The sequence below is a fragment of the Dipteris shenzhenensis genome, chromosome 9, assembly GCF_047967505.1.
Source record: "Dipteris shenzhenensis isolate YYH24624 ecotype China chromosome 9, Dip_SZ_1.0, whole genome shotgun sequence".
Lineage (NCBI taxonomy): Eukaryota > Viridiplantae > Streptophyta > Polypodiopsida > Gleicheniales > Dipteridaceae > Dipteris > Dipteris shenzhenensis.
Window position 1 is genome coordinate 16,456,643 of NC_141604.1, and position 119,957 is coordinate 16,576,599.

General features: G+C 41.7%; 1 protein-coding gene across 7 annotated transcripts; it reads right to left on the reverse strand.

Annotated features, from left to right (window-relative positions):
• Window positions 1–13,485: 13,485 nt before the first annotated feature.
• Window positions 13,486–86,380, reverse strand: LOC147898282 (uncharacterized). 7 transcript variants are annotated; one of them, XM_087378993.1, is made up of 13 exons: window positions 86,173–86,380; window positions 85,577–85,877; window positions 81,642–81,711; window positions 76,116–76,312; window positions 63,503–63,578; window positions 62,895–62,978; window positions 62,649–62,728; window positions 62,214–62,340; window positions 22,585–22,644; window positions 22,382–22,432; window positions 22,099–22,257; window positions 21,837–21,969; window positions 13,486–14,392 (listed from the first exon to the last, which is right to left on the reverse strand). In XM_087378993.1, exons 2-13 carry the CDS (start codon window positions 85,819–85,821, stop codon window positions 14,055–14,057), a joined length of 1,620 nt encoding a protein of 539 aa, XP_087235119.1. In that variant the 5' UTR covers window positions 85,822–85,877; window positions 86,173–86,380; the 3' UTR covers window positions 13,486–14,054. The 7 variants fall into 7 exon arrangements, with proteins under 7 accessions (XP_087235119.1, XP_087235118.1, XP_087235120.1 ...); XM_087378992.1 differs by having other exon boundaries at window positions 85,577–85,880; XM_087378994.1 differs by having other exon boundaries at window positions 13,486–14,389; window positions 85,577–85,931.
• Between the last annotated feature and the right edge of the window lie 33,577 nt (window positions 86,381–119,957).

Here is a 119,957-nt window from a genome sequence, read left to right on the forward strand (position 1 = left end):
AACTTTGCACGGCCGTGGCCCATCCCTCAATACACACATGCCCTCATGGAAGTTTTCTTACTCAAGGAGTACCCTATATTTGCATCTCCACCTTTGCATGAACAAGGCCGACGTCATGTGCAACCCATTCTTTGGTGATAAGAATCATAAGAGCCAAAAACTTGCCCTGTAACCATGTCTCAACAAAAGCATTAAGGGGTAGAAATTAATCTCATTTCCCCACCCAAGTTGCCTCCCTCCAAAAAATGGAGGGGGTAGGGAGCACATCCCTCCAAAGTTTATGACTGATGTAAGCAATAGAAAGCCATGCCCAAATCTGTCTATTCAAATGGAGGTCTGCTTTGTTAGTGGTTTCCAACAAGCACATACCCACATGGATCTTTTCATGGTTGCTTTAAAGTGCTAATCGCGATTGTAAATGTAAGTGTGCATGATTACAAGGTTAAGTTTTCCTATCTCACTCACTCATGAGTTATAAATCAACTACCACCAACTCAAGCATATCTTGACTTTCACTTCTCGATCAGCTACCCCAAAGTGCCTTTCTATTTACTCTATTGTACCCTTTTACCTTCAATGAATTATGACATTGACAAGATTTGTAGATAATGAATTCTTCCCTTTTGCTTTGTACTCGAGCACAAGCCATACAATTACAAGGTGCACATGGCACAAAATGCAAGGCAACATATGGCAAGGTAATTATAGTATCACCATAATTCACTAAGATAAAGGTAGCGTTGAATAGGGCTCGAACTTAGGAGAGATGAATCAATAATTTTACTAAGCTTAAACTTGGGTCTCATGTAATGCATAATTATAATGCTTGGCCAGCTACTAATTATATTGTACTTAGCTAATAATAGGCCAATTGATATAACGGCTCAGAATGTGCCACATGGCTTGTAGGATTTTAAAGTTTTGTAAAATGTTATAGTGTTGGCCAAGTAAAGATGCTTGTGAACAAACTTGAACTTGGGTCTCATGTAATGCACTTCACGAAGCTTAAACTTGGGTCTCATGTAATGCATTTCACGAAGCTTAAACTTGGGTCTCATGTATTGCATGAATCCACATGCATATGCACAAGTAGCATCTTGAAAGAATATTCTTAATGGTAAATTCTAACAATGATATCCAAAACCTATGCCTGCTTATCATAATTGTGATATAACACAACCTTTGACTTTATCAATTGCCTCTTAAAGATATTTTGGGTTTGTTTCAATAATACATGGGGGCTCTACAGTATCCCAAGTGTGGAGCACGTATCAATGCCGTCAGTACAAAGATACATATGAGATTCAAAATTTGTGTTTTGTTGGTCTATAAGAATCCATATGATATCTAGACAAGGAACTATGCCATCCTCATATAAACAGCTTGTTAAAAGTCACAAAATCGAGTCGATATGACATTGATTTTGTAAGGCTTGGAAAAGTCATGATAACAATGATTATAAAGGCAAACCTTGATAACGATGTAGGAACTCTGCAAGCCAATTGTAGTTTACAAGATTTATCAATGGAAGCTTATATCTTTTTCTCATCAAATTACAAGATGAAGCAGCAATTGCTCTAGAAATCATATTACAAATATAGAGGATTATTGCAACAAGCCTACCTCAACTTTATGAGAATATAACCTACAATAATCTACAGGACCGACATTAGCTTCTCTTCAGCAAAAATCCTATGCTTCAATGAACTACAACCATGTAGCTGTCATTGTAGAATTGGATACTTATTTAAAATAATAATGACATACATACTATGATTAATGGATCTTTTTTATACCCCTCTACCCAACATTCACAAGCAATGCATCTGTAACAATATGTCTATTTTCTTGATAGTGCACCTATACTTGATAAAAATGAGTTCCTTGTCATTCTAGGTCATTTGTCCAACTAATAGAAGAATTTGTGTCATAGCTGAAACATTAAAAGCATCCCCAATATTTTTTGTAGAGAGATGTGTTACTATGAAGTGGGATATTGTCGATTCCTTCAATTTTATGAGATATGTTGTCATCCGTAATTCTTTCTTAGGAAGTTCTATGTGTAACATAATTTTGAGAACCAAGCTTATCCAACAGTCATGTGATTGCTTGCACGTCAATCAAGCCACCAAGATTCTCTTAGTATATTTTTAATTTAAATAATAACAATTTGTGAAATCCTTATAATTAAGTAAAGTTATATTTTGAGAAGCTAACCAACCTTCCATTTAATGTATATCCTTTACCGTGAACAAGAACTATAGAATCAAGATATGTTGTATGTATATACCTACTCTAGTACGTATATAATCAAAATAAACTATACGTGCATATATATTATAATATGTACAAATTTAAAATAGTATATATGTACATACTATACGTATACTTGTGTACATAAATGTACATATATAAATGTATGTACACCCATACATACATATACATAGACATCTATTCAATACCATAAATGTACATATACATATGTACGCACATATGTAGATACATGTGTGAATACCTATATATTGACTACAATAGTGCTATCGTCCTCTGGCTAGAACACAATTTATGTATGCCTCCCTCTTGATCATAGTAGCAATTCACCATGTTATTCAAGGATTGGGAAAAATCTAACAATTTATATCGAGCCATATCTAGATTTCTACATGAAGATGCTTTGCAAAAAGATTTAATGATCCTATGTAACTCCTCTATTGAATGCATGATGTACCAATACTTGCATTTATCAACCTTTCCACATGGTTTACGCAAATATGAGCATTTTGGTGTGCTATGACCCTGATTTAAACAAATTTTGCATTTTTACTTCCTTATTACTTTAGAAATTCATATTTTTTAATTCAGGACATATGTACATGTGTACATATGTATGTATGTACATATCTACATATGCACATACACACATAAGTAGGTATGTATGTACAAATGCACATACATATGTACATATGTTATGTATATTTGTATGTATGTACATAGGTAGGCAAGTACGTACATACACACATATGTAGATATGTATGTACGCACATACATAGGTATATACATACATATACACATGTACATATGTATGTATTTATGTACCTACATAGGTACACGTGTGTTTATGTGCATGTATACACATATGCATACGTACGTACTCACATACATGAACAAGTATGCACATACATGTGCTTGTGTGGATATACATACAAATGTAAATATTATGTATGTATGTACATAGATACATAGATATATACATATGCATATATGTACATATATACATACGTATGAATATAGGTATGTATGTATGCACGTATATATATAGCTACATAAACACATACATACATGCATATGTATGTTAGTATGCACATATGCATAATGGATATATGTATGTAGGTATGTATGTACATACATATATGTGTGCATTTATGTAGATATCTACATACATATGTATACATATATTATTATGTATGTATGTGTGTCTGTATGTATGTACATGCGTACGTACATATGTACGTATATATGTATGGGCATGTGGACATGCAGTCCATGGAGCGTAGATGGCAGCACTCTAGTTTACTTGGTAGATGGGAAGGACACATAAGCGCACCCTCAAGTGCCCACACTTGCACCCTTGATTTGCGATAGGGTGCCAATGGTTGCGCCGTTTCGAGACATCGGAGTTTGCTCAATGACACAACTAGTCACAGGCAATAGGAGACCACCACTTGATGATAGCCTTGGGAGGTGCATGGGCTAGCGCCATGAGCAACACGTGGTGGCCATGTAGGGGTTACATCTAAGAGTACATGTACTCTTATCTACAACCTTCCTTCCCTCCTTAGTCCTCACACCTTCATCTCACACCTCTGTGTAACTCCTTTATGGAGCATGGAGCTCCTATTTGTGGCTCCCCTCCCCCACACTTTTCCTTGCCTCTCCTCCACACTCTGCCTATCCCCCATTGTGCCTTGCTTCTTCCCCACACTCTGCCTCGCCTCTCACCTCTCCCAACCAACTCCCCCCCCCCACTCTTCCCTCTACCATGCCTCGTGAGAGCTTCTCTCCTTGCCATGCATGGCATCCCTTCCTATTCTTGCCATGCACCATCTCCCATGCAGGCCTATGGTTTGCTACTTTTGATCTCTTGTAGCTCTGTGTCGTATCTCCTCTCACCTCCTCCACGGATCTTCTCAATTCTCTTCTACCATTTTGAGCTCATACAACATTCACGCCTATGGATGGTGTTTTGTCACCTCTGTGATCGAGCTGTATTATATTCTATGTGGCCTTGGTGTATTTCCTCTACCCTCCTTCTTGCTTTCAACAATCATGTTCTTTGCATTTGTAGCGTGCCATGGCTCCCTATGAAGGTTTGTATCTAATGAAGTGGGATTTGTGCCTTCCTCCTAGCTTGAGGACATCATCTCCCTTGATCTGCAACCCAACCTCTCTAACCTTGCACATATGTTGATGTGTTGTTGTCTGCTCCTCCGACTTTTGGCAAAGCATGTTATGGCCACTCCTCTAGGTCTGCTCTATGGCAAGCATGTTATGGCCACTCCTCTAGGTCTGCTCTATGGCAAGCATGTTTTGCACAATCAACCCCCTCTTGGGAAGGTTACAAACTCGATAGAAGGCTTTCTTGCAAAGGTTTATGCTCCGTCCTATGCTATAGATCCATTTGTCTTACTGCTACATTGAACAAAAAACCTATGAAGAAGGCAACTATGTCTCCAAAGCTCAATTTCAGCTCTGTATCAAATAAGAAACCTACTCATGTATGTCTCTTTGCTCCACTAAGAACGGCATAGTCTACTTTCATGTTTCATGCTATTGATTTTGTTGTGGAACTATTATAGAAAGTTTTGGTATGTAGGCCTATCAATTGTTAACTGATAGAGGGGGAGTGTTCTTCTTTCATTTCGCTCTAGAGTTGCTAACTAGTCTTGAGCAAAGTTTTGCTCTATGTTGTAGAGTTTTGGCCTATGCTCTAGCCCTACTCTTTGTATATTAACAAGTTGCACTAGAGTTGTTTAGGAGTTACCTGCTACTGGTTAATTGCTACGTATTATTACATTGCATATTTCTTGAGTTGATATAGGCCCTCTATGGTGTTTTTTCCTAATGATCACTTCACATTGCTCTGGTTCTAATTTACTTTCTCTCATGAGTTTACTTCATGTTTTTTCATTCACCTTATAGGGCATGATCCTCCTCATAGTTGTAAACAAACTTGTTTGCATATATTTAGGTAAATGTTTGCAAACATTTGCTTTAAAAGCATTTGCAACCTTGTAAATCTTTTAGCCTGCAAACTTGGGGGTTTGGTTGCATTTATTAATGGTCTACAATCATTTTAATTTTTAGATTGAAATTATTGTTCTATGCCAGACCTTGGATTTATAAATATGGGCTATATAGAATTATGTAATTTAGCTTTGTTTTCACATTTGACCCTTTCTTTTTCAAGTTGCAAATTTAGAATTTGAGAGTTCAAACTTAACAATTACATATATTCTAGTTCCTAGCTACAGTGCTTTTGGATGCGAGTATGATGCTTGAATGTACCTAGTAGGCAAGAAGATATATACTATATTTAAACTAAAATAAACCACTAGGTATTTTATTATGCCACGTTTGTTTCAAGCAAAGTCATGATGCAAACATTACCTATTAAATATTTGTTTGATGAGAATTGTTAACCATTTATTGAGGGAGGGAGTGTTTTATCTTCACTTTGGTGTAGAAGTTTTGGTTTGTGCTATAGAACTCTTTAACTAGTATCATCCTTTTTAACCATGGTTTGTGCATTGAAATGTTTATTGAGCCAATGGAGAGCTTTTGGAATTGGTAGTGTCTGGAAATTTTAATGATGTTAGTAGATTGTAAAATAGTGATAAAATTGATATTTTGAAATCTGTGGTCAAATCTACAATGCAGAATTTGATCATATGTTTTTTCTTTAATGTGAATTGGACTTTTGTAAACTATGAGTTCTATGATCAAGAGTGCAATAAATGAAAATATTTTAAGTATCAACTCATATGTGTTTGTGAATTTGAGTTGTTTTCTTATACATTGGCAAAGTTCAAATTTGAGTTAACTTTGGGAGGGATACATGAATGCTGAGATTCTCCCTCTCTATAATTGTGTTCATTTTAAGAGATTTTGCAAATGATTAAATGTGAATTGGACTTTTGTAAACTATGAGTTCTATGATCAAGAGTGCAATAAATGAAAATATTTTAAGTATCAACTCATATGTGTTTGTGAATTTGAGTTGTTTTCTTATACATTGGCAAAGTTCAAATTTGAGTTAACTTTGGGAGGGATACATGAATGCTGAGATTCTCCCTCTCTATAATTGTGTTCATTTTAAGAGATTTTGCAATATTTCTTTGCCAAATTTTAATTGTTAATATTCTTTTAGTTATCATTTTGCGAGGAGTAGACTTCAGGTTTTCTTTTCTAATATTTTATTTTTGAATTTATGTCAATGCACATCTTTTATTGCAATTATTTTCAACAGCACATAATGTAGGGTACTCAAGGCTCTACAAGCTTGTGCACATATTGTTTTTGACACCACATATTGTTTTCGACACCACAGATTGCAATTGTTTATGATAGCACATATTGTAGGGTTGTTTATGGGCTCATTTGGACACCCAAAACTAATACAAATATCACAATAATATAAAGAATCCTCACAGATTTCATTGCTATTACAAACTTAACATGGATGGCAGTATACAAACACAACCGAAAAGGAGTACATTGCATAATTATGAATAGGATAGAGCATCGAATAAAAAATAACAGCTATATTAATTAGAATTCCAAATACAACAACCTTCATCAATCTCTCTTGCAATAAGACAATCAACATACACAATTTCCCTCTCTTCTCAACTTTAATACACATATGCATACATCTGAATATGCATTTGAGGGATGAAGAGATGCACCCAACAATTGGTGTCTCTTTGTATCTAAAACCACTTAAGTAGATTTAGATATGCATCATGATAATATGCTAAATATATGTGTTTACATTTTTGCTATGTATCAAGGGTTCTCAAGGCTTTGGAGCCCTAATTAGAGTTGGATTGTGTTATAGTACCATCTGTTACTACTCCTTGCTCACTTGCTATAGTAGCATCTGATTTTGTAGAGTAGCCAATATTTTCTCTTGTAGCAAATGAGAGGGTGCGTGAGGTTGCAAATAGCCTTTGTTCTACTCATTCGGTAGATGACATTCTTGCCAGTGTGCATGATCCAAAGCTTACTAGTGTGAAGTGGTCCCAAGATGAATAGCCCTCATCAAGGAATGCTTGACTAACTCGTAGACAAGAGGAGCCTCTTGGTTTCAATAAAGAAGAAAGAGTAGGAGTGGGAATTCATTGCCAAGCTTTGTAAGGAGGAAGTCTATGAGATTGGTCCCCAATGTTTATATCAATGAATAGGATATGGGGTTCATTCAAGGTTATTAATGGCTATGGGATGCGCTTCCCATCAAGAAAATATCCTACTAGGGCATGGGATAGCATGAATGGAAGTGTGCAAGGTTGCCTTGCAATCAAGATAGGAGACTATATGTCAAGATTGCTCCCACTTTTGTAGTAGAAAAGATAGACGACCAAGGTGGCATCTGACTTGATACCATAGCATATGCTCTAGGTAGGTTTTTAATTTACTTATTTTTTCTAAGTTATCTACCTTTCCCTACAAAAAACTTGGATTTGTAGAAATAGTGGATAAGATTGACAATGGCGATCACAAATCTCCACTTGCACCTCCTAACTTTGGTATGGATGAGGAAGATTCGTCCATGACAACATGCAAGTTAGTTTGACATTCGTTGAGTTAATATGGATAGCTCCATATTGTTGGGATTTCTTTGCCCCACAGATCAAAGAATCATTCAAGCAAGCAAAAGAGGTAGATTCTTTAGCCATCATACCTGTAATTGATACTCTAATAGTTGATAAGGAAGTGATACTGATCAACCGGCCATAAGAGAAGTGTTTAGAAGGGCATTTGTAGCAGTGAAGAAAGATCTCACTGTGCATCTAACTCCTCAAAGCTTAAAGAATAGATGAGGTAGGAAACTTCTGTTGTTCCTACAAAAGAGAACTTTGATGGGTGGAGTATCATCCAATAGGCTAGCTCAAAGTGGAAGGACTCAAGATGAGTTAACTTGGCACTTGAAGGTTGAATTCAAATTATTAGAGAAAGAGCCTTTGGTCATTTCCACCCACCACAAAGGTCCCTCTATATGGACTTTTAGAGATAGAGGTAGTGAGACCAAAGACAAAGTTCTCGTTGAAAGCTTCTTTCTAGTTAGTGGGAGGCTATATCACTAGTTCTATTTGCTGTTCATTACCTTGAGGGAGGAGAGACCATTATAATGGAGTAGAGCATGAAATCATGGATCCCAATCAACAAGATACCAATGAGAACTTCAAAGCTATGCTTTAGGAGGGCACCAAGGTGTGGCCCTATATATCAACAACGGAATGTTGGATATGCTTGATGGCACCAAGTTCTTGTGAATGTTTATAAAATGCACCAATAATGATAAGAGAAGAGTTAATTTTATAGATTGTCGGTGTAAGCTTGTAATTACATAATAGCCATTGTAGTATCTATGACAAGGCCTAGGTCATGGTGATCAGCCCCACTTACACACTGTGACATATGATATAATCTTAGAGTTCAAATCAAACAATATTGGTGAGTTCCTATTTGTTGTTAAGCTATAAAATTATGTCATAGAATATGATGCTGAAAAATAGTTTGTGGTGATCATTTGCAATTTAGAAGTTAAGGTAATCCTTTGGTTTTGCATGGTGAACAAGTATGGTTATGTTCCCCTTACTATGGGGGGTAGGATATTTTTTATTAGTCAATTTGGAGTCACATACATGTCTACTCTCTTCAAATCCCCTCTCAAATGGAAGCAAAGTGGATAAGGTTCTAGTCTAAGCAAAGCTTGTGCAAAAGAAGAACTTGGATGGAAATGCGATCTACAATCATGTTGAAGCTAGTTAGGAAGGTATACGCACACAATTATTAGTTGCATTTTTCTTTCTCTTTTCCAAAATAAGGCATGTCTTTGCTTTTAAAGAACTTATAGGATGAGAAGGACTAGAGGGGAAAAGAGGAAATTTTAAAGGGTGTAAGCAATGATGGGTTGAGGTTGATAATATTATCTACAGTGTCAAAGAAAACATTGACCTAAAACAAAGAGATTCAGAGGAATCATGAACTCAAAAAATGTGTTGGTATACTAGGATGCAATTTTTCATTTGCCTTGGCACATAAACTATCAATGCTTAGCCATGGAGAGAGTTTGAATATTTTACCAATCATTGCTGTTATTATAGACATGCTACATGGGACATGAGAGCATGTGCATAAACTGATGCATGTTTGAATGGGCAAATGAGAGTATCGCAAGGGGTTGCAATGAGCTGTGTATGCATAGTTGTAGGTTATGATAGGGATCTCATTTATGGAGGAAAGTCATAGAAGTGATTGCCTCCACCAATAGAGCACAATTCTCACATTATCAAGTATTGGAGAAAGTACTTTCAATAGGCTTTCTAGGTGCATTTAGGTTCTATAAAATACTCACCAAACCTTGACACTTAGGTCAATACAAATCTTGTTTCACAATGGGTGGCTTGAAAGGTATGAAGTGTTATGGGTCATTTTTGTATTTTAGAAATGTCAATATGATAGAGATTTTTGACTTTAAAACCCAATGCAACCCTATAATTGCATTCACACATTTGTGGAAAGTTCGTCTTTAAGGAATTGCCTATAATAGTTCAATCTTGGATGGAGAGATAGGATCCACCCAACTTTCATTATATATATATATATATATAGAGAGAGAGAGAGAGAGAGAGAGAGAGATGGATTTGTTTCTTGGTTAAGTGTTGAACAAGAAACCAATGACAGTGTGCTTCAAAACCCTCTTTCAGAATCCCCTATAGTTCATTGGGACATCTTGCTCCAACTTATCATGCAAAGGAAAACCTCTTGGTGAACCGACATTTTGATGCTAGAATGAAGTGAGATAGAGGTATGGCAGTGTACTTCATGTCTAGACCTACCAAATGAACAATTGACAATGAAGAGCATCTCTTTACATAAGATGCAAAACTACTTCAACAAAATAAAGTTTTAGATGCGTTGAGCTTGATGGTGAATATAATTCTATGCATGTGCCTATGCATGTGTGTCATTTTGGTGGTTTGGTAGTCATAATTTGGTGAAGGAGACTTGTAAAGCAAAGCACTAAAGGAGTCCTTTAGGGCTAATACACACATAATTACTCTTATGTTGTACATCACATCAATTTATTTCGTGTTGAATTTAGATCTTGCTCAAGTATGTAGACTTAAATTTTCTTTGTATTGCAATTAACATCATTTTTTGCTTTAATAGTTGTGTCATCCAATTGGACAATGAAGATCTCCATCCCTTTGCATAACACACAAAACTACGTTAGCAACATAATGCTACAAAAGCATTGAATTTGATGGCAGATATTCATTCTATGCATAATATGTCCATCATTTTGATGGTTTGGCAGTCCTAATGTGGTGAAGGAGGCTTCCAAAGCCTAAAGAAGTCTTCTATGCCTAAGACACACATAATTTCTCTTATGCAACCAGAACTTGGGCTAGGAGGGGACCTAGTAAAGGACAATTTGTCTTCCAAGGAATGTGCCCTATGAAACAAGTTTTGGCATCATAGCAATTTATCTAATGGTTTAAGTGAATTTAGATCTTGCTAAAATGTGTAGACCTCTAATTTGGTTTGTATTGCAATGGAATCCCTTTTGGTTCAATAATTTTGCCATTGCCTTGGTTAAGTGACAAGAAGAGCCCATCATACAAAATGCTAATACACTTGGTAAGGTAAGAACAAATCGGTCATGTACTATGTCGAGATGATTAAACCTTTGTTGATCGCGGAACAAAAATGCTCTAAATGAACATCCAAGAAAACAAAAGAACATATTAGCCATGATTTGTAGTTAACAAAACTCTACCATCACTAGTTACTAATGGATCAAATAAATCACCTTTAGGTCCAATACTGAGTGTTGAAGGGAATAAAGCTCACTAAAAAAGAGGTTTGTAGGTGTAGATTTGCACCTAAGTTGTTGAATTCGTTTGAATACTTGTTGAATGACTACTAGGTGCTCCTTGCATACAAGATAAGCCTATTGAGACCACATCACAACTTGCCTGTTAATTTGTTAAGAATCCTTCAAGGTACCATACTTCAATATTACTTTAAGAAATAACTTAGCTAGGCAACAATAAAACGTATAGTCAAGAGAATTCCAAAATATCATTCAATTATGCACATTTGTATACAATAAGAGATCATAGATGCATAGCCCTTTGCTAAGAGGCACCGCACAATTTCTCAATTTGAAGCTTCTATAGCAAAAATGCATCACCAATCCAAGTGGAGAGCTTAAGCTCCCAAGTTAGCCTTCTACTAAGAGGCACCACGTAATTTCTCAATTTGAAGCTTCTAGCAAAAATGCATCATCAATCCAAGTGGATAGCTTAAGCTTCCAAGTTCACTCCCTTCTATTTAAAGGGCAAATGATATTCACAAGTTCCCTCTGCATCACTACCTTTGTCTCTCACATGCTCTCATATAGATAGTCATTTCTTCTTATACATTTCCCACCTTAGGGGAGAAATACAAAGTAGAATCACCTTCAATTGCATACAAGCAAAACTATAGCATTCTTGGTTTCTTTTATCCCTCTTTCCCATGCGGTACAAAGCCGATATGTAAGTTTGGAATTTAAAATCAAGAAGTGATATACATGGATTCGAGAGACTTTCTATGCTCTCTAACCTACCTACCATAGGTTACGTTATTAGAAAAAAGAATTGTGCCTCATTAGTGGCAAGGATCATGTTTATTCTTGCTAATATCTCATTGACTTGCTGTTAATAGATTCCTTGGGTCATCATGAGACCTTAGCACGCCCTCTCCGAGCCCTTGTCCTCTTGCTCATGTTGGGTTCAAAATGTAGTATATGGACTTTTGAAACTTATTTTTTGAGACTAAGTTTTTGTGTGTTTGTGTTTACATATGTATAATGCTATCAATGGTGACAAGTGCTCGTGGAAACAAAATCAAGTGAGCCATCTAATTAAAGCATATTTTGTTTGTGCTTACATATGTATAATGCTATCAATGGTGACAAGTCTAAGTGCTTGTGGAAATAAAATCAAGTGAGCCACCCTAGGCAACTTTGGAATTTATCATGTACTAATAAATCCTAGAATGATGACGATGCCTTTAAGAACAATTGAACCCTTAGACACCCACGTGCAGAGAGAGTGGAGTTTCAAGAGGAAAACACTTTGGGAACAAATGTTCTCATGTGTTATATAAGCTAATTATTGTATATGTACCACTAGCAAGATCTAGGCTATGGTTGACATTTTTAAAGGGGTGTCAAAAAGTCAAGCATGTTTGTACTTGCCAATTGGGTTTAGTAGGGCGTGTCATTATATGTACCCTATAGGTTTGAGTTTTGAGATTTCATGCAAGAATTCCCCAAGACTTAGCTATACGAGCACAAAACTATACCTCACCAAGGAGGTTTCACATAATCCATTGTAGTTCTTAGGCATGCACACAATAGTTACTACCTTCAATCAGGCTAGCTATAAATCAAATACTTGATTCTTCTCTTAGGCGTTTAGCCGATGGTTGTACACGTCTTTAGGTGCGTTAGGTGTGATCTTTAGAATCTTATTTTTGAAGGTGTGAATTAGGTGGACTATAGTCTTTTTCCCCTGCACCTTGCTTTAAAAGTGATGTTACATTGCATGTATGTCCCTTGCTAAATGATTCATAATTTTAATTTTTTGGATTTCAAAACTTTTTTAATGAAATGGTAACCTCCACTTGATATCACTTGGTAAACTCCAAAATTGGGTAAATTTGCGACATCGCATCCCGGCCTAACAAAGCTAAAAATTCACCAAATATATAGTCATAGTGTTGTAGGGTTGGTTGTGAGCTTGAAATAGAAGCTGGACTGAGAACTTACGAGCCTGTTCATGTGGGAGGGGTCATTTGCGAACCAGGTGCCAACGACCAAATTTGAAATCTGAAGTCCACCTGGTTTGCAGACAGTCCCCTCGCGCTCTCAGAAACCTTAAAAGGGGCTGAGAGAGAGGGGCGAGAGAGTCGGGGAGGGCTGTGACAGGGGAAGGGAGGCGGCGCGGAGGGGGTGTGTTGAGAGAGGATGAGATTGAGGCTGGGAGAGGGCAAGGGGGTAGAGTGAAGGAGTCGCATTGGTTAGAAAATGAAAGGTGCCCATGAATCTGCAGGAGACATTAGGCATAATGATTGCACTACTGAACGACGTTGCAATTGCTATTAACAAACCAAAGAGTTGCATGGGTATCTTTGGTTGTCCCAATCCAAAGATAATGAAATTTTTTCTATAAGCTCCGATGAGAATGTCAATGATGCAAAAAAACATGGAAATGATAATTGCTAGCCCAAGAGGATTCAAATAATTTCCTTCAAAAAATTTGAAGGCGTATGCATGCCATTGAGAACACACTGTCATTACAACAAGTGTACATTGTTAACTGAAGAGACCTGGATCTCAGGCTCTTAATGAATAATTGACGAGCAATAAACCATAGTAATGATCTGATAAACAAATCATCTCGACGATGTAATGCATCCTCTTAAAATCTTACTCCCAAGCAATTGCCAAGACTCTTGAAATGGTGGCATGCCGCAGCAAACGAAGGCAGGCTCCTGCTGCATAAAGATTCCAAGACCACCTTTATGCTGATCTCACAATCAGTCATTTGATGCTTTCAATGTTGCCCTGGCATTGTACATTTTTACACACTCGTGCTTTCCTGTGGGAACAATTTCAAGTGCACTGCTGGCGTGCGTTTCTAACACTCCTTTTGGCCAGGAGAAATTCAGCACGGCTTACAAGTGACATGTCACAAAAGAGACCGAGGTGTGCTTTGTTAATCTAGCCATACTGGCACCTGCTGTCTTGGGGAACCCCATCTCCCAACCATTGCACATGCAAGCCTTCTCCATATGCGCACTCTCTGTGTCCTTGGAGCTTTTACACGAGGATCGATTGCTGTCCAGGAGTAGACCACCTCATTTTCCACATCATCTGCAGACGAAAGCAGTGGCTGTTCCAAGCTACTAAAAGATTTTGAAGGACTTAGATCCATCATAAATGTGACACACAACCCCAAAAGAGCACAGCCTGTTGGTACTAATGCCATGGTGATTCGCACTGTGGACATATGGCATTGGCTTCCCAAACCCTCAGATCTGCATCCTTTGTCTGCTGTGGAGTGTATTTAAAAGCAATCATAGAATTATCAGCAAGAGCCTCCATATGGCATGCACTACTAAAACATTGTTAAAGACTCTTATTCATATAAATCCTTCAGAGATGCTGAGAACCTGTTTTTCCTGAAAAACTCTCCTATAAAAAAAATGAGGAACTTAAACAAGAGGATGATTTTATGGTGACATTGGAGAAAAGGGGAAGAGCAAGTAACATAAATTTTTAAATATATTTGGCGATGTTTAACAATGACACTGCCACGACTACACAATTATTTGGGCATTCTCCATACAAAGACTGACAACAATTTGTTCTGACTGTAAAATCTATACAAGTATGCTCAACAATGATCTCCAATGGTAGTAATAGACCACCAAGCTTAAGGTGTGCTTTATTCACTTTGTATTTTGACAATTCACGACATAATCTTGGATGTCTTGACTCATAGCTTACAAAATTGTGGAATAAGTCTCCTCTGAATTCTTGGATGTCCCACACATACCTGTGAAGACATTCATGGAAAATTTCTGATTCCTCTATCATCCACAAACGCTAATAAATCTTTCTTCCTTTCTCTCAATTTCAGTTTCAGTTTTTATTAGCTTCTTAGGGAAGTGCTAGGCACCTCTAGTTCCCCTAGAGGGGTTTTTTATCATATGATGATTCTTAGAAGGTCCAAAGGCTCTTTAGCCTTACGCAGGCACTAATAAACCCTTCTCCCCCCCCCTCTCTCTCTCTCGACTATCGACATGACTATGTTGTACTTAGGACTTAGTACTGCCATTTTGCATTTTTTTGCATTCTGCATTGGCGTGGATGCTCGTTTAGTAGCTCCACTACCACAGCTCATTGTATCAGGTTTTTCACAGTCTCATAGACCCATCGGTCTTCCGAAGACTTTAATAAACTTTCTTTCTTTTTTTCTTTCTCAAATACCAAGACATCTGAAGAGAAAACAACATTTACTGTGTGTTGGGGTAAAGGCACATTGCCAACCCTTCATTAAAAGATAGGACACCTATGACTGTCTTAAGACAGTCATAGGGTAAACCTAATCCTAATAAAACACAACTGAGTTTGTGGTGTGGCTCATCACTTCACACCCATACACCTGGAGTCTTCTCTCTCTCTCACTCTCTCACTCTTGCTCTTCTTCCCCCTTCACTCCCTTTCAACTGGTATCAGAGCCATTCCCCTCCACTCCCTAGCCTACCCACCCCCCTTCCGTACGGACGTACGTCGAGCGCCGTACGGTCGTACGGAACGCCGACATTGCAGGGCGGCGGCGCATTGGCGAAGGCGGGCTTCAAGGCGCGGGCGCGGGCGCGGGCTGTGGCATGGGCACGGGAGCAGCTCGGGCGCGGGCACGGGCGGCGACGCGGGTCGCAGGCTGTACAGTAGCTGCTGACAGCTGCAGAACGGAGCTGCATCAGGCAGCTGCACAGCAGCTGCATAGCTGCTAAGCCCTTCGGGCGTCGAGCAGTCTACTCCAAGGGCAGCCGGACGACCGTCGTACGGACTGCCGTACAGTCGTACGGACTGCCGTACAGCTGTACGGATGACGCCGCCACACTTGCAAGGAGTTACATCAGAGCTGTTTTTCGTTTTTTGTGCAGCCGGGAGGTACATTTTTCGTTTTTTTTCGGGATCTGTGTCAGAAGAAATTTGTTCTCCTTGGATCTGGCTGCTGCACAAGTACAGCAAGTACGAAAGTACAAAAGTTACATTCTTGTTTGGGGAAGAAAGAGAGGTGAAACAGCATTCTGCTCTTCATTCCTCTTGCTTAAGGATCATTTTTCAGTTCACAGAACTGTGTTATCTTGAAAAGTACAGCAAGTACTTTCATTCATCTTGTGCTTGAGGTGAAGAGAACCACAGTGTGGTTGATTGCACAGTTATTTTGTTCTGGGAAAGTAATGCCTTGATTTTGCAAGAGGACATATGCTTTTACTGGGTTTGAATCTCAGTTCACAGGTGAGCAGATCATAGGGCTTTTTCCCGGAAGGTGATGCATTGTATGCCTTGAGGCAGTGTGGTGCCAGAGAGCACACATTTGTCTTGATTTCCGCAGTGTCGAGGTGACATTTTCTTGCAGGTCACATTCCTTGTGCCACACTCAGAGAACTTTAGTTGAGCCACGCTTGGCCAGGGCGCATCGAGTTTACTCGGTCCCTAACTGTCCATCGTTGACAGTGCTCAAAAGGTTCCTCATTGAGTGTTTGTACGTTGGGATCTGTGTATGTCATTTCTACACAGGGCAGTACATGCATTACATTGGTGGATGATTTTGTCAGAGAGATTTTCATATTGCATGCTACCTCAGTGTTGAGGTGTTCTCCACTTGATTCAGGTGTCAGATCAAGGGGCTTTTGCCCAGACTTTGTTTGATAGCACTTGGGTTACTGACAGAGATCTTCAGATGCATTTTCTCCCCTTGGTATAAGGGTGATTGCTTGGGATTTATCCCATTTTCTGTTGCAGGTTCTGTGACAGGCTGAAGTGTCATTTTTTTTTGGGTGTTTGCCAAGTGGTTTATGCAATTTAACTCAGTGCAATACCTCATCTGAGGTGGAAGAAGTGATCAGTACAGTCAGTACAGCAGTGTTTACAGCAGTGTTTGTGGTTTGTCAGATGATTATGCACTGTTAAGCACTTGTTGAGCAGCTGCAGCAGTCTGAAATTACTGTTTTTATGCCTCTTTGAGCACAGTACAGTGTGTCAGAAGGTACAGTATTTGCAGGGTCATTTACTGTTTTGCTGCAGATTTTCCTGACAGTAAAAACAGCACCATTGAGAGTGCTTCTGGCTCTTTAATAGAGCAGGTTTTTTCTGAGAAATCAGAATTTTTATTCAGTCTTTTTTTTACTTCCAGGGAGTCAGGTACTTTCCTTATCTGATATGGCATCAGGGGGAAGTGATTCTTCGATTCTGAACATAAAGAAACTGGAAGGAGCACACAACTATGCATTATGGGCAGAACAGTGCTTAAATGTACTTCTGTTAAAGAAGATTGCTAAGCCCATAAGGGTGAAGGGTGTCAAGCCATCTGACATGGCAGCTGATGACTGGGAAGAGCTTGATTTGTCTGCGAGGGCAGCTATCATGCTCACTATTTCAGACACTCTTGTGTTCAATGTTCAGGCTGAAAAGACCTCTTATGGTCTATGGCAAAGACTAGAAGAATTGTATGCCCAAAAGAGCTCAGCCAGTAAGGTTTATTGGCTGAAGAAGCTGGTCGATCTTCGCATGAAGGAAGGTACAGCTATGACCTCACACTTGAGTGAGTTCAATGCCATCTTTACACAACTGATTGCACAGGGGTTGAATCTTGATGAGGAGTTCAAGGCTACTTTCTTGTTGTGTACCCTCCCGGAGAGTTGGGACACTTTCAAGACCACCCTGTCTAATTCAAATGTCACTCTTATATATGCTGATGTAGAGAGCTCTCTCCTTTTGGAGGAGATGAGCAGGAAGAATAATGCGGGCAGCAAATCTTCAAATGCTTTGCAGGTACAGGATAGAGGCAGAACTCAGCAGAAAGGGAGATCTGCTAGTAAATCCAAATCCCGAAGTCAGTCCCGTGGTAAAAAGGATATTGAATGCTTTTATTGTGGCAAGAAGGACATGTGAAGTCTAAGTGCTTCAAGATCATACGGGATCAGAAAGCCAAGAAGGCTGAAACAAAGGATGCAGGAAATGCAAACAAAGGCAAAGGCAAGGCCAAGGCAGATGACTTGGATGCAGTGAATGTTGCAGCAGAGGACAGTGACAGTGACATACATGATGTTTTATGCTCTTCTGCTGTAATAGCACATGCCTTGGTTATTGATGGTCACGACATGCACACTTGGCTCTTGGATTCAGGTGCCTCTTTTTATGTTACTCCTCATAGGGAGTGGTTTACTTTACACAGGTACTCATGGAGTTGTTCATCTTGGGAACAACTATGCATGTCAGATTGCAGGGATTGGCAGTATACAGATAGTATTTCCTGATGGACGGTCATTTATGCTTGATGGTGTTCGCCATGTGCCGCAAATCAAGAAAATCTGATTAGCACTGGCTTATTGGATGACAGTGGTTACCACACCACATTTGGGGATTCCAAATGGGTGATTACTGATGGCCAGACTGTAGTGGCTGAGGGTTTTAAGAGTGATACCTTGTACCCTCTTTATGTTTCCAGTGTGGGTAATCATGTTGTTGCCATAACCGAGCTGCCAAAGGTTTCATTGTGGCATAGCCGGTTGGGACACGTCTGTTAAAGGAATGCAAGAACTGTCACGTTTGGGTTATCTGCCGCCTCTTTCTTTTTCAGATTTGCCTACTTGTGATCATTGTATATTTGGCAAGCACTCTGTAACTCCTCATAAGAGGAGAACTCCCCAGAATAGAGCACCACTTGATACTTGATCTAGTGCACACTGATTTGTGTGAGATGCCACAGTTATCACTAGGGGGTGCAAAATATTTTATTACTTTCATTGATGATGCCACACGCAAAGTGTGGGTCTATTTCTTGAAGCATAAGGGAGATGCCTTAGATGCTTTCAAGAAATTTGTCGCTCAGGTTGAGAATCGGACAGGTCGTAGGCTGAAATGCCTCAGATCCGATAATGGGGGTGAGTATGTGTCACATGCTTTTGTGCAGTTTTGCCAAGCTAAGGGCATCAAACAGGAACTCACAGCTCCTCATAATGCATCTCAAAATGGTGCAAGTGAGCGTATGAATCGAACTATTCAGGAGAAGGTTCGATGTATGTTGTCTTATGCTGCATTACCCCATGGCTTTTGGGCAGAAGCCGTGCAAACAGCAGTTCACATTATTAACAGGTCGCCAAACAAGGCTTTGGAGTTGAAAGTGCCAGAGGAGGTGTGGTATGGCAAGCCACCTTCATATAAGCACTTACGTGTATTTGGCTGCGAGTGCTTTGCTCATGTACGCAAAGAACTGCGCAACAAACTGGATCCAAAGTCTATCAGATGCATCTTTATGGGTTATGGTGACGAAGGTGAAATGGGGTACAGATTATGGGATCCCGTTAATTGGAAGATTATACGCAGCAATGATGTCATCTTTAAAGAGGATAGTGTACACAAGGAACCCGTGCAACCTGTGGAATACAGGAGGGTTATTTATGATGATGTTGGACAGCAAAGAATGCCCATTTATATGCAGCAGCAGGCTGCTGCAGATAAGCCTGTTCAAGAGGGTATACAGGCTGAAAATCAGCCAGATAATTTTGCCAATGATGCACCACTAGATATGCCAGCAGATGGGGCTGTAGAACAGCCAGATATGGTGGTACAGCCACCCGTCATGCATGACGAACAAGCTGGACAGCAGCCTAATCCGGAACATTTTGTTAGGAGGAGCACCCGTGTACAACGGCCTCCTGCCAGGTTTGTTCCAGGAGCCAATAATGTGGCTGATTTTATCATGCTGACAGATTGTGGTGAGCCTTCCAGCTTCAAGGAAGCTATGGGAAGAACAGAGGAAAAGAAGTGGGAGAAAGCCATGCAGTCAGAAATGGACTCCCTACTTCAGAATGATACATGGGACTTGGTGCAGCTACCTGCAGGCAGAAAGGTTTTGCCATGCAAGTGGGTTTACAAAGTCAAAGTGGATTCAAATGCTTTACCGAGGTATAAGGCCAGATTGGTTGCCAAGGGATTTAAGCAGGAGAAGGGCATTGACTTTGATGAGATCTTTTCCCCTGTAGTCAAGATGACTACTTTGAGAGCAGTGTTAGCTCTTGTTGCTCATGACGACATGGATTTATGTCAGATGGATGTGAAGACAGCTTTTCTTCACGGAGATCTCCATGATGAGATCTATATGAGTCAGCCAGAGGGATATGCTGTTAAAGGGAAAGAGCAGCTTGTGTGTAAGCTCAAGAGGAGCTTATATGGACTCAAGCAGGCGCCAAGAGAATGGTACAAGAAGTTTGATGCCTTCATGCAGTCCCAAGGGTATCATAGGTGTGAGACCGATCATTGCTTGTACACCAAACGGGCAAAGGATGGCAGTTTGATGCTACTCATTCTATATGTGGATGACATGCTTATTGCCAGTAAATCTCAGCATGAGATTAGTGCTTTGAAGAAACAACTGCATAAGTCTTTTGATATGAAAGACTTGGGTGATGCAAATCATATTCTTGGCATGCGGATTACTCGTGACAGGTCCAAGGGACTTTTGTTTTTGTCACAAAAGGAGTACATTGACAAAGTACTGCAGAGGTTTAAAATGGAGGGGGGGAAGTCTATTAGTACCCCGTTGCCTCCACATTTAAAACTCAGCAGTAAGGACAGCCCCAGATCAGATGATGATAAGGCTGAGATGGCCAAGGTTCCGTATGCATCTGCAGTTGGTTCTTTGATGTATGCCATGGTTGCCACTCGTCCCGATATTGCTTTTGCGGTGGGAGTCATCAGCAGGTATATGGCAAATCCAGGCAAGCGGCACTGGGAAGCAGTGAAAGGTGTCTTGAGGTATCTCAAGGGTACCAAAGACACGTGCATATGCTATGGTAGGCAGGATGCATTGGTGCATGGTTTTACAGATTCAGACTATGCAGGGAATGCAGATAACCGGAAGTCTACTACCGGTTATATTTTCACATTTGCAGGAGGTGCTATATCATGGGTGTCTCGGTTGCAGAAATGCGTTGCACTGTCAACCACAGAAGCTGAGTATGTTGCAGCCACTGAGGCCTGCAAGGAAGCAATATGGCTTACTCGGCTGGTGGGAGATTTGGGCATTACAGGAGATATGCCAGTTTTGCATTGTGATAGTCAGAGTGCTATCATGTTGGCAAAGAATCCGGTCTTTCATCAAAAGACCAAGCACATAGAAGTGAAATATCATTTCATCAGGGAGGTACTGGAAGACAAGCGACTTGAGCTTGTGAAAGTGCATACTGATGATAATCCTGCAGATTTGCTCACTAAGAGCTTGCCTACAGAGCGGTTTGCACATTGCCGCCACATCATGGGATTAGGATGAGACCATTCTTATTTTATGGTCTTGTATACAGTAACTTTATATTGCTGTAATTTTTATTCTTTTCTCCCCTTTAGGCACATTGGCCTTTAGGTGGGAGGTTGTTGGGGTAAAGGCACATTGCCAACCCTTCATTAAAAGATAGGACACCTATGACTGTCTTAAGACAGTCATAGGGTAAACCTAATCCTAATAAAACACAACTGAGTTTGTGGTGTGGCTCATCACTTCACACCTACACACCTGGAGTCTTCTCTCTCTCTCACTCTCTCACTCTTACTCTTCTTCCCCCTTCACTCCCTTTCACTGTGTACGTCCTTTAAGAGGTTTCTAAGGTATTGTTGTCCTTCAGCACATCAATTTCTTTTAAATCTTGAAGCAAAGGAATAGTATTCAAAATCTTCGCACTTGGATTAAAGGAAGAGCAGATCTTACAGTGAAATGCCTCAATCACATACAAAGCAATGCCACAAGAAAACTTCTCGAGAAAACTAAGAGAACCATAAACAAAGGCACATCCACTGACGTCCATCCCCACCAGAACACCTTCCATGCTGACAGCAGTAACCTGTCCAAAATAACAGTTAGGGTAATCGCAATCCTGGCAATTACTAACACATGCAAAAACTCTGAAATTTCCCCGTGAAGAAGCATTTACAAGTAAAAAGGAAACAGACAGTAGATATTGAATTCGTACCGTCATCAGAGCATTTGCAACGCCAACAACGACAGCTATCGAAAAAATAAAATTGTGTGCACCACTTTGTAAGAAAAATATTAAAAATCCAGAGGCCATCCAAAGACTTGCACCCATTGCAAAAAAAGATTTGATCCGGCCTCCAGTCCATCCTATTTCCTACATTAAGGCCAAAAGACTGTTAGCTGCTAGCTTCTAGATCATCATTCCTTGTATTACCAACCATAAAAAATACACTTCAAACAATCGATGATGCTTACAAAGTTCAAAGAATGCACAATACCTGTAATCCTACAGATACCAAGAAACTGCAAACATAAATTGCTGCAGGAACCTTTACAAGCAACATAAGGACTGGATTAGTGTTGATTACATGATTGTGAAATGTAATTGATTAATCAATTGTAAAATGTAATGGACTGGAATTTAAGTCGAAAACAGCTTACAAGATTCTGTATCAGAACAAATTATAATAGAGAGTATTACCACAGCTTTGGAAGAGTCTCTCATGTTTAGGTCATCAATGAGATAAAAGGCCAGCAACGCCTGCATGAAATAAAGGACTGAATTTTTCTTCTTTGAGCTAGCAAGGGCAAAGTAAAAATGCCAAACTTGTGATTTATACTAGAACACCTTCTTTAAGTTCATTTTATGATAATCATGCCTAATTGATGTACGGTTTGAAATGGGAGGTCATCCTCTTAGAATGGCACCAGATCTCAGTTTCGTCCGAGGTTAACCTCAGATATTAAGTCATATTAGGAAAATTATGTGCAAGTACAATATGAAACCTCTTTGAAGAGACTATCCATCAATCTGGAGATACATAATTAAATCTGAAAACAATTAGACAAGGCACTCTAAAAGCAAGGGATCTTATATGGGATGCACATGACATGTGGTCATTATTCTCTACATAACCATGCCATACTAAATATCCCTACAATTCACCCTAAATGAAGTCCTGAAGCACAAATTTTGCATAAATTCATCCCAAAAAGACATGGCAAATGATGAGAGTAACCCAAGCTATTGGACTACAAACAAAAAAAAGTCACTTACCATCCCCTTGACATTTTTGTAATATTGCTAATCTCCAAGTCTTCTTGAAGCCAAACAAACATATCGATGCAAAGGCATCTTGTGAAGATAACCACCTAATTATTACATTCCCAAATAAGATTCAAAAGTATGGCATGTTGACATTGGTTCCCATTGAGGACCCTTCCAACATCCATGCAGCTTGCAGTTGATGGTACAGGAGATGCTGCTGCTATTCACATGCTTACAAGATCATTCCCCTTCCAAGGCATGTCCATTGATCCCATACTGTGTAGACTGGAGGAAGGATTAAGAGTGGAGTGAGCAGTTTTGAAGAAAAACAAGATCGGGCTTTGCAATAATGAAGAGTGAAACAGTACAACATTTGTTGACCTTAGGGCAACCCAAACTGGGTTAGAACCCCCCCCCCCTCCCCGCCCCCCTAAAAACTCAACTACTAACTATGCTTGGCAGGAAAAGCCTTAGATAAGGGACAAGTGCCCCTCAACCTTGTAGCTAATTACTGCATTGGCCACTGCCTTAAATATTACAATATTTCCAACCCCCCTTGTAGTGACAATGTCCTGGTGTACAAGGAGTGATCTCAATCACCAAATGGAAGCCAGCCCAAATCTTTTTGAAAATCTTCACCTTCTCTTTGGATAGAGCCTTCGTGAAAAGATCTGCAACATTTTAATGTGTAGGACAGTACATCAAAATCTCTTGCAATCTCCATCACTGACATGTTCGCATGTGCATGAAACACAGGATCCCGGGATACTGCAATAGCTCTCTGACTGTCGATGAGTACGGGAGTAGATGGCTGCAAGCCACCACGAAGATCTACCATCAATCTCCTGAGCCATACACATTCTACTATCGTTGTGAAGGCTTCCATGTACTCAGCTTCACATGATGACGTTGCCACAGTGGATTGTTTCTTGCTCTCGACCAAAAAATTTATGAACTGCCAATAAATAAACAATTTCTTCCGTCCTTCTTATGCTTAAACAGCACAGGTGCACCCCAGGGAGATCCACTTTTCCTGATATGCCCCATGCATAGGTATTCTGACAAACGTCAAGATATCTCATCTTCTTACATTTGACTCATCAATATAAGGTGCCATACTTACAGGCTGAGCTCCTAGAACCAATTCGATCCAAAGATCTACCGACCTAATTGGTGACATCTGCAAATTTTGTTTTAATCTCCGCAAGTGCTCGTGCTTCCCATGCATCTAATTTAGAAGATTCATACACATTATCCAATTCAGACGTAAATTTACACCACATACACAGATACACTTCATATTCAGAATTTGTAATTGTATTAACTACTTGCAATGAGTTTACAAGGGTACAGGATGGGACATCAAAATCACCCTGTAATACATAGGGTACACCCCCTTTAACAAAACTTAATGTATGACTCTCCCAATCAAACAGTCCCCTTATGCAAGCAGTCTTCCACTAAATCACATATGCTCTATCCAGATTCATCAACATAAAATCTAGACTCTCGGTGTAATTTTGTATGGTAATGGGAATTTGCATTGCATGTTGATCCCAAACTTGCTTCCCCGCTGCCATGTCCACCTCGTAGACATGGTCACTCGGCTGTGTTCATACTCCCATTGTTGCACAAGTTTAGCATTCATGATATTGTGAGTACTACCCGAGTCAATCGGGAACCTTTTCACCTCAGTCAAAGTTGAGCCTAACTTCATACAATGCATCCACATGTGTCCCCTTCGTCCAAAATGAAGCAACGCCCCTCCTTCACAAGCTGAAGGGTTTGCTTCGCCTTCTTCACTTGCTTTTGCAATCACCTGGCTCGGAGTTTGTGAAAGACTCCGGGCTTGAGTTTGCATAGCCCTGGTAGGATTGAATCAAGATGTTTTTGCTTGATACTTGTACTTGGCTAAGGTTTTTGTGAAGAAGTTCCCTTGGCCATTGTGTCACCTTAGATTTTTGTATGTCTTATAGTATCCTCGTTTATGTTCCTTCACCCAGCTGTTTATAAAGAGCCCACATAAGGTAGTTGGATCCATGTATGTGACCTTTGATTCCAATTCTCTAAATCGCTGTAGGTACGCATCAAATGACAAGTTTGCCATACTTACGGTCTCATAGATGAAATCAAACTCATCCTCAAGTTAAGGGAATTCCTCTTTAAATAATTATTCAAATTCAGCCCAAGTTTTAGGTTTTCCCTTAAAATCATACCATCAAGTCAAAGCCTTTCCCTTCAACATCCCCTGAGCCATCTGAATCTTGAGCAAATCAGAGAAAGGATGAAATGAGAAGTGTGCCTGCCATCGGTTCAATGATGTATCTAGGCACTTGAGTACGCTCTTTTCTTCTCACCTACAAAAACCTCAGGTGTGAAAGATGGTGCTACGTGTACACTCCCTCCGGGTCCTGCTACCACTCCTTCAGCTTTCGAAATATATATGTAGCTCAGTGCTCTTTGGTGACAAGGTTGTCTTCACCGACATCCATGTCATCTCCCTCTTAATCCCAAGGCTCCTTATGTGGAGGGCATGCAGGCTGTAATGACTGCAGGGTTCTTCACTATGCATGTGACTCCCTTCAGCACTGTGTATGAGAATATGAAGAGGAATGCTGAGGTAAGAAAAGAGGGAAGAAGGAGAGCTGCGAGTAGAAAGAAGAGTTTAGAGGCTGGTACTGTGCAAAAAACAGGGTGCTTAGAGGGAGGCATATCAATGCAGACTTGACTTGCAATTTCTGTAAGTTTCGTCCGCAAGTTACCGTGGGAAGGTCTGCAATTGCTGTGGCTGCTTCGCATGTAATGTGGGCTGGTTCGGAGCCTATAGACTGCTAAATAAGAGAGTATAGGGCACCAAAAGCAGGTTCTTTGTTCTAGGAAAGATAACTCTGAAAAGCAATCCAAAAGCAGAGAAACAACTTTAGCTTTGGAAAGCCTTCCCAAAAGCAATCTTTAAGCTTTTCTAGGACCTTCAGCCTAGCACAGGGCCTACCAAAAGCACCAGCCAGGAGGAAAAAGCAATTGCGATCAGCAGCAGGCTTTAATCTGGTGCCTCTACTGTACCTGTGGACAATTCGCTGCTCCATAGCCTCCAACCTGTAGCTTTCCATATCCTGCAACATAGAACCTTAACTCGTTGAATAATTCTGCCCAGATGATCACAGATCAGATCACCTACTGCCCCACACTCATCACAATCTACAAACAACCAGTAATCGCTCAGGATGGCCATGCACAGATCAACAATCACGACGATGCCCTACACCATCTGTGATCTGCCAGCACATAGGTCTGTGCCACGATCTGCCCAATAACCCCCCAGCAATTCATTCGTAATAAACCTAAAACTATGCACAACGACATAGTCTGCCTCATTACTTCCCCCTCCCCCCCCCCTCTGGCTATGCGAACTGGTTTCCAGCCAGTTGCTGCCCTCAGAGGTTCATCCAAATCCATGAACAGCAGTCCTGGGTTTGCATTCAGGGTTGATGACTCCCTACTACCTAGACTCGCAGCCAGCCTGATACAAAACACCCCCCGCGCATCCCCCTTCTCCTTGCAGGATCATCACGCCTTTGTGGTTTGCACCCACAATCACCTTGAAAATTTTCAGAACTACAACATACTCCATGAATTGAAACCAGTCTCTTCCTCAACAAGACATAAATTTGCAAGAGCATCTCCAATATGCAGCGACTGGGAAGTGAGTCACCTGATGGTTGTCGTTTCGACCTGTGCTTAGGGTTAGATCTTCAAGGGGCTTTACAATTGGTATCAAAGCCAGCCCTGACATATGAAGAATCCTTGCAAGGTATGCAAGCACGAGGTGCCACATTCAGCACAGCATCTTGTGATCAGCCATGTGATGGGATATCTCAAGGTGTATGCCCTAGGCACACCTTGGTTTCTATGTGTGTGTGCTAGAGGCATAGTTAGGTGCCCATAAGCACTGTTAGGTGGTGGTAGAAGCCACATAGGATGATTGAGAGAATCTAGGAGCTGATTGAGGAGATGATTGTGGAGCTCAGAGGTCATCAGTGCTGTCGGTGATCATGTAAGAGGTGCCTACATAAGGACCTCACCTTTCTTCATTCCATAAGCAAGAATTCTCAGTTTGTGTTCACTCCATGCTTTCCTTTCAGTTCACCAACATGGTATCAGAGCCCTTTGATCCTCCTTGAGCCCATTTGTGCCACATCATCTTCTTCTTCTCCATCTTCTTTTTCTTCATCTTCACCCTTTCTTCCCAAATCTTGCTAAAGCTTGTTCTCCCTTGTTTCTCCGCCATTCTCCAAGCCCTTCCTGCTGGAGATACCCCTCGAATGGGCGAACTTCCACCTGCAAGCAATTGAAGAAAGGTCGTCGCTACTGGTCGCCATTCCACGAAGATTGTCGAAACTGTCTTCTGCGTTTTCTCTATGTCTGCTCCACCTTTCTCTAATTCCTTTCAGGGGAAGCCTCTCCATACCTTGGGCTATCTTGTGTTGAAATCTGAGCAGCAATGGTTGCATATTCAAGGAGAACAGAGCCAAAAACCAGTTGATTTTGACGATGTTCCAGCCAGCAATATCGCGCGCCATTTCGCCCAACCTCTGTGCTGGATCTTCTCTGGTATATGAGCTTTCTTTTGCTTTACAAAGCCCTATTTTCTTTGCTTTGAAGAGTGAGATACAAGCCCTCCAAGTTCAGGCCTCTGTTTTGGACAGTCTTTGACAAGGTTATGAGTTTGATGCTACATTAGATGCTACTTTAGCATTTCTGAGGTTTTAAAGTATTGAAAAGCATCAGTACAACTGTGGCTACAACTTTCTTTTAAGTTGCTATACCTGGATTTGCTTGGAATACTTTCATTTAGTCACCTCTATGAAGCATGCAAGTGAAAGCATCATTGATTTGTAGTATGGATTTTGGTTGCAAGCCTTTGCTACTCTAAATGCTTGTATTTTGAAGCTCTTCAACTCTTTCTAGCCTTGTAAGAGAGTAGACACTGCCCCATTCTGGGTTAGAACCTCTCACGGCTACCATCTTGAATATGGATAAGTTCAATGGTAAGGGCTTTCACACATGGCAGATGAAGGTTAAGTTTGCATTGATGAGGGAAAACCTCTGGGGGCTTGTCAAACCGGCTTCAACTTCTTCTTCAACAGCCTCCAATGCTGGAGAATCCTTAGCTCCGACACGCCCAGTAAGAGATCCTGCTAGAGAGGAGAAAGCCTATGGCATCATTGCTCTTGCCTTAGGAGATGACTATATTCATCACATCTCTGATTTGGAGTCTCCTTCTGAAGCTTGGCAGAAGCTTGATATTATTTTTGGTGCTAGCTCTCACATCTCAAAATTGTCACTTAAGATTGCTTTCTTTGAATTAAAGATGGCTAGTGGCACTCCTTTGGCTGCCCATGTCAATCATATGCGAAGTCTCATGACTCAACTTGCCTCTATTAACTCTCCAATCACTACAGATGATGCAATGGCAGTGTTGCTCAAGAGTATGCCTGAAGATTATGATCATGTTGTTACCACTTTGAAAAATCTTCCTAATCCTAATCTTGAAGGTCTTATTTATGCTCTTCAAGAAGAAGAAAGGCACATGGAACTCCGGAGAGGCAATGACACAGCCTATGCCATAAAAATCCAGAAGGGCAAGTTTTCACCTTGCAAACATTGTGGGAAGACTAATCACCTCTCAAAAGACTGCTTCAAGATCAATCCATGCAAACACTGTGGCAAAAACAATCACCATGAAAAGTTTTGTAGAGCAAAAAAGGAAGCAACTACAAAGTCAGAAACTGCCAATCTACTTTCAGTTGATGTGTCTCCACAAGATGAGGCATCCTATGAAGATTATGCTTTTTGAATCATCTCCATATATGCTTAAGATCTCTCTTTTTTATGTTGAGTCAAGGTACTCAGCCTGGATAGTCCTCCAAAATGAATGAAATAAACTATTGTGTTCTTTGTAAACACCTCTGGTCACCATATGATGTAGGCCATGTGTATGTGTTTTGCTCCATGGTACCTCCTGCAGACATTGTGTGCATGTACATGCAGGGGAGATAACCATTGGAAGGTCTTTTGTATCCCTTTTGTTTACTTCACACCCTTGGGAACCCCTTGCTAGCATGAGAACCTAGCCATAGATTTATCCTTGACCACCATGAGATGGCATGAGAAACTATGAGACTAGATGTATCCTTGACATAGCCTGAGGCATTCCCTTGAGGGGGAGTATGATAAGATATCTCAAGGTGTATGCCCCAGGCACACCTTGGTTTCTATGTGTGTGTGCTAGAGGCACAGTTAGGTGCCCATAAGCACTGTTAAGTGGTGGTAGAAGCCACATAGGATGATTGAGAGAATCTAGGAGCTGATTGAGGAGATGATTGTAGAGCTCAGAGGTCATCAATGATGTCAGTGATCATGTAAGAGGTGCCTACATAAGGACCTCACCTTTCTTCATTCCATAAGCAAGAATTCTCAGTTTGTGTTCACTCCATGCTTTCCTTTCAGTTCACCAACACCATGTGGATGACACGAGTCTAGGTTCTTGATCGAGATGAGACCATCAAACTGTGTGCGCACGCTGTGTGCGCACGCTGAATGAATCCACAATAGCCTTGGCCACTCTTGGCATTTATGCAAGCATGCTCCTTGTCTTACCACACAATTTCATTGCAACCATGCACACTATGCTGCCTAGCACTCCTTTGACCTAACACCTCAACTAAGGCACTTGCCTACTATTTTAGCAATGTTCATGTGCACCAAGGTGCATATTCCCCAAACAGTACTCATGTTTCTGTCTAGAAGTACTGAAAAGTTAAGCAGGAGCAACAGCAATGACTGCTTCTCCCAAGTTAGATTTGCCAAAAACAAAATTTTCCCAGCCTTACCCTTCTTCATTACGGTACTTACTAGTGATTTAGTGGTGCAACTGGACGGTTCATAGATTGGGTTAGCCCCTTGCAAAAATCCCATCGCTCAAAGTGGCCAACTTTACCAGAAGACTATTATTGAGCCCTAAAATAGAGCATGAGTGTCATTCCTTTGGGTGGGTTGGGGTTTGAATCAACATCAAGAAGTAAAGGTTGTAATCAAAATCTGTCTTGACTTCCAAAAACCTTGCAAGGGTGCTTTCTATCACACTATACTACTCTACAATTGTGTCCACAATATCTTGATACTTCTCTACATGGTGTTTTAGGGTTTCAATCAAGATGGCTTACTTTGTGCAGGCCAAGATTCCAAAGAGTTTTGATGGAAAATCAGAACAATACGATTGGACAAGTCCTTCGCTGCAGCTCCTCCCCGCTCCAAGCTGCTCCCTCCCTCTCTCTGCGCCTAAGCCCTCTCCTCTGCCTCTCCCTCAGCCCCTTCCCCTCCCTCTCCGCCTACCCCCTCCCTCCCTCAGCCCGCCACCTGCCCCCTGCCCTGTCAGCCTCCTCATCCCCCGCCCTTAGCTCGCCTCCCCTCCCGTATTTCTTCCTGCCCCCTTCCCCGTCTCAATTTCCCCCTTCTCCCCCACCCTCAGCCCACCTCCTCCCCCGCCCGTTCTCCCCTCTTCCCCCCCCCCCTTCCCCGCCTCTCAGCTTGCCCTCCCCCCCGGCCTTTCTCGCCTCTCTCCCCTTCCCCTCTTCCTACCCTCTTCCCCGCCCCTTCAACCTGCCTCTCCCCCTTTTCTTGCTGCCTGCTTCCTCCTCTGACCGCTTCTCCTCCTCTCTTCTCTTCCTGTCCCTCTTCGTCTTTCTCCCTTCCTGCAACATTTCTGGAAAGGACGGAGCTTTCTTCTTGGTGGTGTCCCTCATCGCTGCCGCAGCAGATAGCTGATTCAGAATCAACTTCATCTAGTTGTTACTGGTGGCCCTATTGATGTTTTACTCTTGCAGCAGCACAAAATGGATTTCAGTGATTGTACAAAGTCAGGCAAGCTACTTTCAGAGGTACTTGTATTTCAGTTTCGGATTCTCTTCTCCCCTTGGTTGTCGGACATGGTGTGATCTCACGCTCTAGAGCCTAGTGGGTTCTTCTTTTGATTGGGGGTCGCAAGGTTGGACTCCTCAACCTTTACGCCCCTAATAACAGAGGGGATCATGTATTGTTTTGAAAGGAGTTGCTCTCCTGGGCCCCCATTGCAGATTCATGGGTCATAGGAGGGGACTTCAACATGGTAAAGTTACCCTCATATAAAAAAGGGGGCCAAGTGGACACTATCCAGGATGGAGTGCCCTCCCCTTCACATATGGCAATAGCCTTCTTTGATATTAGCGGCTTTTATCATCTAGTTGCTAGTACCAGGAGACATGAGATTCTCAGGCGAGAGATTGGTATTCGCCAGCAATTGGTAGCTTTGCAGAGGGAAGAGCAGAAGAGGCCATGCTTGGATTCAGGAATGCCTTGCTGCAGCAAAGGCTCATCAACAGATTTCGTTGGATCAGAGAACACAGTTTGCCTTTCATGCACGAAAGTCCTCGATATAGATGGGAGGTAGAGTCAATAAGAAGTTCTTCTCTACTCATGGCCCCAGACGCAGTAGAGAGAGTGTCTCTCAGCTTATTGACTCAGATGGGATTTTGCAGTTAGATCCAGATGCCGTCATACGCATAGCTACATATTTTTATGCCTCCCTTCTTTCAGCATATCCTGGTAGTGTGGCTGCAGATGATGCTAGACAGGTCATTTGGCAATGTATCCCTAGGTTGGTGAGTCCAGATATGAGAGTCTCTCTTGACACACCTTTTACCAGCCTAGAATTCAGGACTGCTCTTCTTGCCCTTCATAAGGGTAAATGCCTAGGTTCAGATTGGCTTACACCCTCCTTTTTCTTTTTAGGATATGATTGGGGATCAAGGCATTTTCCCTATTAAAGGGGACCATTTTGGGGGGTCTACTCTTTGGTTGGGATTTTGATTGAGATTCACAATTTGACCCCACTCAGCTGTGTGTGTCAAGATTAGAGGCTAGAATACAAGCTACTTGCTCATAGAGTTCCGAGTCCAAGTTGGGGCAAGTAGAAGTGAGGAGAGAGAGAGAGAGAGTCTAGTGTTGATGTGTAGCCACGAGCTACTTGTATCCAAATTTGACTATTGGATTAATGCAATCACTTATTGTTGTCATATTGCCAGTTTTTCTTAAGTGAGTATTCACCCATCATCATCCAATTTTCCCACATAGCACAAACCCCATCTATTATAATTTTATTGTTGTCATCAATCTCAACACCTTGCATGGAGTAGGAAACCTTTCAAAGAAACCATGGGATTGCAAAAGAGAGAATATTATATAAAGTTATGCACACACCCACACCGAGTTGGGCACAGGCTTTAGTCAAACTCAGGGTGAAAATAAAAGTCCATTAAGCTTTGCTTTGGTGACCCTACTCGAGATTGATGTGCTAAAAGTTTTGAGTGGGGAATTGAGCACATTGACAATAGGAGTCTATAGAAATGAGTACACAAATTCTCCAAATAGCAACTTATGCAGACTCAAATGAAGCTATAGCAATTGCTAGAATTAGCAAATTATTATAAAAGATTCCTCTCAGGATAGTCCCAGGAATTTTGTACCTTGTATACCTATCTAATGACTGGTGTCTAAATTGAGGATGGCTCTTAGGTATCCCTTCATAATACTTGGGCAATAAGAAAAGTTCGATACATGCTCAGTGAGGAGAGAAAGATACATGGAAAGAAGAGAAGAACGTGTGTGAAGAGGTTGGTAGAATATTAAAGACTAAGAAGTTGCCATGAATTCTGAGCCAATAAGGCATGAGGTTGGGATTGCGAGGAAGAATTAGAGGAACAATGAAGGTCTTCAGGTAGTTGCTGACCTAGCCACATGCAGAGAGACAATTTTGGCTGATACTAGAAGTGAACCAATTCCCAATTTGCATTCAAGATAGCCTGAACCCTTTAATAGAGGAGCAACCTTTAGATACTGGCAAGAAGTTCTGAGCAGTCCTTAACAAAAAGTCCCTACTCTTAGGATTCCAACCAGTCTGGAAGCCATGATCATGGTTTTCCAAGCTAAAGATACAAATCTAGCTTAGAGGTAGAACACACTCAAGCAATCTACCTGTGATTGCATCCCTTACTCCCAGATCCTTTTCATTTTACGCAGACATGGTTTGTTCATGGCAGAAGCATTTTTTATAATATATTCTCCTTTTGGGAAGCTTCTGAGAGGGCCATCTAGAGCGATCAAAAGCTTGCAAATCTACTCCTGGACTTTGAAAAACCCTATGACAAGGTAGATTGGGACTTCTTGGAGGGCCCCCTTCATCACTTTGGATTTTCAGATGCATGGATCAAAGGGGTCTCCACCTTGTACAGGTTAGCCCACAGCCAGGTGCTCATATGAGGGGTTAGGGGAGATAGATTAGGGGAGCCAGGTGCTCATATGAGGGCTTAGGGGAGATAGGTTTCAGATTTTCAGATCAGTCCGTCAGGGATGCCCTCTTGCCCCTTTTCTTTTCCTCTTTGTGACTAAGGCTATGAGCATTTTTCTTAGGTCTCGAGCTGACATTCTTGGGTTCAGACTTCCGCTCAGACAACAAGAGGACGTTGTGGATTACGAGTTAGCAGATTACACTGCTATCTTCTTAGAGGCCTCTCCTCAGACTCTCACTTCCTTCAGGACAGCTTTGGAATTGTTTTGTACTGTAGGAGGTGCTCCCATCAATTGGAACAGGTTCAATGGCTTATGGATCTATGACAATGACACTCCAGATTGGGGGCTAGTTTGGATTTCACATGGATTCAAGGGGTGTGTCAGTCAAATACCTAGGATGCAAGGTCGGTTTGGGTATCTCTTCTTCGCAGCAGTTTGCTCCTGTGTTGGAGAGCATTAGGAGGAAACTCCTTTTCTGAGTTCAGCTAGACTCACCTTGCATCCAGAGTGGTAGTTGTGAACCAGGTTTTGCTGGCCACAACCAAGTATGTGTGCTCATGTTGGTGTAGTTCTAGAGATTGTATCACTCAGCTCATAAGGCCTATTAGGAATTTTTAATGGAGCGGGGTAGACGGCATTACAGACATGCCAGAGTAGCTTGGGAAACCTTGATCCTTCCCACACAAAAGGGGGGTCTAAACATCATAGATCCAAACTTGCAATGTTTGTGGATAGAGGACTTGTGCCTGGGGATGAGCCTCGGAAAAATTTCTTCATTAACAGTATTCAGGCTTGCAACCCTCCTCAGGGGGAGATTGGATGGACAACACTAGATGGATCTTCACCTCAGCCTGTCTTAGGTCTCCTTCCACCCCACTTATGGTTGCGATTCTGAAGGCTTGGTCTAGCTTCAAAAGTACCCTTCGAAGAGTTTCTCCCTCATCTGTCAAAGAGATTGGCAGGCAGCTCATTATATGGAATGACAATATACATGATGAACATGGTAGGCAGCTTGGTATACCGTATGTCTCACTGTATGCAGTGGTCCAAGTGGGAGAGAGGCCCTGCTACCTCCATAGGTTCTTGGAAAGCCTTCAAGAGGCTTCCAGAAGTTCATCAACAGCAAACAGTTAGTCACCTCAAAGGATGTGCAAGGAGGATACTTCATATTGATGCAGCCCTTCCCCTTGATTGGGTGGATACAGATGACAGGCCCGTTGTTTGTTCCCTGTGGTTGGGGGCTTTCTCCAGGATAGGAATTCCTCTCCAAGCTATAGCTCTTTTGGGAGCACATGAGGATGCCTTGGTTCTTGATGTACAGGCAGGTGGCAGGCTCGTTATTTCTTCAGAGGATATTCTTTTGGGCATGCCTTTTCAGCCTTCAGGATCGTAGGCTTTTTGGATCAGGGCAAGGACTCTGCATGGCATATTGATCCGACCCCTCATCTCTCTCTTTCGGGTTCTTGGAGATTGTGGTTCTTTGGAGGAGTCCTCGTAAAGTTTCTTCAGTGGGACCCCGGAGAGTGGGAATGGATTGTTGCAAGGAACCAAGAGAAGAGCCTTCCTTTTTTTGGTTACACAGTCCGTAACGCCAAGAAGTTCCAGATCAGCTATAGAGGTTGGACACCTTCCAGGGCCCCTCATTGGGAGAGTTATCAGGTTTCCGCTGATTTGTAGAGGGTTTCTGGCGAGGCTTGGAGATCCTGAAGAAATAGAAAGATTGCTCTATTGTTTTGGCTTTCTATTCATGGAGGGATTGCAATGAACAGGTGGAGGTCTAGATTTGGGACGGATCCCACTTGCCCTAGGTGCTCGTCTGCTGCTGCTGATGAGTCGATTCATCATTGTCTATGGGACTGTAGGCATGCGAGAGCCATTTGGATGGGAATTGCCAGGGTCCTCAGTACTTTTGCTCCTCGTTTCTTCATGACGTGGGGATCAGTGGCTTGGCTCTCCCTGTCACGGCCTTAGATCTTCCTTGAAGGGCAGAATGCTTCTTGGGCCATATTGATTCAACGTCACCTAGTCGAGACTTGCTCTCTACAGGATGTGCCTATCTCTCGTTATAGACCAATACATGCTGATGGGGATACTGCTTGGGAGATAGTGGCTAGCATCACTACTTGCTAGATTTGGAGGGCCAGATACATAGAGGTCTTAGACGGATCTCAGGTCATCCCTCGCACACCTTGGCTAGTATTTAGACTGACACCGTTCACACACTCATGTTCTACAAGGTAGGGTACTTCTTAATGACCTGAGATGAGATCACATATCATAGTGATTTGAAGTGGGAGATCATATCAAAATAATTCATGCTTCGGAAAGAATGATTAGTAGGATGTAGGATGTAGAACTGTCACATTGCCTAGAATCTGGGAATAGGTACTGATATAGGGTAGGTAACAACGAAGGGCACAAGACAGAAAGATACAGAAAAAGAGAAGATGTCCCCATAAATCCACTCTTGAATTGTTGTAGTAAGGCTACCATCGCTGCACAAAGCCTCAAGGGACGCTTCTGAAATGCATGTTACTACTTTGCATCCACAAGTCAACCTTGCCAAGAAAGTTAGGTGAAAAAATATCTAGGTTATCCATGATATGTCCTCTCCCTAATTAGTCAACCTATAGGCTCTATTGGCCCCACATCAGCTAAGTCAACTACATGCACTTTTTCTTTTGATCTACAAGTTGACCCTTTGTTCCCTTCCATGCTATCTACTTTTCTTTGAGGTCTCACAAGTCTTGCTCATCCTCGTGAATTAGCGTTTTACTTGTAGCATTCGCGCTCATAGTGCCCGTACTTTCCACAATAATAGGATTTTCCATCTCTTTGTGCATGTCCGAACCTGCCACTTCCACTAGGTTGTGTTCTCTCCCTGCCTCTAGACATCGTAAACATGCCTCAGCCTCTAGGGCATAAACTCGCCTCTACTTGCATCATGGCCATATCCCTCACCATCTCTACCACATCCACAACCAAATCCCCTCGGCCTCTAGATCCACCACGGCCTCGACTATGGTAAAAGATCCGATCTCTATTTGAGCCACTGTTCAATGCATTTAAGTCAAGCTTGACCTCCTTGGTCAAGCATAAAGCAACCAACTCCTCATAGTCTGGCATATATCTATGCACTGAAATGGAAGTATCCTAGACCATTGAGGGTCACTGAAACTAGATCATCATCATCAAAGGTGAATTAATGCTGGACCAAATCTTCTTTCTATAAAATAGTCAGTAATAGACTTGTTTTCTCTCCAAATGCCATGTAGTTGCTGCTTCAACTGGATCTTACGAGCCTCAATGCTCGTGCCATATATTTCTACAATAATATCTCAAGCTTCTTTTGGATTTGTAGCTTTCTTGATGTGTGGAATCAAAATCTCTGAAACACAAAGAGAAATCCAATGCAACAATTTTTGACAATTTTCAACCCATGTTCAATATCCTTTCACCTGCTCCTCCGTTAGATTCTTATCTAGCAAATCAGGGCATTCATTCTCACCAGTGATCAATACTCTTGTTCCATAAGGAAATCTTCCATACGATATGACCATACGGTATAGTTGTCCTTAGTGAGTGTCTCACCCATGGTGCCTTGACTAACAAAGAGCATAAAATATGCAACAAATCTGCATAAAATCAGGCAGAGTCTCCCCTCAATTACCAAACCAATACCATGAAAGTGAGGTATGGCAAGGTTAGCAAGTGCACATAAAAATGAATGTGCAATATTGTCAAGATGTTATTTTTGGGCTAATATTACAATCATGATGGAAGATCCTCATCACATGCACACTTTGTGTAATCATGCTCTATCCTTAGAGGCCCTCTTTCCTCCATCTTTGTGGCATGCACATGTTTTAGCCACTTTCTTCTAGACGAGAGGGAGATCATGAGTTTGACCAAGTTGGTAAGATATCAACTAGAAAGAGCATGGAGAGAGAGTGTAGTTGCCATTTTTGCACATACTCACCATAAGATGCTTGCGAAAAAACATCCCCTATGGGTATACGAGATGGAGCATCTAAATCTTGAGATTGATCTAACGTAAATTCCACCTTTCTCAAAGCCACAACCCAAGCATAAGGCATCCACACTGATCTTCAAAATGCACCAGAGATGTGTCCACCATAGTCCAGAATTATTTATATAGGCACCACGCGTCAAGACGGGATCCCCAATATGCCTTTCAAGGCTCAACTGCAATCACTTTTACTGCATTTTTACTCACTTCCATCAATACATGCATCTCTAATTTCCAAGAATCCTGAAACTGCATATAAGAAACTCTTTGCTTGCTGAGCATAACCAAGGTCCATAAAAAGGCTGGATTAATATAGTCAGCCTTAAAGTTGACCAGCCCAACAAAACTTTTGAAAAAGAAGATAAGGGGCTATAGATTAAAATGCAACGTATATAAAATAAGGAGATTTTGAACCTTAGCTAAAATTTGTGAAGGCTTTGCAAAAGTGTATACATCTTAATTTCGTTGCTTCTAGAAAACTTCTTGAGAAGCCAACGATTCTTCGCACCAGAGACATTGCATAACCAGATCCTAGCAACTGGTAACTTCAACAACGGTCAATTATTGAGCTGAGTGACGGCAAAGGCAAATCTCCTAGCAAGGTGTGAATCACCTGTTGGGGTAAAGGCACATTGCCACCCCTTTATTAAAGATAGGACATCTATGACTGTCTTAAGACAGTCATAGGGTAAAACCTAATCCTAATAAAACTAATGAGTTTGTGGTGTGGCTCATCACTTCACACCCGCACATTTGAGTCTCACTCTCTCTCACTCTCTCTCTCTTTGCTCTTCTCCCTGCTTCCTTCCCTCTCAACTGGTATCAGAGCCTTACTTCCTCTCTACCCCTGCCTACCTCTTCCTCTACCCCCTCGGGACTCGTGCCCTCAGGCAGCGTGGCGGAGCTTGGCATTGCGCAGGCAGAACGGGCTGCAGCGGGGCAATGAGGGAGCATCGCGGGCCAGCGGGACAGCAGAGGCGGCGCGCAGGTGTACGGATGTACGTCGTCCGTACATCCGTACGGACAGGAGTCGCCCCTACAACCCCGCGGGCTGCAGCAGATCTGCGGGCAGCAAGGCGGCGCGCACGTGTGGACACCGGCAGCGTGAGCTCAGAGGCAGTGCGGGCTGCAGCGGCAACGCATCGCGCAGGCGCACGCGTGGACGCAGGCCTTTTCGCGCGCCGTACAAAACAGTACGGACGTACGGCCGTCCGTACTGCCATACCTACAGGGAGCTGCATCAGGGAAGAACTTTCGAAAAAAAAAATTTCTCTCTTCTGGGATTCCGTACCCTGCACACGTGCGCAGGTACAGGAAGTACAGCAGGCACAGAATTTTTTTTTTGGGAAGAAAAAGAAGGAGAAAGAGCTCTCTGCTCTTCATTCAGGATCATCTTTCAGTTCTCAAAACTATGTTTTCTTGAAAGTACAGCAAGTACCTTCATTTACCTCGTGCTTGAGGTGAAGAGAACCACAGTGTGTGGTTGATTGCACAGTTATCTGTTTTCGTGAAGGAAACGCCTTGATTTTGCAGAGGACTTTTATGCTTTTAATGGGCTTGAATCTCAGTTTCCGGGTGAGCAGATCATAGGGCTTTTGCCTGGCAGTTGATGCTTTGTATGCCTTGAGGTAGTGTGGTGCCAGAGAGCACACATTTGCCTCGATTTCCGCAGTGTGGAGGTGACATTTTCATGCACGTCACATTTCTTGTGCAACACTCAGAGAACTTCAGTTGAGCCACGCTTGGCCAGGGCGCATCGAGTTTACTCGGTCCCTAACTGTCCATCGTTGACAGTGCTCAAAAGGTTCCTCATTGAGTGTTTGTACGTTGGGATCTGTGTATGTCATTTCTACACAGGGCAGTATATGCATTACACTGTTGGTTGATTTTGTCAGAGAGATTTTCACATTGCATGCTACCTCAGTGTAGAGGTGTTCTTCACTTGGTTCAGGTGTCAGATCAAGGGGCTTTTGCCCAGATTTTGTTTGAGAGCACTTGGGTTACCGACAGAGATCTTTAGATGCATTTTATCCCCTTGGCAGAAGGGTGATTGCTTGGGATTTATCCCATTTTCTGTTGCAGGTTTTGTGACAGGCTGAAGTGTCAGATTTTTTTTTGGTGTATGCCAAGTGGTTTATACATATTAAATCAGTGCAATACCTCATCTGAGGTGGGAGAAGTGATCAGGACAGCAGTGTTTGTGCTTTGTCAGCTGATTATGCACTGTTAAAGCACTTGTGGAGCAGCTGCAGCATTCTGAAATTACTGTTTTTATGCCTATTTAAGCACGGTACAGTGTGTCAGAAGGTACAGTAACTGGGGGGAATTTTCTGTTTTGCTGCAGATTTTCTGACAGTAAAAAACAGCACTATTGTGAGTGCTCCTGGCTCTTGATAGAGCAGGTTTTTTCTGAGAAATCAGAATTTTATTCAGTCTTTCTTGACTTACAGGGAGTCAGGTACTTTCCTTATCTGATATGGCATCAGGGGGAAGTGAATCATCAATTCTGAACATAAAGAAATTGGAAGGGGCACACAATTATGCATTATGGGCAGAACAGTGTTTGAATGTACTTCTGTTAAAGAAGATTTCTAAGCCCATAAGGGTGAAGGGTGTCAAGCCATCTGACATGACAAATGATGACTGGGAAGAGCTTGATTTGTCCGCAAGGGCAGCTATCATGCTCACTATTTCTGATACTCTTGTGTTCAATGTTCAGGCTGAAAAGACCTCTTATGGCCTATGGCAGAGGCTAGAAGAGTTGTATGCCCAAAAGAGCTCAGCCAGTAAGGTTTATTGGTTGAAGAAGCTGATTGATCTTCGCATGAAGGAAGGTACAGCTATGACCTCACACTTGAGTGAGTTCAATGCCATCTTTACACAGCTTATTGCACAGGGATTGAACCTTGATGAGGAGTTCAAAGCTACTTTCTTGTTGTGTACCCTCCCTGAGAGTTGGGACACTTTCAAGACCACCCTGTCAAATTCGAATGTCACTCTTATGTATGCTGATGTAGAGAGCTCTCTCCTTATGGAGGAGATGAGCAGGAAGAATAATGCGAGCAGCAAGTCTTCAAATGCCTTGCAGGTACAGGATAGAGGCAGGACTCAGCAGAAGGGCAGATCTGCTGGTAAGTCCAAATCCCGCAGTCAGTCCCGTGGTAAAAAGGATATTGAATGCTTTTACTGTGGCAAGAAGGGACATGTGAAGTCTAAGTGCTTAGAGTTCATACGGGATCAGAAAGCCAAGAAGGCTGAAACAAAGGATGCAGGCAATGGAAGCAAAGGCAAAGGCAAGGCCAAGGCAGATGACTTGGATGCAGTGAATGTTGCAGCAAAGGACAGTGACAGTGACATACATGATGTTTTATGCTCTTCTGCTGTAATAGCACATGCTTTGGTTATTGATGGCCATGACATGCACACCTGGCTCTTGGACTCAGGTGCTTCTTTTCATGTTACTCCTCATAGGGAGTGGTTTACTTCCTACACAGGTACTTATGGAGTTGTTCATCTTGGGAACAACTATGCATGTCAGATTGCAGGGATTGGCAGTATACAGATAGTATTCCCTGATGGACGGTCATTTATGCTTGATGGTGTCCGCCATGTGCCGCAAATCAAGAAAAATCTGATTAGCACTGGCTTATTGGATGACAGTGGTTACCACACCACATTTGGGGATTCCAAATGGGTGATTACTGATGGCCAGGCTGTAGTGGCTGAGGGTTTTAAGAGTGATACCTTGTACCCTCTTTATGTTTCCAGTGTGGGTAATCATGTTGTTGCCATAACTGAGCTGCCAAAGGTTTCATTGTGGCATAGCCGGTTGGGACACGTCTGTTAAAGGAATGCAAGAACTGTCACGTTTGGGTTATCTGCCGTCTTTCTTTTTCAGATTTGCCTACTTGTGATCATTGCATATTTGGCAAGCATTCTGTGACTCCTCATAAGAGGAGAACTCCCCAGAATAGAGCACCGCTTGATCTAGTGCACACTGATTTGTGTGAGATGCCACAGTTATCACTAGGGGGTGCAAAATATTTTATTACTTTCATTGATGATGCCACACGCAAAGTGTGGGTCTATTTCTTGAAGCATAAGGGCGATGCCTTAGATGCTTTCAAGAAGTTTGTCGCTCAGGTTGAGAATCGGACAGGTCGTAGGCTGAAATGCCTCAGATCCGATAATGGGGGTGAGTATGTGTCACATGCTTTTGTGCAGTTTTGCGAAGCTAAGGGCATCAAACAGGAACTCACAGCCCCTCATAATGCATCTCAAAATGGTGCAAGTGAGCGGATGAATCGAACTATTCAGGAGAAGGTTCGATGTATGTTGTCTTATGCTGCATTACCCCATGGCTTTTGGGCAGAAGCCGTGCAAACAGCAGTTCACATTATTAACAGGTCGCCAAACAAGGCTTTGGAGTTGAAAGTGCCAGAGGAGGTGTGGTCTGGCAAGCCACCTTCATATAAGCACTTACGTGTATTTGGCTGCGAGTGCTTTGCTCATGTACGCAAAGAACTGCGCACCAAACTGGATCCAAAGTCTATCAGATGCATCTTTATGGGTTATGGTGACGAAGGTGAAATGGGGTACAGGTTATGGGATCCCGTTAAACGGAAGATTATACGCAGCAATGATGTCATCTTTAAAGAGGATAGCGTACACGAGGAACCCGTGCAACCTGTGGAATACAGGAGGGTTATTTATGATGATGTTGGACAGCAAAGAATGCCCATTTATATGCAGCAGCAGGCTGCTGCAGATAAGCCTGTTCAAGAGGGTATACAGGCTGAAAATCAGCCAGATAATTTTGCCAATGATGCACCACTGGATATGCCAGTAGATGGGGCTGTAGAACAGCCAGATATGGTGGTACAGCCACCCGTCATGCATGACGAACAAGCTAGACAGCAGCCTAATCCGGAACATTTTGTTAGGAGGAGCACCCGTGTACAACGGCCTCCTGCTAGGTTTGTTCCAGGAGCCAATAATGTGGCTGATTTTATCATGCTGACAGATTGTGGTGAGCCTTCCAGCTTCAAGGAAGCTATGGGAAGAACAGAGGAAAAGAAGTGGGAGAAAGCCATGCAGTCAGAAATGGACTCCCTACTTCAAAATGATACATGGGACTTGGTGCAGCTACCTGCAGGCAGAAAGGTTTTGCCATGCAAGTGGGTTTACAAAGTCAAAGTGGATTCAAATGCTTTACCGAGGTATAAGGCCAGATTGGTTGCCAAGGGATTTAAGCAGGAGAAGGGCATTGACTTTGATGAGATCTTTTCCCCTGTAGTCAAGATGACTACTTTGAGAGCAGTGTTAGCTCTTGTTGCTCATGACGACATGGATTTATGTCAGATGGATGTGAAGACAGCTTTTCTTCACGGAGATCTCCATGATGAGATCTATATGAGTCAGCCAGAGGGATATGCTGTTAAAGGGAAAGAGCAGCTTGTGTGTAAGCTCAAGAGGAGCTTGTATGGACTCAAGCAGGCGCCAAGAGAATGGTACAAGAAGTTTGATGCCTTCATGCAGTCCCAAGGGTATCATAGGTGTGAGACCGATCATTGCTTGTACACCAAACGGGCAAAGGATGGCAGTTTGATGCTACTCATTCTATATGTGGATAACATGCTTATTGCCAGTAAATCTCAGCATGAGATTAGTGCTTTGAAGAAACAACTGCATAAGTCTTTTGACATGAAAGACTTGGGTGATGCAAATCATATTCTTGGCATGCGGATTACTCGTGACAGGTCCAAGGGACTTTTGTTTCTGTCACAAAAGGAGTACATTGACAAAGTACTGCAGAGGTTTAAAATGGAGGGGGGGAAGTCTATTAGTACCCCGTTGCCTCCACATTTAAAACTCAGCAGTAAGGACAGCCCCAGATCAGATGATGATAAGGCTGAGATGGCCAAGGTTCCGTATGCATCTGCAGTTGGTTCTTTGATGTATGCCATGGTTGCCACTCGTCCCGATATTGCTTTTGCGGTGGGAGTCATCAGCAGGTATATGGCAAATCCAGGCAAGCGGCACTGGGAAGCAGTGAAAGGTGTCTTGAGGTATCTCAAGGGTACCAAAGACACGTGCATATGCTATGGTAGGCAGGATGCATTGGTGCATGGTTTTACAGATTCAGACTATGCAGGGAATGCAGATAACCGGAAGTCTACTACCGGTTATATTTTCACATTTGCAGGAGGTGCTATATCATGGGTATCTCGGTTGCAGAAATGTGTTGCACTGTCAACTACTGAAGCTGAATATGTTGCAGCCACTGAGGCTTGCAAGGAAGCAATATGGCTTACTCGGTTGGTGGGAGACTTGGGCATTACAGGAGATATGCCAGTTTTGCATTGTGATAGTCAGAGTGCTATCATGTTGGCAAAGAATCCGGTCTTTCATCAGAAGACCAAGCACATAGATGTGAAATATCATTTCATCAGGGAGGTACTGGAAGACAAGCGACTTGAGCTTGTGAAGGTGCATACTGATGATAATCCTGCAGATTTGCTCACTAAGAGCTTGCCTACAGAGCGGTTTGCACATTGCCGCCACATCATGGGATTAGGATAAGACCATTCTTATTTTATGGTCTTGTATACAGTAACTGTATATTGCTGTAATTTTTATTCTTTTCTCCCCTTTAGGCACATTGGCCTTTAGGTGGGAGGTTGTTGGGGTAAAAGCACATTGCCACCCCTTTATTAAAGATAGGACATCTATGACTGTCTTAATAAGACAGTCATAGGATAAAACCTAATCCTAATAAAACTAATGAGTTTGTGGTGTGGCTCATCACTTCACACCCGCACATTTGAGTCTCACTCTCTCTCACTCTCTTTCTCTTTGCTCTTCTCCCTGCTTCCTTCCCTCTCATCACCAACAATAAGTCAGCAAGTGACAAAGATTAACGTTAACCATAAGCTCATGAGAGAAGACTTCTTTAAGGCCACTTCTGAAATCGCTCCTTCAAAGAATATATATTAGAATATCTCCGATCCTGGGGTAAATCTCTAGAGAATGGGCTTCTCTAAGCACAGGTTGTAGGCAATAAAGAGCAACAACAGCAAGGGAAAATCGTCTAGCATTCATAGTTATAAAGAATGGCTGTTGCTAGCTACGGGTCTTTCTTGCTGCTTGAGCTGCTTGGCTCTGCTGCTTTTTTATGGCTGCTTTGACCCGCTGCTTCTGAGCTTGGCTTAGCTCTGCAAGAAGTCACTGCTCTATTTGACCGCTGGTTGCTTCATGGCAATGCTTTACCTTTCGATTCTTTTGCCCTTTGCTGCTGTTAGTCGTCGCTTCCCTTTTGCTTGAGTGCTTAAGTCAAGATTTGCAGGGAGACTTGTAGATAGTCGGCAGTTAATAGAACAGAAAATGATGATTCAGACTATGCAGACAGCAGAACTCAAGAAACAACAGGTATAGCAGGCGGCTGAACTAAGAAAAGAGTGGCAGGAGAGCTGATTGAGGATTTCAAGCAAGGAATCTAGTGGAAGGAGCATTCACGAGGCTCTGATACCAATCTGAAGTTGTGAGTATGTGTGTGTAGAGAGTAGAGCTTCAACCATACTCCATCCTCCTTCTCTGTTGCTCACAGTCTCTTTTCATTTTACATGTTTCTTATCCTGTTAAGGGTACATTTTACATAAGGACTCATATTTACAGAGATGCTTATGGATACCTATGCAACGAGAATTTTCCCTGATGACCCTTGATTTGCAATCCTCTCATCTCAAAATCTCACTCTATTAAAACTCGGATAGCTGGTCTTCTTGATCGCTGCTGCTCCTCCCCGCTCCAAGCTGCTCCCTCCCCCTCTCTACGCTTCAGCCCATCCCTCTCCCTCTCCCTCTCCCTCAGCCCTTCCCTTCCCTGCGCCTCCCTCTCCTCATCCCTTCCCTTCCCCTCCCTCTCACTGATTGACACGCCACAAGAGACGAGCCTTCCTCACACATAGGATGGATGAGATCATCAAATCATTTCACGGAGGAGACCCAACCATAGGGTGGGGATTCCTCTCGGAGGGGAAGCCACCCATCCCCATCACGGATCCGGGCGTGTGGCACACTTATGCATGCTCCTTATATGATGTCCCGAATAGACACCGGCACACATGTCCTCTATGCCCAGGCCCACTACACCGACTCCACAACCGGAAAGCACAGGATCACGCAGGCCTTCGGACAGAGCACTTCGCACATGGGCAGGAGGTCCTAGCACCGATCCTTGCACATATGTTTAACCTTGCAATTTGTCACGGCTTCCCACCAGCATGGAGCACCACTACTATCGTACTGATACACAAAGCAGGAGACCTCATGGACACCGGGAACTATCGCACCCTCATGATTGGCCACACACTGGCCAAGATCTATGGATCGGTACTAGAGAGAGAGATCAGCAATCATATAGAGGCACGAGGGCAGTGAGCACTAGGGCAGGAAGGATTCAAGAAGCAGCACTCTACTCTAGACCACATCTTCACTCTGAAGGCTATCATTGAGGAGGCGAGGTCCAGACATCAGAGAGTCTACACATGCTTCATAGACTTTCGAAAAGCCTTCGACACTGTTCCACAATCCCGCATGATCAGGAGACTACAGGAGATGCAGATCCCAGAGATGCTGATTTGGGATGTGATGAGCTTATATGAGTCAGTCAGAGGCAGGGTCTGTGCCCCAGGCAGTCCATCGGATTGGGTCGAGAGCACCATTGGGGTGAAGCAGGGCTGCCCTCTCTCACCAACTCTCTTTGGACTCTACATTGATGAGATCGCATCTTTCATAGATCGCCTAGGTGGCGAGGGCTCATTATTAGAGGATCTCCTCATACAGAGATTGTTATATGCCAATGATATAGTCCTTATATCCTCTTCAGCGGAGGGGCTGTAGAGAGATCTGGAGGCATTAGAGGTGTTTTGCACAGAGAGAGATCTGACGGTCAACCTTGGGAAAACTAAGGTCATGATCTTCAACACCTCACGAGCAGTGACTAACCGACTTACTTTCATCTATCGTGGTAAACCAGTGGAGATAGTGCAGTCATACACATATTTGGGAGCAGTCTTCACGGGACCCATCTTCACGATGAAATAAGCAGCCCAAGCACGACTCACACGAGGGCGTAGTGCTCTGGCTAGACTAGAGCAGCAGTGTTTCCAGGCGCACTTCTAGGATCCACCGATGAAGGGCTGGCTTTTCAACCACTAGTGCGGCCGACTATCATATATGCAGCACCGTGCGATCTTCCAAGGACAGACTGGAGGAGCTTCGAGCGGCTACAGGTGATGATAGGTCCAGGATGATCCGATGTAAGCCCTCAGTTCCACGGCACGTCACAGACTTCTATACATTTGAGTCAGCGCCCAGACGAAGTGGAGTGGAGGAAGAGGAGCTAGCCGATATGAGAGTCTGGATGAGCAGCCGGCACAGTACCATCGAGAGAGGGGTGTAGGATCCCGTAGGATAGAATAGATGCATCTTGCAAGAGGTGTGACAGCACAATGAAAGAAGGATGATAGATCTCTATTATGATTGTGAGAGAGAAGACTCTCTCTTATAGAAAGGGAGAGAAGGTAATACCTTCCCTACATAGTGGCAATCAGTCCCTACATCAATGGGAATCAATCCCTACATCAGTGGGATTCCCTTTGTCTTACATCATCACTTAGGTCACACACTAGACACATCATAGCACTTGATGTGCCTTTACAACACACATAAACACACATGTGACTCCCCTAGATGCACATATGCACCATAGAGCAAGCCCTTGATCATACTTACCCCAACAAACCCCCCTCAAGGGATTGCCTCTTGCAGTGTCAAGGATTCATCTAGTCTCATAGTTTCTCATGCCATCTCATGGTGGTCAAGGATTAATCTATGGCTAGGATCTCATGCTAGCAAGGGTTCCCAAGGGTGTGAGGTTCACAGAAATGGGATAGTCAAAACACATATCACATGGCCTACATCATATGGTGACCAGAGGTGATTTACATATTCTTTTTGGAGTACTACTCCAGGCAGAGAACCTCAAAATTTGACCAAGTGATGATAAACAAAGAAAAGACAAAGTGCCTAAAAACCATAGTCTTCATTTTCTTCATTTGCTGATGGAGTTGTTCCTTCAGGCATATTTGCTTTGTTGTTGAAGTAGTCCTTCTTGTCTTTGATCAACCAATTAGCTTTTTCTTTTATAGACTTCTTTTCATTCACAACATTCCATATCTTCTTTTTCATAGGCATAAACTTGACTTTTGTTTGCCAAGTATGGAAACTAGTTCCATCCAACTTCTCAAAAAAGGTCTTAGCTTCCATGGCAAGGTCTTACCCGAGGGCAGTGTCTAGTGCCTTACAAGTGAAATATGAGCAAAAAATAATCCTTCAAAGAGTCACAACTTGAATACTTTGACTTGGATTTCTCTATGTGACTTAAGTAAATGTCAAAGCATAGAGCAACATTTATGCAAGATGTCTAAGCAAAAGATGACCAAGTAGATGCTAGAAAATGAGCATAGCAGACTGAAAATAAATCTTGGTCAAATTACCAATCAAACTTTGACTGTACAAAGTCAAACTTAGACTAGTATAGTCAAGCTGTCATGGCCAAAGAGGCAGCTCAAAAATCTGCTCCAATTCGTCATGTAGAGGCCGAAATTCAGAGGGGTTTTGCAGTGGAGAGGAAGGAAAACATGTAGAGCTTCACCCTCAGAGAGGAATCGCGCAAAAGATAAGCACGTCGCCCAGCATTGTAGAAGAACCGTGGACTGGTTTTTTGACGAAATCTATGTTGGGGTAAAGGCACATTGCCACCCTTTAAAATGTTACGACCACTATGACTGTCTTAAGACAGTCATAGGGTGAATACCTAATCCTAATAAAACCTTTGAGTTTGTGGTGTGGCTCAAGGGCATTCTTTACACACCCACACTCCCTTGTGTCTCTGTCTCTGTCTCCTATCGTTCCACTCCCCTCTTTCCCTCACAAGTGGTATCAGAGCCACTCTCTCCCTCTCACTCCGGTCTACCCCTCCCTCTCCCCTCGGGCCTCGTGCCCTCTGTCAGCTTGCAGCTCCAAGGCGGGCGCAGCCAGCGCGCAGGAGCAGCCGCGCGCAGCAGGTGCGCGACCAGCAGCGCATAGCAGGCCCGCGAGCAGCCATAGCTGCAGCAGCAGGTAGCTGCTACCAGCAGCCAGGCGGCCGCAGCCTACCAGGCGGGGCCGCAGCCAGTGGCTGCAGCCAGCTGACCGGCTGCAAGGCAGCAGCCGACCAGCCAGTCGCGACCGCAACCAGCCGCGACAGGCAGCCGACCGTGCAGCTGTTAGTTGCCGGGTCGTGTGACCAGCAGCAGCCGGCTGCACACAGGCAGCCGACCTCCATCAGCGGACACGTGCATGTACAGGTACAGCCGTACCGGCTGTACCCTCAGCCAAAATTTCGACATTTTTTTTGGGGATCCGTGCCCTCGCAAGTACAAGGTACAGTAGGTACTCTATGCAGGCACAACAGGTACTTGCAGGTACAGCAGGCACAGAATTTTTATTTTTTTTTGGGAAGAAGGAAAAGAGTGAAGAGCACTCTGCTCTTTTGCGTGGTACATGCAAGTACGCGCAGGTACAAAGTACAACAAGGCTGTTTATACATTTCCTGAGGAAAACTGTTTTTTTAAGGTACAAGTACTCTCATTGTCCCTCTTGCTAGGAGGTGACCGGGGCCACAGTGTGTGGTTGTTTGCACAGTTTTTGACGGGAGATCATATGCCTTGATTTTGCAGAGGGCTTTTATGCTTTTGCTGAGTGCAAATCTCAGTTTTCGGGTGACAATTTCATAGGGCTTTTGCCTGGAAGTGTATGCAGTGTATGCCTTGAGGCAGTGTGGAGCCAGGGTGCCCACATTGGTCTTGTTTCCGCAGTGTATCAGTGACATTTTTTTAGCAGGTCACATTTTGTGTACGGCACTTAGAAAATCTCAGTTGAGCCACGCTTGGCCAGGGCGCATCGAGTTTACTCGGTCCCTAACTGTCCATCGTTGACAGTGCTCAAAAGATTTTCTTTTCGGTGTTTGTACGTTGGGATCTGTGTTGCTACTGTGCACACAGGCAGTTTATGCATTACATTGTCAGGTGAAAGTGCCAGGAGAGCGCTGAATTCTGTATGCTACCTCATTGTTGAGGGTGTTTTTTCACTTGGTACAGGTGTCAAATCAAGGGGCTTTTGCCCAGATTTTGCTTGTGAGCACTTGAGTTACTGTTTGAGAACTTCAAATGCCTTTTATCCCCTTGGCAGAAGGGTGATTGGTTGGGATTTGTCCCATGCTTTGTTGCAGGTTTGTGACAGGCTGAGGTGTTTGGAGCTTTTTTTTTCAAGTGGACAAAACAGTGTATGACAAGTGGTTTATGCATATAAAATCAGTGCAATACCTCATCTGAGGTGGGAGAAGTGTCCAGGACAGCAGTGTTTTGTGCTTCGTCAGATGATGACGCACTGATAAAATACTTGTGGAACAGCTGCAGCATTCTGTAGTTACTGTTTTATGCCTATTTGAGCACGGTACAGTGTGTCAAAAGGTACAGTGACTGGAGGGAAAATTTTCTGTTTTGCTGCAGGATTTTTTGACAGTAAAAAACAACTATTGTGAGTGCTCCTGGCTCTTGATAGAGCAGGTTTTCTGAGAAATCAGAATTTTATTTAGTCATTTTTTTGACTTACAGGGAGTCTGGCACTTTCCTTGTCTGATATGGCATCAGGGGGAAGTGAATCCTCAATACTGAACATAAAGAAATTGGAAGGGGCACACAATTATGCATTATGGGCAGAACAGTGTTTGAATGTACTTCTGCTAAAGAAGATTTCTAAGCCCATAAGGTTGAAGGGTGTCAAGCCATCTGGGATGGCAGATGATGAGTGGGAGGAGCTTGATTTGTCCGCAAGGGCGGCTATCATGCTTACTCTCACTGATTCTCTTGTGTTCAATGTTCAGGCAGAAAAGACCTCTTATGGCCTATGGCAGAGGCTAGAAGAGTTGTATGCCCAAAAGAGTTCAGCCAATAAGGTTTATTGATTGAAGAAGCTTGCCGACCTTCGCATGAAGGAAGGTACAGCTATGACCTCACACTTGAGTGAGTTCAATGCCATCTTTACTCAGCTTATTGCACAGGGTTTGAACTTGGACGAGGAGTTCAAGGCTGCACTTTTGCTGTGTACCCTCCCTAAGAGTTGGGACACTTTTAAGACAACCCTGTCTAATTCAAATGTCACTCTTATGTATGCTGATGTGGAGAGCTCTCTTCTCATGGAGGAGATGAGCAGGAAGAATAATGCGGGCAGCAAGTCTTCCAATGCTTTGCAGGTACAGGAAAGAGGTAGGACTCAGCAAAAGGGGAGATCTGCTGGCAAGTCCAAATCCCGCAGTCAGTCCCGTGGCAAAAAGGATATTGAATGCTTTTACTATGGCAAGAAGGGACACGTGAAGTCTAAGTGCTTCAAGTTTATACGGGATCAGAAAGCCAAGAAGGCTGAGGCAAAGGATGCAGGCAGTGGAAGCAAAGGCAAAGGCAAGGCCAAGGGAGATGACACTGATGCAGTGAATATTGCAGCAAAGGACAGTGACAGTGACAGACATGATGTTTTATGCTCTTCTGCTGTGATTGCACATACCCTGGTTGTTGATGGCCATGACATGCACACCTGGCTCTTGGATTCAGGTGCTTCTTTTCATGTTACGCCTCATAGGGAGTGGTTTACTTCCTACACACGTACTCTTGGAGTTGTTCACCTTGGGAACAACTATGCATGTCAGATTGCAGGGATTGGCAGTATACAGATAGTATTCCCTGACGGACGCATATTTATGCTTGATGGTGTTCGCCATGTGCCGCAAATCAAGAAAAATCTGATTAGCACTGGCTTGTTGGATGACAGTGGTTACCACACCACATTTGGGGATTCCAAATGGGTGATTCTGATGGCCAGGTTGTAGTGGATGAGGGTTATAAGAGTGATACCTTGTACCCTCTTTATGTTTCCAGTGTAGGTAATCATGTTGTTGCCATAACCGAGCTGCCAAAGGTTTCATTGTGGCATAGCCGGTTGGGACACATGTCCGTTAAAGGAATGCAAGAACTGTCACGTTTGGGTTATCTGCCGTCTCTTTCATTTTCAGATTTGCCTACTTGTGATCATTGCATTTTTGGAAAGCATTCTATGACTTCTCATAAGAGGAGAACTCCCCAGAATAGAGCACCGCTTGATCTAGTGCACACTGATTTGTGTGAGATGCCACAGCTATCACTAGGGGGTGCAGAGTATTTCATTACTTTTATTGATGATGCCACACGCAAAGTGTGGGTCTATTTCTTGAAGCATAAGAGCGATGCCTTAGATGCTTTCAAGAAGTTTGTCGCTCAGGTTGAGAATCGGACAGGATGCAGGCTGAAATGCCTCAGATCCGATAATGGGGGTGAGTATGTGTCACATGCTTTTGTACAGTTATGCGAAGCTAAGGGCATTAAACAGGAACTCACAACCCCTCATAATGCATCTCAAAATTGTGTGAGTGAGCGAATGAATCGGACTATCCAGGAGAAAGTTCGATGTATGTTGTCTTATGCTGCATTGCCCCATGGCTTTTGGGCAGAAGCCGTGCAAACAGCAGTTCACCTAATTAACAGGTCGCCGAACAAGGCTTTGGAGTTGAAAGTGCCAGAGGAGGTGTGGTCTGGCAAGCCACCTTCATATAAGCACTTACGTGTGTTTGGCTGCGAGTGCTTTGCTCATGTACGCAAAGAACTGCGCACCAAACTGGAGCCAAAGTCTTTCAGATGCATCTTCATGGGTTACGGTGACGAAGATGAAATGGGGTACAGGTTATGGGATCCTGTCAAACGGAAGATTATACGCAGCAATGACGTCATCTTTAAAGAGGATAGTGTACACAAAGAACCCATGCAACCTGTGGAATACAGGAGGGTTGTTTATGATGATGTCGGACAGCAAAGAATGCCCACTAATATGCAGCAGTAGGCTGCTGTAAATAACCCTGTTCAAGAGGGTATACAGGCTGAAAATCAGCCAGACAAATTTGCCAATGATGCACCACTGGATATGCCAGCAAATGGCGCTGTAGGACAGCCAAATATGGTGGTACAGCCACCCGTCATGCATGACGAACAGGCTAGACAGCAGCCTAATACGGAACATTTTGTTAGGAGGAGCACCCGTGTACAACGGCCTCCTGACAGGTTTGTTCCAGGAGCCAATAATGTGGCTGATTTTATCATGCTGACAGATTGTGGTGAGCCTTCCAGCTTCAGGGAAGCTATGGGAAGAACAGATTAAAGGAAGTGGGAGAAAGCCATGCAATAAGAAATGGACTCCCTACTTCAAAATGATACATGGGACTTGGTGCAGCTACCTGCAGGCAGAAAGGTTTTGCCATGCAAGTGGGTTTACAAAGTCAAAGTGGATTCAAATGCTTTACCGAGGTATAAGGCCAGATTGGTTGCCAAGGGATTTAAGCAGGAGAAGGGCATTGACTTTGATGAGATCTTTTCCCCTGTAGTCAAGATGACTACTTTGAGAGCAGTGTTAGCTCTTGTTGCTCATGAGGACATGGATTTATGTCAGATGGATGTGAAGACTGCTTTTCTTCACGGAGATCTCCATGATGAGATCTACATGAGTCAGCCAGAGGGATATGCTGTTAAAGGGAAAGAGCAGCTTGTGTGTAAGCTCAAGAGGAGCTGGTATGGACTCAAGCAGGCGCCAAGAGAATGGTACAAGAAGTTTGATGCCTTCATGCAGTCCCAAGGGTATCATAGGTGTGAGACCGATCACTGCTTGTACACCAAACGGGCAAAGGATGGCAGTTTGATGCTACTCATTCTATATGTGGATGACATGCTGATTGCCAGCAAATCTCAGCAGGAGATTATTGCTTTGAAGAAGCAACTACATAAGTCTTTTGACATGAAAGACTTGGGTGATGCAAATCACATACTAGGTATGCGGAATACTCGTGACAGGTCTAAGGGACTTTTGTTTCTGTCACAGGAAGAGTACATTGGCAAGGTACTGCAGAGGTTTAACATGGAGGGGGGGAAGTCTATTAGTACCCCGTTGCCTCCTCATTTAAAACTCAGCAGTAAGGACAGCCCCAGATCAGATGATGATAAGGCTGAGATGGCCAAGGTTCCGTATGCATCTGCAGTTGGTTCTCTTTGATGTATGCCATGGTTGCCACTCGTCCGGATATTGCTTTTGCGGTGGGAGTCATCAGCAGGTATATGGCAAATCCAGGCAAGCGGCACTGGGAAGTAGTGAAAGGCGTCTTGAGGTATCTCAAGGGTACCAAAGACTTGTGCATATGCTATGGTAGGCAGGATGAATTGGTGCATGGTTTTACAGATTCAGACTATGCAGGGAATGCAGATAACCGGAAGTCTACTACCGGTTATATTTTCACATTTGCACGAGGTCCTATATCATGGGTGTCTCGTTTGCAGAAATGCATTGCACTGTCAACCACTGAAGCTGAATATATTGCAGCCACTGAGGCTTGCAAGGAAGCAATATGGCTTACTCGGCTGGTGGGAGATTTGGGCATTACAGGAGATATACCAGTTTTGCATTGTGATAGTCAGAGTGCTATCATGTTGGCAAAGAATCCGGTCTTTCATCAGAAGACCAAGCACATAGATGTGAAATATCATTTTATCAGGGAGGTACTGGAGGACAAGCAGCTTGAGCTTGTGAAGGTGCACACTGATGATAATCCTGCAGATTTGCTCACTAAGAGCTTGCCTACAGAGCGGTTTGCACATTGTCGCCGCATCATGGGATTAGGTTGAGACCATTCTTATTTTATGGTCTTGTATACAGTGACTGTATATTGCTGTAATTTTTTATTCTTTTCTCCCCTTTAGGCACATTGGCCTTTAGGTGGGAGGTTGTTGGGGTAAAGGCACATTGCCACCCTTTAAAATGTTACGACCACTATGACTGTCTTAAGACAGTCATAGGGTGAATACCTAATCCTAATAAAACCTTTGAGTTTGTGGTGTGGCTCAAGGGCATTCTTTACACACCCACACTCCCTTGTGTCTCTGTCTCTGTCTCCTATCGTTCCACTCCCCTCTTTCCCTCACAATCTACCCGAATGTTGCTCCAAATGAGCTCAGACTTGATGAGCAGCAAGGTCGTGATGTCGCCCAGCTCCCTCTGGAAGGATTTTGCCAATGTTGCTCTCCACAGTGACAACTAGGAAGAAGGTCGACGCAACTTCCTGAGACAATGCCGCCCCGAGAATGGCGAGATAGCGCGTATGGCTTGTTCTGCAGATTCGCCCTAACCTTGGGAAGACTCTCCTGAAAGATGAGAAGCTGAGAATGCGAGCTTGAAGAGAACTCTCACTTCCAAAATCGACTTTGGAAGGGAAGGTGGAAGATGGAGGTGAGGAAGAAAATGATGATGTGGCACCTAACTAGGGCTTAGGCTAGAGAAAGCATCTAATGCTAGGCTAGGCTAGATCTAGAACCTAGAGCTCTGATACCACTTGTAGGATCCCGTAGGATAGAATAGATGCATCTTGCAAGAGGTGTGACAGCACAATGAAAGAAGGATGATAGATCTCTATTATGATTGTGAGAGAGAAGACTCTCTCTTATAGAAAGGGGGAGAAGATAATACCTTCCCTACATAGTGGCAATCAGTCCCTACATCAGTGGGAATCAATCCCTACATCAGTGGGATTCCCTTTGTCTTACATCATCACTTAGGTCACACACTAGACACATCATAGCACTTGATGTGCCTTTACAACACACACAAACACACATGTGACTCCCCTAGATGCACATATGCACCATAGAGCAAGCCCTTGATCATACTTACCCCAATAAGGGATGCAGAGGCCACATGTACGACAGAGAGCCCCCAGAGTACACTCTATTGAGGTCCGACCTATCACAGCTTTCCTCAGGGGAGACCGACAGAGACGAGGGGTCACTCTAGACATAGCCCAAAGAGTCTAGAGAGCGAGGAGACCGCGCCCCCCACCGCAACGCTAGACAGCTCGACAAATGCAGATACGAGACATTTTTGCAGCCCACTAGAGAGCCATCACTATACCAAGCTTTGGTTTCGTCCCGGCGCCTGGATAGATTGCTTGATATGATTATGATTCTGTTAGCATAGACTAGTACTTAGTAGTACTCAGCAAGGGTCCTAGCGTACCCTTTGCTTCAGCCCACTGAGGCTTGTCTAAGTTCGCTTTTCTGTGCACTTTGTCCCATAGGCCCGCGAGGTCTCCTGTGGACATTAATATATCTTTCTTTCTTTCTTCTTTCTTTCTTTCTCTGCCTACCCCCTCGCGAAAACTATCACATTTTTAAAAAACGAGTTGCAGCAGCTCAAGAAGGATGTAGAGCTTGAATGCTCGACCGCTTTGATCGTGCGCATCTATGGGTCTCACCCTTCCAGGTCACAAGCTAGGGACTGGATGCTTGCGGTGCTTCCCCCAAGCCTCTCCCCTGCCCTTTCAAAACGCTTCTCCCCCCTTCTTGCCTGCTTCCTCCTCTGACCCCTTCTCCTTCTCTCTCCTCTTCCTGCCCCTCTTCGCCTTTCTCCTTCCCGTAGCTTTTCTAGAACGGACGGAGCTTTCTTCTGTTTGAGTCGGCCTTCTCACCTTGATTGGCGATGGATCCTCCCTCAGCCAATCCTTCTCCGCCTCCACCGTCCGCGAAAACTATCACATTTTTAAAAAACAAGTTGCAGCGGCTCAAGAAGGATGTAGACTTGAATGCTTGACCGCTTTGATCGCGCACATCTATGAGTCTAACCCTTCCAGGTCACAAGCTAAGGACTGGATGCTGGCGGTGCTTCCCCCAAGCCTCACCCCTCAATTTAAAGATGGGATGAGGTTTTATCCAGGTTGTATTTGACTCTCCAGAGGCTGCGAGCACCGTGCTCCAAGCCAGTTTTCTATACTTGGGACATGAAGATTTTCTTTGGTACCTTCTCTCTAGGCTTTGACCCTATGGAGGAGGATAAGGAGGCGACTTTGCTCTTTATCAGGTTCCCGGGCTCCCCCAGGTCTACCATCGCTTCTTCATGTGATTGGGGAGCACTTCGGTATGGTCATTGAGGTCCCCCCCCTCCCTGGGTTGCCCTTGTCAACTGCAGAGGCAACTAAGTCTGACGGGGTCCCTAGAGTTAGGATCCTTACGGAAGACCCTAACATTTCAGATGATCATATCTTGCTCCGCATGAATGGATCTTTCTTAAGGTAGAGAGTGGAGGTTGCAGGCAGATTGGAATTTCACCAGGGATTTCCCCAGGAAGAAGAAAAGGCCCAAAAAGCCTTCTGAATAGCAGCTCCCCTTCGCCCTCGACAAGGGGGTGGACAGCTCCTGCACTTGCTCCCTAACCTAGGCAGGGTGGTGGTACTGCTTCTCCACGATAGAGTGCCACAGAGTGCCCCTTAGGTACCGCCGCTTATTGTCTCCGGTGCCTCACGTCCCGCAACGACACCCGCAACACTTCGTTGTCTCCCGGTTCGTATGCAGTCTCCACCCCTGATAGTTCAGGAGGCCGCCGTCCTCGACTTCACCTCCTTAGGAGCTTTGAGTCTCCCATTCTGATTGTTCCCAATGTTGCACCTCACACAATTCAGGATGCTTCAGCTACCTTTGCAGCCCCGGTTGCAGCCTCTCGCTTGGACCCAGAGGTTGCCGCTCTCCCTATCCCAGTGGTAGTCCCTCTAGCTAACATCGCACATTCTCTGGTTGGAGGGGCCTCCATAGCTTTTCAGACAGAGTCTGAAGGGATCATCTGCACCCATGTGTCAGGCCTGATTCACAGGAACTCCTTTTCAGCCGGCAGATTTCCACGAGGATGACTTTGTGCCCTCTACTCTTTGGTGAGGCAGTGATTGGGATTTCTATTGACAAGGCGTCTTCTTCTTTAAGTGGAAAGGTATTTTCTACCACTTGGTTCCATTCCTCGCGGGAGGTCTTCCCCTGTAGAGGGGTTTGTTTCTGCCACTAGGTCGGGAAGATGTTCCTTTCTACATCCTCCCGCCGATGAGGATTGTTAGCTAGAACATACAGGTCCTTGGTGGCATCCCTCATCGCGCCGCAAACAGCTGATACAGAATCAACTTCATCCAGGTGCTACTGGCGGTTCTATTGATGTTTTACTCTTGCAAGAGCACAACCTGGATGCCAGTGATTGTACAAAGTCAGGCAAGCTACTTTCAGGTCACACCTTTTGGTCACCTGCCTTTGGTACTAGGCGAGGTACTTGTATTTCAGTTTCGGATTCTTTTCTCCCCTTGGCTGTCGGACATGGTGTAATCTAACCCTCTACAGCCCAGTGGGTTCTTCTTTTGATTGGGGGTCGGAAGGTTGGACTCCTCAACCTTTACGCCCCTAATAACAAAGGGGATTGTGTATTGTTTTGAAAGGAGTTGCTCTCCTAGGCCCCAATTGTAGATTCATGGGTCGTAGGAGAGGACTTCAACATGGTAGAGTTAGAGTTACCCTCAGATAAAGAGGGGGCAGAGTGGGCGGCATCCATTCTTTGGAGAGGGCAGCGTGGGATGCTTTCTCTTCAGTTTCAGTGGTAGAGATGTTTGGCTTGACGATGCTTTTCACACTCAATTACAGTCACTGTTGTATTCTTGGTCGAGCAGAAGGCCGCAGATGCCTAATCACACAAAGATTGATCCATTTTATGTTGATGATAGGACCTTGGATAGACGAGGATCAGTTTGCATTGCTCCTGGGATTTCCACTTCGGATCACTTTCCGATAGTTTTGATGGTTTCCGAGCCGCATTTGAGAGGACGTTCTGCCAGCATTAGGATTCCTGATACCCTTTTTGCAGAGAAGGACCTCTTAGAGGCAGCTTTGCTAATCTCGGTTTTTCATGTGCAGGGTGGAGTGCCCTCCCCTCACTTTTGGCAGCAACCCTCTCTGATATTAGCGACTTTTATCATCTAGTTGCTAGTACCAGGAGACGTGAGATTCTCAGGCAAAAGATTGATGTGCGCCAGCAATTGGCAGGTTTGCAAAGGGAAGAGCATAAGAGGCCACTTGATGTTTGGATTCAAGAGCGCCTTGGTGCAGCAAGGGTTCATCAGCAGATTTTGTTGGATCAGAGAGTAGAGTTTGCCTTTCATGCACGAGAGTCCTTTTGGATACAGATGGGAGGTAGAGTCAATAAGCTGTCCTTCTCTACTCATGGCCCCAGACATAGTAGAGAGAGTCTCTTAGCTTATTGACTCAGACAGAATTTTGTAGTCAGATCCAAATGCTGTCATGCGCTTAGCTACAGATTTTTATGCCTCCCTTCTTTCAATAGATCTTGGTAGTGTGGTTGTAGAATAATGCTAGACAGGTCATTTGGCAATGTATCCCTAGGTTGTTTAGTCCAGATATGAGACTTTTTTTTGACCTTTTGGGATATGATCGGGGATCACATCACCTCAGTCCTGCAGGGCATTTGGGACTCCGGTGAGATGCCTGGCTCACTTACAGAGGGTCTCTTACATTTAATCCCAAAAGGGGGTTGCAGAAATTTAGTATCGCAGTGGAGACCCATCACTCTATTGGGAACTTGTTACAAAATCCTGGTGAAAGCAATTTGCATGTGGTTGCATCCCTTACTCCTTGATCTTATTCATGATACGCAAACAGGGTTTGTTCATAGCAGAAGCATTTTTTATAATATATTCACCTTTTGGGAAGCTTCTCAGGCCCTCATTGGGAGAGTTATCAGGTTTCCGCTGATTTGCAGAGGGTCTTCTGGCGAGGCTTGGAGATCCCGAAGAAATAGAAAGGTCACTCTATTCTTTTGGCTTTCTATTCATGGAGGGATTGCACTGAATAGGTGGAGGTCTAGATTTGGGGCAGACCCCACTTGTCCTCAGTGCTCGTCTGCTGATGAGTCGATTCATCATTGTCTATGGGACTACAGGCATGCGAGAGCCATTTGGATGGGAATTGTCAGGGTCCTCAATACTTTTGCTCCTCCTCGTTTCTTCATGACGTGGGGATCGGTGGCTTGGCTCTCCCTATCAGCGCATCAGATCTTCCTATCAGTGGTCTACATGACGTGGGGATCGGTGGCTTGGCTCTCCCTATCAGCGCATCATATCTTCCTATCAGTGGCTTGGCTCTCCCTATCAGGGCCTCAGATCTTCTATGAGTGGCAGGATGCTTTTTGGGCCATATTGATTCGACGTCACCTAGTCGAGACTTGCTCTCTTGAGGATGTGCCTATCTCCCACTATAGACCAGTACATGCTAATGGGGATACAGCTTGGGAGATACTGGCTAGCATCACTGCTTGGCATATTTGGAGGGCTTGATGCACAGAGACCTTAGACGGATCTCAGGTCTATCCCTCACACACCCTGGCTAGTATTTGGGCTGACACCGTTCACTTACTGATGGCCAACTGGGCGAGCATGCAGGATTCTTCCCGGGCAGCCTTAGTCAGGAGGGTTATATTCCTTAGGGAATGGAAGGGTTCCCCCTTTTTCTTAAAGACTACAACAGGGTTGAGGTGGCACTTTCTACCTTAACCTTGGTTTCTTTCCAACTCGTTTTGAGTTTTCTGTTCCCTATTTCAGGGGGGGTTCCTCATGCACAACATGATGTATTTCCACTTTCAGCTTGCTCATGCGGGTTTTTTCATACTTGATAGAGGTCTTTTTCATAGAAAGAAAAAAAATTCTCACTCTATTATAGATTAACCTAGATAATGCTTGCTGTGACTTGGAAGCTTCTTCTTAATATTCTTTTGAAATTGTCAAATGTATGTTCAACCCTTCTCCCTCTTCTGAAGCTAAGATATTATCCTTTTCTCCCAACGATGAACTAGCCATGTCTTGAGTTATATTGAAGAAATCGCTTTGAGGCAAGAAGAGAATGATAACCTGATATTGCGTTCAAAGAGGTTGTTTTCACTTCCAAATAGTAGTTGGCATCTTGGAACATATTTGATGAGGAAAGGTTATGTATCTCAAAGCATATAGCAAAGTCTTCGAAAGAAGAATGAAGTTGCTAAGAAGTGCCATATACAAGTATCTCTAGAGCTCCTGTGCATTACAATCTCTAAATCGTATGTGGGTTGATTCAGTCTTATGAAAGTTACAAACTACCCCTTAATTGATTTATTACAATCAAAGAGTGACTCATACAAGCAACTGTGGGCTGAGGCAAAGGGCTCGCTAAGGCCCTAGCTGAGTGCTATGCCAGTAATCTCAAAAACCTCACAAACTCTTACACTCAAAACTAGTGCTCAAAAAATCCGTATCTAAGTGTCATGGTGGCTCTCCAATGTGATGCAAAGATGTCTCGTATCTTTGCTCGGAAGCTGTGGAAATTAACAACGGGAGTGGAGGCGAAGCCGGAGGATATGATGGACAGACAGGGGAAGATACTCATGGCAGTAGACGGAGAGGAGCTCGAAGCTTGGGAAGATAGAAGATGCCCATGCCATGGCATGGATCATAGGGACTACGGCGGACTCTGTGCTTCCTCACATCCAGAGGGCCGAGATGTCAGTAGAGGCGTGGGTCATTCTGATCTCCATACATGTGCATGCCTTATGGTACCAAAAGACACAGCTTGTAAACCTATGGGTATTATTGAAATCAAACTTTAGACTTATCTATTCATGTGAAATTCATAGATTGGCATAATTTGAATTAAGTTGTGATGGACAATCCAGAGGGATGTTACTTATGTGTTTAAGATAGCATCTTAATTATTTCTGGACAATGATTCAACTTTGTCTTATGATGGGAGCAATTGATAGGCGAGCATGGCAAAATACCTTCCATTGCTTCATAGATAATTGATAAAAAATACTTTGTTCATGGACTTAGATGTCACAACAGGCCGTTCTAAATTTTGGAAACCCTGCACTTCTATTTAGGTCAGCCTCGTGCGTCATCTGACATCAACACTGAAAAAGGAAACAGGATGAACCAAACTCATGTAACATGAGTAAGTGGCAGAATCTTTCAGAGAAAACATTCAAGTTAGCATTTCCATACAGTGATATAAAATCACAGACCAAAGGAAGCTATCCTACACACTCATACTACCAAAAGCCACTCATTGGCATTAAGATAAAAAATTCAACCATATAAAAAGTAAACCCAAAGCAAAAAAATGCTTTATGGCAATTGTAAGCTTGGAGTGAATATTGTGTCCAAAGGAAGCTATCCTACACACTCATACTACCAAAAGCCACTCATTGGCATTAAGATAAAAAATTCAACCACACACCACAAAGAGCCTTATAAAAAGTGAACCCAAAGCAAAAAAATGCTTTATGGAAATTGTAAGCTTGGAGTGAATATTGTGTCCTACACACCCAACATAGGCATAAATGATAGGAAAGTCATGTTGATAATGCCTAATTGATAGGCTCACAGCACTATGAAGAGAAGAATCAAAGGCTTTTGATCACTAGTAGTGGGCTTTTTGGGTGGGGTTAAAGCTTAGACACAATCAAAGTATATTCGATACTGAATATTAAAGAGCACATTCAAAATATAAACAATATTAGTAAACTCCAGAGAGCATGCAGTTAATACCCATAAAAGTAACACTTGGTACACTTACCTGTGATACATTTGTTGTCAGGCGTGTAAGGATGTAAACAAGAGCAACTTGATAATAAAGCGTATTTTTGAACCAGGATAAACAAGATGTTCTTGGACAATCCTTAGGTCTCAGAAGATGCTCAAGCCTGCATAAAAAAGATAAAAGGACTTGAAACATGGAACATTCGACTAGACTAAAGTAAACCACTGCTTTCAAATGAGCCTACATGCGCAAGAGTAGACTTAATCTGAACAACTTTTCTTCTTGCAGTTTATTTAGCGCTGAGCAATGTCAGACCAAGTTATAGAAAGTACTGCACTTGAAGAGAATGTATTCACACACCTTTGAGCTAGAAAACATGCAAAGACATACTGCGTTCTCAGAAGTCCTCATACATTTGAGACTCCCCTATGATATTTAACTGGATCTGAAAGTATTACAGTTAGACCATACCTGGGCTCCTTTACGCCTATAAAGAATAAGAGTACAAAGCAGCCACCTATGAAAATTGAAACCTGGGCAATCAAACGATACTGCCAACACATAACAATGGCCCTGGATGAGCAGAAGAGTCGTGGCCCTCTGAAACTCAGGATCACAGATACTTAACCAAACCACTGACTTTATCATTTTGCCATTTGCATTTTCCCAGATATGGCACAGAACTTGCATTAATTTGTATTGGAAGTTCCAAAATACCTGTTTTTCTACATCGAATGGGTCTTTTGCTGGGAATGCTCCAAAGATAACATAAGCCACAGCAAATAGGCACAGATTGGCAATCTACAGATAAGAGGCAAAAAAAGAAAATGGGACAGAAATCGTTAGATTCAGAATAGAAGACCAAGTGCAAAACTGCAGGACAACAACTACTCAAGTAAAACATTGTCATTGACGATTCTGGTTTCTAAGATCGATACTTTGAGACCTAAATAAACGAGCACGTAATAATCACAAGTATGTGCCTTGTAGGAGTTATAGTCAGCTAGGACTATTGGTACAGTTAGTACATGTACCACCTAGGTCAGTTAGGAGTCAGGACACTTAATCCAGTTAGGGCATTTATCCCTAGAGTTTTGTCACATTGGCTCACTCTTGAGCCTCCACTTGTTGTTGCAGCGTTTTTCAATACAGCATCTCGTTTTTGCTCTTCCATTCTGAGCTTCCATTGCCAACAGTGGTATGAGAGCAGGTTAGGGTTCCACCCCTCAGCCAGATACCATGACAATTAAATCACATTGACCTTTCAATATAATTCCAAGAGACCATTTTTGAAACATACATAGAGCTCAGGAAAAAAGACAAACCATGGTACAAGCATTCCGGCAGCTGGTGAGCGCCACTCTGCTTGTTGAATTCGATGAGAGGCAGTTGACTAAGGCCCTTCAGCAATTACAGTAATTTCAAGGTCAGCACGAAATCTTCTGCACATTTTGAAGACACAAACAATAAAACTATGTACATCATACTCAAAGGATAAGTCTTAAGAAACCTCAAATTCACATCTGCCCCACCTCCTGCTTGTTTACTCTACTTAATAAACTTCAATAAACATTCTCCTGCCGCTTCTCTTGCAACCTCGACTCCAGCCAGCAAAAATCCTTTACTCTACAGTTGAAGCCTTGACACCCTCTCCCTATCCAACGAGGGGACTTGTGCTCACCCATTGGTTGCCCTCAAGAGCAGATTTTGTAACCGGCCTTAGATCACTAAGGGCAGTGTATCTGTCTCAACTATCTCACAAAGATGAAAATACAGCCAACTTAATTGATTGCCATTGTTCACAAACAAAACTCAAAGCATAGAACTTCACCGCACAGCATCATGGAACCATTCAAGACAAGGGAGGCTAGAATGCCCCTACTCAGAAACATAGAGAGTGACACTTGTTGGCCCCAACACTTGGCGCCCCTTGCAGTATTTATTTAAACTGGCTAGCTCAAAGATACAAAGGGACTCCCTTCAAGAGCTCACCTGCAGGTGCAACCCAGTACAATGCCAACCCGTGGCTATGCTAGTGACCAACTCCCAGTGCTATTACCTTGGTTCCTTTCAACAGACATGCATAATCACAAGTAGACCAGTTTGACAACATGCCAAGCAATGCATTACCCATTTCCAAGCCATTACCGAGCCCAAGGCCAACCACTGCACCCCCAGGAAGAGAGTATCACAACCAGTGCCCCAATCCTTTCCGGGGCCAACGGAATGGGTATCCAACCTAGTAGGAACTAGTAGGAATGTAGCAAAGAGTGTAGAAGGAAGATGAGAATTCAGCCAACAGAAAGAGCCTGTTTCCGCATGAAATGAGCCATCTTGTTGAATCTGCAAATTATGGTCCAAATGCCATCATGACCAAAAGGAGTGCGAGGAAGATCAAAAACAAAATCCATTGCGGGGTATAGGCAAAGGCTGAAGTAAACCAGGCTGTTCTGCCTGTCATACTTCACCTTTTGACAAGTGATGCATGTCCTGACGTAAGCCTCAACATCCTTCCGTAGTGAAGGCCAATAAAAGTAGTGCTCATTGCTTTGACTGTAGCCTCAATACCCCTATGCCATGCATACGGTGAGGCACGACTTTCAGTGAGCACCTTATGCCTCAATGGCTGCGTTACACACAGCTTTCCATGCATCATCATAAATCCCTCCTTAAGTGTGTAATGATCATGCTTGTTGCCCTCCATAAGCTAATCATAAATATGTGCAAACCATCATGCATGCAACCGCACGGAAGTACGCTCGCGGATTTGCGAGGCAAAAGGGCCTCCTGACCGCAGGGGAGAAGGGACTCTTGATGATTGGGGAGAAGGCTAGCGGCCCTGTTGCCTGCTTGGCTATCTCGACTCCACAGGAGTAATCTCAGCTAGTGTGGGTATGGGGTGGTTTGGAGTCTGTACTGCCGACTCTTGGGGGGTTTTTGAGTACTCGTCATGTATGTGTATAACTCCTGAGGAGTGGGAGGGTGCCCCAAAATGTTACATAACTGCTGTAATACGGCATCCCGAAGATCAGGAGGGGCTCCTAAAGAGCTTCCTAGTCACATGCTACAGAAAAGAAGAGAACAAGATTTCCATCATTCATGCCCTCTTTCCATCATGCATCTGTAGCATACTGCTCTTTCATGGCATCTAGCTCATTGTGATAAGCAATGGTAACTGCGGATACCTATGGTTTCTTTGACATAGCTTCCATACGTGGCCTTAAGGAAAGTGCATTAGCCACTACATTTTTCTTTCCAGCCACATGTACAATCTGAAAATGAAAAATGGAAAGGAAGTTTGCCCATCTCATGTTCTTTTCTGATAACTTTCTCTGAGTGAGAAAGTATCGCAGCGATTTCTGATAAGTTTGCACATAAAAATCAGCACCTAAAAGATAGTGATTCCACACAGTAAGAGCATGAATTACAGCTACCAACTCTTGCTCATATACATTCAGGTTGTGTTCAGCATCTCGGAGCAGCCTGCTCTCATATGCAACCACTCTGCCTTCTTGCATGAGTACTCCTCAACACTATTGCTACTTGCATCACATTGAAGAACAAAAGGCTTTCGCAAGTCTGGCAAAATGATGACGAGATCTGAGCATAGCTTTTCTTTCAGATCATTAAATGCTGCAATTTCTTTCTTTCCCCAACGGAAAGGCACTGCCTTCTTCTACAAACCCTGTAAGGGTGAAGCTATCTCAGCAAAATAGCGAATGAAGCACCTGAAGTATGAACACAAGCCAAGAAAACTACGAACTGAAGGAAAAGAGAGAGAGAGAGCAAGAGTGTGCTGAACATAAGTTGCAATAGATGAAGTGAGAAAAATACAAAGCAGGGAAAGGTTTTGTCTAAGTGACAAAACCTTATCCTTCACTAACCGTAGCTAGTGAACTAACTAGGGTTAGGGGGGAAAACCTCTAAAGAGGGAAAACTACCCCTAACCTACTTATTACATTTCATTGGTCACTACTAGATTATACTAATAATTCTAACACCCCCCTGCAGTGCCAATGTCATGTACAAGGAAATGATCAATCACCAAAAGGAGATAAGTTTAGGGCACTGCGAAATGCCTCAAACTTTTCACGTGGAAGTGCTTTGGTGAAGATATCTACAACATTGTCATGTGTTGACACATAGATCATACTGATCTCTCCTAGATGCAACTTCTTTCTGACATAGTGATAGTGAACCTCAATGTGCTTCGTGCGAGCTTGAAACATAGGATTCTTTGTCACTGCTATAGCACTCTGACTATCAGTGAGAATCAGAGAAGGACCCTCCAATGAAAGACGAAGATCAGTAAACAAACGACGCAGCCAAACGCATTCAACTGTTGCTGTGAAAGCTGCCCTGTACTCAACTTCACATGAGGAGGTAGTTTTTGCCAAGAATGCAGCCTTCACATGCATGAGGAGGAGGCAACTCCAAAGGAGGCAATGCATCGACCATATCATGCCTCTGAAGCGTCATTAAGCTGCCATAGCTCATGTGTCCATACTTGGCATGCCATAACTCCGCATTCTTCATCGCAGTAGTGGGAGTGTTAACTGATAATGCAAGATGGGATCTTTTTTCATATAGATCAAGCTGAAAAAGACCCCGATACAAAGTGCCAGAAAACATCAAAGCATAGTCATTCTCTTTGTCTCTGACTGCACACTTGTCATCATTAAAAAAACCCTGAAATCCTCCTCTATTGAGTGAGGACACTAAAAGCAAATTCTTCTTTATCCCTGGCACATAGAAGACATCTGAAATTCTGAAATCTGTGCCATCAGTGGATGTGAGAATAATGTCTCCCAGTCCACACACTGAATAAGAAGAATTATTTGCACAAGTTACCTTCTTCTTGGTGGGTGGAGAATGCAGAGATACAAACAGACTCTTCTTGGAAGTGATTTGCTTTGAAGCACCACTGTCAAAATACCAAGTATGAAGTGTCTCATCAACGCTAAAAGAGCATTCATCCTTTGAAGGATCATAACTGCAAGTCAAGAAAGCATATGGGTCATCATCATTAGTGGCTGTAATATCAGAACTACCCACTGAAAAATCTGAAGTGCAAGACAGAAAGGCATAGTGCTCTTCAACAAAGTTGGCTGCAACATCTCCTCCATCATGAGAATGTGGAATTGATGCATCTGACACAGCCATACCGGAATCCCTTTTCTTCTCTTTGGCTATGCGCTTCTTGCACTCTCCAATATAATGACCTGGCTTCTTGCAATAATGACAGATGCCCTTCTTTTTCTGCTTATTTGTATCACCCTTTGCCTTATAAGAAGGCTGTCCAAAATCAGCTTTATGCTGATGTGTGGCTGATTGGCATGTGGCTTTTGCTGCCCTTTACCCTTGGGCTTGAACTTGGAGAGCATAGCATGCTCGCCAACCCAGATTGCCATATTTCTACGAGTTTGTTCCTCCTGCAACAAAAGTCCTACCAACTCGTGAAAGGAGAGAGGATTGCTGCCCCGCCTTAATGACAAATTCAGCGAGGTGTGGAAACCGAAACAGGACTTAGGAAGAGAGTTCAAAGTGGTGGTGATCATCTCTGAATCCGGAATGACTTCATCAATATTCAGCAATTGTTCCCTGAGGTTTGCTGCGAACATACTCTCTAGTATCTCCCAAGCTGCCATAGATGTCTTGCATGACCGAATATGAGGTATAATGAACCTCTTGACAAAAAGAGAAAATACTAAAAGAGCTTGTGCATCTCTAGAGTCCCATCTTTTCTGCTCTGCTGTGGGAGCTCCTGGAGCGGCTGCTCCAACCACTTGTGCTGCATTTGTACCTCTACCCCTGCCTCCAGCTGCAGGAGTGACAGGTGTAGTCGCTGTATTTGGTCTTGCTTCATCTCCATTGACATAATCCCAAAGATGTCTGCCAACCAAGATATTGCGAACCATGAAACTCCACAAGGAATAGTTGGTGCCATCCAACTTATCCTCCTGTGTGAGAACCCCGAACACTTCATTGGAGTTGTTCTGAGCCATTTTCACCAGATAATCTCAAAAAATACAACAGACAGACCAAGTCAAATCCCATCCTGGGATATAAAATGCACAAGTAAAATCTGCAAAGAAAAAATCTGCCCACAGTGACAAATGCTGTCAAAGGCTTAGAGTGCACTACAACTATCTTGCAAATGCTCTTCAAAACTACCAAAAAACACTGCAAAATTTGCCAATGTCTGCAATGTCACTCAAAATGATTCCAAAATTACCTGCAACAATCCCAAAATGCTTGTACACTACCAAATTGCATCAGAATGCCAAAAGCCCCAATTTCTTCAGGGAAATTGCATCCACAAGAGAGCAAATTGCCTGAAAGCCCCAAAGATGCAAGAAATTGCAGTGCAAAACTAAAAGCCCCAAATTTTGAGCTGAAATTGAGCCAAATTTCACCCAAATAGTATCTCCTGCAAAAGCCCCAAATTCTTGGACAATCTTTGCAATTTGCTTGCAATGTGTGCCAAAAAATGGACAAAAGCCCCAAACTTACAATGTGCCTGCAAATGATTCAGAGGTCCCAATTTCTCTGCAAACAGAGATACCTGCAAAAGACCAATGACCTTTGCAATGCAAAATGCCCCAAATGTTACAGCCAAACAATGGCTCTGGGCAAAAATGCCTGGCAAAGTCCACGTGTTTAGAAGACCTACAAATGCATCGAAGAAAGCACCGACTCCTGCAAATGTACGGAATGCAGGAGATGTCCAGACAAGATGAGTTGATGGCGTCGTGAGCATGTACGGAATCCATACTATTTGTACGGATGGCTGCTGCACAGATGTACGGGCTGGGAGCAAGGAGCTAGGCCAGAAGGATGGTCTGCTCTGATACCAAATGATGGAAAAGAGAGAGAGAGAAAGAGTGAACGTAAGTTGCAATAGATGGAGTGAGAAAAATACAAAGCAGGGAAAGGTTTTGATTAAGTGACAAAACCTTATCCTTCACTACCCGTAGTTAGCGAACTAGCTGGGGTTAGGGGAAAAAACCTCTAAAGAGGAAAAAGTGCCCCTAACCTACTTATTACATTTCATTGGTCACTGCTAGATTATAATAATAATTCTAACACGAACTTCATGTAGGTTCTTCTATGGAGGCCAATTCTTGATTGCGTCTATCTTGGCACGGTCCATCCTCACTCCATCTCGTGAGATGATGTGTCACGAGAAATGTATCTCTGGCATGAAGAACTCACTCTTCTTGGTATTGACCAGTAAACTGTGTTTCTTGAGCTCTGCAAATACAACTGCCAAGTGTTGCCTATGCTTCTCTTCATCTTTCGAGTACACAATAATGTCATCAAAGAATGTACCCACAAACTTCCTATGCTCTCTGAAAATGCGATCCATCATACGATTGAAGGTAGCAGGAGCATTGGTCAAACCAAATAGCATAACAAGAAACTCATAAAGCCCAAAAGTGGTCCTGAAGGCAGTCTTATGTACATCTTTGGGCCTGATTCATATCTGATGGTAACCACTCTTCAAGTCACTACAACTGAAGATGGTTGATCCCTCTAATCGATCCAAGATATCATCAATGCGTGGAATAGGAAATCGATTCTTGATAGAGATCTTATTCAAAGCCCTGCAGTCAATACACATTCTCCAAGATCCATCCTTCTTTTGCACAAGTAGGACAGGAGAACAGTATGGAGAAGAGCTTGGCTGAATCAGCCCCTTCTATAGCAATTCATTCACCTGACACATGATCTCCTCCTGCTGTGCCGCACTCACCCTGTATGGTGGTCGGTTAGATGGAAAACTGCCAAGAATGTAGTATGATCTTTTGGCCTCTCAAGAGGTAACTCCTCTGGGAGTTCATTTGAAAAACAATCTTGAAACTGAAATAAAAACTCAGTTTGCTGTTTTTCCAGCTTGGAAAAGTCAGAGTTATCCTCATCAGGTTCTTTTTCATTGACAAAAATCAAATACGCAGAAAGATGCTTTTTCATTATAGAGGAAATCGCCGAAGCGGATACAACTGGGACTGATTCTCCCTTAAGTTTACATGACTTGGGTTTTACCCCTATAAGTCAAGGTAAACTTCTTGTCATGTGTATCTATGATAGCATGCACACGGTACATCCAAGGCATCCCAAGCAAAACATCACACTCAGGTAAGGGCATCACATAGAAATCCTCATAGTCCACATATCCTTGAATGTCAATCCGTAGCTTCCCTATGATAGGAGTCACAAGGGTACTAAGCTCCGGATTAGTCATGTTGGCCTCACAAAGAGGACCAATCTCCTCTGGTCAAAGACCCAACTGAGCTGCAAGTTCAGAAGTAATGAAATTTGCTTTGGCTCCTCAGGGTCAGACTCTTGAGTCTGCATCATAACCAAGCCTGATATTATCCATATCCAAAAGCAATGGATGGCTATACCAAAATCATCAAAGGCTCTCTATCCAAGCTGCCTAAGGACTCCTCTGGATGATTTGATGAGGGTCCCGGCAACAAAACCACTGTAACCGACCTTAGATCACTAAGGACAGTGTATCTGTCTCAACTATCTCACAAAGATGTTGAGGGCATGTTAATTGGTGTCTAAATAGAGCTCGCTTAATAACAACACCAAATACATCATGTTCCCCCTTACCATGGCTAGATCCTAAGAAATTCCACATCATGTTTATATTGGTCAAAGATTTAAACCTTGAGATAAATTGAGAGGAAGCACCATCTGACCACACTTCAACATTATTAAAAAGAAGAGACAAGATGTGTGTTCACACCAAAGAGCATTTTGTGCATGTGTACACAGAGAACAAGTGCACATATCATACAATGTGGCAATTGTGATCAATTTTGGTACGCAAATCATTTTTATACATTTTAGTGTACTTTGTGCAAAATATTGATGAGCAAGGTAAAAACATACACCTCTTGACTTGACTTCTAAAGCTATAAGCACGCGTGCAACTTTGAGGAAATATTCTTTTTTATAAAAAGCTTTAAGACAAACATATTGTTTTGATGATCTTTGGAGTGAAGGTGCTCTTAATCCCACGTGTATGACTGATTCTCAACCAAGGCCAACCATTTCTGAAATACCTGGAATACATCACTCTTCCGAGCTATAGCATAAGCCCACACTTTCCTAGTTGCATCATCAATGAATGTCACATAGTATTCAGCCCCGCCTAATGACCGTGTAGGCATGGGACCACATAGGTCTGAATGCACCAAATCAAGCTTTTCAAACTCTTTCTTTCCCCTTCTTTTATGGGCTGATTTAGTTTGCTTCCCATAGAGACAGTGCTCACAAAATTCAAAATCAGAGAATCTCAAATGCGGTACATAACCCAAATGGCATAAGAGTTTCATTCCATTCTCGCTCATGTGCCCCAACCTGCAATGCCACAAAGAAGTGCTTGGCTGCTCGGTTATTGTAACAACATGATCAAATATCCCTGATACATGTAAGGGATACAAAGTCCCACACTTGGCACCCCTGGCCAAAAGCATAGAGCCCTTCTGAATTTTCCAACTCTGAAAACCAAAAGTGGTGTGAAAACCAGTATCATCTAGCTGACCCACTGAAATAAGACTCTTGGTCAACTTAGGCACATGTCTCACATGTTTCAAAATAAATGCAGACCCATTTACAAAAGAAAACTTTATGTCACCTACTCCCATTGTGTCACATGCATAGTCATTTCTAAGATGCACACAACCTGTCTTTCCACTGTCATAAGTGGAGAACCATTCCCTATGGGGAGTAACATGGAATGAAGCACAAGAATCCAAAATCCAATCCTGGGAATATGCATCATCTGAAGTGGTAAGCAACTCTGCAAATAAACTAGACATGAAGAGAACGTCATTGTCACTATCATGTGTGACTGCATTGATCTCCTCAATCTTCACTTTTCCTTTGTCCTCCCTTGGACTCTCTTCCTTTTGATTTGCACCCCAATTTGCATTCTTTTTCTTATCCTTTTGCTCTCTTTTCAGCTTGTAGCAATCCTTTTTCATATGGCCCTTCTTGCCACAGTGGTAACACTCAATGTTCCGTGCCCTGGATTTGCTACGAGACTTCCCTCTTTCTTGGGACTTCCCCCTGAACTGTGATCTGCCCCTTTGCACATTTAAGGCTGCATCTTGCTTGTTGCCGTCCATAAACATCTCCTCGGCCAACAAGCTACCCACAACATCATTAAATTTCAGTACTCCACCAGGTGCAGAGTTACTGACAGCTGTACGGAAGGTATCCCATGAGGATGGCAATGAACATAAGAGAAATATTGCCTAGTCTCTGTATCAAAATTCATCTTCTGAGCCTGAAGCTGGCTGAAAATAATATTGAATTCATTCAAGTGAGAAGCAATGAAGACCCCTTTCTTCATCTGCAGCTCAAACAACCTCTTCATGAGGTAAACTTTATTAGAGGCAGTTTCCTTCTCATAAGTGGCACACAGTTTCTTCCACAAATCTTCCGTAGTCTGCTCATTTACTACTGTGAAATAAACTGACTCTGCAAGATGAAGTCTAATAGTAGACTTTGCTAATGCATCCAACTCATTCCAATCATCCTCACACATATTTGCAGGCTTAGCTTCAATCCCTGCCAAGGGTTTAATCTGCTTCTTTTGAATAAGCACATCCTTTATCTATTCTTTCCACAAAGAAAAGTTTATCCCATCAAACTTTTTAATACTAAAAAACTCCTTTTCAGACATGGAAGAGGATGCCATGATGTAAATAAAGCAAAATCCCAAATACTAGTGCCTGTAAGAGAGAATCACACCAAATACCAGGTGCACCCAAATGTGTATGCCACAATAGAGTGAAATATCACCAAAACTCAAAGCTCAAAAGATGCATCTGACTCATGTGCATATACTATGCATTCATATGAGCAAATCTGGCCCAAAAGAAAAATGCCAACTGCAATGGCAATCCAAAATGCCAATAAGTGCCAAATGGCTCAAGCATAAACACCGTCCATGGGCATATGCATCAATAATATCTCATCCAAGAGAGCATAACACTATCAGTGCATCACCTGCAATGTGTCAAAGCTGTCCCTTAGCATATTATGGCATCCATGTGCAAAGCGTTCATAAAAATAGCATCCCACAAGGCAATCTGGGCCTATCAGCGCATCCAATAAGGATCGCAATGCATCCAAATGGCCTATAAATCATCCACTGCAACCCAATTCACACTAGGAATGAGCGCATATGGCTCAAACTGCAACCAGAGTGATCTGCATAAGGTATGCTCAAGAAATCATGGTCCCACGGAAAAGACAGCTACTGAAAATAGAACCTGAGATGCCTCAAAACATGGGCGCCATTGCAATATCGGACTCAGCAAGAAAATCTGCAAATATCTCTCTTCTGCCCAAACTCCAAAATCCCAACCGATTAGTGAGAAATGGGAGTCAACACTTATCCACTGCCATGTGGCATAAATCTAAGGTTTCAAAACCTTAGAATGAAAAATGCATAACAGAGAGACGAAATCGAATACACAAAGATCTATAACTCTAAAAATACTCCACCGAATCGCGCAAGAACTGACAGATAGGGGTTTTTAGGCGTCCGAAACACAATGGGACAGACGGTCTTGAAAACCGTGGTCTCAATCACTGGGTCCAACACACGGACTGAAAAACGTTTTTAGAAACAGAGCTGTTTGTAAACTCCACCGGAGTGCGAATGATGAGCAACATAGAAGTTTTAGGACCTCCTGAGTCCACCGGAACTGACAGATCTGCAAATGGTTGCTCCAAACTTGAGTTCCAACACCCGGGCAGAAAAACGCAGAAACTGACACAGTGAGTCAGAAATCCAATGAAATGATCCCAGATTCAAGAATGAAGGTGTTTCCAAGCTCCTAAAGTGAAGTGGACACCAAAAGCAAGCAATAGTTGCCTCTACAAGTCAATATGGAGTCTTTGTCATCGAACGGAACAGGCAAAAGCTCAAAAAATAACTTTTTCTTTGAAAACACTTAACAGGCTCTCAAAACCACTTCGCAAAACCAAAGTGACTTTTCCAAAGGTTCCTCCAAGGTCTCTGCATACTCGGATGCAAGTAAAGTCACCCACAAAGCTTCCCACACAGCTTTTCCTTCCTCCCACAGAGCTACTGAGCTTCCAGGCATTCACGCACGCTTAGCTAGATCACCCGGGCTCTGATACCAGTTGAGAGTGCTCTCAACGGAAGCAAGAACGGAAGAGGGAGAGAGAGAAACAGAGAGCCACACAAGTTTTGGTGGGTGCAAAACACCCTAATCTTCTTTTTCATTCATTTATATATGTGTTTGAGTATTGTACATAACCGGGGTAAAGGCACAGTGACCTTTAACCCCCACAAGTCTCTCCCAGACGAGCATCTAAATCTAGCTGAAGAGCAATGCACCACTTAAGATAGAAAGAATTAACACAATACCAGCACTGCTTGTGAAGCGGAAGCACTACTAATCCAAGAACCACCATTGGCTTAGATGTAGCATATCAAAGTTGTTCAACCTATAACAAAAGCTATTTGCTATTAGTAGTGTGACAAGTATGAGTTTCCAAGAAGCTCTCTCTTGATTCTAACTAGAATCTGCACAACCTATGGCCCAAGCTCTTGCCCGGTTTCTCCATGCTCAACTCCTCTTGCTAGACCCCCTCCTTCGCCTCCCCTCATGCCACATTGTGCTGCCCCGCCCCACCCCTTCTACCCCACTTTCCCTCAACAACGGCCCTTTGTCCCTTCCTCTTGGTCACGGCTAAGAGGTCAAGATGAATTGATGGAAATATTAAAATGATAATGACCTTGCAATGCTCCACTTGTAAGTCCCATACAAGGGGGTTAAAGGATCTTGACATTTATAGGGGTATAGGTGTGAGAGTGCCATGTGGGACAAGTATTGGGTGCAACATGGGCACATGAAGGGGTTAAGAGAGGCTACCATGTGGGTAACACATAGGCTTACCATATGGGTAGCAAGAGTACATAGTTCTTTAGGTTTATTTGAACTCACAAATAAGGAAGACGTGGGGGCTACGCATGCATGCATATAAACGTTGGTAGCAGCTCTAGATAAGTTAAAAATGGGCAATATTGAGGGTATTATCTAGTTACAACCATCAAAGTTTATAGGTCAACAGTAGGTCGGTCCCACAAGGTGGGCCAACCTAGGATGGTTAGTACTACTTATTGCAAGCACTATCTTGGTCAATAAGGAAAAAATAGGCACTTTCTAGGTCAATAAGCCATGCTATTTATAAGCAAGATTCCATGTGGATTTGATGGGATGATTAAATCTTGCTAGAATTTGGATGTGAATTTTGCACATATTTGGCATTTTGTTTAATGATTAAATCTTCCTAGAATTTGGCTGAACTTTTTTGGATAGGTATTCACCTGACTTGTTACTTGACATGAAACCGTTGACGTATTATAAGGAAGAGGTTTGTTAGCCTAAACCTAAGAGTTTCAAAGGTTATTGTCTTTGCGGAGTGCTTGCGGCATTTCTTCGCCCCTATTTCCCTTTTGCCTCCCATGCTCTATTCGCGGCAGTATTTGCTGCAATCAGCCCATTCTTGGGCTGTAGCAAGCACCTTGCCGCCCTTCCGCTTGGGGCTTGGACAATAGCTTCACCAAAGCCTTCAGGCTCCCTGGCCACCGTTGTTGTCTTTGACCCCTTGCCCCCCTTTTTTTGTTCCTTTCAAGGTGCCCCTTCACTGATCATTAATAATCCCAGCCCAAGGCCCATAACTTCTTGCCATTATTTTAACTGTATCCAACACCTAGTATGATGATTCTAAAATCCAATGGACTAAATGGGAGGATAATCCCATGAAGATCACCAATCAATATGCTCATTTTTATGTTTGCTAATTGAACCTTATATTGCTTAAGTTGCAATCAAATATTAAGCTCAAACAACCGAGCATAGAGGAGAAGGCTCATACATATGTGAGACTTGAGTTGCAGCCCATCCAATGTTAAAAATTGCAGCAAAAACACTATAAGCAATTGTGTTTGCTTTTTCTGAATATGTTCCAAACATGGCACATGCCCAACAGCCTCCAAACACGGAAGAAAATGATATCGATACCAAAATAGAGCCACCAACATGCCAGACCTTGTAATGGCCAAACCGATCAATCTGCAATGGTTAAGCAAAAAGGTCAAAAATAGAGCATTCCATTGCAAAAATCCATTCTCATTATTATTCTTCGATCGCAATAGTTTACAAACAAAAAGAAGTGCATCAAAGCTGCCTCTGACGAAGCCACCCTACTCACATTGTTAGGATAAGAATATACCTTTGTAAGACTAGAACAAGTCCAATCATATAAATTAAGAATTTTTGTTGTTCTAAAGATCAAAAATCTACAAAGAAAATAAAAGAGAAAATGAAAGAGAAGAAAAAAGAAGTAAACAAAAGCTTTTATGAAAAACAAAAGCAAGACATACTTAGCAAGCAAAGCAACACTTATGTCGTCATCAGAGCCCAAGCATAAGCAGCTATACTGGGTTTCTAAAGACCCGCGGAGTCTCTTGAGCAAACCCAATGCTTACTAAAATACGTCAAATAAACAAAAGAGAATGAAAACAAGAAATAAAGAAGAAACGAAGTAGGTGACTAAGCAAAAATAAACAAGCAAGTCAAGAAACAAAAACTTCCAAAAAACTAGAAACTCTCTCTCTCTCTCTCTCTCTCTCTCTCTCTCTCTCTCTCTTATTTAAAACATAAAAAGCTAAATGGCCCTTTACACTTATGTATCGTTTCTACAAAGAGGCAAAAATACATTTCTAACTTAGAAAGCACAAGCATAAGAAAGTTAAAACAAACCTAAACTGCCAAGAATGTTTTGCTCTTATCAATTTTACACCAAAATTACTTTTGGCTTGCACAGCCCAGTTTTGTGCAACCTAGGTAGGAGATTCCTTCAATATTATTTTTCCATAATCAAAGGATACAAAGAAATAAAAACATAAAAGTTAAAAAAATAAAATTCTGGCCTTGACCATCATAAATGTCATATTGAAATGACTTAGCTCCCTGCATGAAGGCAATGCATTTCAAAGGGAGCTCCAATCATTAACAATACTGACAATCATTCCTCACTTGTTTTTGAAACATATCTGGCTATCCAATGTTTTTGAGACATGTTTTCTAATTAGCTTTAAACTTGAACAGGTAATGACCATTTTCTTGGCTGGGACGCTGCAGAAGGCCACCTCTGACGTCCTCACAGATCTTTAAAAAAACTGTCTACTGTTAATTGAAAATATTGATAGCATGGAAGCCACAAACATGGCAATTGTGGGTGAGAACACGAGCTGAGATGAAGAAGCAAGGAGGAAGGATACACGAAGAATAGAGGAAGGAGAAGAATAAAAGAGAGGAGAGGTAAAAAGGAAAGGCTGAATGAATTGGAAAATGCAGGCTATGGAAATGGGCTGAAACAACTCAAAGAAGATGAAGGGGTCACGAGAGTCACATGCAAGGCAATGGAGGACCTGAAATCAGAAAATGAGCACCTAAGAAAGGAAATGGCAGGCATGCGCACTATGCAGGGAAAATATGAGGAAATCATGAAAGGAATGGCTGACAAACATGCTGAATTTTCACAGCAAGTACCGAGGGCACAAGGTAGTTAAAACAGGTAAATTGGCCCCTTAAAAATATCAGATGCTCTAGAGAAAGATAAGAGGAGGAACAACAAAACTTTGAACGTACTTCTCAGAGGGCTGGCAATAGGCGATACCCTGATGGGAGATGCTGAAGCTTTGATTGACAAAATGGGTATTAATTTGACTTTTGAGGTAACCTAGAGAGTGGGTACGGCTGATGCACTAGGAAGGCTGATGGTGTAGCAAGTGCAAAAGGGAGGGAATGATTTGGTAATGTAGCAAGATAGGAAGGGAAATGGGCTCCATAAAGAGATGGTAAGGTGACAAGACAAAAGACAAAAATAACACATGACATTGTTAGGCCTATGCAGCAAGGGTACATGACAGATCGCACATGGCTGTGTGGAGCTGTAACGGTACTTTGTGATCTGATTCAGGAGGGTTTGCAGATACTAGAATTGGTAGAGATGTTATCTTTTATATTGAGACACATGAGAGCCCTGAGAGAAACATAGCTGGGAAGCTGCTCCAAAACTCATGGTTTGGTGTTAAGTGGCGAAAGGTGAGATCCCACATAATACATGAGCAGGCTTTGGGGCATTTGATGAAGTCCAAGGCACAAAAGATCTCCTGCTGCCTTATGCACCATAAGAGGCTGGCTTTCCTCTCACATAATCTTGATGATTTTGAGGATGAGACCCCAACATTGCATAGGGACTTCTATCAAAGGGGAAGCCACCCATCCCCGTCCCGGACCCTAATGATCTCACACACATACGCCACATCGCTCTATGACACTCTAGACCAAGCACTGATATGTCCTCCCTGCTCAAGCCAACCACATCCACCTTGTTTACCACATGAAATACATGATGCACTACCCCAACTCCATAATAGAAGAGCCCAAGACCATGAAGGACTACAAACGGAGCACTTTGCGCATGCGCAGGACACCTTGGCCCTAATCCTAGCACAAATGTTCAATTATAATGTATGCCACGGCTTCCTCCCTACTTGGAGTACCACCACTATAATACTGATACACAAAGTAGGGACCCCATGAATTCAAGGAACTAATGCACTCGCGTGACACATTGGCTAAGATCTACAGGTACTAGAGAGAGAGATTTGCACCTTCACAAAGGCACGTGGGTAATGGACTTTGGGACAGGCTAAGTTCAAGAGACAGCACTCTCCTTTAGATCGCATCTTCATTCTACAAGCCATCATTGAGGAGGCAAGATTGAGATCCCAAAAAGTCTACGCTTGTTTTGTAGACTTTCAAAAGGTTTTTGACACTGTTTCACGATCTTGTATAATTAGGAGACTTTAGGAGGTGCAGATCCCAAGAGTCATGATATAGGGGGTGATAAGTCTCTATAAGTCAGCCAGAGGAAGAGTACGAACCCCGAATGGCCTGGTCTGACTAGATTGAGAACAAGATCAAAGTGAAGCAAATGTGCCCCTTCTCCTCGATGCCTTTTTTGGGCTCTACATTGATGAGATCACGACCTTCATTGACCACCTTGGAGGTGAGGGGTCACTACTCGCCGACCTAATTATACACATACTATTATATGCATATGATATTGTCCTCGACGGTAGGCTTGTAGAGACACCGAGAAGCCCGTTCCTCGACAAAGGAATCGTTTTTTAATATCCTATTGTGGCCAATGGCCATGTATGTAGCACCCTTTTGGGGGAGTGATTTCTTGGCGACTGAGTGGAGGAGATTTGAGATATACCCTAATAAGATTAGAATATATCCAATCTCTACAATAAGTGAAAAAACAAAGGAAATAAGGGATTTTATAAGTGACTTTAGACAAAATCATGAATAAACAAAACAAATAAAAATCAAAAAAATAGAAAGTAAAAAATAAAAAACTTTATTTTAAAAAAATAGAAAGTAAAAATTAAAAAAAACTTAGTAAGCAAAGCTATGCTTATGTCCCATCAGTACCCAAGCATAAGATGCCATCTTAGTTTTGAAAAATTCAGAAATCTCTTGGAGAAACCCAGTGCTTACTAAGCTTTGAAATTCCAACCAAACAAAAAAAAAAAGATAGCAAAAAGGAAGAAACCAAAAAAAAAAAAAAGAATAAGAATAAGACAAGAAGAGAGAGAGAAAGAGAAAGAGAGAGAGAGAGAGAGAAAGAGAGAGAGATGATATGATATGATTGTATTAAAGTCTGTGGGAGACCCTTCAGGATCTATGGGACTGGCACAATGGTAAAAATAGACTATAGTATAAACATATGCTCTCACACATACATATCCACACACCCACACAAACTTGAGCATCCATTTATACAAAGGTCTTTGTACTTAGTTTTTGCCAATGCTCCGAGGGTGAGGGGAAGACTCAGCCGTGACAACTAAAGGAGAAAGCTAATTAAAAATTAGTTCATGTTCTCTTCATTCAAGCTACAACTACTCGTGTAACTTCACGATTTCATTTTAGTCTCTCCCAAACAAGAATTTCTAAGCAAAAAATGCTTACACAAGCTAGCTGATAGGGCAATGCACCAGTTAAATATTAGCCAGGAACACGGATACCTATATTTGGTTTAGGCCATTTTTTAAATACTTCTAATGTAAATCTTGAATACTCTGGCATTCAGGATCTATGGGACTGGCACAATGGTAAAAATAGACTATAGTATAAACATATGCTCTCACACATACATATCCACACACCCACACAAACTTGAGCATCCATTTATACAAAGGTCTTTGTACTTAGTTTTTGCCAAATGCTCCGAGGGTGAAGGGCAGACTCAGCCGTGACAACTAAAGGAGAAAGCTAATTAAAAATTAGTTCATGTTCTCTTCATTCAAGCTACAACTACTCGTGTAACTACACGATTTCATTTTAGTCTCTCCCAAACAAGAATTTCTAAGCAAAAAATGCTTACACAAGCTAGCTGATAGGGCAATGCACCACTTAAATATTAGCAAGCCACAACATGGACAAAAACTTTGCAAGGAACACGGATACCTATATTTGGTTTAGGCCATTTTTTCAATACTTCTAATGTAAATCTTGAATACTCTGGCTTCCACTTGCTTTCACATGATCCGTCTTGTGTTTCTTACATGAATACCCATGTAGATCGATATATACAAGTATTTATATTTTATTGATTCAAAAATAAAACACAGAAGAAATCCAATTAACAAGCAGAGTATTTCACAAGTGCAAGCCACTTCCATAGAACATTGGAAATAAAATGGAGGGAGGGAAAAAGACGCACAATACGCAACAAGATAAAAATGAAATAAGTCCACTTACTTGACTTCGTAGGAAATGGCTCAAGACTAGACTTCAGTCATACATAGATGAGCAGTAGAAGAAAATTTGTCATGCTTGAATTTTGGGTAACCTCTTTCTCAAGTCTTTGCATAGGTGTACAGTATAGATAGTATACTTTCATGGCCTTCCTTTCTAACAAAATATACCTCCATAAAGAGAGAGAAAGAGAGAGAGAGCGAGAGAGAGGAGGCTGCAGGGCAATGGGGGTTCTTTAGAAGAGGGCATGAAACAAAATTATGATATTTGTGACAACTACTACTTACCTCTCGAACATCTTAAACTCTTTAGGTGGAGATTTACAGAGATTTGTAGGACCTCCAACATATAGGAACATCCTTGATTAGCAGGATGAAACTTAAACCAGCGCTAACGTGTAATAATACAATCATTCAAGCACACCTCAGAGTGTTCTCATGTGACCATCTCTTGAATATGACAGAAGGCCATAACAACAAATTAAGATTCTCTGATCTCCATGCAAAAAACAGAGTAAATCAAAGGAATCCAAATTTGAATGCTGCAATATATCAGTACTTACCAAACCTCCTATAAATATTGTGGCAATTCCGTCAGCTAGTTGTCCTGACAGCATTACCATTGCAGCATCACTATCAACATAAACACAACACATTGAAATAAGAATAAGAAATCCTAAATAATCCCACTGCATAATTACCAATCCAGATTTCTTTCAAAAAAAACATTCTCTTGAGCTAGATCGACAAAATACATGCTCTGCAATAGTACGCTACAGTAAAGACAGTTCACGTGTACAAAACAAAAGAGGACCTCTGCCTCTCCACGCTCAATAAATGCCAGACAGGCAACTTGCAATGTCTCCTCATCCATAGTATGTCTAAAGGATTGAGGATGTGAGGAGTTATGCCTTAAAGCAGGCACACTGACTGCGGCTTATTTTAAATTATGGCTAGAAGTGCAACGACGACATGCGTCTACGTATTTTGTCTGATGCTTGGTACATACAATATATTACATCTTTTCACTATAGGATCCTTACATCAAGTGAATGCCTCCATCATTATAAGCACCTTATAGGTGATAAAAAAATGAGTCACAATCGTCTGACATTGAATCCAGGGTTAAATGTAAAAGTTGTGATACATATTACATCTATAGAGGGATGTACTGGCTACTTGGAACAGATGACATGCATCTTTCTTCTACAAGGAATTCTGAACACTTCAGCCCCTCCCTTGCAGGACCCAGCAGCCCCATGTTCATAACAACATGTACTGCATTTGGCACATTGCTGTGAACCTTGTTTCACTTCTTTCTATTAATGAAAGAACTGGTTCTCAGATACCTCTGTGACTCAACAGTTGTCATTGAGCTAACAGGGTACTTCCAAACTGCAGCCCCAAATAGATTATCTGCTGTTCTAGTGTTATCATTGGAGCAGGATAGGTGAGCACTAATTAACAAGGTAGCTTCTAAACTTGAACCCTGCCAAAGCCTCGTGCAGATTCACACAGATAGCATACCTGCCAAATGTGAAAGAAACATGTGGAAACCAGAGCCTCACACAATGGAAAATGAAGAATGAAGGCACCTGTTACAATAAACTGTGTATGAGAGCTTTGAAGGGCAAGTAAAGAGATAGAGCGCTGAAGGGAGACTGCTTAAAAGAATATGCAGCCAACACCTCAAGCCTCAAATCGTACACGTGAAGAGCTGCTACAACCTCCATCTCAAGGAATTACATTTAACGGGTGTCCAAAAAAATCTGTAGAACTTTAAGAGAGAACTAGCCTACAAGCATCTAGAATTCCATGATGGCTAATGACCGGAAGTATTGTGATGACATGGGCATGGACACTTGTGTGGGACCCATGGGTCCCATCATGTATATAGTGTCCCGTCGAAAAGCTCTCAATCAGTATAACCAATGTTGCAAGATACTTAGCCAAATATTTAATACATGAAGTCCATTATAAGAAACAGCTGCTCATGTAGAGATATATGTACATAAGGGTCTTCTCTCCCGCGTTCTTGACGTCTCAGTTCACCCCCTCCCTGCCTCCTTGTCTTCGGTCACGCTTTGCTTCCTCTCTCAACCTCCACCCCCTGGTCTTGCTGCTGCTTTCTCCCCCCTTTCAGCCCCTACCTCATCATAATGTCGTCAACCTCTTTTGCCCCAGGGCTGCTGCTGTTGCCACCCAGTCTTTAACTCCTTCCTGCCCGTCTGGTCGGCCCTCATAACAGACAAGCAAGCTACTTATCGCTCACTAGCCTGTTTATAATATGGACCACCCCCTTGACTTTTCTATAATATTGTAGAGGTCAGGGATAGAGTTCTTACTCTCCCACCTCTTGTTTAATTTGTTTTCAATTGAATAAATTAACACATTTTGTTTACAATTGTTGATCCCCAGAAACCATTTTTCCTGGAAACCGACGCAATTGGCATTGCGATAGGAGCAGTTTTTCTCTAGGAGGGAAGGCCAACAGCCTTTGAAAGCAAGAAGCTTTCTCCCTCTCAGCATTATTGGCCAATTGCTATTTATGCTTTGAAAGCATGAAGGCATTATTTGTATAGTTCAGAGTATTACGTCGATGTGGAGAAGGCAGACAACGCCATTGCATTACTGCACTGAAACAAAGCCAATGGGCTGTGCTTATAATGGTGAAGGCAGAGCCCTTCGATAGGGTTGAGTCGAGAGGGGCAGATCTGCTCCTCCTTCCTGACTGTTACAAAGGGCAGAACTGAGGGGACTTGAGGCTATTGCTGAGGCTGAGCACTGGCTGAAGGGGAGATACCCCTGAATGGGAAGTGGGAGGCCTTTTATACCTGCAAATCCCCACTTCAGTCCGCTTTGTCCTTGGTCAGTAGTAAATAGGCTAATGAGAGAGAAGTAGTTTGCTTGTCTATTACATTTCTTGCGCTTGTGAGGTACATTTGTGAGTGTTCTAGCGCATTGTGTTGATACGCTGTGGCAAGTCCACAATGAATCTCTCATTAGCTTGTGAGGTACATTCATGAGTGTTCTAGTGCATTGTGTTGATACGCTGTGGCAAGTCCACAATGAATCCTCTTAAACCAACCCATTCTAGTATAAAAATGTGGAGTTGAAGTCACCCTTGGAGGGAAACTCTCCCACAATGGATGCACCACTCACACCATTCACAATGGTGACAATGATGCAAGCCATGATGCACATGCAGTTAGCATAAGCCTACCATGCAGCCAAAGAAGTGTGGATGCTTCAACTTCAAGAGGAATGGGCTGTGAAAACCAAAAACAGGTACACCTTGCTACAGAAGCCAGGAAAGAATGTGACCGGAGTTCAAAATGTTGCCTTTGAAGGCCTTACCTTTTGACCCTAGAGATCCACTTTGTGCCAATAATGTTCTTACCCTATGGTAACTTACACAATTCCAAGTGTTGTTTCGCATTGTTAAATTCCATGGCTTTCCGCCATTCTCTGAACTTTGACAATTGGCTCCTGAGAGAGGGGGGGAGGGGGGGGCTTGCCTTGAAATAGAAAGAGAGAGAAAGAGGGAAGAATAGGTGGAGATAATCAATCATAAAAAACAAAAAACAGACAAGTGGACCAATCAACAATTCACAATAAAAACTTAAAAAATTTTGGAATTTTTCCCATCTCCAAAGCTAAGCCTTCACTAAGGCCTACTCACAGCAGGGCAGGCCAAAAAGCCTTTAATGTCCACGGAAGACCAACAGGTCTATGGGACAGCAAAAAAGCACATGGCAGCTTGGAGCTCCTGGGGAGTGCAAACAAGCAACTCCCAGAGAGGTCTAATAGGTCAAGGGGGATGAGAGAGGGCTGAAAGAAGGCAACAGGGTAGAGAGAGGACTGAGATAGGTTTGAGGCAGGAAGGAGTCGTGGAATGCCAGGCAAAGGAGTTGCGGCAGCCTCAGGTAAGTTTTAATGGCTTTTTAAGAACATAAGGTGCCTGATGGATGCTTTTACAGTACAAAGTTTACTTGCAAGCCAACATCCCAATCATATCGCATGGGGCATTGTAAAGCCAACTTGGTCAGGATTTGGAATCAAATTCAAAACATCAGGAAGCCATGGTAAACATGAAAACAAACACAAACCTCAGTCAAATACCTTTAACTCAGCTCAACCGGGGACAGATACAAACAAATAAAACATCACACCTGAAGGAATGGGACTGCTCGTCAGTAAACACTTAATACGATGGGCTACACTCTAGCCTTTAGGAGAAAGAGTTCTGAAGGCTGGCTTGAATACCATCAATGCCATAACTCATGCTCATTCTACCTGCAAGGACATCCATTGTTTGCTTGCCATCTATCTTGCAGTGGCCTAATCCACAGGTCTGCTAGACCGCCAACATGTGTAATAAAGTGAGCTAGCTATCTTTGTGTATATTCCGACTACGGAAGACTCAGGTGTAGAATAACTCGATAGTCCATGGAAACAGTCAAAATAAGTCTTTGAAGATCGTGGCTTGTGAGTCTACCTTGGAGATAAGCCGATGTTTGTCAGAAATATGAGGAGATAAGTGAACCAACACGCTGCTGTGAGATCGTTCAGCATATGACCTATGCCATAGAAAAAAATGTCCTTCCTTGGCAGATGCTGAACGTTTTGTAGCTGGACATTGGTCGATTTCTTTGGCAACAAAGCCACAGGACATGTATCATTATAACATTCCCCTTCTTTCTCCTGAATTGAACTAGACTCAGACGTCTCAAACCAGTACATCGCCCTTTTGCTAACACGACCAAAATACTTGGGAAGACCGTTTCGTAACGGGCTCCCTACTAAGAAAAAGTCCAAATGCTGGTAGTGAGAATCATTTCAAAAAATGCGGCCTGCAAAAATACAGCTCTAGAAGTAATTAGAAGCATTCAAGCGTCGGTTTAAGTAGACAACACAAGACGACGCTGAAAATCTAGATCGCGTCAATTTTAAGATGCCAAGGCAAATGAAGGGCACGGCAGCAAGTCACAGACACTGTACAGGCAGCGGTGCCAAGGGCGACCAGATGAAGAATCCTAGCGCTGGGCCGTGGCAAAGGTTCCGGTAAGTGATTGAAAAGACCCAATTACGTACTGAAGAAGGCAGACTGGAAGGAATCGGTAAAGTTGTGGAGGGAGTGCTAGACGGTGCGGGAGGGTTCGGAATAGAAAAGTGCGGGCAGCCGTGAGAAATGATCGTCATTCTAAAAGTGGGCGATGGCGTGCAGCATCGAAATCGGCAGGCAACGAGGATCGTCTTTAAGTTGATTGTCTTGATTGCGTCCTTCTTCTTTAAGTTGAACCCTTTCTGTATTCACCAAATGCGATTCTTTGAATATCCATTCTTTTACCACAGATTCTCCTCAAGATTCACTCCCCTCTTACCTTTGGCCTCGTGGTCTGTCTCTCTCCCATCCACACGTTCCAATCTTCGTGGCTACTCTCTCACGTGTGGTCGGTATATGTGTGTGTGTGTGGGGGGGGGGGGTGCCTATTCACTAAAAACACTAGATTTGCGGCAGGGAGTCTTTCCATCGTGGAGCAAGTAAGTACTAACTTGAAATTGAAGCTGAATCCTACTATTTTATCAATTGTTTAAGGAAAAAAGAGAATGAGTAAAACATGAGACGCGACACAGGGTCCATTAGGACCCGATCCTCGTTGCAAATGTCAGGGGTGGTGATTTATTATTGATTTTGTGATGTCCATATTTTGGAAGTTGAAGTCCAGCAAATACATGAATAAGGCGATACAATAACTGATCTTTGTTGCAATTTTTACAATATTTTCACATGGACTACAACCATATGGATAAAGGTGTGTGTAGTCATCCTTGCATCCATCTTGGATTTCCTTGCTCCCTCGCATTGATAACATGCATTAAACGAGAGGAATGTTGTAAGAATTCAAATTGAGAACAAAAAATTTTGAATGGACCAATAATTGAAAATATTTATATTATAATATATAATATACAATTATTATAACCACACAGTGTGGACAAGGAGGCGTACGAATAAAGTATTCGTACGAATAAAAAGTATAATAATAATAAGTATTCGTACGAATAAATTTAATAGTATGAATAATAATTGTATATTATATATTATAATATATAATATACAATTATTATAACCCAACAATTGTTGGGTTGGTGCCCAAGGTTGCCTACTCAACAAATCTTTTATGATGGGTAGGACAAGAGTGGTAGCTTTTGGAATCACCTAAATTTTTGTTGTGTGTAAAGGGGAGTGGACCCATCCACCCCCCTCATTGGCTCCCCCCATTAATAATGGGCAGGCAGTCCTTGGTGTGAAAAGGGCCTAAGGCTTCAATAAGGGGGGTGCTTGAGTTGCAAACAACTCACAAAATTCCTTGGGAAAGCTCTTGCTCTCAACAAAATGTGCACCTTGTTAAGGTCTATGGAAACTGCTAGAAAGTAGGTTAGTGTTTAATTTTGTGTCAATTGCATTAAAAGCTACTTTTCTTTAGTAGTACTACCACTGCTTTTCCTTTCATTAAAGCAAGGCCATAGTGGTTTTGCCACCTTGTTCCCTTAAAAATTATTACGTATCAAGGTGAATGAGGATGTTGCTTGCACATCTCCAATATGAATCAAAACCATTCACACATATTGGATGGTATGGCCTTTATAAGACAAAGTGAATGACATTCAAAAGGCCTACCCAAAAAATATTGTTGGAGTAGCGAGGATGAGGACAGTGAACAAAGAAGTTTTACACACCATTCAAAATGGAATCAACAAGAAATGGTAAACCAAATTCAAAAAGCTCACGTGTGCTTAATTTTTGGGTAATCTACGACATGAGTTCAACTTCAAAGCCATTAGCACTACTAAACAAAGGGGGAGATGTAGCAGAGGAACAACAATGGCAATGGTGTCTCACCCTATAGAAATTGGCAGGCTATCAACACCTGCTAGCCATTAGGCAAGCTAGCCTTCACTTAATTCCACCTTCTCGACGTCCCTAGCCTTGTTCTTGCAAGTTCTTGCATTGTAAATGTATGGCTTCTGTGTTGAATTGATTCGATTACTCACTTTGCATTCACCATAGAAGTTTGCCATTTTTGGATGCTCTTTGATAGTGCTCCTAGCACATAGTCACCGTCCTTATGCGTGTTGAACGCCATACTGCATAGTTGCTGCTTCGGCTTCATTAACAATACTGGCTAGCTCATGTTGGTCTTCATCCATTGCTTCTTCCATTTTAGTGATGATCCCTTTATCAACATCCACCGCCTCTTGAACAAAAAAGGATTTCTTCAGTGTACCTTCATCATTGGAGATTTGAGTCAAACCAGATCGATCATCAATGTCCAAATCCATCCCATAACTCACTGCCATTGTGGTGGTGCAATGCCCTGCTCCTTAAGTGGTTGCTTCCTACAAAGCTTGCTAGGGCAGCTCTCACTTTAAGAAGGCTCTTGTTGAATGCTTTCAGCGTCATTTAGCTGTATGTCTGGAGTCAGCCAAGTGCTCACTACCATTTCCTCTGATGATCAGAGGTAACTGAGCATGATCGAGCATCAATGTTGCTTGAGGCTGGAGTTTGGCTACAATCTTTGAGGCTTCAGCAACACCTCCAATGGCTCTTGGAGATCAAGGTCTTCTTTTGGAAGATTTGGAGTTGAAGGTTTGTCCTCACATTCTAGGAGCATGGGCCTCTTAGTAGGTGGAGACAATCCAGTGTCTTTGGTCAAAAGAGATGGATAAGGGTGGATGAAGGGAGGGTACATGATTTAATTGCTTTTGGTTCAACTGTGAGAGGGCAAAGTAGATGGGTTGATGGATTGCACTTGAATCTCTGAGGGGGATGCTTATATATGAGCAATTGGCAGAGGTAGTTTTGGGAACAAATAATGTAAGAGTGGGGAAAACGATCAAGGACCGGAACTGAGGAATGGTGAGTGGGGGCAAAATGTTATGAGGGAGGGAGGAAGATGCAAATGAAGGGATGAAGTGATGAAGTTGGGACATAAATGGGCAAGATGATTGGCAATGCATATGTTGGCAATAGTAGGATGAAACAATTGATGTACAAGAGAGAGTGTGATGAGTAGTATGAAGCATTTGAATCTCCTCCACACACTCATTTAGCCATAGCAGCTCTACAGAGTACAATGGATGACCAAATCAGCACCACCAACCCAACATGTCAGAAGGTGCAAAGTACATGGCATAAGATCCACTTGTACATTGTCAAACTTTTGGCAATGGATTGTGCATGTTCCATTGAATTTGGGTCTTTCATTTAGGTTTGAGCCTAAATCCCCATCATGCAGCTCCCATGGCATAGGATCCAATTGTACCTTGTCAAACTTTTGGCAATTAATTGTGCATGTTTGATTGAAGTTGGGTTTTTTCACGTGAACTTGAGCGTAAATTCATCATTAACTCCCATTATCATGTAGCTCAACACATCAATATCATCCTAGTAGCAAAAATCTCATTGCTCGACTTAGTGGCATCAGGGGGTGTAGTCGCCCAATCCACACATTAATGCAATGTCTACCCTTCTTCCTACCTTAGCTCCACTATTTATAAGTACACATTAATAGGTTCTTCTCACTCATTGAAATGTTATTCAAATACTACGAAAGTAAGTGGTTGTCTTTGTTTCATTAAATCTATTTGCTTCTCATCCCAAACCTTAGCTAACCCTTTAAAGAACATGGGTGTAACCAACAATCACTTATCTTTAGTTAAGGAATTAAAGAACCATGGTAGCATTTTAAATGAACAAAAGTCTTGTGCATGTGATAAAAGAATAATGACAATTTTTCTTAATTATCTTATTAAGCTCTCTATCAGTAAATTCCCAAAGTCTAATCAATGAATCCAATAATTATTGCATCAGCATCTGAGTAACGTTTGGACGTCAATATGAAGTAGATAGTTGGTAGAATATAATCACACAAAGACATGTGAGAGGGTATATATATTGGGTGACTCACTTGTTTCCACATGGCGGTGGGACAAGTACAATGGACTACTTCTAGGTCCATTAACCTTTGTCTTGTGGACACACGCCTTCATTGTACCCCCTCCCCACTTCGTATCTCTGCTATTATGCTAGCCATGGGGAGAGCTCCTCCCACACGTACTCATGTCTAGATCCACTTTGACCTTACCCTCGACCTAGTGTATGTGATTCACTTAGCTAGAGTGCTTTCGGGCCTACTTGGAGATGATATAGACCTCGAACATGCCTCAGATACCCTTGTCTCAATGGTACAAGATGCTACCACTTTATCCTTCCCCATGACGTAATCCACACGGGTCCAAGATTGGAAGATGCCTCAAAACCCTTGGCAAAATAAACTATTAGGCTCACATGAGAGCCTTCAAGCTTTGATGAATGTGGGGGAATCATAAAATCGAGCAAGTGCTACATAGGAAGACCCAATAAGGGTTATTATACAAAGGTGGTGAGTAATTGGCATGGTGGTGCTAATAAGAATCCATGTTCACAATGACCTACCAAGTTATTGAGGATGATGCATGCATATGAACTATTTGATGTTAAAGTGGAAAATTCTAAGACCTTGCAGTTGCATTCAATTTCTAAATAAGTGGAAGGGAATGTTATATGCATGATTCAATAACCATACCTTTGACCCATAGTTAGGGTTAAGGTTACCCTTACACATGGAAAATCTTGGCCATTGGTTAAGCTCACCGTAATGAAAATTACTTCAAGCACCTTTAATCCAACTGAGTTACTAGTATGAGGACCATATCCAACTAATATGGGCATCTATATATGCAAAAAGAATGCTACTATAAATTACTTGATGATATAAATCCTCTTTATGCTCTAAATAGATGTAGAGAATGAGAAGAGCAACAAATATTGCATAAATAAGGGTTGATCCATGTTAGGACATGGAACAGCTACGTGATTGCGAAAGGTAGTTAATGGCCATATCCTTAGTCTGGCTAGGGATTTGATATTAAAGGGCTATATTCTCACAAAGTCTATTAATCTAAGCCAAAGACTAGTGGGAGACACTAATAGCCTATCTTTCCAATGGACACACTTATGAAAAAAGGAAACCATTGATCATTCACATAATTAAATGTGAATGGTTTATTAAGGGATAGTTGAACTTGAAGAAAATACTTAGTTCATGAGGTGAAAACTTGATCCTTTGATTGGAGAAAACTAGACCTACTTCACCTAGTTTGGTTGGATGGAAATTAAGTTCAACTAGTCTAGTTGGGATGGGAATGAACTTCAACTAGTTTGGTTCGATGGAAACTAGTTTAGTTACACGAACTTGCTCATTTAGTTTGGTTACACAAGAATAACTCTATCTTTAAACTCATGAATACTAATGTAGACCCCAAATTTAAATATTTCTTTAAGGTTAACACTATCTACACGGAAAATTGTGGATTGCTAGTAGATCTATGTACCCAAAACCATGAACTACAATGGTAAGCGATGAGTTAAATTGTTATCTTAAGGTGGAAATAATGATTGTGTTTCAACTATTGTGTACATGAAATTGCCATATGAATACATATACAATGAAACATTACTCATGCACGTCACTAAGAAAGTATATATGATTATGACTATTAATGCTTAGTCGTGACTACTATGCTAAGAAAGTTTGTATGATTATGACTATGAAAGTATGTATGATTATGACTATGAATAGCTTAGCCATGACTATGGCTAAGAAAGAGTGTATGATTATGACTATGAAAGTATGTATCATTATGACTATGAATTCTTAGTAAAGCAATGGGCTTATGAAACAATTGATTTTTGCATATTCATGATAATATATAAGCTGCATGGGTCTAGTTAAGGATTATTACTAGAGTTGGATTCACATGCACCTCTAACCCTAGTTGGTAACATAACTTTTGTTTATAAATGATCCATTTTACAAGAAATATTTCCCTTATAACGATTTACTTTTTGACAAATGATGCATCAAAGCAACAAGCATTTCCACAAATCTCCTTATAGTTGGACAATAAAATTCTTTTGCCATCACCTGTAGAGTAGTAGTCACTCCCGTATGTCCTATGTATGGCAACCAATATAATTCTCTTGCTATCAATTGTAAAGTAGTAGTCACTCCCTTATGTCCCATGTATGGTGGCTTAGCGAGTCACTCCCTTATGTCCCATGTATGGTGGCTGAGCGAGTGATGTGTAATGTCCTTCCGTAGAAATGGTAGCCATCATTATTTGAATATTCTAACATAGGTTTTATAATTCAATCCATATAGTAGAAAATATTGAATCCTCTTTGTAGTATCTTTTGATGCCCTCAAATTCTTAAATCTCTAGCAATTATATGGTTGATATTTGGATTTTTTCTTAGAGCATTGGCAACGACATTCTCTATACTTCGTTGGTATTGAAATCATCTGCTAAAAGCTATATAAATGATGCTCATTTGATATGTATATTCCACATCAATAGCTAAGTCAATAGATGTTTAATTGTTTGTTGATAGACTTTATTGAGAAATTCAACTCCCATTAAATGAGGTTTTCACATTTTAAAGGCATGTATGAAAACAATCAACTTGTTTTAATATCAAGTATAATTACACTTTTTAATTTTAACTTTTGGCATTCATAAGCTATAGGGTGTGCATCCTATATGAGGATCTAAGTTGCATTAATTTGCTCGATTTTTTTTTTTCAATTCGAAAAAACGTGAAAAATCGCAATTTTTTATTTAAAACGAATCCAATGATTTTTCCTAATTTATTTGTACGAATAACTTATTTGTACGAATACACTAAATAAATTTTTTTTGATCATAAATTGGGCCATTAAATAGATAATAGAAAACCACACACTTTCCCTTTTTAGAGCTCCTCAATCCGAGCTACAGATCTCAAGTTATGGCCATGGGGATCTCCATGGACATAACATTTGATCTACAACTCGGATCAAGGAGCTACAAAAGGATAAAGTGTGTAACTTTTATTATCTATTCAATGAAGTTAATTTACTTTGATAAAATATTTGAATTTATATTAATATATTTTATATTATAATTACTATGGCATTTATTTAGTAATATATTTACTAAGGTGTTTATTATAGACTTATACAAATGATGCACTGCTAAGTTATCGCCAATAATGGTTTACAACTTTATTTCATAGAATTTATTCATTAAAAATTTATTTACATAAGAATAAATTTTAATTTACTCACATAAGAAATAAATTTATTTCACAAAATGCATTCACGTCAACTTTTTTCACATAAGAAATAAACTAGTATTTATTCACATAAGAGAATTACAATTATAGCCCAAACAATTTGCTTATATATTTTTTCACAAAAGAAAGAACACAAACAATCACATTTCACACAAATAACTTAAACTAATATAAATAAATACACAATTTACAACTTTCACAAGAGATGAAGATCTCAAACAAGAGATCCTAAGAACTCTAACAAATAAAAACACAAAAATAATATACACAAGAGGTTCCAAGAAATCTAACAAACAAAAACACAAAAGCAATTTACATAAGAGATCTTAAGAAATAAAAAACAAGAGATCCTAAGGACTCTAACAAACAAAAGCACAAAAACAATTTACACGAGATCCTAAGAACTCTAATAACAAAAACATAAAAACAATTTACACAAGAGATCTTAAGAACTCAAAAAATAGATCCTAAGAACTCTAACAAACAAAAACACAAAAAAACATCACAAAAGAGATCCCATGAACTCTAACAAACAAAACCACAAAAACAATTCACACAAGAGATCTTAAGAGCTTTAAGAAAAGCTCCTAAGAACTCACACATACAAAAGCAAAAATTCCATCTTACTTTAGACCTTAGAGATTGCTTGAGCAATCTAAGACGCCTTCCTTGTTTTCTTTTCCTTCTTTGATCTCCATTGCTCACCTAGAGAACCAAGCATGAGATGAGTAAAGTACAAACAACTATTGGCCTATATAAGGGAAATTATTCGTACTATTAACTTTATTCGTACGAATAGTTTTTATTCGTACAAATATTGAAGGATGATGTGGCAAATTGTGAAAAAAAAACGTGCTGTGGCAGCGAATTTTTGCTCATTTTTTTTCCCAAACGAATTATTCGTCCGAATTTCTCGAATTTTTCGAATCACGAATTCGAATTTTTCTATGTAGATGAGGATCGCTTCAATCCCATAACCTCTAGCATCAGTTACAAGTACGAAAAATGGTCAAGAAAAATTAGGTGATTATACCTCAAGAGCTTTTGTAAGAGCTTCACTCAAAGCTTGTTCAGCCCAATGAACATGTCTAGCTTTCTTATTAAGTTATGTCAATGGATGTGCAATAAATGCAAAGTTATTGACAAAATTTGTATAAAAGCCGCATAATCCTAGAATAAACTCAACACATGTATATCTTAGGGTAATACAAATTTTCCCAAGTATTGTATCTAGCCTTGAAAGAAACTAATCTTCTCAAGATTAAGATATAACTAGTTTCCATCAAGAGTGTAAAGACTAGCTCTAAATGCTCTTTATATTCTGCTAAGTCTTTACTAAAGACCAATATATCATTCAAAGAAAGTACTCTTCTTAGGATTAAGATATAACTAGGTTTCCCTAAAGAACTTAAAGACTAGCTCTAAACGATTCTTGTGTTCTTTTAAGTCTTTATTAAAAACTTACTCTTCCATCCACCTATAAATTTATCATGTTTACTCTATATGGTGCTTAAAAAGGTGGAACATTACTTGGTAAGATTTCATTTTTATGGTCTCGAAGCCTTAAACAATGTAGTTTAGTCATATGTCTTCTAGAAAGCAATTAGAAAACTTACAAAATGAATTTTTGGAGAGTAGGTTTAGTAATAGAATTTGTAGCTATGACCATATTCACCAAAGTTGAGAAAGTTTAGAAAAAACTTCCTAATTCCTCTCTCAATCTCTTATTTCAGTTGACTTTTTAGACATGATTCCATGTCAACTTTTACAATCACATCTTATGAGAGCCACAATAGATCTTTGGATTGTATAGATATCTCTAGGGTATACCCAAAATAATATGAACTCCTTCTAAGGGTGCCACTAGGAAATTTCATCAATCATTGTAGGGCTTAGTTGAAATCTCTAAGTTCATAACTTCACTAATACAATTGTCTTTACTTTTTGTGAATGCAATCATAACTTTGTAATGAGAAGAAATTGAATCTAAATTCAATAATGTCAATGCTCTTTCTAAAATGGAATCATGCATACTACCATCACCATGAAAAACAATAAATTATTTCACATTAATAAAACCTTTCATTCTCAAAAGTGTATGACAGATGTACTTACCTTCTCCTTCAAACCGTGATAAGTACTTCTTTGTTGCACTTCAAACACTTGATCAACCTCTTGTTGGAGTTTTCATCCTCAATTATGTGAACTTTTGTGCTTGGAGCCTTCTTCCTCTTTAGTTAGTTTGTTGTTACATGTCCTTCTTTATTGCACTATAAATATTTGGTCACCATTTCGTTGCCTTTCCACCATTGTCTTTCAATGGAGAATCTGTCTTTTTAGAGGCGAAACAGAAATGAGGTCCCAAAAAAGATTCACCCCCAAAATTATTCATTTTGTCAAAAGGCATGGACTATTCTAGACAATTCTACTCCTTTGGTATACTATTTTTCCTATCATAATCAACAGCAAGTGAAATGGCAAAGTGTAGTGAGTGTGGATCAACACATTGATCTTAGCTCTAAGTTTTGACTTAACCTTGACATATTTTCTCTTTCGATCCTTCTCATGGACTTTTTCTAATGTTTACAACTTATGATAAAGTTTGCCAAAATCTATGCCCAGCTAGTTCCCTCTCAAATTGTTTAGAGGCATCCCATTGTTATATAGCCTTAGCCTTGAACTATGTAGTTAAGAAATCTTTCTTGGTTAATTTTTTAAAAGACTTCCAAGTGTCTGATCATCTTTTACTCTATTTTGTTGCGTTCCACCAAAGAGGCACTTTCTACAAAATGTTTAGTAGCACATTTTACTTTTGTCAACCTGGAGAATCTCTTCCTTAAAATGTAATCATCAAGATGACTAATCCATCATAGAATAGTGCATGTGTCTTTTTTATTATTAAAGTTTTGAAAGTTGAAGGATTTACTTGATTTTATTTCCCTTGCTAGAGTTTTGTGCCTTGAGTATAGACTACATGATTCTATGAATATGCTCCTCATCTTCATTGCTACCTAATGATTTGTGTCTCTTTCTAGTCTTACTCTTGGTTCTTCTCTCCAAGTCCTCCCTATGATCTTGCCCTTGTAACAATTGAGTGTAGAGTGCATCTAGTTATTCATGGAGCATGGGTGCTTGTGCAAGTTCCCCCATAGCGAGATAAAATAAAAGAACAAATAGTAGAACAAAAGTAGTGAAATTTGTTTAAGTATAAGAATATATTCATTCAGGGATGCAAAATATTTATGCATCTTGAATGTACAATGCCGTTAAAAATTAGAAAGATGAATGTGAATGATACTAAAGATATGGAATAAATAAATGTCCATTATCTTGATCTTGAAAGGATGAAGATTGTGTTAGAGTAAGGGATCTTCACCTTTGGCTTGTATTGCATCGATTCACCTTTAAGTTGAAATTCCTCTAATCTGTCACTTCATTTCTTTGCGGCTCCAAATTTTATTCTTATATTAGGTTATATTAAGAGTGGACTTGTTGTTTTTCACCTGTTGTGAAGATATCCAAATTAAAACTCTTGATCCCTCTTGATACATTGCTAGATGAATGGACCACAATCAAAGTTTTAATCAAGGCTCTTGTCTTTTATGTACCAGGATTACTCCAAGACCTTTGATTTTATTTATTTTTTAAATGTGTGTGTGTGTGTGCACGCGTGCGTGCTGGCATGTGCACACATGTGTACACCCATTGGTAGATGGGTTCATACACACACACACACACACATAAAACAATGATCCTTGACAATTCTTATCAAGAATGGAGGTACTGGTTTTCTAAAGACCTTTGACCATCCACGTATGGAGAGATTAGAAATAAGAAGGAATTACAGCTTCTCATTCAATCCCGGTGTGGTGAGGTCAATCAATCAAAACTGGACTAATTTAACTAATAACACCTGGTATATATTTGGGCGCTCCAAGGAAGCTCAATATTTACATGAGCAGATAGCTTTAAAGACAAATATTTGGGTTCTCCAAGGAAGCCCATTAACAAATAGGTATAAATTAAGGGATGTGTACATAAATAAGTAATAGAGAATCTAAAATGATTACATTAGTTGGGAAGGTGAGAAGGTAGGTAAAACGAATCACCAAACATCTATCCCGATCTATTTAAAGATCGAATTTGGTCTAAAGTTCCTCAAATCTTACTTGGTTATATCGAATAGCATCAACTTGCCACCCTAGTCATAATAAAGAATAGCAATCCTCCTTTAGGTATGCTTTGAGCTCAGAATCATGTAAGCAATTGTTGCCACATACTTTGGGATTTACAGCTTGCTTCACTATACTCGGTATTCTTCTCCGCTTACTTCATGGTCACGTATATGTACACAATGCTTGGCTTGAATAAACACTCACACAAGTAAGCATAGGCTGCAAATGGCGCCATGTATGTATGGACAACCAACTTACTTCATGAAGCGGCCTTGAGCTCTTCGCTGCATGCTACCTTCTCTGATAGGTGTAGGCTAAACTTGGCTTACATATATACTCATATCAGGCAAGTGGTGACTCATATAGATGGTTTTATAGCATAATCCTCACCCCGAGATGCTCTTCTCAACAAACTACATTCTTTGATACAAGTAGGCCAAGCCTAGCTTGTGTATATACACATATTGGGTGGGGGTTCTCCCTAGTAGTCTCTTAGACTTGCCAGATTGATGTGACAAAACTCCATGTGATAGGGTCACGTAAACCTATGCTATCCTTTTCACCAAATCCCACTGCAACATGATAATAGGCATCCCTTACACTACCCATGGAATCACAATGACTATTATCTACACATAGCCGGTAACAACAGGTGGAATGTGCAATATACACATGACACTGGCTGAACTAAAGCCCATCTCAAGCTTAAGATGCTCATTGGATACTATCTCCACTTGAAATAATCCTCAACGATGGCATAAGTGGCCTAATTTCATGCTCTCAGCTTTTATAGCGGTAATTGTCCATTAGAGAGCTATATATACCTTGCATGGGATGCATGCATAGCCTTTATATGTGGATGTGCTCCACAAACCCTGCATCCATTGCATGGCAGAACATTATAAAGATTAGTGGAGCAATTCTACTCATCTAAGCATTGCTTGTCCATTAGAATAAAAGGTGGATTGCATACGTGGCTTATCCATTCCAATAAAAAGGCAGATTGCTCTCGTAAACCTATGGCATATTCTCTTATATATGTTCATGCTTTTACATATGTACATTCTCTTATATATGCTTAGGGTCATGATACTCCACACAAAGGTTTAGGAGATATTCTCTTACACATGTGGTATTCCACACCTACGGTTATGCCATATTCACTCACAAGAAGTTCATCAACCATGACTTGATGACTAAGGAAGTAGGCAATAATACACTCTAGGCATTGAAGAATGGACATTGATCCTTGCGACAAGCCTATGCACTCCTTTCGAAAATGGGAACTATGATTGATGAAATTATTTCTAATGATGACATCAATGTTCATCATCTTGAAAAAATGCTCCCTAAATGTATTCACTCCCTCTCCCAAGTCCAAGTACCAAGGGTATTGGTCACCTACAGTCATGCCATTGCTCATTGTAGCATAGCTGTTCACAAGTTTAGCATTGGTCCTTGGATCGTATTCCGGTGAGAGATGTAGGTTGAGGCATGGAAAGTAGGTCTTGTACTTGATTTGGTGAGAAAGAGGGCTAGATCACAACGATGGTCAAGGGCTCTTGCGTCCATGGGAATTCAAGGGTTTAAAAAGGGGTTGCAAGGTTCAGAAGGGGGATAAGGTTGAGAGAGCTTGTTAGGAGTTCCTAGGGTTCAGAGAGGGTTGTAGGGTTCAGGAGGAGTCCAGATTTGAGGAGTGGAGAGCTAGTCTCTTTTCATGACTTCAAGGGGTAAAGGGTTGAGGAGGAGGGACAAGGGAGGAGGAACGAGGAGGGAGAGGAGGAGGATGAAGGTGGAGGAGGAGGGAGAGGAGAAGGACAAAGGAGGAGGGAGAGGGAAGGGGGGGAGAAGAGAGGAGGAGGGGGGGAGAGAAAGAAGGGAGGAGGAGGAGGAGGGGGGGGATGAGGACAAGAAGGGGGGAGGATGGGAGATTGTAAGGTTTGAGCATTTCATCACATGATAGTGTTGAGGGATCATGGAACCAAGGGAAATCAATCACATAAACACAATAGTGAACTTGAACACTGAACCCCAAAGAGTGGGAGCTTCATTCCATAGAGAGATATTTATACATGTTGGTCTCTACACAATTCGTAGGTACCTCCAAGGTGGGACCTCTTTTGTATATGTTGGTCTCTACACAATTCGTGGGTACCTCCAAGGCGGGACCTCTTAGACAAGAGTCCGTCCACTTTTTGGGGAGACCTCTTTGGTCTATACACAAAGTGGGGGAGCCTGATAAGTCCCTCCACAAAGTGGGGGGACCTTTGGGTCTCTACACAAAGTGGGGGAACCTGATGAGTCCCTCCAAAAAGTGGGGGGACCTTTTGGGTCTCTACACAAAGTGGGGGAACGTCATGAGTCCCTCCAAAAAGTGGGGGACTTTTTGGGTCTCTACACAAAGTGGGGGAACCTCATGAGTCCCTCCACAAAGTGGGGGACTTTAAAAAGTGTAGGTTTTTTGTCTTTCTCTCTTCAGTTTTAGTCTCTCCTTGATTTTGCAAGTATGATTGGATCTTTTCTAGAGAGGACTTTGGCTACCCTTATCCTTTAAGATTCATCATACCATATTCCAAGCTTAAGATATCACAAGCAAAACTTTGCCACTACTCTACACACACATTACTCTTCATTGCTCTAGACTGTACTTCTGTCCCTTGCCGTAGCCTTGAACATTCCCCCAGACCAGTTTGATTACCCATCCTCACATATCCAATGCTTTGAGTGGGAAGATTTTTGAGCTTCGTTCCTCCCATGGAGTTTTTTGGTTGTCGGGTTTGGTCAAATGAAAAATAAAGTCCCACAACAAACTGAGGCTAAGCCTGACATCCCAATCGGCATTATTGGGGTGGACCATCAAAGTCTGGGGCCAGCAAGCATAATATCACAACCCGTGAATGTAAATACACGCCAGCAAAAAGAGGCCACCAAGGACCCTAATATTCCAATTTAGTCAAGATGACTTCTTCAAAAGAAAGCACAAGTGCCTCTACCCCCGCCAAGTAATGAGTGACCAAGCTCATCCACATCAACTCTCGAGCCTCAAATAAAAGAAGCTCCATACGTGAATGCAGAAGTTGAGAAGGCTCTATTTCAGACCCTTCAACAATGGGTACAAAAGGAACAAGCTCAATTTGAGGCTAAGAAGTAAACACAAGATCCAATCCCTGACTTAGCCCCATCGAATATTGATACTGTACTCGAGCCTCTGTTCCAACAATAGAATCTGCAACATAATGTACCACCATGCCAAATTGAAGGAGCCGCACTCTCAAGCATTCTAAGTTGCCCTATGTTAACTCCCATTGGAATCCTATTACGAAATTGTCCCAATCTCTGGATGATTTTCAAAGACTAGATTAAACTCGCAAATTCCCCTCCACCTATTATCAAAGACATAGAAGATATCCTTGTGTGGATGGGTGAGAGAGATGACATGCACAACATCATTGTGCCTTTGATCCATAAGGCATATGATGAAGTCCAAGCCATAGTAGATGGTGAAGTAGGTGTAAATGTCCTATCCAAGGAGCTCTATGATGAATGGCTCTCCCACCAATGCAAAAGGCTAATTTCAACATACGCCTTGCCGATGATTCACGAGCAAAACCCTTGGGAATAGTGAATGGCGTGTCAACAAAAGTTGTAGAAGTCTGCTTTTCCCTTCAATTCACAATCTTGGATCTCCCCAAGAAATCCTATCAAATATTGCTAGGACGTCCTTGGTTGCATGAAGCATCAGTCCTCCATGATTGGGGAACTGATAGACTGACAATCCAAAATTGCGACACCGCAATCAAAGTGAATGTGGGGACAGGAGCAATAAAACCAATTGTGCCTAGAGCATTGGATGAAACCTCTTCAATGACGATCTCAAGCAAATCATGCCATAATGGCAGTCGAGCTTCCCAAAGTTGAATAACAGCAGAAGATCCTGCAAGAAAGCTGAAGGAGGAAATCACGGAAAAGCCAAGGCTGAACACTTCAATGAATTTGAGCGAGTCTAAACAAGGCTTGTCAAATTGTATCTTGCAAAGCCAACTCCCTCAAAATCTGAGCCACCTCATCTTGAATGGTCCCCTGATGGACTGGAAGGAGTATGCACAACAAATGACTTGGGAACACCTTACCAGTGGAAAAGTTACAGTGGAAAAGTTACCCCATAGTCCTCAACGTAAGAAGTATAAGCCACATGTGCGGATGAAGCTCAATCAAGAGACTTCAAAAAAAGAAAGTCACCAAGAGCATAACAAACTGGTTAATGATACTATGCCACCCAATACCCATAGCACATGTCAGGCTAGTTCAACACTATCAGAGGCTGATCTTTGAGAAGTGCCAGAGTACTTCAAGAATTATACAATTGTTAGTGTCCCCATAGCAATGCCAAGACCACTAAGAGAATCTGAAGTTCAAGAAATTGATAGCATTGGAGAGACTCCAATCTATGAGGGACCGGCAAAAACTCAAACAATAAACCTCGCCCTTGAAAGGGAGGAAGAAAATTTGGTTTTCATTGGGAAAGAGCTTACACAAGAAGATGAAACCAAGCTCAAAGTGCTCTTAATGGAATACCGAGACTACCTCGCATGGTCATACAAGGAAATGAAAGGAATTTCACCAGAAGTGGTAGTACACACGATACCTATAAGGGAAGGTGGCCACCCTAAGGTATGTGGACCTTATCGAACAAATCCAAAGTATAGCACCATGGTTTATGATGAGCTAGAAAAACTCTTAGATGCCGGATTCATCTATGAGATAGAGCACACTGATTAGGTTTCACCCATCGTCATCGTGCCTAAACGCAACAAGAAGCTAAGAATATGCATAAACTTAAAGAATGTGAATGTCGCCACAATTAGGGATCACTATCCCTACCCTTAACAGAAATAGTGATGGAAAAGGTGGTAGGTTCTGAGATATATAGCTTCTTGGATGGCTTCAGTTGCTATAACCAAGTGCAAATTGGTCCTACATACTAATCAAAAAACAATATTTGCTACAGAATGGGATATATTTGCCTATAGAGTCATGCCATTCGGCCTTTGTAATGCCCCAGCCACATTCCAGTGAGTCATGTTCACAGCTTTCAAGTCCTTTCCGAATAAGTTTCTATAGGTATTCTTGGATGATTTGTGCATCCACTTGAACAAAAAAGACAACTTCAAATGTCTTGAAGCAATTTTAATTAAATGCAAGGAGTATGGCATCTCCCTAAATCCAACAAAATGCCAGTTCATGGTCACCGATGGAGTTGTTTTGGGACACATCATTTCTCAACATGGGATTGCAACTGACATGGACAAAATCAAAATCATCATGGAAATGCCTCCTACAAATTCCAAAGATGTCCAGGTCTTTATGGGACATGTCGGCTATTATTGAAGATTTATCTTGCGGTATGCCATGATAGCCAGACCACTTTACAAATTATTAGTGAAATTCTTATGGACAGAAGAGTGCGACCAAGCCTTTGAGCTTTTGAAGTGGCACCTAATCATAGCTCCCATCCTATATTGATTTTCATGTTCATACTGATGGATCCAAGTATGCAATTGAGAGTGTGCTTTGTCAACCTGGTGAACATAAGAAAGACTACCCATTCTACTTTTCCAGTCGACAATTCAATGATGTGGAGATCAACTATACCACCACAGAAAGAGAAGCCCTAGCAATGGTTTATAGTGTTAATAAATTTTGGCACTTTCTATTAGCAAATGTGTTGAAGCTAAAGTAGTCAGAAAGGTAGACGCCAGAAGCATGGCAAGAATCTTATATGAGAATGTGATCATCTGGTTTGGATGCCCCATTGAAATTGTGTTGGATAGAGGCATGCATTTTGTCAATGAGGTAATCCAAGAACTCTTGTTTGGCTTTATGGGGTAATACATAGGAAAAGCACACCCTACTACCCCCAATGGAATGGATAGGCCGAATCCACCAACAAAATATTATGCATCATCCTCACCAAGGTAGTAGAACCACAGTGTTTTGATTGGGTAGAGAAACTAAATGCAGCCTTATGGGCATACCGAACCACACTCAAGGTCAGTACAAGAAATATACCTTTTCAATTGGTGTATGGCCTTGAAGCCATGGTCCCACTAGAATTTGTAATACCAAGCCTACGCATAGCAGTACAGAAATGCATATGGGAGATCATGCATCCTTGAAAGAAAGACTCTATCAATTGGAGAAGAATATAGAGACAAGATTAGTCGCCTACCATGCCATGACAACAGAAAAATGCAAAAGAAAGGCATGGTTTGATAGGAATCTTAAAGCCAAGAGGATGTGAAGAAAGACTCCACCCCTCAGCCACACAGGACCCCCTCCAAAGTTCGCAGCCATCTACCTTCTCTCAACCACGGTGACCACATGCATTTGTGGTTCAAAGCGATAGCTTTGAGGAGGATTCTGTGCATGACATGAAAACCCAAGAAGAACAAATGCCACCCTAGTCACCACCGGCCTACACAACCATTGACGGGTCCCAATCATTGGAACTTGTGTGGCCACCTACATCGACTTATGCCCTTTCCAATGCAACAACATCTTTCTTAGAGCGAAGGGGTCTGGGAAGTTTGTATGAGAGCCTAAAATCCTTGGAGGATAGTCCTACAATGACCACATACATTAGGGACTTTCTCCATTCTTACCATTCCAGTGATGCACAGGTTGGTAAGTTTGGCACCATCACTGTACATCAGAGCCCACTCAACATTATCCTCACAGTGATTCAAAAGGCCTTCTCACTCCCAACACAAGGTGCAAAATACCCTACAAGGCCTACCGATGCTAAATTTCTCGAAGTATAGCCTCTCCTCGCCAAGCACAAAGTTCCATAGGGATGAGATATTACTTCGCTCCCTCGCCTTAATAAAGCATCACAATTTCTATCCATAATCCTGGGGGTTAAGTGCAGCAAGAATCGATCCCTTTCACTCCACCCATTTGTTTTGCTAAGTAGGAAGTTAAAGCAAGATTGGATCCAACACTTAGTCATCTTCTTCACAAAAAAACTAGATGGTTCATCAGACCATAAGTGTAAAATTCCACACTTATTGGCTGTAATCATTAATAAAGAACTATAGGAATGAGAAATGACTCTGCCCCAATCACCAAACCTATTGTCGAGTTGGACATTCCCTTCTCACCAGCATGGGAGTCATCACCAACATCTCCTACTATCACATTGTCAAATGCAGATACCTCTGAAGAAATGCCTATTCTTGAGGTCAAAATTAAGGAATTGCCCCATGAGATGCTACAGCTCAGTGCACAACTACAACCAATATATCTCCAACAACCGCAATAGCCAAAGCCTAAGGCTACATCGGCACCAGCACCGCCCATCAATGCCATGCTAGTTCATGAGTCATAAGGGGAGCTAGTGCTAGAACAACTATATGACTACTGTATCCAAGTGACTGAAATACCATTGGAACAACCCCCCCCAAGTACTATAGAATCATCAAGATGGCTACATAGGCACCAATTCTATCAGCAATATCACCAGTCCTCATCAGCGTCTATCATACTCCATCATCAAGCTAGCTAATTACTCCAAATGTCAGAACTATTCACTAGCTTGGCCAAGGAGAAACATGCATGAGAATTGGAAAGACAAACTGCAGCAGTAATTGAAGACCAATTCTAGGGAATCGCCAGAGAGGTCAGGGCACTTCGAACACAAGTAGATGAGAAAGAGGTTGAAGAAGTGCGCATCAACCAATCTCTCCAAGCTCAAGAGAAGGCAGTGAGGGAAGTGACCTCCAACCTCTACCAAAGCCAAACATAGCTGACAGCATCAGTAAAAGCCACAACAATCCTACAAACCTCTTATGACTACTTGACCTCCACACATGCTTAGTTGACGGAGGCACTGGCACAAGCTTGACTCACTCTAATCCACAAAGAATAAGAGCTCCAGGATTGCCAAGAAAATCTTGAAGACATGCAACAATCTTTGGCATTACGCACATTCAACATTGAAGAGCTTACAAGGGACTGCAGAATCTTAAAGAACCAACTTGCTACTGCTAAAGAGGTCAGCACTTCACAAGCACAATGTTTTGACCAATGGTACAATACCGCTGAAGTTATTCCTCAACAAGCATAGGTCACCTTGCAAATGAGAAAGCTTAAGGAGGCATATACATCCATCTACCATAAATATAAAGAAAAAATGGATGAGATGCAATCCCAAAACATGATCCCATTGCACCAACAAAAAGAAGTGTTGGAAGATGATAGGGCCTATCTCACATCCAACTTCCCATATCTAACCACTCTCTATGCCAACCTCATAACCTCACTTACCCTTGCTGCTACCACCCTCTTAACCTTCCCCGAGCTCTAGCCTAACATCTATTCCCTTCATCGTCTCTTTGCTCATGCCTCTCACCACTTTCAACTAACCCAACAGTCACAAACTTACGAGCCCTTCACACCTAGCTTCTTTCATTCCCTTGCTAATCCTACCCTTGAGGATTACCAAGCTGCTCAAACCATTTGCCCAGTTCTTCCCCCCCTCTGCTCTGATCCCCCTTCCATGACTAAGGCTCTCCCATATTTCTCCCCCATGTCCCCAGATTCTCTCCCTGCCCCGTCATCACCTCCGACACTAATTATGTTGCCATCAGTAGAAAATAACCCAGTATTTGATTTTGAATATTAGGATCCGGATAATCCAATTCGCACTCCCATGCCAAATTCCAATGATGGGTATGATTTTGATGTGATACCACTTTCCAGTAACCCCATCAAGGAATTTTGGAGCAAATATCCTGATATGAAAACTTGAGGTGGATGGACCCTGGACAAAACTTCCCTACCAACCTTCGTCAGTGTCAAATTAGTGAAGATTGGGTAAGCAAGTTGGATCCCCAACCTGATTGGTGCGGTCCCAAGCTCTTTGATGTAATCTTCTTGAAAGAGTACCTTCATGCACCTCCATGTCTTAGAACTCATCCCAAGTTCTATGTAGCTCCATGACGTCACAGATGGGAAGCCAACATACACACTTTGGTTGAAGATCGCACCATAAATTGGCCAATGATCGATCCATACTCTAGTGTAGAATGGAATATCCAAGGCACACTGATTTGAGCACTTCAACAGCATGAGCAAATAATGCGCAGCAATATTAACCACTTTCTTCACCAAAGTGCTACTCTGCAAAACATTGGAATACATTATGGAGGTCCCTAGCCACATCGACCACCATTTGCCTCCACTCAGTTTCAATCCCAATGAACGGATCGATGCTTAGATTACAAGTCAACTTTATTAAAGAGTCGTATTTTTTAGAGCACGCCACATATCTCTGTTCAAACAAATGGTGAATACAAGCTACCTAGAAATACAACAAAAATTGTATGGTGCCAAGGCTTTACAACAATAGGATCGACGGGCACGACACAAGTTCCATAGCCACTGGATTACACGCATGGCATCCCAGCACCAAGATCACAATATGCCATAACCCAAGGACGGGTAATAAAATGGATCTAGGAGTATGTTGTCTCTGTGCCAACATGGAATTAGGTAGTACAGAATGTGTGTGTGGCGTAGTGGCAAAGCTCCGCTTGTACTTGCATAAGGCTATGAATAATCTGTCTTAGGAATCCTCGACATGCAAGTTCTACTTGCAACTCCTACATGCATGTTCTACATGCGATTCCCACATGCAACTCCTACACGCAACATGCAACTCCTACATACAACTTCTATATGCAAGTTCTACATGTACAAAGATAATGTCTTTACAATTCTTACATGCAGAGAGAGAAGCTCTCCAACTTGTATAAATACTCCATAATGGAATAAAGCCTACACCCTTTGGGGCATTGTGTTGAGTTCTACTTTGGTATTCCAAGCAATTGTCTCCAAGTGTCCATTCTTCCTTACACTCCATGTCCAAAAGCATGTCCTAACCTTGCAACTCCTCCTCCCCTCTCCTCCAACCTTGCAACCCCTCATCCTCCTCCTCCTCCTCCTCCTCCTCCTCCTCCTCCTCCCTTCTCCTCCTCCCTCCCCCTCCTCCTCCTCCTCCTTCCTCCTCCTCCTTCTTCTATTTCCTTCCCCCCCATGCTCTTACACCTTCTTCCTCTCCCACTCCTATGCTCCTCCTAAACCCTTAGTCCCTCAACCCTTGACCTCCATGATCTACGAGAGAGACGAGTTCTCCACCATGTACTCTACCCTGAACCTTGGATCCTCTTTCTAATCCTTAAACCCCTTCTAAACCCTGGAACCTCCTTTTAGACCCTGAACCTCCCTCTAACCCTTCAACCTCCAATGAAGGCAAAATACTTCATTACCTCAACCATGATGATGTACGTTTCTTTCACACATGCATGCACTATGTTTGCTTATCACACTTAAGCCTACGTCTCTCAGCGGAATATGACCCGAGGTCCTAAGCTACACTTATGCTACACTTATACTACAAATGACAATACCAATATAAGTGTAGGTGACAAAAAGCCTCGAAACCCTGCATATACTAAGAATACCTTCCTCTTCTTACGAAAGCTGTGGGAAAGAGCCAACACTTTGTATCATATGCATAATGTAAAGCTGAACTCAAGTTAGGAAGCACACATACAATGTTACGAGAAAGTATTTCTCATAGCTCTTGTTCAAAATGATGTAAAGTATTTATAGGATCGCACCAGACGTCGCACGGGTTCTATTTAATACTTAGGTTTAGTCACAGACACCTAACTAAACATGTGCCACTAATAAGTATCATGGGTGATGCCATTTAGAAAGACTCACATTAATGGATTATTGTTTGTAAATACCATTACATAGCATGATTGGCTAATCATATGATGTATATCATTGCACTAAGTGTTTGACTAATGGTGGATTGGTTTATTGAGTACATGGGATGACATGGACGGATGGGAGTAAACATGCTCGAGGGAATAAAGGATGAATGTCATGGTTTTGTGTTAGTGCTATGTGATGTATTAAATAGCCAAGGGTCATTATATTTTGGATAAGGGAGAGTGCTTAAAAGCCTTCCACTTTTGACATGTAAATTTGGATGAGTGTGTGAGAAAAGGAGTGACATAGAGAAAAGTAAGGTAAAAGGATGCTCAAGAGAAAAGTATGGAAAAGGGATGATCAAGAGATGAATACGTGACTTTGTATGTATGGCTCATGTGCTTATTGAAATATTATAAATACTCCGTGTGGGATCACGAGCCACACACCTCAAGGGGGGGAGATTGTACCCAGTGATTGCCTCGTCTTTCATGAATTTCTGTGCATATTCAATTTTTGGTGCTATTGTATGTGTTTGAGTATTTATGTTTCAGTGGTATCAGAGCTCTTGCTACGCTCCACAAGGACTGAGTTTGAGAGGTACTTCCCCAAGGGATTGTTGGAAAGAGAGCTGAAGGATCTGTCGGGTTAGATTTTGAAAAGAGAGCTCCAAATGTACTTGGGAGAGAGTGGTAAAATGGTGAGTAAATTATTATGGGCCTTAAGACTTTGAACTAAGTCTTCTTCTTAGAACAAAAATGAAAACAGAGAGCTTTCTCTGTTCCGTGATGATTCGCGATGCCTCGCATCTTCTTGCTTCTCCAAAGCTTCCTCCATTCCTCCTTCCATTGCTCTAGCCTTTCAAAGCCTATTGGTAAGCCTCTCCAAATAACAAGCAACAATTCGGCGTTCAAATATTCGTTTGGTTTCTCTTCCTACCTCGGACGACCGCTCGAGACAAAGAAGGAGCAGCTCATAAAATTTTGGCAACGGAATTGCTTCTAAAGCTGGCTATTTGGACCCTTTGAATCCATTCCCCCGGTCCATTCGGGCTAATTCTGAGCACATTAGCGGGTCTGAAAATGCTCATCAAGGTGAAAACATTGAAGAAGAAGATAAGAACAATTTTTGAACAATAAGAGGAAGGGAATTGCTTGATAAGTTATCAACATCTCTCCATAAGTTATCAGAGCCCTCTACTCCTTTTCTACCTCTCTTATTTTCGCACTATTTCTCTCATATCTCGAGCATACGGGTAGCTCTCCTCAAGTTGAATTTTTGGAGGCTCTTCTACTCCGGCAATGTCATATTTGGCAACATTCAAAAGCCCTAAAGCTCTTGTCACTAAGCGTCGAGAAGGTTTTCTCACATACTTATAGCATCATAAAATTGGTATTGTGGATTTTGGCAAAGACGATTGGCAACACATGTCGATGCTCTCAACTTGGGTGGCGAGCACACAAGAGATAAGTATAACGACCGAGCACATTTCATTTTTTATTGAGTGTAAGAGAATTTATTTGCTTTCACAAAATGGCACAGCTATTAGATATCAATGCTCCACTCTCGTGTAACTACGCGGGAACCAGCTAACTCTACTTGTAAGCCCCCATATGAGGAGAAGGCATTTGAGTAGCTTGGTTATCTGGTAGGTCCTAGTTTGGACACTAGATGGGGGCCATGTGTGGCCTGATGGCTAGACGGAGTTGGCACACTACCAATGAGGCTACATGCAAGTGCGGGAAGGTATCCCATGACTGATTGCACTGAGTGTAGATGGAGCATTTCTCGGGGTAGCCCACTCTTGGGTTGTGGGGCCTGTTTGGAGGCTCAGATAATCCCGGATGGCTCTGGGCCGAACGGAGATCGTAGGTTAGTTGCTCTGTTTTGCGCACCGGTTCTATCGTGTGGTCGGTGACCTGTTTCGGGATTGACCTCCAGTCGAATGTTTTGGGCAGACTGGGTCGGTCACCTAATTGGGTCTAACTGACTACGACTGGTGGCTATATAAGAGCAAGCTCGTGAAGCCCATTTCATCACTGGCTACAGCAACCCTGATTCCTTAGCATCCAGCCTCCGTCCTCTATTGTTTCCAACTCGCCATCGAAGCTTCTTTCATAGGAGCGCATGGTTGGGAGGCAGCGCCATCTATTGTATCAGTTCTACAATAATCAAATGTTTGATTCTCCATACTATCTGGTTTTCTCTCTTGCCTACGAGATCCTGTTATCTGTTGAGCATAAACGTTGTATTGTTTTCTTACAACAGCATCTTCCGCCATCTCCTACGATTCAAGAGTAAATTAATGCACTTCACCTTCAACTTTTGCAAGAGAGAGATCAACGGGAGAAGTTAGAAAAAGAGCTTGAGAGATCTAAGAGCAAGAAAAGAAATAAACATGCGAGAGATAAGAGTTCATCGGGATCTGATTCTGAGGGAGTGATTTGTAGAGCTATTAAATCTACATTGAGAGAGAAAAAGGAAAATAAAATTAGTGGGAAATCTTTTACTTTTCAAAAATATGATGGGAAGAAAGATGCAAATTTGATTTTAGCATGGATTAGTCAGCATAATGATTATTTCCAAGGTGAACAGTATCCTGAAAAAGACAAAATTAAATGTGCTATTAACCATCTTATTGACTATGTGACATTATGGTGGAATGTGGTCAAAAATAGTAAAAGATGATCAACTACTTAGAAGGAATTGAAGAAAGACTTTCTTCCGACACAATTCAAGTCAAAAGTTTGTCAACAATGGGATAGTCTGCATCAACTTGAAAAAGAGAATGTTGCTTTATATGTTGAGAGATTTTGGCAATCTCTCATTCAACTTCAAACCATAGATAGGATTATGAGAAAGAGCAAAAGAGAAAATTTGTATCTAGTCTTAGGGATAAAATAAAAGCCGAGATCAACATGTTTTATCCTCATTCTTTGAGTTCGGCCATATCACTTGCTACAAGTTGTGAAAGAAAGAACGGGATACCCAAGGACGGAGAAAAGAGTAAACCTTTTATTCCTTTTCATAAGAGGGACAAGAAGTTTAAGTTCAAGCTGTACTCTTGCTTTATGCCATCGACTACATCGTCAAAGGACCGCAACAAATCAAAAGAATAAAAGAAGACCAACTTGAAAAAGGGAACTTGTTTCAACTACCACAAAGAGGGACATTATGCAAATAATTGTCCAGAAAAGAAGAAGGCATCAACCACAAAGATTAACATGATCAACAAAGTCAAGCAAGAGGGTAACACTTTTGACTCAGGTAAATCAAGTAAGTTTTCTCCTTATGCATTGCTGAAAATGAAGGGAAAAATAAATGAGAGAAATTGTTATTTCTACAGGATGATGGAAGTACACACAATTTCATTTCTAAATGATTAATCAAAGCAACAAATCTTAAAATTTCACCAACATAGTGCAAGGTTAAAGCTGCTTTCATTGGAACTAGATATAATTGCTCGAATGAAGTGAAAGATTTGGAACTCACGATTGATCCATATAAAGAAAAGAGCAATTTCTTAGTGGCTCCTCTAAGTGGAAAAGATATAATTTTGGGAATGCCGTGACGACATCAATACAATCCGGATGTTGACTATAACAAACACCAAATGTGGATCACACACAAGGATAGTCGAATTTGTTTAAAGGGACAAATAAAGAATGAAATGAATCCTTTGTTGAATCACACACAAGCTAAAAGGGCTTTTAGGAAAGGTAAAGAATCATTTCTGGTTTTGGTTAATTCAATTATACAGTCGCACAAATTAAATCAAGTGACGATTATAAAGATTTTATCTCGCAATTTTTAAATTGTTTCTTGGATGAATTACCCCTAGGTTTACCCAAGTCGAGACCTGAAGATCATTGCATAGAGATTTTACTTGTAAATTCACCTCTTTGTAGAGCTCCATATCGAGTAAACATCTTAGAAAGAAAAGAGATTCAAAGACAAATTGAAGAATTGCTGGAAAGAAATTTAATTAGACCAAGTAGCTCCGCGTATGGTGCTCCAGTCCTTTTGGTGGAAAAGAAAAATGGCACATTTAGGATGTGTGTGGATTATAGAGCACTTAATAAACTTACAGTCAAGAATCGGTATCCAATTCCAAGAGTAGATGATTTACTTAACAAGTTGACAGGAGCTAAATTCTTTAGCAAGATTGATCTTAAATCTGGTTATCATCAAGTTAGAATAACGAAAGAAGATGTTCACAAACTACTTTCAAAACACAAACGGGTCATTATGAGTTTTTGGTTATGCCATTTGGTTTGCCGACGCTCTAGCTACTTTTAGTAGAATGATGAACCAAATCTTTCTAAGGCATCAAGATTGTGTCGTATCCTTTGATGACATATTGGTCTTTAGCAAAAATACTAAAGATCACAAGGAACATTTGAAATTGACTTTTTCTCTTTTAAAAGAGAACCAATTATACATCACTTCTAAGAAGAGTCTATTCTTTCAAGATCGCATTGAATACTTGGGTCATATCATTTCAAGTGAAGGTATTCAAGTAGACCCAAAGAAAATGGAATATATAGAAACCTGGCCAAAGCCTAAAGATATACATGAGTTAAGATCATTTTTAGGCTTATGTAGTTACTATAGGAAATTCGTTAGGAACTTTGCTTTCTTAGTAAATCCATTGATCTATCTCCTAAAGAAAACTACAAAGTTCATTTGGACTTCCAGCCATGAAAAATCCAAGCTTTAAAAGAAGCTTTAGTCAAATCCCCAATACTTTAGTTACCAGACTTTTCACGACCTTTCTTTGTTCTCATAACTGATGCTAGTGAAACTGGGATTGGAGCTGTGCGTATGCAAGATAATCATCCGATAGCATTTGAAAGTAGAAAACTTAAGCTGGCAAAGTTCAATTATAGCACCCATGACAAAGAATTGATAGCAGTTGTACATGCCCTAAGGATTTGGAAGCATTATTTAATGGGCTCAGAATTCTTGATCAAGACTGATCAACAAAGCATTAAGCACATATTGACGCAACCATTGATTTCTGATAGACATATCAAATGGGCTTCTTTTATTCAAGATTTTCAGCCAATGATTCAATATCATCTCGGAAAAGAAAACACGGTTGTAGATGCATCAAGTCGAAGATCGGAAATCAACATCTCAATAATTGAAATACAGCCATTTAAGGCAATGAAATTTTTTTACCATGACGACTCTGATTTCTCTGATATATGGACTAAGCTTGAACAAAATAATTGGAGTCCTATATCTAGCTATTCGGTGAATGATGGATATCTCTTTTATGAGAAAAGGCTCTGCGTCACTAGTCCATTTAGATTACAAGTAATGGAGGAAATGCATCAACCTCCTTATGTGGGACATTGCAACTTATCAAAGTATTGTCAAAGAATTTCATTGGCCTTTAATGAAGAAAGACATCTCTAAGTATGTTGCTGAGTGTTTGATTTGCCAAAAGATTAAAAGTTTCAAGGGGAAAACACCAAGACTATTAATGCCTTTGCCTATTCGTTCACAGTCTTGGGAACAAATATCTATGGATTTCCTTTGACTTTTAATCAAAATAACATGATCTGGAATATCGTGACTGCTTTAGCAAGCAAGCATATTTCTTGCCTTGCAAAAAGACATTATCTACACCACAAGCAGCACACATGTATTGAAGTACGTTTTTCCACATCATGGATTACCAAAGATTATAGTTTCAGATCGAGACTCCAAGTTTTGTAGTGCCTTTTGGAGAACTTTCTTTGAAAATCTTGGCACCAAGGTGGATTTTACTTCAGCTTTCCATCCTGAAGCAAATGGACAAATGGAGGTAACCAACAACACCATCTTGGATATGCAGCGGATATATGCGGCATGCTCAAGGTAGAAATTGGGACAAGTATTTGCACTTATTGAATCCATTCCACTATAGGAAGAGCTCCATTTGAAATAATTTATGGAAAGTTATTACCGATCCCTATCACAAGGATTAGCCAAAAGATAGAAGCTATAGATGATTTTACAAGAAACTATGATCAGAGCATGAGAGAAGTGATTGAAGCCATTAAGAGAGCTCAAGAGAAGTATGCTAAGCAAGCAAATAAGAAAAGAGAACATATGATGATAAGGAAGGAGATGTTGTCCTTCTACGAATTGAAAAGAGGCGTTTAAAGAGTGTCGATAAATGCCCTGCAATGAAATTAGCGCCAAGGTTTTATGGACCTTTCAAGATTATTGCTAAGGTAAATGATTTGACTTATCGTTTGGACTTGCCAAATCATTGGAAGATTCATAACGCCTTTCACATTCATCTCTTGAAATCGTTTAAGGGAGAATTACCAATGCATCCTTTATATGAAGAACCACCTTAGATTGTGGATGAAGTTGAAGTTCTTGAGCCTGATTGTATTCTAGATGATCAGCAAAGAACAATGCGCAAAGGAAAGACTTATAACTCCTATCTATTGAAGTTTATAAATCATCCAAAAGAGAATGCATAGTGGTTCCTTGAGCAGTTTTTTCGAGACCATCCTAATATCCTTAACTCATATAAACAGAATCACAACTGAGGTCAGTTGCACCTTAAGCAAGAGGGAATGTTACGAGAAAGTATTTCTCAAAGCTCTTGTTCAAAATGTCATAAAGTATTCATAGGATCACACCAGATGTGGTGGGGGTTCTATTTAATACTTGGATTTAGTCTGGGACGCCTAACTAAATGTGTGCCACTTATAAGTATCATGGGTGATGGCATTTAGAAATACTCACATTAATGGATTGGCATTTGTAAATACCATTACTTAGCATGATTGGCTAATCATATGATGTATATCATTGCGCTAAGTGTTTGACTAATGGTGGATTGGTTTATTGAGTACATGGGATGACATGGACGGATGGGAGTAAACATGCTCGAGGGAATAAAGGCTAAATGTCATCGTTTTGTGCTAGTGCTATGTGATGTATTAAATGGCCAAGGGTCATTATATTTTGGATAAGGGAGAGTGCTTAAAAGCCTTTCACTTTTGACATGTAAATTTGGATGAATACGTGAGAAAAGCAGTGACATAGAGAAAAGTAAGGTAAAAGGATGTTCAAGAGAAAAGTATGGAAAAGGGATGATCAAGAGATGAATACATGACTTTGTATCTATGGCTCATGTGCTTATTGAAATATTATAAATACTCTTGGTGTGGGATCACGAGCCACGCACCTCGAGGGGGGAGATTGTACCCAATGATTGCCTCTTGTCTTTCATGAGTTTCCATGCATATTTAATTTTTGGTGCTATTGTATGTGTTTGAATTGTATTTACGTTTCATACAAACCATGCAAATAGAAGCAAGTACAAATAATGAGGTCGAAAGAATTGAAGAAATAGGAGAAGTAGAGGAAGACATTGAAACTGATACCCTAAATCATGGACTCTATAGTAGCCAACAAGTAGTTAATTATGAGGATAAGACCATTGTTGTTTCACCATCCAAAGGTTTTAGTCCCCTCAGCATATTCAGAGATACACATGATAAGCCTATTGTAAGGAACTACCATTCCCAACTATCTTTTGTGGACAAGCAAGGGCATACAAAATTCCTTCCTATACATCTTATCAGAGCATAGAACAATGGGAATTACGAAATAAGGATAGAAGATTTGCATTTAGCATTGAGAACTTATTCTTCAAAACAATAAAGATATTGGTCTGTCAGGTTCTATCCTCAACATGGGTACGCATGAGAAAAGGAAAACATAATGGATGAGTACTTCATGCAAGAGTAGCAACAACTGATACAAACTTCGAGAGACTATGTAATTCCAAAATGAGATTTAGAGACTTGGCTTGCCTTTGAACTTCCCTAGACTACAAGCACAAAGTAAAGAAGAACATATTCTGGTGTGCCAACTAGGATCGCCGACTTTTTTCATTACCTTCTTTGTAGCAAAGAAATTATGGCAATCATTGGTTAGTTGCTTACAGGAACTGAGGAAAATGGAACCACAAACTACAATGACGGGAGCCCCATTACAAATACGAGACCTGGTCCATTCACTATTTCTGCGTGATAGAATTTCAGAACTGAGGCAGCTAACACCACCATGGCCTTCAAGATGCACCAACAATACAATCATCAAGTTCTAAGCAAATAGTAGCCTTTGTAGACCATTACATCACAACAGATTCTTTGGTACTGCAGCCAACAAAAAGGATATTCAAATACATAGGCATAGGAAAACATGTAAGAAAAGAAGGACATGCGGATTCAAATTTTCATGATGGCCAATGATGCGTACAACACAACTTCTACTTCCGCTCTAGCAAAATGACAGTAGCACAGAACACAATAAAGACTTCAAAAAAATTCGACTTGGCGCTACAGGATACAAAAACAATGTCATTGAATTTTGACACGTTCTTACATCACCTGCACTTGTTTGAGTAAGAATACATTCCAGCTCTAAGATAAAAATACAGAAACCAACTATTGTCTTAAGAAGAAACCCAAAAGACATCTATACAAACAACTTCAATCCTACTATAACTACACTTTGGGGAGCAAACATGACATACAATTCATACTGAATCCAAATGGCGCTGTTGCTTATTGCACCTCATGCATAGCAAAAGAGGACAAAGCTATGAAAGAAGCAGTAAAGCAAGCATTAAATGAAAGCATAATCTCAAAGGCACCAGCTAATGAACATGTACGTAAGATAGGCAACACAATCCTGAACACTCAACACATAAGTGCTCAACAAGCTGTGTACCTTTTACCATCGCTTCCTCTGACAAGTAGTACTAGAAGAAATGCTTACATAAACACTAGTCCATAAGAAGAATGCACATTGCTACTAAAAAGAAGGTGGGATCTATAACAATGGACCTAGAAAGCACTGACATATTCTTTGACGACATCATCATTAAGTATCAAAAGAGACCACTCCACCTACAAGACATTTGTCTTGCACAATTCACGAGGGAATACACACACAACAACAACTCATAAAAAAGGACAAGGATACCGAAGATTATAAGATTCTATAACTATAACAAGAACAAGGACCCTGAGAACCACTATAGAAAACAATGTCTGCTATACTTACCTTTCATGCAAAATGAGCACACATTAACAAAAGACACTAAGACATGGCATGACATGTTCAATAAAAACAAGCAAATCATCGAACTCAATAGACTAACATTCAATAAGGTATTACTACCACCCATTCAATCCCCATCTAATACTGACACAACATCAACCTCTAGTAACAACAGTTCCCAAAACATTAAGCAAGAGTGATACGACATTAATATAGACATGAAATGTCCCAAGAAGAAGAGAAACAATGAAAATTGTCAACACAAAACACAACTAATGATGCAAAACAACGAATACCATAAACAATTTAAAAATCTGAATAATGAACAATGCATAATAGTGGAAAACAAGCACTTCATTCTTTTCTTATCCTGGAACACAGGAATAGGAAAAACTTACACTCTCCATGTGATAGTGCAAGCACTATGGCGATAAAGAAAATAGTAACACGGAAATACCATGAGCACTGTTGCTTGCCTACACAGGAACATCAGCTTACAACATAGGTAAAAAAACCATTAACTCGGCACTGCATTTACCTCTACTCATGTCAAACTACACATGCCTTGCACCAGAGACATTACAAACCCTTTCCACACTATATCAAATTTATAATTGCTCATTCTTGATGAAATCTCCTTAATAGGATTGAACACGTTCACTGCAATCGACATGTGAATGAGGGAGATCAAGCATCACCGGGGCATAACCATTGCAAACGATTGGGAGGAGTGGGTGTACTCTTATGTGGAGATCTTTGCCAAGCTAACCCAACTAAAAACAGTTGGATTTTCTCACAAAAGAACAAATCCTATGCAATTATGCCATGCATATGGAGGGAAAAAGTAAAGTACTATGACCTAATCAAATCTATGAGACAAAAGAACTCACAGCTTATTACAATGCTGAACAAAATAAGAGTGGGAGAACAAACGGAGCAGGATCTGCTTCAATTAAACCTAAAATACAAACAAAAACCAAAACAAGTCATCAAAACTTAGTTTACACTAATGCTTTAAAAAACAAACACAATAACAACATCTTTAACATTCTTCAAGGAAAAGAACACATAATAAATGCCATTGACAAGAGACATAAAACATGTAGCAAAACAATACGCATATTGGAAGACACCAAAAACACAGCTGGGTTACACTCCAAACTATGTCTAAAGGTGGGAATGATAGTAGAAACTTGCTCAGGAAATTTGGACATTGAAGATGGGCCGATCAATGGGACAGATGCAATTTTCATGCACTTTGATGACAGGAAAAGGATACCGATAATTTGGTTGCAATTCAAAGACAATCAAACTTGAAAACAAGCAAGACTAAGCCATGCACACATCTATGATGATGACACACCTAAAACTTGGATTCCATTGGCTCACATTTAGCATGAATTTCAACTAGGAAAAAACCAACTAAACACAATCACATGTACACAATTTCCAATTCAACCTGCGGCCGCATGAACTATACATCGTTTGCAAGGATTATTAATGGAGTCTCTAGCATTTGACCCATCGTACATAAAAACACACGGGCTGGTCTACACAACACTATCAAGAGTAAAGGATTTTGAAGACCTTCACCTCCTTGAAAATATTGGAAATAAACATGTTAAAGTTGATGTAGACTTGCTCAAAGAGATAAACCACCTTTGAACAGAATCAGCATGGAAAATTGACCAAATTGGCTTCTCCAACTTACATGAGCAACAAAACAACATTCAATCACTAAACATAAGATCAATGTTCTCTCACAAGGAAGACATGTAGAGTAAGCAACGATTCTTTGTCTGCAAGAAACACATGCAAAACATAGTGAAACACATATCATGCAAGGATCTAAACAGGTTGCAATAGAAGATGTTGTAGGTATTGCAACGTGTTACAAATAAGAACTCAAACTTCTAGAAAACACTTACTACGAGGACGAAGGAGCTCAATGCTTGTTGATAATGTTCGAGAGCAATTCTTCCAAAAAACTCGCTGTAAACCAAAACACGAACTAGAGTACTATTACAAGGCTTGCAACAACTAATCACAAATACTCCATGCAAAATCATCACATACATCACTGGAGATTTTAAAATCGACTTACAAAGAAACACAACTTCAAACTTGCGACAACAGCAATTCATGTTCAATTACGACACGCACCAGCTAATAAAAGCGAATACGACAATCCACACATTGACAATTGACCACAAAAGGATGAATTCAAGAGGAAATAATGGATATGTAGGGATGAACTTTTTTTTTTGGGGGGTCAAACATGCCGACTTTATTACCCACAAAACATTTGAAGTACAAAAATGGGCCAAACTTCATGGGCATAGCCCGTGGCCTATGCTACATGCAGCCATCTCTTTCACCGTCTTGAAAGACCAAGATGTCCTAGATCATACTAGCCAGCCTCTTTAGGTACTCTCCTAGCAGTGAATCATACTTCTCTCAACTAGCGTACTAGCATTTGACAGATTGGTCTTTGTCATATGAACCATCATGGCATCTTTATATCCCAGTGTGTTACATGCAATCGCAAACCGATTTCTCACTATCCATACTGTATTAATCACCATAGCACGAATCTAGGGCCAACACACGGTGAG

Bases quoted from the DNA above. Each gene is read 5' to 3' on its own strand.
- LOC147898282 (XM_087378993.1), bottom strand. From the start codon at position 85,821: ATGTACTGGTTTGAGACGTCTGAGTCTAGTTCAATTCAGGAGAAAGAA. The intron at 76,313-81,641 runs GTAAGTACTGAT...TAACCATTGCAG, and splicing joins CAATATTTATAGGAGGTTTG to ATTGATCGGTTTGGCCATTA. The intron at 22,258-22,381 runs GTATTGTGCATT...GCCTTAATGTAG, and splicing joins TGGTATCTGTAGGATTACAG to GAAATAGGATGGACTGGAGG.